We start from the raw sequence: 144,179 nt of genomic DNA, 5'->3' as shown, positions 1-144,179 counted from the left end.
TGTGTGTGACTTTTTCCTTTGCTCTTAATCTCGTCCCAGCATAAATCACACACGCCTAATAGCAAAACGTTTGAAGTCTGGAGTGGGCAGAGGAATCGGGGAACCTGATTCCAGATGAATTATAGTCCCCTAGGACTGGAAGGAACCAATGGGTCATCTACTTTAGCCCCTAAATTTACAGATGGGAGAAAGTGAGAGGAACGTAACTCATGCATGCTCACCTAGCCAACTGTGGCCAAAGGAGCCCGGAACCTTAGCCTGCTGATGTACACCCAAATAACAGTGTGAAAACAACCACAGACTCACAGCACCGAAACAAACACAACACCCCCAAATATATAGGGGAATAAAGAACTGACCTAAAAGAAACCGTACACACTCTGCTATACATTCCCCTTCTCTTTTTTTTTTTTTTTTTTTTTTTTTTTTTCGGTATGTGGGCCTCTCAGTGTTGTGGCCTCTCCCGTTGTGGAGCACAGGCTCTGGACGCGCAGGCTCAGCGGCCATGGCTCACGGGCCCAGCCGCTCTGCGGCATGTGGGATCTTCCCAGACTGGGGCACGAACCCGTGTCCCCTGCATCGGCAGGCGGACTCCCAACCACTGCGCCACCAGGGAAGCCCCATTCCCCTTTTCTTTTGGATACATTCTCACAGGGCTCTGATTGAGAAAGTTAATTAAGCAAATTATTATGGTGCTCTCTCTTGTCTTTTACTGAAGTCATGAAGGGAGGTTGGTAGAAGTGCCTAGAAGGTAGAGTGAGTGGAATTGGGAAATTGCTGTGTAAGATTCAGGTTGGTGACAATGGGATTGTTGATTCCACCAGTTTACTATTCACTAGGCACTAGAATTGAATGTAATAGTAGCTTGCATTTGTACAGTATATTCTAATTTACAAAGGGCTTTTATGACACTATCTCATTTGATCCCACTGATAACCCTTTAAGGTAGACAAGACAGGTATAATTATTCCACTTTATGGATGAGAAAACTGAGACTTGGAGAAATGAAACAACTTGGCCAAGCAAATTCGGTTACTAAACTACAGTCTGGACTAGAAAGTAGGTGTTCTTACTTAGAGAGCTTCAATTTTGCAAAGGTCACACAGCTAAGTAGGACTTGAATCCCAGTGAGGCCGCCTCCAGAGCTTATGATTTTTACCACCATGTTCTACTAGTCATGCAAAAGACATATGTTGAGTGACGCTTTTCTTAGTTCCCTACTCATTGTAAATATAACCCATGTGCTCCTGCTGAGACAGGGACTCATTAGTGAAGGCATTGGAAAAGGCTTCCAAAACCCTCTCCACACTTCAGCAAACACAAGTCTGTGTCCTAATTCCAGAGTCCCCACTAGCCCTAATTTCAGGGAAGATGAGCTAAGAGGAGCCTGGTGGGCAGCCCAGTGATGGCTGCAACCTTCAGGCTCTGGGCTCGTGAGAAGCTGGTGTGCCAACAGTTCCACCCTGGGTCCAGTTGGAAGTAAGGAAGCCAGATGAAGGCTCTTTTGTCCAGGAGTCTTCTCTGTTGCCCTCTCCTTTGCCCTGTTAGCATCTCTTCTGAAAAACTAGTAGCAGCTGCTAGCTAGTCTTGAAACTTGCCCAACCTGAGGGGAACGTGTCACAAAGTATACAGGGCCTCCTTGAGACTGGACCCCTGGGACAGGCGGCTCAGCCAAGCAGCTCCATAAATAGCACCATCATATGTGAAAGGGGAGGTAGGTCAGGAAAACATGCTGGCTCTCCTCGGTGACTGCAAACCAGTGAGTCTAAATGATGAGTCTCAGGCAAAAACCAATTCCTATTACACAGGTTTAATGCTGAGGAGTCCCTTTAAGGACTAATTCCTGTTATGAGTTGTTTAGGACTTTCTATTCCTCATCCCTTCACTCCCTTTTCTTCTGTCAGTCCCTGACTAACATGCCTTTTCCATCTTGTCTGTCAGATGATATTGTATAAGAAACCAGACAGAGTTTTTCTGACTATTTATAGAAGACAGTTGTGCTGCTTTAGCACAGGAACTAAAGTTTGGTTCCAGGTTATGTTACATGTAAAAAACTTACGGAAATGTGTTTGTTCTCAAATGTTCTCTCCCACTCCTGTCCCATCACATCAGAGAGGCCTCTCTGAGAAACATATCCCTTTCCCCTGTCCTTTTTGAATTAAAATTTTTTTTTCTGATTGCAAAAGCAGTTCATGCCAGTTACAGGTTTCAAGGACTGTATAAATGTATAGCTAAAAATGTACAAGTGCCTCTTAGTCTCTAGCCTAGAGATAACCATAGTTAACAGTTGATGTCTCTTAGGATGAAGGCTTTTGCAATGATGCATAGGAAAGGTCAAGAATAATGATAGTAGGTTTCTATAGGAGGGGACCATACAAAAAAGTTTCAAAGCAAAATCAAGGGGAGGTGGGAAAAGAGAAAAGTGAAGGAAATTAGCCCCAGTCTTTCAGCATGGGTGATTAGGAGGTAGGTGTTGCTAAGGGAAAGAACTAGGAAAGATGTTTAGTCTGTTAGGCCTGGGTGGTCATCCTGTGTCAATTATTATCATTGTTCTAGGAGCCACAGTCACAAATGCTTCAAAGCCTGCAGTTGGCCTCCCAGATGTGCTGTTTGGTATTCCAAACTGAGACCACTTCAGCATCTCAACAGGAATTAAAAGCTGAGAAGGATGGAGAAAGTTCAAATGCAGAAAAGACGGACTCACCTGTGTGAGGAACCTAAAGTTTTCAGTCATCACCTCCAGGCAGCTGCTCGGAACATTTTAGAGCTGCCATCCACAATTTCTATAAACTTACCCATAACCTTCTCAAAGTCTAAACATTCTCTAATATTTCTTTCTTAATACATTTATTTATTTATTTTTGGTTGCGTTGGGTCTTGGTTGCTGTCCGCGGGCTTCCTCTAGTTGCAGCAAGATGGGGCTACTCTTCGTTACGGTGCATGGGCTTCTCATTGTAGTGGCTTCTCTTGTTGCTGAGCACGGGCTCTAGGCACGTGGGCTTCAGTAGTTGGGGCTCGAGGGCTCTGGAGCACAGGCTCAGTAGTTGTGGCGCACGGGCTTAGTTGCTCCGCAGCATGTGGGATCTTCCCAGACCAGGGCTTGAACCCGTGTCCCCTGCCTTGGCAGGCAGATTCTTAACCACTGCGCCACCAGGGAAGCCCTAAACACTCTCTAATTAATGCAAAATCACCTTCAACAAAATGTAATTTGAGTCAAACAAACGTCTTAAGGCTAGGGTAAGAGGTAGACTATTTCTAAGTTAGAAACATGAATTCTGTCCACCTACTTTGGGGGTACATCATCTAATAATTAACAGCAGACCAAGAGTCAAGCTTTTGACCCCATCACTCTTGACACTATTAATGTCGCTGGTACTCATTGTTGTGCGTATAACCAGGCAAATTCCCATTTTAGGACCTTGACAAACAGGTCTCACTGGTCCTTCCCTTCTGAATCCAATATCCTCACAGAGAGCATGTGTTATTAAGTAGGCTGTACTAATGCCAGTTCCTATGCACCTTGAATGAGGCTGGTAGGATAAAGTCAGCCCTTGGCCCTGCTGACTTCAGAGTGGGAGGGTAATTGCTGCTGACTTGCAAATCTAGATCCTGGGAGGCTCCTACTCCCTGGATTGCTCTCAATGGGGGTGATGATTGCTGCATCTGTACTTCTCTTTCTTTTTAATTATCGCAAAAGAAAAATAGGAATGTAGAGATAATATCACTGTTGTCACTTGTTATTTAATTTTACTTTGCTATTTTAGGTCTTTACATTCATTGGCTTAACTAAACGAGAGCTTAAATTTTCTCAGCATAGCCCCAAGGGATAGAACAAGGATCAAAGAGAAGAAACGGAAAAGGAGGCAAGCTTTAGCGTTTCTAAAGGCACCAATCAAAGAGTGAAGAAGCAACCTCTCGAAAACGAAGTTCCCTCTCTCTAACAGAAGTCAAGTATAGGCAGTAGGATCTTTTGTTAGGATGTTGTTCTCATCTGAATGGAAAGACCTGGGGTAAGGTCAGATGTGACTTGGGCCACAAAGCTAGTTGACCAACTAGAGAGTTTACCAGATGGTGGCATTAATTAGGGATAGTCGCCAGATTTCCAGGAAGGATTATACTCTTTAAAGGCTCATAAATTGAATTACAAGTACACCAAGATATGATAGAAAGCTAAGAGACATATGTACGAAAATTAGTGTGCCATATACTCATTCCCTATGAGAAATTAACTACACAACGTATTGGATATGTCAACCAATGGACTGCATTATCAATTGTAAGAGTAAAAACACACACATTTAGACTCATCTACAGAATCCTGGGAATATACTGTCAAGTCTGTGATAATTAGGGATTTTATCACACTCTTGGGTTCTCTAGGAATATAGAACCAGCCTCGTAACATGTAAGACTATTAAGCACTTTTAGCACATTCACCTTTTGGAACGTGTTTCTAACTTTCGACCCCAGTTAGCTTTCAAGAATAGGCCTGCCTTTATGTGTTTAGTAGAAACATTTGTTTTGAAAGGGAAGGGTTCACAGACTCTCTATTAGGTCATTTCCTCAGTTACTAAGCTTATGCCTTACATTTTGATTCTTACTAATGCTCTTCCCAGAGAGTTCTGAGTTGAGTCAATTGTGAGAAAAACTGGCAGCTCACTCCTCTACTGATTATAGGGTATTCAGTTATTGAATGGGAAGCTGTACTAGATGACCTTTATGGTCCTTCTCAATTCTATGGTTTTGTGGTTTCATGAACCTATTCATAGGAGAATAGAGGAAGGGATAGGAAAAGTTATATAGTTGAGGCAGGGGAATAAGGAGAAGATTGAATCTGATTTAACTAACTAAAGAAACTATTTTTACTGAGGGCAGAGATATGGAATTGTGTATGTTGAATTTTCTCTACTTTCATTGTTCATAGGCACTTGCCACATTTGGCAGCTAAAATCCAAGGAGGCTCTCCTGTGAGACAAACTAGGCAGCAGCTCAGAATCATGTCTATGCAGCAGCCCCACTACGTAAGGGCCCACATATCTTGCACTGAATTACCGTAAACACTTTCTGATTCCACACAGAAATTGATTTGGCTGCAATTCCATTCAGCTAAGTACCTTGCTCTGTCTAGTCATTCATTTATTCAATCAACTTTTACTGAGCACTAAGCCAGATGAGGGCAGAGAAATAAGTAAGATACTGTCCATTCACAACCTAACAAACAAGTAAGATATAGAAGGAATGGTTTTAAAACAGGAAGTATTGTGTTTTGCTAAAGGAACATGCAAAGTACTGGGATATTCATAGGATGGAAAGAGTACCTCCAAGAACTGCTTTAGTTGCATCTCACAACAAAAAGGTTGTATTTTTATTTATTTCTATGGACTTTTTATTCCTCGTGAGACTTCCTTTTTAACCCAGGGATTGTTTAAATGGATTTGTTTTGTTTATAAGTGCTTGGAGATTTTTCAGTAATCTTTCTTTTATTCTAATTTGATTTCATTGTGGTTAGAGAAAACACTCTGTATGATTTCAATTTTCTAAATTTTGTTGGTTTGTTTTATAGCAAACCTCATAGAATATGGTCTATCTTTGTGTATGACCCATGGGCACTTGAACAGCATGTTTATTCTATTGTTGTGAGGTAGAGTATTCTATAAATGTTGATTAGATCCTGTTGGTTGATGGCGTTGTTCTCTTATGTCCTTGCTAATTTTTTGTCTAGGTGTACTATCAATTGTTGAGAGAAGTATATTAAAGTCTCTAACTATAATTGTGAATTTGTCTATTTCTCCTTTCAGTTTTATAGGTTTTGCTTCACACATTTTGAAGCTCGGTTGTCTGGTGCATACATATTTAGGATTGCTATGTCTTTTTGGTATAGTGTCCCTTTTATCATTATTTTATTGTGCCTGTCTTTGGTAATTTTTTTGGTAATTTTTATTGGAGTTTACTTTTTCTGACATTAATATGGACAATCATGCTTTCTTTTGATTAATATTTACATGACATATCGTTTTCTATCTTCTCCTTTCAACCTACCTATTTCATTATAATTGAAGTGAGTTTCTCATAGACAACATATTTGGATCATATTTTTAAATTTACTTTGCCAGTCTGTCATTTGATTGGTGTATTTAGGCCATTTACATGTAATTATTGATATGTGAGGGCTTAAGTTTGCCATTTTATTTTTATTTTCTATTTATTCTGTTCCATTTCTCTGTTTTCTTTTTTATGCCTTCCTGTGTATTACCTGAATATTTTTGAGAATTTCATTTCAATTTATCTGCAGTGTTTTGGAGTATATTTCTTTGCATAGCTTTTTTGATGATTGCTTAGGTATTATGTATACATAAGTTATCTACTCGTAACATCACTTTACCAATTTGAATAATAAGAATGATTGAATTAAAAGTGAAATTTTTTCCAAAGTCTGCAGCATTTAACTACAAGACATCACCTCAGGCACCTGAGAAGGTCTTGATGTCACTGAAATCCAGATTTCAGAACTTCTTCAAGTCTCCAGAGGTGCCTGCCTGTGAAATCCAGCTGTCACCACCACAGGAAAAAGAGGTGCACTGACATGTTTGGGAAGCTACCAATTGTCCACGTTTAAGAGCAAAGGGATAGATTAGATACTTAAAATCCAGATAGAACTTTCAAAATTCCAAATTTTAGCTGCATATACCAACTTGATAAACTTTAAAGAGGAAAGTTTAAAAACGGCAAAATTACATTATTCAAATTTTACCTGACGATTTTATTTTTTTGCTAGTATTTCATGTAAAGGGAAAAATGGGTCATAAATGACTCACACTGGATCATCAGACTGCAGGTACTTTGAGTGAGGCAACATAAATTTGCAGTTTGGCCATATGGAAGATGTCTAGACTTGGATGTCAGATAGACGTGGGGTTGAATCCCATCTTTGCCATTTATAAGCTATGTGACATTAGATAAACTACTTAACTTTTTGGATACCTTGTTTATAATCTGTAAAGTGAGGTCAATCATTTTTCCTGTAAAAGTGAGGATTTAACAGCACATGACATATGTAAAAGGCTTAGCCTAGAGGAGATGAGCGACAAAAATGAATTTCCTTGCTATGTTTCTGTTGACTTTCACAGAGAGAAACCAAATATCTGTATTTAAAAGCAAATGGGTATTTCCAAACTAGGCCTCTCTCATCAACCAAGGTTTGTATTTGTTGATACCATCTTGACATATAAGCATGAGGTAGTTATCAGAGAGCAGAGAAGTGTGCTAGATATTTAATATTTTGGTAACATTAAAGAAGTCCCTTCTTGGGACTTCCCTGGTGGTGCAGTGGTTAAGAATCTGCCTGCCAATGCAGGGGACACGGGTTCAAGCCCTGGTCCGGGAAGATCCCACATGCCGTGGAGCAACTAAGCCTGTGTGCCACAACTACTGAGCCTGTGCTCTAGAGCCCGTGAGCCAGAACTACTGAGCCCACACGCTGCAACTACTAAAGTCCACGTGCAGCAACAAAGACCCAACACAGCCAAAAAAGAAAGAGAGAGAGAGAGAGAGAGAGAGAGAGAGAAAGGAAGGAAGGAAGGAAGAATAAAGAAGTTCCTTCTTAAAGGGTTTAAAAAACAAAACAAAACAAGATTTACTGATCACTGACTATGTGGTGAGCAGGGGAGGGGCACTTTGACATCTGACATCATGGCTTCCTTTCATTGCACTCACCTAGTCTTCTCCAAGATCCAGAGAGATAAAGCGTCAGGCAAAAAGGGACCTGACCTGAAAATTAAGTCTGGGATCCAGATGAGAGTTGCCTAGGTAATTGTTTGACCTTGAAGAAGTTACTTAGCTTCTTTAAACCTTAGTTTCCTCATCTATTAAGTGAGACTAGACCTCCTTTGGGGAAGCTGTACAGGTGAATTGGGTCATGTCCATAAGACACTTGAGGTCTTTAAAAGAAAAGCTTTTACAAACCTATAAACAGCATAATTAATGTCATCATTGCCATTATTGTTGTTGATGATGGGGAATACTTTAGCACACATGCAAACTGCAGAATAGGGAATATTTGTTACAGAGGATATGAATATGAACACTTTTCTATGGAGTATATCTTACCCCACACTCTTTTTTGCTGGCTTAAAACATCCCACTCCTACAGAAGTACTTTTGTCCTTAGAATTGGCATTTTATTGCTAGCAATAAAATGTATGTGTAAAAAGTCCCAAAAGCCATCACCCCTATCTTTTTCAATGGTTAAGAGTCCCTTAGGAGTGTCTTATGTAGAACTAGAAAACTTTTCACCTTTCCTGTAATGCAATGCCTTCTTTAATAATCTAAACAGCTAATATTGATATGGCACCCAGAGTATTCCAGATACTGTGCTAAGATTTTATCAGCATTATCTCATTTAAATCTTACAACAGCCTAGAATACACTTTACTCTTTCACTTTCTTTAGTCTCTACTCAAAGGGCACCTACTTATGGGGTCTTTTCAGACCACCCTATATGAGAATAAACTGCTCCCTCACCCCCAGTACTTTTCCTTGGCTTTGTTTTTTCCATAGTCACCACCTGAAATAATTAAGTTTCTTGGTATATTCTTGTCTCCCATTAGAATGCAAGGTGTATAAGGATGGGATTTTGTTTTGTTAACTGTCTATCCTCAACATCTAATACAGTGCCTGGCAGGTAGCTGTTCAAAAAAATATTGGTTAGCAAATTAGTGACCCTATGAGTTAAGATTATACCATTTTACTGATGGTGAAATAGAGGCTTTGAGATTTGTCCAGTCACAAAATAAATGGCCGAGCTGGTACTGGAAAGAAGGCCATCTGATTCTAGACTGGTCACTAACCATTGACCTCATGCCCCGCTGCTTTCAAGGAAGATCACAAAGATGATACTTTATTGCTGTTTCGCTGTGGCACGTTTCTGTTAAAGAGTCATGAAGGTAATAAAAATGAGATAAAGGCAAGGGATATGTCTAAAGTGACAGATAAACTGGGGAAAATAATTAGATTCTAGTAAATTGTCCTTTTCTCCCCTTCCAACACTTTTCATATCTAAAAAAGATATATCAGTCAATTTTCTCTTTGGGTCTAGCTAAGATGACCTATAAATATGGGGCCCCATGTTTCTCCTTTCCCTTGTCTACCTTCTATAACTTCTCCATCAGTGTGCTGGGGCCACAAGTTCCTATAAGGAGAAAAAATGAAATAAACATTTTAAACATTTAACGTGCATTGCCACTGCCCTAGACACACTACATTCTTTATCTCTACTGCACACCGATTTACAGGGAGTGGGTATTTTAAATCCACATTTTATAGATGAGAAAACTCAAGGAGGCTAAATACATACTTCAAGGTGTCTCAGGCTGCCTTCAAAGTATGCTCTTTATCTGTTTGGATTAGTGAAGACAGTCAAAGACCGGAGTAGACCCACTGGGATTTTTCTACTAGATATCATTTGATCTCCTAGGAAATTGGTGACAAATGCCAGTTCTTGAGTATAAGGAGTACTCAAAACTGAAGGGGGTGCAACACTAGAGCAAAATGACAAGATTGGTATCTCTGTACTTGGCTAAGATATGTCCTCATTGTCTCTACACTTGGTCCTCAGACGTTCTTCCATGTGGAAAAGACCAGGGTCTAGGACTGGGCATCTCTACCCTTGAGCCTTTACTCTCTTCTGGGAGGATGCCTATGCCTAAGGAAGAAGATCCCAATTAAAATAAGTTATCCTAGGAGTATGGTAGAGTCAGGTGAGAAAATGGATCTGACTCTGTAAGACAGAAGGAAGGAGTGTTGAGGAAAGGCAGCCCCAAGGAAGAAAAGGTGGTTAGGCTCCAGGGACAAGAGTTGGACCTAACACTTTACTCCCCTCTCTACTTTCTTCCCATTTCCTCTCCTAATCCCCTCCTCGCCATCCCCTGGACCACACCTATACACTGTCTGTAAACCCCCTCCACACACCACTCACTCACCCTCCCTACCGTGCATTCTGAAAGGACTCCCTCTGACAGAAACAGGCTCTGGGGGAAGTACAAACGCCTAATAAACATTAGAAAAGCTGCCAACCTCTCTGGAAACCTGGGAAGTGGAAATTTAAAACAAAGCTAACAGTGCTTGGAAGAGTTTTTAAAGCAGAGGAGTTGTGTTGTCAGAATGCATGTACCTTTGTTTGACTTGGGATTTTAATGCACTGTGTAATTCTTTGGATACATCCCCCAAAACAAATGATTCAATTTCAGGTTTTAAAAAATATATACCAACAACTACCCTGGTGTTTTGGTGTTTAAAAATAGCATGGTATCCTTGTATATGGAAAACTAGTTATGCAATAACTAGCTACTTTTCTTTTTTCATATCTGAAGGACTTCTTTTACCTTGGGAACTTATAAAAGAAAAAACAAACAAATGATCAGTGATGAAAAAGCAAAGGGCAAGGCATATTCTAACATGCTCGATTTATAGTTTAAGTATTACTGAAACAGATTTAGATATACATAAATTCCATTTAATATGAAGACATACCTTTGGAGTGGGACTGGGGTTAACTACATAACTTAAATCTTTAGAGAAGTTCTAAAAGCTGAAAGTTGGTGGTGTTTAGTTTGGTTTGGTTTAGTTTTGTAACTCATTCGTGGCAAGACATAATCTGATCTGAACTCATTTAGTGGCAAAAACCTGAACTAAGCTCATATGTTATGTGGCTATTTATAGTCTTTATTTCCCACTTAGTATGAATATTCATAAGTTTTTGTGCAGAAATAATGTTTGATTACAATTACGGGTCTGCTGTATATCCCACTAGAGTGTTATATAATATACTTTATATGCACATATTATCTTTCTTATATCTGAAAAATTCTGAATTCTGAAAACCTCTGGCAAAGGTTTTGGATAAGGAATTGAGGACTACCTTTCTTCACCCAGGTATTAATAGCTGCAAAACATTTTTATGTAAGGGGTTAGATGTTGGACATGATGATCTCTGAGATATCCTCCTGCATTAAGTACAACACTTCCCCCCTTTTAAAGGGTGAAAACTAGTGTTTACAGAGGAAGAGCCTCCAAACACACAAATAATAACTCATAAAGCTCAGGTCAGCATCACCAAGTCTTATCTCTGATTCCGGAGAAATTCAGCCAGGGAGTGGCACCTATGCTGTCCTGGCATGAATCATCTACTTTTACTATCATGATGCTGAACCTGGCTTTTGTCCACCTTCTCTCAGAGGCTGAGAGAAGCCCAGGCCATGTGTGGTTTTTCAGAATCTTGGTATGTTTTTTAAAAATGCTAAAATAGAGTTATAAAAATTGTGGTCATGTTTACATTAAATGGTTTTTAGTAACAGTTTTGTTAATGTATGATAAAAAGCTATGCACAAAATAATTACAGAATTGTCTTATTAGGTTTACTAATTTTATTAAAAATATTACACATTACAGGTGGTATGGTCCAGCAATGAAACACTAGTTTAAAATTGCATATGAACATGACCCACTTTCAATTCTGTAAATATACCTCCAGGACAATCAAACATATAACCTCATTTGGAGATAACATCAAAAGTCTACACTGGAGGGCTTTGAACGTGAGCCCAGGCCCTGTGTCAGGCCTCCTGGACTGTCCCTGGATTGTTTGCTCTTCTATTTTAATGCTGATCTGCCAACTGCAAAGAACTCTCAGTCTCTGAAGCTGCCCAAAGTTGGGTCTTTCAAGCATGGAGTTTCCCTGCATTATGTATTTCTATTGCTAAATTTATATTATTCTTACATTTTGTTTCTGTACACAGTAGCAATAGAAGAAAACCACACATATCAGGAGCCATGACTCCCTCCAGTCAAAAATCCCTCCGAAGAGTAAGTCAGAAAGAGAAAAACAAATATTGTATATTAACACATATATGCGGAACCTAGAGAAATGGTACAGATGAACCGGTTTTCAGGGCAGAAAGAGACACAGGTGTAGAGCACAAACGTATGGATACCAAGGGGGGAAAGTGGCAGGGGGGTGGTGGTGGGATGAACTGGGAGACTGGGATTGACATGTACACACTAATATGCATAAAATAGATAACTAATAAGAACCTGCTGTATTTAAAAAAAAAAAATCTCTCTGAAGGCTTTGGAATGTCAGGGACTCTTCTCAGACCTGTGGTGGAAGGACAGGCTGTTAGGGACCTCTGTGTCTAAAGTCTGTTGAAAAGAAGACTGTCAGGCTTCCCTGGTGGTGCAGTGGTTAAGAATCCGCCTGCCATTGCAGGGGACACGGGTTTGAACCCTGGCCCGGGAAGATCCCACATGCCGCAGAGAAACTAAGCCCATGAGCCCCAACTACTGAGCCTGTGCTCTAGAGCCCGCGAGCCCCAACTACTGAGCCCACGTGCCCCAACTACTGAAGCCTGTGCGACTACAGCCCGAGTTCCGCAACAAGAGAAGCCACCGCAATGAGAAGCCCACGCACCACAATGAAGAGCAGCCCCAGCTCACCACAACTAGAGAAAGCCCGCGCACAGCAACGGAGACCCAATGCAATCAAATAAATAAATAAAATCAATTAATTAATTAAGAAAAATAAAAGAAAGCCATTAAGAAAAGTTTAAAAAAAAAAAAAAGAAAAGAAGACTGCCTTCTGAGCCAAGCACTGCCCAGAAGACTCTCCTCTTACTCAAAAGCCTTTTCCTCCTGGGTTGTTTCCTGCCTCTTGCTGTAACTGTCTCCCTGGCAGAGGAACCACCCGCTCTGGTTCTCCAGGGCCAACTGACCTGGGGTTTTCTGTTTAACTACTCCATGCCTATCCCATGTGGGATATTACTCCCGCTCTGAAGGCAAGGAGACTTGAGGCCGAGAGGAATTATGTAACTTGCGCCAGATCTTACAACTAGCAAAGGGCAGAACAATGACATTAAAATCCAAGCTTTATTCCACTATGCTAGATAGGCCAGGTGGTCTATTCCTTCTGTCTTTTACAAAGCGTTTGTAGCCGATTGTTTAATCAGTTACAAATCACCTAACTCCACTATCCTGTGGCCCACATTTCTCTCTTTCCCTCAAGAAATTCATGAAATGCTTTGCTAAGTGCCTTGAATTCTTTACAAAATGTATGGTAACTCCATCAAAAAAAGAAATAAAATTAGTTCATACACCAAGTAGTTTTTGATGACCTGCTATGTAGTTTTTGATGACCTGCTATGTGCCAAACAAAGCCCTGTGTCTACCATGATTTATTCCTAATGAATCAGTATGGGATCCTAGTGATCAGTTCTTCCTCTTTTAGTAATTCACAAACTATTCCTTAAACATGCTATTCCAGAATCTAGCCCAGGATGATCACTGAAGTATTAATAACTAAGCTGTAGTTTGCAGAATTCAACTTTTTCACTTTTTTAGAAAATCAAACTATTCATGCATCCCCTCCAAACATTTTTCATTCTCCCTGATATCTTAGAGATAACTAAAATGGTTTGGCTCCCTCATTTTTAACTTCTTTCCATTGCTGCAATAAATCTAATCGCAGAGTATACTTTATTCATGTTTTGACTTTTATTTTTAATGGTAATGCTATTAAATTCTTTCAGCTGTTTCTGAGGCAGCTATACTGCCTGCCTGTTTCTCCCAGAGTCTGCCCAAAGGAGAAAACTCTCTCTGACCCCAGGGAAGCCTTACTCCTGGATCTGGGATTTATGTGTTTTATTGTATACAATCAACCTTCTGTGTGATTTTTCAGCAGAGGATCCTTTCACAGACTTGCTATCTTTAGCATTTTTTGGTTAGGGCTAACTGCAGTTGTTTTGTGGGAATGTTCTCATGATCTATTGCTGCATAACAAACCAACCCAAGACTTAGTGAATTGAAATAACAATTTATCATTGTTCTATGGGTTGACTGGGCTCAGCTGGGAAGTTCTCACTTAGCATCTCTCAACTGGTTGCAGTCAGAATCTACTAGCACCAGGGTGGGCTTCATGGCTGTGACCTGTGCAGTCACACAGGACCCCATTCTTAGAAGGGCCTCATGCTTGGTTCAATGTCCTGTTGTTGCCATCTTGATTCTCTAAATACATTTTGAACAGGGAGCCCAGAATTTTCATTTTGCACTGGGCCTTACAAATTATGGAGCTGGTCCTGGCGGAGGCTGCAGTCATCTGAAGACTTGACTAGACTGGATATCCCAGATGCCTTACTCACAAGGCTGCCAGCTGATGCTGGCTGTCGGCTGGGAGCTCCACTGAGGCTGTCACCTGAAATCCCCACACATGACTTCTCTGCGTGGCCTGAATTTCTCAGAGACAGTATCTCAAGAGTGAGGTGTCCAACAGATCCAGGCAGAAGCTGAAATACTTCTTGCGACCCAGCCTTGGAAAAACCAGAACATCACTTGCAACACACTCTGTTGGTCAAGCAAGTCATGAAGACCAGCCCAGACACAAGGGCAAGTGCATTGGACTCCACCTCTTGATGGGGAGTTGGAAGATCACATGGCAGGAGAGCACGTGGCGTGAGACATTGTTTTGTTCATCTTTGGAAAGTACACTCTGCCACAGGGCTATCTGGGGCCCCGCACTGCTTTGCCTTGAGCGCTCTGCCTCTTTCAGGCTTCCCTGAATGCACTCTGCCTTGCTGGCAGGCATTCATGACCAAGTGTGGCTAGACAAGACAGCTTTGGGGTATCCGCCCTGGTTTTTCGTATCTGTCTAATATGATTAAAATGGGACTTACTCAAAATCTCTTCAAACCAAGTATGTGCTTGGGGGATGAGAGGTGTGCTTAAGGGGGGTTCTGATCTTGAGGTGGGGTAGGGGCTGCTAGGAGGAACTACTTTTTGAGGTTTTGCCACAGTTCACGTTGAGTAAAAATAACGAGCTTTTCTAGATTACATTGCTAAATCTTGCAGCTTTCAACTAAAAGGCCTTACAGTAGAGATGAAAGAAAAGAAGGTGTAGTGTTTGATAATCCTTGGACAAATCCCAATTCCACTACCTTTTAGGTAGGGAAAACTGAGAGCTTCAGTTTATTTATAAAGTAGGACTAATGATATTCCCTTAGGGGCTATTGTGATGATGAAGTAGGATAATATATTAGCTGCACACATAGTTACTGTTATTAATAAGTATATCACTTGTTTTTGATTTAGGTTATTACCTTTTAGGTTCCCTTTGCCAAACTCATGGTTGAGTTATTAGACCTACCTAGATCCTCTGGGGTGACTTACTGGTGTAGACATAATGAAAACACCCTAAGAGTAGCATGGTCCTGCAGCCTCTGTATTAGAAGTTGCTGGTTTTGGGCTTCCCTGGTGGCACACTGGTTAAGAATCTGCCTGCCAATGCAAGGGACACAGGCTCGAGCCCTGGCCCGGGAAGATCCCACATGCCGCGGAGCAACTAAGCCCATGTGCCACAACTACTGAGCCTGAGCTCTAGAGCCCATGAGCCACAACTACTGAAGCCTGCGCACCTAGAGCCCGTGCTCCCCAGCAAGAGAAGCCACGACAATAAGAAGCCCGCGCATTGCAACGAAGAGTAGCCCCCGCTCACCGCAGATAGAGAAAGCCCGCGCACAGCAACAGACCCAACACAGACGAAAATAAATCAATAAAATTAATTAATTAATTAATTTAAAAAAAAGAAGTTTCTGGTTTCTACCTTTCAATGTTGAGGGCTGACGTTCTGTCAACTACTACTAGTAGTAGTGGGTAATTAACATTTACTGAGCAGGGTACTTAAATGTGTTAGGGGCTTTTGATTTAATTCTCACTCAATCCTCTGAGATGAGTACTGTTTTATTTCTGATATTATAGATGAAGGAACAGTAGGTTGGTGAGAATAAGCAATTTGTGCAAAATCATCCATGAGATAAATAGTGGCCCAGGATCCAAACAGAGATCTCTCTAGCCCCAGGGCCTGAGTTTCACCATTGTGTTATATGGCCTCCCAGACAGATTAAAGCATTCACATATTTGAATCCTTTGCATGTGACCTGAGATCTCAGGCCCTTTTTAGCAACTGATTTGGGAGCTTAAGACCCTAATATTTTACTATCAAGTCTGGTTGTGAGACCTTGTTGGAGAAGAGTTCCTAAAACCATCCCATTTTTAGACTGTTGGTATAAATTTCCCTGGAGGATTATCTTGTGGTAGGCCAATCCCTTGTGCTGTGGCTGGGTAGCTTTCAGCAAGGCCTCTCATCTGACATTTGGCATTTTTCCTGGCAGGCAGCCAAGGGGACTGAGTATTTCTCTGTTTTCTTTTACTTTCATTCTTAACCATTTCCTCTCAAAATAAACAAAAAAGAACTTGAGGATTTTACTAGTGGAAATGTATCTTAAAAAGCTGTTTCTGAGGGAAATTTTGCAGCTAGAGGGGAAAGGGGGGGAAAGGAGATTGAGGGAATGGAGGAAACAGAGCCCTTAAAATTATTAACAGAATTCAGAATTCCCTTGAGCTAGAAAGGTTCCATCTAATTTAAAAAGTTGTTTGAATTCCTCAAAAGAGAGGCATTCTATAAGTATAAATATATGGTCAGGCACCTCTTAATGAGCTATGGAGAATCTCTAATGTGATTATTTATTTGTGCTGTGTCCCCAACATTTCCCTTTAGCAAATGTTTACAATGACCTTCTCTTTCCTAACATTTAATTCCCAAACTTGATAAAAAGTAGAATTGGCTTAAGTTTGGATGCTTTCTCTTCCCTCTTCTACTCATTTAGAAAGGTGTTAGCAGCTATTCATAAACCACTTAAATGATTATTTGGCTTTAGTGAACCTCCCCCAAGAAAAAACTTTTTCCTCCTCTTTTTTTTTTTTTTTCTGTACACGGGCCTCTCACTGTTGTGGCCTCTCCCATGGCCCCTCTGGCCATGGCTCACGGAGCCAGCGACATGTGGGAATCTTCCCGGACCGGGGAACGAACCCACGTCCCCTGCATCAGCAGGGAGGCTCTCAACCACTGCGCCACCAGGGAAGCCCTTCCTCCTGCTTTTTTTTTAGCGCTTAACTACATGCCTTGCTTTGTTTTAAGTGTTTTACAAGTATTAACTTATTGAATCCTCACAATCCTAAGAGATCTCGAACAATTACACCCCTATTTAACAGATAAGAAACCTGAGGCTTAGAGAGGTTAAGAACCAGGCCCCAGTTCAGTGAGGTGATGGTTTGATGCGAGGGCCTTTTTTCCACACAGTCCCAGGATCAAGACCAGGCTCTGCCACCTCCCAGCCCAGTTGACTGGCCAACTCACAATTGCTTATACTGCCTGTAATATGCTTGAAGCTCTCACAGTATTTCAACCAGTCCCAGTGAAATCTGACATTATTCCCATGAGAAATTAAGTGCATTCCAGTTCCTAATGGACTTTCTATCTTCCCTCCTTAAATAGGCTAACAACTCCTTTTGCTCCTGTAGAGGTTGGAAAGGATTCTATTTATTCATTCCTTCACTTGACAGACACTCACACACAGGCAGTATGGCATAGCGTCAGAGTGCAGACATTGGGACCAGACTACTTTGTCTGAATTGTGGCTTTGCCATTTACTTGCTCAAGGTCACACAGCTTGTTAGTGAATCTTTCTGTGCCTCAGGTCTCTTACGTAAAATGGGTTAATGATTACACTGACCTCATACAATTATTATGAATTTAAAATGAGTTAATCTATATTAAATACTTAGTACTGTGCATGGCACAAGTAAATGCTCAATAAGCACAAAGTATCATTGAACAGCTACTTAGGAAATAGAAGTATGCCAGGCACTGCAAATAAAAGCACTTGAAATCTAGTGAGAAATATAGGGCACATTCCGTCAACAGATCCACTCATGTGCTAAGCACCAGGCATTGGGGGGCATAACAACTAAACACAACACCCCCACCGCAAATATTTACAAACTACTAGAAGAGGTAAATAGACAAATAATGACAGTGCAATGTAACAAGTACTGCAAATAGAGTAGAAATGAGTTACATTAGAGCATAAGAGGGGGTAGGGGTGCATGACATTTGAAGGTCGGAGGAGGCTTCTTACAGGAAGTGAACTGAAGGTAAGACCTGATGGATGAGAAGGAATTTGCCACATATTACTAAAACAGGATGTGAATTGTAAGGGGTATAAAGAGCATGGAGCACGTGCATGGGATAGAGTGAGTAGTTTTACCTGGCTTAAGGAATCGGGTGCATGGGGCCGGAGGCAGGAAGAAGGTGAGGAGGCTGGAAAGAAGATACCACCAGATTATTAAAGGCCTTCAGGGCTTCGCTGAGGACTTTGGACTTTATCCTGTAAGTAACAGGGAGCCATGAAAAGCTGTCAAGTCTCGGAGTAATATGATCAGATAATCCAGACCTGATGAGATTTGAAGTCAGGGCCACAGTGATACTCCTAGAGAGATATGAAGGCCTGCATTGCAGTGCTGGTCATGGGGATGGAGAAGAAGAGATATTTGGGAGATAATATGAAGAATTGTTAGAGTGTGATGACTGATTAGAACAGAATGGAAGGGCAGAATATCCTACATTGCCCTCAAAAGTAATATCCTTTTAGCTATGATGGGTACTTAGTTGGAAAAGTTTGAGGAGTACAGGTGGCATAATGGAAAGAACATGAATTTTTGGAGCTGGATGCAACTGAATTCAAATCTAGTCTCTACCATTTGTTGGTTTCATGTTTAGTGTAGATAACAATCCTACCTCAAAGTCTGTTATATAATAACATAAGCACGTAAAACACCTAGTACAGTGCCGGGCACATAGTATGCATGATCATTGTATTCTGGGATTATAAAAGAAGACACAATCAGAGGTTCATGCCAGACAGCAGTGGTCCTTAGTCTTTTGAATGTCTTAGCTATTTATTAAAAAACAAAAAAACTTTACTGAGATACCATCACATACCATCAATTCACCCATTTAAAGTTTACAATTTAATGTTTTCTAGTATATTCAGAGTCATACAACCATCACCACAAGCTAATTTTAGAACTTTTTTTTTTTTTTGGCCACACCGAGTGTCCTGTGGGATCTCAGCTGTATGACCAGGGATTGAACCTGGGCCATGGCAGTGAAAGAGTTGAATCCTAACCACTAGACCACCCGGGAACTCCCAAATTTTTGAACATTTCAATCACCCCTAAGAGAAACTCCACACCCATTAGCAGTCACTGCCCATTCATCCCCAAGCCCCTCCACGGGTGTAGGCTGCCACTACGAATCTGCTTTCTGTTTCTACATATTTGCTCTTAAATTCTTCAAAAGATCTGATGAAAGCAAGGTCTATTCTGGGAATATGCAAAATTCTGTATGCAATTTCTAGGAAAGCAGAGGCCCTAGCTTAAATTTAAAAGGAATACCCTTAACAAACTCAAACCCAATCTCTACAAAGTTGGCACTAGAGGAAGAAAATCCCTGTGGTGACAGTGGGCAGCAAGGCCTTGTAGCCCTCACTCCTGTGTCTCTGTCTAACCTGAGATCTCTGCACACACACAACTTGCTCCAAAATTTCTACACATAATCTCCACATGTATATGTCAGCCACAAGGATCCATCTCCTATATCCTCATCATTTGTTTCTTCTGGGAGCAGCAGAAACCTAAGAGATTCCAGCCAGCAATCAAGAGTAGTGTCTCTGGGCTTCCCTGGTGGCGCAGTGGTTGAGAGTCCGCCTGCCGATGCAGGGGACACGGGTTCGTGCCCCGGTCCGGGAAGATCCAACATGCCACGGAGCGGCTGGGCCCGTGAGCCATGGCCACTGAGCCTGTGCGTCCAGAGCCTGTACTCCGCAACAGGAGAAGCCACAACAGTGAGAGGCCCGCATACCGCAAAAAGAAAAAAAAAAAAAGAGTAGTGTCTCTGAAGATTGGTTTAAGCTACTGTGATAACGGCTCCTATTCATTCAGTGCTTATTATGTCTGAGCATTGCACTTGTAATTAACTCTTCTGATTTTTCAATTTTAGGGATACCACCTGCACATGTACTATTTCAGTTTTTTGGTAGCTCTTGGTAAATAATATGATATCACCATGAAGAAACCATCTGCCAACAATCTTTGTTTGGTACTGTTACCTCTAACCTACTTCACAGAAGCCAAGAACAGTCAGAGTATGGAGAGGGAACTTTTAGTGAAAAAAAAAGCAATGTTTGAGCTCCTATTGAATCAATAAGAATGTCTTTGCCCTCTCAATGCCTAAAGAATCAGGTTAAAACTTCATGAATGTGTTGACCTGGCTTCTTTCAGAATAACAAATGAGAATTTTGATTACAGAATATTTTTTAAAGATTTATTATTTATTTATTTATTTTTGGCTGCATCAGGTCTTAGTTGCGGCACGCAGGATCTTTGCTGAGGCATGCAAGATCTTTCGTTGCGGCACGGGCTTCTCTCTAGTTGTGGCGTGTGGGTTTTCTCTTCTCTAGTTGTGGCACACTGGCTCCAGGGCATGTGGGCTCTGTAGCTGTGGCACGTGGGCTCTGCAGTTTGTGGCACGCAGCCTCTCTAGTTGAGGCGCACGAGCTCAGTAGTTATGGCACGTGGGCTTAGTTGCCCCATGGCATGTGGATCTTAGTTCCCTGACCAGGGATGGAACCCGTGTCCCCTGCAATGTAGGGTGGATTCTTTACCACTGGACCACCAGGGAAGTCCCAGAATATTTTATATTGTAAGCTTTATTACCATGTTAGTTTCTTCTTCTTTTTTTAAATTTATTTATTTTATTTATTTTTATTTTTGGCTGCATTGGGTCTTTGTTGCTGCATGCATGTTTTCTCTAGTTGCGGCGAGCAGGGGCTATTCTTCGTTGCGGTGCGCAGGTTTCTCACTGTGGCTGCTTCTCTTGTTGCAGAGCACAGGCTCTAGGTGTGCGGGCTCAGTAGTTGTGGCTCGCAGGCTCTAGAGCTCAGGCTCAGTAGTTGTGTGCGTGGGCTTAGCTGCTCCGTGGCATGTGGGATCCTCCCGGACCAGGGCTCAAACCTGTGTCCCCTGCATTGGCAGGCGGATTCTTAACCACTTCACCACCATGGAAGCCCAAGGGATTCTTCTTGGCAGAGAAAATTGGAAGCAATTTGAAAGCACATACAGACTAAATTACCTTTGTATTCGCTGTAAGATCTGTCTTCCAATTCACCACTCCAACCTCATGCTCATCTGGCTACACACTCAGAGACTTTTGGTTTTGCCTTTGCTTTTTGTCTTGGAATCTACAAGCTCCTTCCTACTTCACGTTCTCTTGCTTGCTGTTTCCTCAGTTTTTTCTTAAAGTCTCTGTAAGGCTGGTTTCTTCTCATTGTTCAGGCCTTAGCTCAGAGGGCTTTCTGACCATACAATCCAAAACAGTTGTCCCTTCCTCACATTATGCTCTCATAGTAGGTACCATTCTCTGAAAATGATGTCAGTGATATATTTATTTACTTGTTTATTCTTTGCTTCTTTCCACCAGCATGTAGACTCCACGAAGACCAGGGCCTTGCCTGTTTTGTTCACCACAGAATCCTTAGGACTCAGAGCAGTGCTTGACACACAGGTGGATGTTCAATAAATAGCTGTTGAATTAAATGTTTATTATCAAAATGAATAAATAGTATTAAGTGTGAAATATATATTCTGTTTTCAAAGGGGTTTATACAGATGTATTTGGAACTTCATTGGATGTATTTAAACCTAAAAACTTGCTATTTATTGTAATGTCCAAAATAAAATGTTTTTAAAATAGTAAATGAAAAATAACCACCTTTTTTTTTCCTTCTAAAATTTTCCTTTGGGTCTGACATATTCAAAATTAATTTAAATTAAAAGGAAGGGGAATACATGGAACAAAAAAATTAGTTTTAAATGGATTATAGGCCTAAATGTAAGAGCCAATACTATTTTAAAAATCTATAAAACTTTTAGAAGAAAACATAGGAGTAAATCTTTGTGATTTTGGGTTAGGCAAAGGCTTGTTAGATATGACAACAAAAGCACAAGTGACCAAAGAAAAATAGATAAATTGGACTTCATCACAAAAGACCACATCAAATTAAAAAGGTTTTATGCTGCAAAGGATACCACCAAGAAAGTGAAAAGTCAGCCCACAGAACTGGGACAAAATATGTAAATCATATAACTGATAAGGCCCTTGATCTAGAATATATGAAGAACTCTTATAACTCAATAATTAAAAAATAAATATACTAGTTAGAAAATAGCAAAGATCTAAATAGACATTCTCCAAAGAAGATATACAAATGGCCAATAAGCATGTTAAAGATGCTCAACATCGTTAGCCATTAGGGAAATACAAATCAAAACTACAATGAGGTACCACTTCACACTCACTAGGATGGCTATAATCAAGAGACAAACACACAGGATATGGAGAATTTGGAACCCTCATAATTGTTGGTGGGATTGTAAAATGGTGCACACTCTTTGGAAAACAGTCTGGCTCCTAAAACTGTTAAACAGAGTTACCATATGACCTAGCAATTCCATTCTTAGATATATATCCAAAAGAAATGAAAGCATATGTCCATACAAGTTCTGCAAACAAATATTCAAAACAGCATTATTCATAATAGCCCAAAAGCAGAAGTAATCCAGATGTCTATTAACCGGTGAATGTATAAATAAAATGCAGTCTATCTATACAATGGAATATTATTTATTCACAAAAAGGAATGAAGCACTGATACATGCAACAACATGGATGAAGTTAGAAAATATTATGCTAAGTGAAAAGAAGCGAGTCACAAAAGACCACATGAATCCATTTCTATGAAATGTCCAGAATAATCAAATCTATGAGACAGTAAGTAGATTAGTGGTTGCCCAGGGCTGGGGGTGGAGGGAATGGGGGAGTGACAGTTAATGCATATGGGTTTCTTTTGGGGGTGATAAAAATGTTCTAAAATTAGATAGTGGTAATAGCTGCACAACTCTGTGAATATCCTAAAAACTTTTGAATAGTACTCTTTAGATGGGTGAATTCTATGGTGTGTGAATTATGTTTCAATAAAGCTGTGTGTGTGTTTTTTTTTAAGAGTACAATGTAAGGGAAAAAAGGAAGGGAAGCTTAAAATCAAGAGTATCAACCTTCAAAGGAAGTTTGAGGTGACAAAATAGAGAGTGTAATATTTCTCTTTTTAGCTTTGGTATCCTAACTTTAGCAAGAGCCTAGACTTGAATATTATATTTAGCATTCCATACTCAGACATGGCGGATTTGCCCTCTTCTTCATAAGAACCACCTTTATTGCTTTTGTTTTAAAAATGCATTATATAGAGTATACTAAAAATCAGATTCTCTTATTTACATTTATATGATACCTGTATCCAGTGTCCCCAAAGTGTTATAATAGAATAATAGTTTTCTTTTGCTACAGGTGGTAGCCATGAAAGACTTTGTTCTATCATGCCACCCACAAGTATAACAGGCTGTGGGATCAGACTGTTTGGACTCTTCTAGTCCAAACAGTGAATTTGGGAGAGGCACTTAACCACAGTTTCCCCATGTGTAAAAGGGGAGTAGAGTAATATTATTTACTCCATAATGTTGTTCTGAGAATTAAAGGAAATGACTCATGCAAGGTATTCAGCACAGTGTCAAGTGCATAGCAAATGCTCAAACTGCAGTCCTTGTTAGTAATTACTATTATAATATAGCAACGGTTAGTAACAGAGACTTGAGATTATTTAGAAATGGGTAAAAAACACGTTGTAATGTGGTTGATAACTGAGCATTAGCATCCTAAAAACAAGTGAGGGCCGGAAGGAGGTATAATATTCCATTTCTCAGTTGCATTAACATTAGGCAACTATATTGGATATTTAATCAAGGTAGTTGGATAGTTTTCAGCATTTACTGTTAGAAAACTCTAGAGAGCTTGCTATAGATAAGGCTGTGAAGTTGCACAAGTATTTTTCAGAGAACAATATGTGATTCAAGCATCGCTACAGAGAGCTGATATTTTAGGCTACATTTCTAAGCAGTGATATCTTATACCTTGTCACCTTACAACTCCTGCCATTCATTTGAATAACAGTCTGCAAGAAGTCTCCTTTTCCTTCTCTCTTGAGGTTTATTTGGCCAATATTTTTTCTATTGAGAGTAGCAGGAACTTTTAAATATTTTTAAAGACTATTTTAACTTCTCAGAAGAAAGGAAACATTTGCAAAAATAATTACATATAAAATAAAATTGATTGTGAGATGTAAAAGAATTAGCATTTGGAGCTTTATTTGTATACTTTAAAAATGGGCTTTAAGGGCTCCCCTGGTAGCGCAGTGGTTGAGAGTCCGCCTGCCGATGCAGGGGACACGGCTTCGTGACCCGGTCCGGGAAGATCCCACATGCCGCGGAGCGGCTGGGCCCGTGAGCCATGGCCGCTGAGCCTGCGCGTCCGGAGCCTGTGCTCCGCAACGGGAGAGGCCACAACAGTGAGAGGCCCACGTACCGCAAAAAAAAAAAAAAAAAAAAAAAAAAAATCTTGGCGGAGGGATGGATTGGGAGTTTGGGGTTAGCAGATGCAAACCATTACATATAGGATGGATAAACAATGAGGTCCTATGGTATAGCACAGGGAACTATATTCAATATCCTGTGATACAATGTTCATTGCAGCACTATTTACAATAGCCAGGACATGGAAGCAACCTAAGTGTCCATCGACAGATGAATGGATAAAGAAGATGTGGCACATATATACAATGGAATATTACTCAGCCATAAAAAGGAACGAAATTGAGTTATTTGTAGTGAGGTGGATGGACCTAGAGTCTGTCATACAGAGTGAAGTAAGTCAGAAAGAGAAAAACAAATACCGTATGCTAACACATATATATGGAACCTAAAAAAAAAAAAAAAAAAGGGCTTTAAAACGTTCCTGGATTAACCAAAATTCCAGGAGAGACAAAAGGGAGAGAAGGAAGTTGAAAGTGCTTACAAATTTTTCCTGTTTTCCCCAAACGTTTATTCATATTTTTACGTTATATTAATAGATAAAGTCCCTGAGGAGCATGACTGAAACTCAAAAATTCATAGCCATAGAATTTCCCTATGGGTAGCATATCTTTAAGTATTCTTGTTGTAAGAGTGCTTGGTGGTCATAAAGATCTGTCTGAGGAAATCAGAGACCTGTACATAGGATAAAAAACAAGTAAGGACAGGCCTGCCCCACCCCCCCAGACTGTGGTAGGAGTGGGTAAGTTACTTAGTCCCTTTGTGCTTCATTTTCCTCACTTTAAAAAGGCAGTAATAATACCTTTCTCATAGAGTTAACGTGAGGCTTAAATGAGATCACACATGTAAAGTGCACCAAGTACCTAATAAAATATCAAGTTTTAGCTCCTGACATTGTTGTGGCAGTGGTCAGAAAGGGGTAAGAGGAGGAGGTGTAGCAGATGTCTCAAAGATGCAGATATTAACAGCCCTTGGTAAAGAGAGAGAGGTCGTTAAAGCAGGGAGATCTTCCAAATGGCACTTGCGCTATTTTCAAAGGGGCATGAAGAGTATAGTCAAACACTCCTTGTCCTTTGTCTTGGTAGGAGCTACAAGAGCCAGAGCTCGTGGAAGGAGGTGGAGTCTCTGTGTGAGATGGGAGTGTGTGTGGCAGGGACTGAGGCGACAGAGAAACAGGTGACTTTGAGGAATGGGGGCTGGATTTAGAAGTAAGAAAACCACTAGGCTTGCTGCCACATGCTTGTAACACGACTCTTTTATTTTCCCTGTTAAGGAACTGATTTAAATTCTGCTCAGAAATCGGTAAGATTCCATTTGGCCATGTGACATACCCTGCCTGACATGCAACAATATTTAAATCTTATTAAATACTGTAAATTAACTTATATTGACTGACTTCTATCAGAAACCAGAGTCTGGATTAAAGAGCTGATGTCAAGAGTCTCACAGTGGAGTTAGAAGACTGGGTTAACTCCTGGCACTAGCACTTACAAAGATAACGTGGTAAGTCATTTCACCTCTGAAATGGTTTCATCTGTGAAATGGGAAAACCACTTACCTAACAAGTTGTTGTCGACATTAAGGTTATTCATAGCACCTGGAACATAGAGATGCATTTTTCTATATTTTGTGTTAATGGAAAAAGGTTTTAAAATTATGGTAATACATTTACACTTACAGCGTTACCAAATATGCCTGAATACGCATTGACATTCTATTACATTAATGGACTTTAATATTCTCAACTAATATCAATGCTTTTAGTAATGACAGTTAATTCGCTGATATTATTTTCCTCCCCTCACTGCACCTCTCACCACACCACACATTCAGATGCTCTAAAATGTTATTTCTTGAGCACTTTTTACTGACACCCAATCCTTGGCTTGCCGGACACTAAAGGACAATTGGATTGACTCTAGAAAGTGTTTCTACAAACAGTGCCTTTTCGAGGCTTGCCCAACGTCCGGCTAGTGTTGCAGTGTGAGGAGTTTACTTCAATTAAAGCACTAGTGGCAACACGGCATTCCTCACACAAGAAAAGAGCGCAACACTCACATATGATAGTTCAACTTGTCTTTGGGGTTGATTCTGCTGCTCGAGTTCAGTTCCCGCGAGAGGAAGCGTATTCCGCCTCATATTAAACAGAAGAGCCTCAATTCATTATTGGGGCTGCAGGAGGGCGACTCCAGCAACTGATCAGCTAGGGACTTGACACAGAGCGGGTCCTGCGTTCGTGAGGCAAGTGCGGCACCTCAGCAACCCGCCAGCCCTGGAAGTTTGTGAGTCTCCACTGGTAAGACTGGTAGTCACCTTGACCTCCCGGACAGGTGGGGAAAGTTAGCCCTGGGCCAGAGGCGGGACGTAAAAGCGAAGGCTCAGAACTTTCCCGAGCAAAACACGCCGTCACGTTTTCCTGTTTTCAGCGCAGCTCGAGACCCGGAGAGTTTAAGGGTGGCGAGAGCAGGTGGCAGGACTCCGCCCACCACCGCTCTTCTCCTCCCTCTGCTTGCTGCTCCACTCCCTCGGTGAGGTCCCGCCTCTGAGGCGCGCGCGAAGAGTTGTCGCGCCGTGTGTTCTGGGAATTGTAGTCCTAACGCTGGGAGCCGCCTCGAGAGAGGCGACTGCGGCCTACACACCCCATGGTGCCGCGCGGCGCTGGCCGCTCCCGGATGTGTGCCTGGCGCCGGAAGAGAAGGCGGCCCCTCTTTCTCGGCCCGGCCATCTTGTGGGAAGAGCTGAAGCAGGCGCTCTTGGCTCGGCGCGGCCCGCTGCAATCCGTGGAGGAACGCGCCGCCGAGCCACCATCATGCCTGGGCACTTACAGGAGGGCTTCGGCTGCGTGGTCACTAACCGATTCGACCAGTTATTTGACGACGAATCGGACCCCTTCGAGGTGTTGAAGGCAGCAGAGAACAAGAAAAAAGAAGCCGGCGGGGGCGGCGTTGGGGGCCCTGGGGCCAAGAGCGCAGCTCAGGCCGCAGCCCAGACAAACTCCAACGCGGCGGGCAAACAGCTGCGTAAAGAGTCCCAGAAAGACCGCAAGAACCCGCTGCCCCCCAACGTCGGCGTGGTTGACAAGAAGGAGGAGACGCAGCCGCCTGTGGCGCTTAAGAAAGAAGGTAAAGCTGTGGTGGAAGGTGGGGGAGACCCGGGATGGAGGGAAGGAGCGAGGGGACTGGCGGCTACCACTGGCTTCTGGGACTCCGAGGGTTCGCGGGAGACTTGGCCGCCGATTTCTTCGCGTTTCCCCCGCTTCACAAAAGCCAGGTCCTGCGAAGGTGCTGGGAGCGTGGTAGCCCCAAGTTCAAACCGCCACCTGCAAGGATCCTGGAGCCACCTCTTCCCGCCTCAGGTTCTGAGCGGAGGAGCGTGGTCGGGATCCTGGGAGGCTGTTGTCTTCCCGCCGGATTCCTTGGCGGGTGAGCGCATGGGTCGAGGTTCGGGAAAGGGAGCTCCTTCTCGGAGCGTTTGTTGTTAACGGGATGGCGGGGCCTCCGCGTCTTCTTCCTGCTCAGAGCTTTCTTTCAGCCCGCTGCTCTGAGGTGCGGTTGTGTCTTTTAGGTTCCTGCCCTGCCGTCTTGTCCCAGTGTGGCGTGGGGTACCCCCGAGAAAAGCTGGGGGTCGGAGTTTCCACCTACGCCCCCCCCTACGTTCGAGCCTATCGGATGTTGTGGAGCAAGGTGCTCTTTTAGGTGCCCCCTGTGCTTTATCGTTACCCCCTCGCCCGCACAACTATTGCAAACTTAATAACTTGCTGGAGTGCGTCAGGCTGTTGGGAGGGAGAGAGATTTGGCCACCATGGATTGAGCAGAAGCGGGAATTCTGAATGAAGATTGGTGATGGCAGGAAATCCTGAAGCTCGTCCTCGGGTCACGATCTTTTTCCCCGGCCGGACTCCCCGCACGCAGTGTTTCATGTGGCGTGGCCTGGCCTGGGCCTCGTGGTGCAAAGAGTGCCGAGGCTGTCACAGCGTTAGCCGCTGCAGAGCCCGTTGGAGTGCAGCTTTTTCTCCCCATGTGCGTGAAGCATGGTCAGGATTTCATTGGCGGGCAGTAGTTGCTTCCAGGTCACTGTAAACTTCGCAGGATTGTCTTGAACTTGGTTTTTGCACTCTCACTCGTTACTGGTTTGTCTTTTGTGATGGATGAAAAAGCAAAACAGTGGGGGATTAGAAAAAGTGTACACGATACGTAGTAAGTAGGTGTAGGACTTAAGCTTTGAAGCTTAAAGGTTTCCTTTATGTGTTGAAAATTGAAATTTTGCCACGTGCTTCTGAAAGGAGTTCTCATTAGCTTTAGTCGAATTTGATAACTCAAATAATTTAAATTTAAAAAATCAAAACAATTGTGTTAGGTTTTGGTTTAGAATTTTTAGAAAATACAGAGAGAGCCTTGTGAGGCTTGGGGTGAAGAACCTAGGTGGTAAATAAAACAGTTGTATTAAAATTACAGGTTGGGGAGGGAAGCACAAGTTGGAGTATTAGAAAGCCTGTATATATATACATCGTTTAGGCTAAATACTCATTCAGCTAAGTTTTATAGCAATCTGTAGCACAATGTAATAAATCTAATTTCTATGTTAAGGAATACTGGCTTGTGTATTTATTTAAACTGCACAAGTTTACCTCCTTCATCACACTAATCCAAAGAAGGTACATGAAAAAATGGGGTCTGAAGTGTGTTCACCCCTTTTGAATGTTCGAAACATAAAGCATGGTTTAAACCCGTCATACGTTTGATCATAAAGCCCATTTTTGAAATAAGCTCTTACCGGGAACCTAGTATTTTAAATTACAAAGTTAAAAATTTATTTCATAAATTTATGACCAGGACCGAGTTCAACATTCAGTAGTCTTTCCTTGGGAAAACTTCCATTATTAGCTATCAACATTTTCCTTAGGTCAGCATTTCAGAGCACACTTAACCTTAAATTGCATAAAACACAAGCTTATAAAAATATTGAATGAAAAAAAATCGTTTTGAGGCCTTACTACTTAGCAGTCAATTGTGGGCATTGGGGAAGGATAGACCTGTAAACAAAGTCCCTGCCTCTTGTAGTGGGATGGATTGTTAACCTGATCATGTGTTCCTTGCCTTTGAATAGAGGTCCTGACACAATCCTAGACGTGCCTTAGATGTGTGTTTGATGTTTATATTCTTTGAATTTTGTAGTTTGTCTTTTGCCGGTTTGGGGAACTTGAAAATTGACACCATCTACTCGTTTGTTTTTTTAATGTTAGAAGCCTGGAATCTAGTGAAAATCAAGAGACGCTTGCATTTTTAAATGTCAGTCATTGGGTGGATTTATTTGTAAGTGCTGTAGATTCTGTAAGCCCGATACTGGATATTGGGGTGGGGAAGCAAGCCATTGTTCAGTTGGGTGTGTGGCTTGGATATTATAAGGACTGGTTCCATAGCTCCACCCTAATACACTACCTCTGATGAAATTTATTTAAAATGCCTTGGTGTAAGATCTAAGATTTCTGGTCTATTCTGAGAGTATATGGAATGGACCTTAAAATTTCACTGAAGAGTTTGACAGTTACCATTTGACTTTGGCTACAAGCAGCTGAACAATTGGGGGCATCCTGGAGGTGTTACACTTTCTTAGAAAGAACCAGAGTGAACCAACTTAATTTCTTGTGAAACCGATTCCTCAGGTGCTTTGTGACTTTGTCAGAAATTGTGGTTTGGGAATTAGAACATACCTAAAATATTAGTCATGAATTTAACCATCAATCTACTTATTATCTTTAAGGCTACCAGTAATGCATGTTGGTTGCCTTTTTGGTCTCTGACACTAACAGGAAAAAAGTAATGAATGAAGGGGGAAATCAGTAAATGCTTCAGTCATCACTTAGTGTCACAAGTTTCTATTTCTGTGTCTTGCTTAAAAGGGGTCCTTTTGTGTATGTGATTTTTAAAGACTCTTTGGAAAGGAAGATACTTGAAAGGGCAAACCAAAAAAATCTCCATAATAATAAAGTAAGTGGACTATTTCCTGTTGGTTGCATAACAGTATGTTTTAAAAGTTAGGTGTGGTATGTATGTATATGTATACATATATATGTATGTAGACTGCAACAGGAGAGGAAGATGGTACTTTTTTCCTGTTAAATAGCTATTTTCAACTATAGAGAAAAAAATTTTTTTAATTTTTTATTGAAGTATAGTTGATTCACAATGTTGTATCAATTTCTGCTGTACAGTGAAATGATTCGTCGATTATACATATATACATTCTTTTTTCTAATGTATTCTTTTCCATTATGGTTTCTCACAGGATATTGAATATATCAATAGTTCCCCGTGTTCTACAGTAAGACCTTGTTATCCATCAGAGATATAATCTTAAATGCCATTTGTTTTCCTTTCAGTTTTGTAATTTCATAGAATCATCAGTCTTTTTACTCTGTTCTTTTTTTCCCCCTCCAGATTATGTAAAATAAAATAATGTCTTCACTGGGGGTTTTTTGAGGGTCTTTACCTGGTGATTGTGTTGGTTTGCTTGGTTATTATTTATGAATGGCTAATGGTGTTATCTTTGGTATCTTTAAAACCAAAATGTATCATTTGCTTAAAATTTCTTTAAATTCAGAATTTTAAATTAAGAGACTGGCATCTTGAAAATTGAGAGAAATAATGGCTACCCAAATGACTTCCAGGTCAGTTATAGAGAATGCTTTAGGGGAAAAAATGATTTGGCAAACAGAATGGAAGTTTGAAACAAGTTTATTTAAAAAGGAATTTTTCTGAAGTACTTTGTTACACTTTAGAGATGCCCAGTGTTAGCCTTTTTTCAGTGGAAAGTGCTAGTTAGTGGACTTAAAGAGTAAATTTTTTTTTCTTTTAACAGCCTAGGCCTAATTTTTTGTGTTGCAAAAAATAATTTGCTTTCGTGGGGTTTTTTAAATCATTTTAGGAATAAGACGCGTTGGAAGAAGACCTGATCAACAACTTCAGGGTGAAGGGAAGATAATTGATAGGAGACCAGAAAGGCGACCACCTCGTGAAAGACGATTTGAAAAGCCACTTGAAGAAAAGGGTGAAGGAGGAGAATTTTCAGTTGATAGGCAAGATTGTTTCTTAATCTCTTCATGTTTTGTCAGTTTATAGAGTCACATCTTAACACAGATAAATTGAGCATAATTGCGAGGAAGCAGTGTGGCTAGTTAATTTTATCAGTTTTTCTAGCGAAATGTCTAAGTGTGTGTGTTATTCTTAGGACATTTTGGTAACGGTTTTTAGTATTCAAACTTAGATTTCTTGTAATGAAACACTTCAGTTATGAAGGTTACATGTGTTTATTTTAATTTTTATGTATATTGGTGAATAGCAATTTTACTAGATTATAATGTGAAATGAGTAACAATGAAGAAGTATATGCATTAGTAGTAAAGTTTTAGAGAATGTCAAAGTAATTTTCTTACGTTGGGGAGTTTCCTAGTTTTGATTTCCTTTGGGATATGAGCCAGTAAATATGTTCCTGCATCTTTGAGCCTTTGAATTTCCCTTCTTCCTTTTACCAGAAACCTTAAAGTATATATTTTTTTATTTGTTACAGACCGATTATTGACCGGCCTATCCGAGGCCGTGGTGGTCTTGGAAGAGGTCGAGGAGGTCGTGGACGAGGAATGGGCCGGGGAGATGGCTTTGATTCTCGTGGCAAACGTGAATTTGATAGGCATAGTGGAAGTGATAGATCGTAAGTCTTATATTGGTTTTTATTATACTTTTATATTTGAAGCTACTTCTTTAATAAAACAAAATTTGAATTTCTAGAACTAAAGAGTATTATGTTAACTCAGTTTTGTTAGTTCTTTTTCACATTACAGTGGCCTGAAGCATGAGGACAAGCGTGGAGGTAGCGGATCTCACAACTGGGGAACTGTCAAAGATGAATTAACGTTGGTATTCTGTTTTTTTTTAAATAAATACTTCTAATAAAATTGATCTTATACCTTACTAGAGGTTTGCCCATTAAATTTTTACTTGTCCCTGGGACAAGGATGGATGCTCTTATCTCAGAGCTACTTCCTTACAAGATAATGAATGCTTTTTTGGATATGTTTGGATTATAATGTGTCAAATGACCAGTTTTTCTACGTTTCAAAAATATGTGGTATTTTTCTTTTCATATGGATATATAGCTTTTATTGAAATCCTATTTTGAGGTTATTTGGATATTATGTTATTGTATGTTTCTTATTTAATAGTTCTTATTCTAGCTATTGACCCCTTTGGTGATGACAGAAATTTGAAAAGCCAGTAAGGCTTTATTTTAGAACTAACTGCTGTCATACTACTTTTTGAGTAAAGTACTTGAGCTATAACTTGGATCAGTATACATTTTTAAATTATTTTCTCTTAGTGGTCTGCTGGGGAGTAAATTTAGTAGGAAAAGACATTGGGAACGTGAGAATTTTAAAATATTTATGTGAAGACTTTCAGCTACATGTAAATGGACCTAGATGCCTTTTTTTTCTTTCTTTCCTTAGAGAGTCTCCCAAATACATTCAGAAACCAATATCTTATAATTGCAGTGACTTGGAGCAATCAAATGTGACTGAGGAAACACCTGAAGGTGAAGAACATCCAGTTGCGGACACTGAAAATAAGTAAGTGATTTGTGTGTATGGTAGCTGTAATGCTCGAGCATTGAAATGTTTGGGGTTTAACAAGAAAACAACCTGTAGGCTTAATGCTATTATTTATTTGCTTTTTAAAAGGAGAGACTATTGTACTTCATTCCCTCAAATAGTGTTTAGAGGAGTGGTTTACAAATGTATATGTTGGGCTCTAATGGTTTGACAAATAGAAGCGGTTATTTCTATTTGAAGTTACCATTGTCATCTTAAAAAGATACGGAAGATACGTATTTTAGTACATCCTGTTAACCCTAAGCACAAAAATAGCCGTTTTAACCTGAGAAATACTTGGAACTCATAGTTCAAAGTACTTTGGACTCTATGTAACTATACACATTTTATTCTAATACAGTTTAAAACAAGAAAACATGACCATTTTAAAATTAGTTCCTCCATCTCCTTGAAGTTTTTTTTTTCCATCAACATAGAATTTGGAACATAGCATTATTTATTGGCTTGTTTTAAAATGTGTGAGGAGAGCAAGCACCAGAATATGTTGTCAATTCACTAGAAGACGGTTTTGAAATTGTTCAAGGGTGTGGGAGAGTTTTAAAGACTCAAGTTATGCTAGTAGAAATAATTTCACGCCTTCCTCTGGTTTCCATCAATACAAGCAGAGGTTATATGCCAGGCATTTCTTTCAGTATGTGGTTTAAAGTCTTGCATTACAGATTATCAAGGTCAGTAATTCTTAATCAGGGCATAATCAAATCATTTAGGGAGGCGATGCTTTTCTAAACTTTTCTTTTTCTCCAGAAAGAATTGTTCTTACAGTGAACCACTATTAATGATTGGAAAATCATATTTTGTGGATTTGTTTGAATATTGTGGATTTGTTTGAATAAGGAATAATAATCAATTTACTATTGGAGAGAGTAGATAAAAATACATGGTGTTAAGTGATGTGTAGAACTTGGTAATATAAATTCATTTGTACAAAACTATGGAGTCTTAATTTTGTGTGGTAAACAATGAAATTGTGATAGGTGAGATAGATGAACCTTACGTAACATTAAGTACTTTACAAAGCTCAACATAAATGTTCCTTAATGAAGAGTTCATGTTTAACTCACTTTAAGAGTAATTTGACAAGATTATAACTGTTTACCAGAAGGAAAGGATGTTATTGATAGGGTATTGGAAGCAAATCCTTAGCTCAGTTCCCAGGACTAAAATTGGGGGTATTGGGTCTAAAGACCATGATGACATTAGAGCAGCCTCTAGTCTTACTACAGAATAGGGGAGAATCTGAACATAGTATTATGTCTTGCATGTGCAGGTGTAAATTTAAGAAACAGCTTTGGCTGAATTTGATTAGCTTCCTTATGTATAGTTCTAGAGCTTCTGTTTTGTCTCATTTGATCCTTACAACAATCCTTGACGGTAGGTGTCATGGTTTCATGATATGATAAAGGTATGCCGAGTTCTTTTCTTGGCTGTGGTACAACTTACACAGGACCTTTTTTCAGTCTTTAGTTTCTGATCTGTAAACTGACAGGGTTGGACTTTACAGTCTAGATCCCATCAATTCAGTGTAAGCTTGGTCTGGGAAGTTTTAAGATGGGATTTGTCAAACAGTAAAGAGTAGCACAGACAGGAGATATTTGAGCAAGGCTAACTGAATCACCTGCTATCTTTGGAAAGCAGTGCTCCCAAAATAGCAAACAACTTGTTTGGTGACAATTGGAAATTGAGATTAAATCGTGGATTCCTAGGCCCATGCTTTGTTTCTGTAAAAAGGGAAAGGGATAATATGTAATAGTTATAGCCTGAGAATTATATTTAGAAATAACTAATTTGGTGTTAAGCATTGAAACCAGTATTTTGTAGAAACTTCTATTATTAGTGAAACTGTAGTCTCCTTTTCATACACGGATTGGTTTGAAAGTTGGAGTATATAAAGTTACGATTTGTAGAAATTAAAGATTTGCCTTAAGTGTTAAATAAAGGATAGGGGAACAGTTCTTTTATATTCTAGAATATGAAACTTGTTGCTCATGGATATCCTAGATGATTACCTTCATATATGTTATAAATTATGTATTGTGGAAAATTATGGAAATTAAAAAATGTGTTTTAGGAGAAGTTAGGTCAACAATTTTAATCACATAGTGTAAGTTTTAAAAACAGTAGTATGGTTTTAAAAAATGTGTTCTAGGTTTGATATAGCCAATTCAAGATTGTGTTACTGATAGATGATCATTTAAGAGTTTATGAAGATGAATTGTATGTTCCTTAGTTATCCACGCTTTCACTAATTCAACAAACATTGGATTCCTGGTCTCTGCCAAGTCAGATGTTAGCCACTGGGTTACAAAGAAAACTGTGATTCTCCTGTCCTTGGGTAATCTAGAAGATTACCAACCAGCCAAGGTTAACTTCCTTACGTATAATTGTAAGTTACATGATTTTATAAGCCCCCTTACCACATGTAAGACTTAAAACATTTTCACACAGGGAGAATGAAGTTGAAGAAGTAAAGGAAGAAGGCCCAAAAGAAATGACTTTGGATGAGTGGAAGGCTATTCAAAATAAGGACCGGGCAAAAGTAGAATTTAATATCCGAAAACCAAATGAAGGTGCTGATGGGCAGTGGAAGAAGGGATTTGTTCTTCATAAGTCAAAGAGTGAAGAGGTAAAATGAAGTTTTGTGGTGTTTGAAAATGTTCAGATGTCTTGAATTGCATTTACAATTTTTGTGTTAAAATTTCACGTGGGTAATCTGTTTATAAAAAAGAAAAGTTTTACATAGGATTATTTGAGGCAGATAAATTGCCCCAAGAGGAAAATAAACTGCATTATCATATAGTCTAAGAAATTATTCTTTCAAATTTGTGTAATATTTTAAAAAATCTCACCTAACTGGGAGTCATTAAGACTTGTATTAAGTTAGGCGGTTGGCATTTTTATTTGGGAAACTGTGTATGCCATATATAATATCCAGGAATCTTTAGTAAAATAGTATTATTCTTCTTTACTGAGGAGTGATGTAAAGACCAGAAAATCAATTTATGAGTTTCCTTTCCTTAGGAAACTAATGAAAATATTTGAGAAAAACGTGTGTGACTTCTGATTTGGTAGCTTCTATTTAAGCCTTGGGGCACATTCTTAGAGGAAAATCCCACTGCTGTATCCTTTTAGGGTTTGTATAAGTATGAGATTTTAGTCACAAAGTTAAATGGAAATGTTATGAAGGCAACCTGTAATAAAAAGATTCAATAAAATCCACATTTTAATTTTCTAAACAAGAAAATAGCTCTGAAACAAACTTGGAAATATTTTTAAATAAAATAGAGGTTTGGAGATGATTTTTTAAACATTGACTTCATGAAGGTAGTATAAATGAGGATATTAAGTGTCAATTCCTGTAGGGAAGAAAAAACATCTTCCTTCATTAGAATGCTTTTGGGTTTTTTTTTGTAGTTCTTGCAGACAAAGTTGTTTTGTTTATCTGTGTAAAACAGAGAATTCTTTATTTAAAGAACCATGAAAGTTCACTTTGGGGAGATTGTTCATTTGAACTAATAAATTGTTTAGGTTAATGTCAAAGAGATTTACCTTGGCACCTTGGAGACAATTATTCATGACCTTTTTGGGGTCCCGATGGAACTTTTCTCCAGAATAGGACACATAGATATAAAATGTTCTGATATATTGTATCATTATTATCATTAATAGCCTGAAGCCTCTTCATGCATTTTTTAGACATCAGGTTAGGTGTCCCAGCTTTAAGTATTATTTTACATTGAACTTTTAAGAAATAACTATTACACAAGGTGATGTATATAATTAGAAAGTTTAGAAAATTATAAAATGTGAAATTGGTGATGAATAACCTTGAAATCAGGACATTTTCATTATCAAGCCACTTTTGTATGTTTGGACCCTTATAGTTATGCTGCCTTTGTGATGTATGTACATGAAATCCAGCCTTACTGGCATATATGGCCTCATCATTTGAATACAGATTGACCCCAACTTAGAACTTTTTGGTTTTTTGATTTTAAAATGGTATGAAAACAATACACATACAGTAGAAACCATAGTTCAAATTTTGAATTTTGATCTCCCAGGCTGAATATGCAGTACTCGCTACTCTTTTGTGATGCTGGGCAGCGGCAGCGAGCTGCAGTTCCCAGTCAGCCTCCTGATCATGAGGGTAAACAACTGATACACTTAAAACCATTCTGTTTTTCACTTTCAATACTGCATTTAATAAATTATGTGAGATATTTAACAATTTATTATAAAATAGGCTTTGTGGTTTTGTGTTAGATGATTTTGCTCAACTATAGGCTAATGTAAATGTCCTGAGCACACTTAAGGTAGGCTAGGCCAAGCTGTGATGTTTGGTAAGTTAGGTGTATTAAATGTATTTTGGACTTAAAGATATTCAGGCTTTATCAGGATGCAACACCATTGTAATTTGAGGAAGATCGGTATGATAGGTCTTCAAGTTTGTTGTATACAATGCTTTAAGTACTCTTTCTCTTTTACTTATCTTCATCTTCACAACAAATATGAAGTAGTTAGGGAAAGAAAGAAACTTTGAGAAATGGAGAACTGAATTATTGACAGCTGAGACCAGAGCTCTTATTTCCTCATTGTCATACAGTGCTCTAGGAAAAAAAACTTTGTAAATTTATCCTACTAGTTAACTTGAAGGTTGGGGATGTAACCTGAACATCCAGACTTCCTCTTTATTATTATAGTAAAACCTTCAAGATGTTTTCAGTAGTATATCAACTTAAGTTGTTTTGCTTCTGTGCTCTGGAAATCTATAAATGCTTTTAATTGATAAATTGATATCATTGCAATAGCTAACGTTTAAAATCAGAGACTTAGTATATATCATTGACTTTAATTTGCTAGTGATTTTGTGGGTTTGCATTTGTGTTTTATGCTCCTTTATAATTAATATTTTAAAAAGAATCTTCTATTGCCTTTAAATTAACCTAAAGGAAGACATAAAGGGATGACATTTAATTTGGGTATTCGACGATTAAAGGAATGAAAATCTGTGTACAAATACAAAATTTATTTGTACTTAATAGGTAATTATTAACAGTTGTAATATTACAAGCTATTTAGAAAGAGTGAAATATCCCTTCAGAAAAGAGGATTATATGTGTATTTAGAAAAATTAAAACATACTTTAAATTAGTATGAGAAGTTTCTAACTAGAAGATTAAAACCCATTCACCCCAAGCATACAAAAGAGATCAGACATTAAGCAGTGTAAGATTCTCTGGCCTTTTTTTGCAGAGTCCATTATGTAGCTTAGGATCTGGGTTTCACAAATATGATGACTATTTTTAAGAAGGTTCCTGTGGTAAATTGAAGGCATGGTTTTATTTGTGCACAGCTTTTCAAGGTTCCTTTCTTATGTAACGTTGTGTTTCACTTGAATTTGTAGTTCTCCAATTTATATGGAAGAACACATAGTTAAATATGAACAGAAAAGCATTTTGAGAAGTTTATATATAATTTCTTTCCCAAGTCATAGTTGGAAGAGTATAGAGCAAAAGTTCTCTTTAAAACTTACATATTCAGTAATATCTCTAATAGAGATATATACCATCTATCCAAGTCTTCCTCAGAGGTTCACATTGGAATGCTAATCTGAAGGGCATATTTTAAATGTACTTATTCATACTTCACTGCTAAAGATGATGATTCAATAGGTTTGAGATGGGGCCCAGCCACTTGAATAGTTGTGATTATATCTCTAATCAAGACTTGCTAATATCATCTATAATTTAAAGTTAAGGGAATATGAAATAGAGAAAAGTGAAAGGAATTATTCCTCCTAGATTACTGTAGCTGATCCCAAAGCTTACTTATTATCTGTAGAGGTGTTTCTATATTTTTTCACACAAAGCGCAGGTTAGATTTTTGGTCTTTTTAGGAGAAAACTCATTATTTAGAAGTGTGCAACATGACTTTCCTATTAATCACCCTATTAATTTAAGTGGCCTTCACTTAAATTTTTAGGCTCATGCTGAAGACTCGGTTATGGATCATCATTTCCGGAAGCCAGCAAATGATATAACGTCTCAGCTGGAGATCAATTTTGGAGACCTTGGCCGCCCAGGACGTGGTGGCAGGGGAGGACGAGGTGGCCGTGGGCGTGGTGGACGTCCAAACCGTGGCATCAGGACTGACAAGGTAATTTTAAGGCTTCTTTTACCCTTTTAAGTAATTCGAGGACCTCTTTCCATAAATCACTGCCCTAGGTCCTTTTGGGGACATAAGTCGAAGAAGAAAAAGGTTGACATGCATGCCTTTAAGAAACTGCATTTTAGGTGATATTTTTTGTTTAAAGCACTTACATGACTGAATAGTGCTGCCAGTAGTTAAGTTTACCACCCTTCATCGAGTACTTACCTGGTGCCAATTATGGTACTGTGCTAAAAAAACAAAAACAAACAAAAACCCCACCATTTTACAGAAGATGAAATTCAGGTGAAGGGAACCAAGGTAATTCTTGGCCTTTGGTAACGTCTGCCTGAAATGCCAAATACTTGCTTTGCCTTGACAAACTTCACTGCTTTTTAGGGCTCAGCTTAATAAAACCTTTGTGTCCTTTGTATAATTTTGTGGCATTGACCGATTGTTTTTTGTTCATGAGAGCTGTTCTGTAAGTTGGGATTCATTTGTGTCCTATTTTCTGTAATCTCCATTGCCTTGCACTAAGTGTGACAAAAAACAAATTCTTCTGAAATATTTTGATAGAAGCCCTAGTAATTGGTAGATTTGAAATGACCTGTCGGATGCCAAAGTCCGTGGTTTTAATGACTAGATATTACTAAAGTATTAGAGATAACTTGGGTTAGTTTATCGTCTCTTATGGTCTACCTAGGAAACAACCATAATGTCCTCCTGAATTCTCAACACCTGATATGCAAATTGGGGGACCCATCTGCTTGATTGAGTCTGCCAATGTTTGATTATAGTGGTAACTTAATATCCTAGATTTTATGGTCACCCATAACAATGTAGTGATATTTTGTTTTTCTTTCTTTCTCTGTGACATGGGTTCTTTTTAAAGGCATTGTGTATATGGATCTTTTTAATACTCTTGTTTTGTAAAACTTTGTATTTTGACTGTAAATAGCCATGAATGTGCTGCTTAAATAACTGTAATTGGTTTCTTAGCCTGCTTTCACATTGATGCCATTCTTATTTAGCAAGTGGGGAAAATAAAAGGATACTGAACAATAGAGTAAGAATCCACATACATACCTTGTGTGAATCTACTTGTGTGATTTATTAGAAAAATAACCCATGCTGTTACTAGGGAATTTTCTGAGATCTTGATAGAAATTCAGGACAAGGCTCATTGCAAATATTTGTAGTCCTATTCTTTTTTTTTTTTTTAATTGGAGTATAGTTGGTTTACAGTGTTGTGTTAGTTTCTGGTGTACAGCAAAGTGAATCAGTTATACATATATCCACTCATTTGTAGATTCTTTTCCCATATAGGTCATTACAGAGTATTGAGTAGAGTTTCCTGTGCTATACAGTAGGTCCTTATTAGTTATCTATTTTATATATAGTAGTGTATATATGTCAATCCCAATCTCTCCCCCACTGAAGTCCTATTCTGATCCATAATTTTGCCTTTCAAAAGTAAAAGCTTTGACATATTTTACTCATTGTAATAAAACTAAGTTTTTTTTAGAATTCTGTGTCTAAGTGTAGACACTGGAAATATATTACTAAGATTTGAAAATCTTTAATTTTGCTTCTGTTTCTTTTTCAGTCAAGTGCTTCTGCTCCTGATGTGGATGACCCAGAGGCATTCCCAGCTCTGGCTTAACTGGATGCCATAAGACAACCCTGGTTCCTTGTGGACCCTCCTCTTTGAGGCTTGCATGCTTAAGGATCCCAAACGACTAAGAAATTTAAAAAAAAAAAAAAAAAAAAAGACTGTCATTCATACCATTCACACCTAAAGACTGAATTTTATCTGTTTTGAAAATGAACTTCTCCTGCTACACAGAAGTAACAATATGGTAGTCAGTTTTGTATTTAGGAAATGTATTGGTAGCGGGGATGTTTTCATAATTTTCAGAGATTATGCATTCTTCATGAATACTTTTGTATTGCTGCTTGCAAATATGCATTTCCAAACTTGAAATATAGGTGTGAACAGTGTGTACCAGTTTAAAGCTTTCACTTCATTTGTGTTTTTTAATTAAGGATTTAGATGTTCCCCCTATTACAAACTGGTTTTAAATATTGGACATAATAGCAGTTTTAATACCTGCTTTGCATTTTCACACATGGTCAACTGGGACACGTAAACTTTGTCAAATTTTATGCTGTGTGGAATACTAACTACTTTATGTATTTTAACTTAGTTTTAATATTTTCATTTCTGGGGATAAGGTCTTTTTTCACTTCTCATGATAGCTGTTATATATGCTAAATCTTTATATACAGAAATATCAGTACTTGAACAAATTCAAAGCACATTGGTTTATTAACCCTTGCTCCTGCATGGTTCATTAGGTTCAATTGATTCACAATTTCAATTACATTTACTTTTAAAATATGTCACTTTCCTGTTTTAAAAACCAATCTAGACACCTTACTGGTGAAAGTTGTTTAAGCTACTTATTGTTGATAGACACATACTGTCAAATGAAGTAGTTTTATGGGTGTTGGGTTTTTCCTCCTCCAGTAGGGTGGGTGGAACAAGTTAATTTGGCTAATGCATAATATTTAAACTGCTCTGTAAAGTAAGTGGCCGCTCAGTATGATTTGTATGTGTGAAAGGTCCCAAATCAAAATTGTACATCCATAATCAACCCTTCAACCCTTGTTCTAAAGAAACCAAAGGGCACTGGTTAGTATGGTAAGGGGGGGGGTATGTTAATTTTTGGAATTTGGAAAGCAGACAGCTTTACTTTATAAGGTTGGAACAGCAGCACCATCCATGAAATACAAGCCAAAAATTTTACTGTTTCTGAATTTCCTATATTGCTATTCATTTTGGTCTTAAGTTGATAGATTCCACAGAAAGTGATAAGTATCTTTTACCTCTTCCTCCGTTAGAAAATTAGGTTAATAATGGATTTCTTGATCGAGAGCATCACCACTGACTAAAACGTACATGGAGAGAATAATCAATAAACAGGCTTTCTAGGATCTTTTTTTTTAAGTCTTCTGCAACATTTATTGATAAACAGGAAAGGGGTTTTCTTTACAGTTTTGAAGGTCTTTTTATCACTATTATTAGTAATTTTCTATCTATGTATGGTAATGTCCAGTTTTTAAAATACTTTATGATTTAAGACTTTAAATCATAAAATGTCTGTTTAGCTGATTAGTTCTCCCCTATACTTCTAAATGAGAAATTGTACAGTACAAGAGTTGTTCATTGGGATTAGATTTATTAACCTAGTTACCTACTAGTTTGACATCTTAGGAAGGAGGTAATTGGTTTTTTTTAATGATGGATAAACTTGTGCTGGTGTTTTGGATCTTATGATGCTGAGCATGTTCTGCACTGGTGCTAATGTTTAACATAATTTTATATTTACAAACATACCTGCTACCCAGAGGCAAGTATTAATTTAGTCCTTATGGACTATTACCCCTCTTGAGATTGCAACATACACGCTCCTAAACACACTCATAAGTGTGTTTAGACTTAGAAGTATCTTAACTCATTTCTGGACATGAATGTGTTATAAACCTCCTGATTTCTAGCAACATATAAAAAAACACTGCTATTAAAAACCCATCACAAGTTCTACTCATTGTCAGCCATTGCTGGCATTCTGTCACTAGAGAATACGCAGCAATATCTGGTATGTTGCAAGCTTTCAAGATAGCCTGGATTTTAAAAGTTGGTCCATTAGTTGTATCTGATGGATGTAAATTTGCCTCCTAGTTCACTTTGTGTCAAGAGCTAAAACTGTGAACCTAACTTTCTCTTATTGGTGGGTAATAACTGAAAATAAAGATTTTATTTTCATGCTCACTTCTTAAAAGTCATAAAAACAAATAGGAGCCCATTTATCGTCATGTGTTTTCTGACCTATGTGTGCACCCCCAAGGGTAATGCTCATATTTCTTTTTTTCTCCTTAAACTTAGGTTTTGTTTATGTGGGGTGTTTATTAAACTAGGCTGTCAACATTTGGGAGGGATACCTATTTTAATTATTATAAAAAAAGTTCTTGTAAAATGAATTTCAAGGACTGACAAGACAATTGGCATTTCTTTTTAGCAAACCATGTTTTTGAGTGAATTTGAGTGTGAAGGTTAACCATACTGAATGTCGGGGGGGTCGTTTGTTTTTTGGTGGCTGATAGAATGTTCTAATGAACTTTTATCTTGATGCTTTTAAATGGAAATAATGCCAGAGCTTATATTTTTTATTAACGTGTTTCCAGTTTGCATTGATGATTGGGATAAGGTCTCTTTTTTTTTATAATTAAATGTTTTGAGACCTGTGCGGAGTTGTGAAAGATTTTAAAATGTGTCGCTAGGCACTATACGTCTAAGTTTACTCAGTTTTATTTAAAAAGTGGAGGCAGGACATATCTCGAGTTGTAAATACATTTGGGGCTTGGTGTGGGTGTGGAGGGAGAATATTAAGTATTCATTTTGATTGTGTTATTTTTCGAATTGCTATAGATGGTTGTCCTGAAATAGAAAAATTTTGTTATGCCGTTAGGGAGTTGCATAGAAAGTCTGAATACGGTATATTGGATTTTTAAAATATATTTTTAAGAGCACTAGCATTATATGGAAAGAACCAACAAATAGTAAAGGGCTAAAAAAAACCTTAGAAATATGGAGCTACTAGAACTGGAATGATTTTGACTTTAAGATCATATCAGGTATACTAATGGACGGACATCTGTATCCCAACGTTGAAGTAATTGGTAAAGCAAATTCTCAGGCTCTCAGATGCCTGTAGTTCTCCTTTGTAAAGAAAATAAATAAATGCTTAGAAAATAGATTCTAACGCAGACATTTGTAATTCTGCTGAGATTAACGTGTAAATAAATGTTTAGGGAGTTGGAACACTTACAAGCCACATCTCCAGGTTCACTGGAGAAAGCCCAGAACGTGATGACTAGAATGCTTTACAGTAGTAACAAGGCAGTAAAATCCCTAGTCAAAATTTCAGATCTAGTAATTAGTGAGATAATCTATAAACATTGTGAAACTATCAGGTTTTATCATTGAGCTGTAAAGTAGCAGCTTTCAGAAATTTGGGCTCAATGATTTTTTGCTCGACCTGGGTTTACCTATGACATGTTCTCTCAGCTTCAGAATCTTACTTGATCTAAGTTAGACAAATACGGAGAAGTGATTGAAATAAGTCAAGCTGAGAGAAATTCATTAGATCAGTAATATAGGGAAAGGTTGTAACCTAAAGGATAAGCTTAATTTCAGAAAGTGATTAGGATATAAATTATTAAAATCATTACTAACATTGGAAATGAGTATCATTTAAATAAGTGCTATGTCTAAGCCAGGGGTCAACAGATTTCAGCCTGTGGCCTGTTTTTGTATGGCTCCTGAGCTAAGAATGGCTTCTACATTTTAAAAGGATTAAAATTTATTCTATAAAGATGTGTGTAGCCCACAAAGCTTAAAACATCTGGTCCTTTACAGAAAATGTTTGCTGACCCCTGATCTAAGCCATCACTCTCAGGTCAACATATAAGTTCTTAAAAAAAAAAAAACAAAAGGTTTGCTTCCAGGTACAGATTAAATCACCCTACCTCCTGGGAAGTTGTGAAATTAGAAGTATTAAAAATTTTTTTTTTTACCTCTTACCTCTAATCAGAATAAGGGCAAGATACTTGATAGCTTCTTAGTAAAGAAGATCTTGTTATTTAAAAAATTGTTTAGCTTGCAAATTCTGAAAGCTGTTAGGAAAGTATAAATTTGCTAAAATAGTATATTTAGTACCTGATTATAGTTTTTCACATTTAGTGGCACTTACCACTTAGTGCTAAGATCCTTCTGTTGTGCTAATTTGACTTTTCCATAAGATGAGAATTATGAATATTTTGTATGGGTAAGAAAACCAATGTCTCTAACTCCATAGGTTGACTGGGGCGGGAATTAATGGCTTCTGACGACTGCATTTCTCAGCTTAATCAGGAGGTTATCTGGGCAGAATCCAGCTTTTGTGCCACTACTTCTGTCTTAAGTAACGGAGTCAGTTGTTCGCTTCTGTCTTACAAAATAACTGGAAGTCCGTTGTTTGCATTGAAATGGAAGGAAAGAAAAGGTGAGAAACGGCCTGTTCAAGTTAGAAAATAATTTACCAAATTATATTTTTATTGGAGATGTTAATTACATAGGTAGTGTTAAATCAGTAACATTTGTCCCTTTTGTTGCCCATTGGGGAGGGTATGACAGTTCTGTTGCACTTGAATGTGTATTCTAAGTCTTGTGCTTGGAAAACAAAAGATACTTGCTGATAACTAATCTGACAATTCTGGTTCATTATGGATTTTTAAAAACTTTACAGACAGTACCTAAAGTGATGAGAATTGCTCTGAACTGATCTTGCTGTGGCTTTATTCCTTAAATAGCTGCTTTAGTGTTACTGGTATGGAAATGTGAAAAGCAAAGGGCTAGTGAATATTGAGGATTTTGTTATTTGGAGAACTGAGAAGTTATTTGGGAAGTAGTTTGGACAGTATTTAGACTATATACAATACATAGTATAATATACACTGTATATAGTTTACACTGTCACCTTAATTGCAATTGTAGTTGATTTCTCTTACAGATTTTAGGACCTAGAAAGAGCTTCAATTTGAAGAAATGGCACAGGTTTTCATCTACCTAGAATGGAGATTTTGTGTAAAGTGATGAAGTTGAACTTGGTTCTTGACATTGCCCAGAATTCTGTCAGATTGGATCTCAAGTTTTTTATTAGCTGATGAATAATGTCAGAAATTACGGGAACTTTTACATGTTGAATTCGTTGTTTCACACCTTGGGTGTAATAATCTATAGTGAAATGTTCCTTTGGCAACCATACTGACAAAAGTTAGATGAGCACATGTTTAGACATGTTGTCAAAGTGCTCAGGCTGCCAGGGGTTGACTAAACACATCAACGAAGATGGTAGATTCCTCCCCACCCCCCAACACTATTTCATAGCTGAAAATGTGTAGGCTTACATGACTGGCGAAATGAACTAAACACAGAAAACCTTTCTGTTTAGAGATACAGTGGTTTGTCTTTTCTCTGGAAATTCTGAATTTCCAGTGAAGCTTCCACATTTTTTTCCCCAGTAAAAGAGGAAGACCTTTTTCCTAAAACTACAGATAATTTGGTTTCAGCTTGATCTTGTATACTTGTTTATCAAGGCTTCACGTAGGTGCTACAGTTGTAGTAGCTTCTTAAATATGCCGTGGAAGACGGGATTGGATAGAACTACTTTTCATGCAGGTGTTCATTGGTCACTAATCATACGAAGAAAATCGGCATACCCAGCCACGTATATTGCGTGTGCTTCAGACCACTGTGTTTTGTTCATGACAGTATCCCTTGAAGATTGAGTGGCACTTTGTCACTGTATCGACAAAATCCAGTAGATGAAAGTGTTTAACATTGAACAGTTGGATTGGCCCACCCCCACTCAGCCCCGCATTTTGAGTCAAATGGTAGAGCTGGATGTCACGTTGACAGAAATAGAGAAGTGCTTTGGAGGCTGTATAATACCAGGTGAAAATACTTGCTTGAAGAACTTCAATAACCAGCACCTCAATTACAGCAAAGCATGGATGTTCCCCCCACCTTTTTTTCAGGATCATCAATTTCTTTCTACTTAAGGGTTACTAAACTTTAAAAATAACTGCAGATTTTTAGAGGAAAAAGTTTGAAGAGTATCTGTAGCTGGAGAAATTACTGACTTAATTATCCTTTCTAGTTATTTTATCTATTTTAAGCATGTCAAAAGTGGGGTTTTTTTTTTCTTTTAAAAACCATCTATACAACTGCTCTGAAAGCTATCCTGCCATAGACCAGAGGGAGTCTAAAGGGAGTGTTCATGGGTATGCAAAGGAATCCAGTCATATGCAGTTGTTGAAGTGAAAGGAGAGAAAACTTAGAAAACCAGTATTTTCTACAGTATTGTGAAAAGGCAAATGGTCTTTTAACCCCCTTTGTGATGGGGTAAAGTAAGATTTCTGCTTCTAAGTGAACTCTTGTGACATCCTGTTTTCACCTTGAGAGATTTTTTTGGCTAGGGATGAGGGTCTCCAGGCTCTTTGCTTTGGATAGCACAGGAAAAACCCTCTAAGTTAACACAGGCTACATTCTCAGCTAATGTGCAGGGAGATACATAGTTGACGTTTTAGTAAGTGAATTAGATTTTGTTTCCTAAAGGAACAAGTGTGTTTTGTTACTAATAATTTTTATCCAATTTCAGAAGAATGTTTTTGCAGTTTTCTGAACTTGTGAAAATGTTTTCGGCTTGTGGGTGTTCTGCCTTTCTGGTGAAAACCCAGGGCCTTTGAAAACAACGTAGTCTCTGAGAATCTCATAACAGCTTTTATAGTATTTCATTGGGTCCAATTACCTATGGGTAGCAAAGTATCTGAAATTGGAAAAGGAAAGGTATTATGGGCCTCACCTGACATTCTCTTGCCTAGGCAAGGCCCAGGTCTCTTGTGGAATAATTCCTTACAGTTGTGGAAATTGAAAAGTGGCCAGAATTGATGTAAAGGAACCCCAAGGTAGCACATAATAGGTTTGTATGTTCCTTGGAGATACGATTGAAATCTCGGAGCCAAGTTAAGAATGGTTTTGCCACTTGTAAATAAAAGAAAGGACGATTAACAAAATGTGGAGCTAATTACCATAGAATGAAGGAAAGGCGTTTATGTTTCAACAGTTCATACAAGCAACACAGTTGAGTCAAATGCAGCCCTACTTTTTACTTAAGAAATAGCCATGTTTGGAAAAAATCAGGTAAGTTGGATGGGGTTATAGTTATTTTAATTAAAGAGAGAACACACTGCTCTGGTTAATTTTCTGTTTGAAAGGCATAATGTTTTAATTCATAGTTTTAAATACTTACCAATTTCCTTAAAATAATGGACTTTTCTGGAGTGTTATTTCCCTTCTGTGGCCTACACAGTGTGCCTTGTAGGATTTAGATTAGCTGGGTAGATAAGTTAGCAAATTCAGGAGTGCCAGATTTGTCCTGGTGTCATGCTTTTTGGGTAGATTTCTCAACCAAGAAGGCTCTAGAACTTTAGAAGTACAGAGATGCCAGTTTTTGGTTACCTAGTAACAATAGCTTCAAAGATTTTTATGGAATCACCATCAACTACAGTCGGAACCCCAATTGATATAAATTTGTTGTGCAGTCGCACAGAAAAGAATTAAAGTAGTTGAAAATTATGCTCTAAAACCAGACTGGTATCAGGGACTAATTGTGTGACTTTGGTTAAGTTACTTGTATCACAGTTTCCTCATCTCTAAAGTGGAGATAACACCTACCTTAAACCAGTCATGGTGAGAACCGCCTTACACCCCTTAAAAACTGCATGTATTAAGTACTGTGTTAGAGGTCATTGATCATTATTAACAATTGCTGTTAGAATGGGAATAAGGCAAAATTTGGCTTTTTATATAAACTTTGTATTTCAAAGATCCATTGCTTCAGTTATTACTCTAACATCCCCACCCCCACCCCCCCACCTAGTGTGGAAGCTGCTTTGTCTTTTCTACCCTCTGACAGGAGTATTAAGGGTGGAAGTGCCAGACAGAGGAGGTGGAGGATGAAAGACATGGGCCATAAAGAAAGCGGTTAGTGTCTGACTTTAGGACCCACTGTCTCAGGTCTTTGGAAAGAAATTGGTAATATTTTATATTTCATTGACTCTCCACTTCTAAGAGTAATGAGCCCTTGTGATGAAAGGAATGCAAAAGTGTAATTTAAAAACCTGTGGCTGGATGTAGTCACTGTTAGCATTTTGGTGTATATTTAGATTTTTTTTGTATTGCTTTATAAAAGATGATTGTATTCAGCCGTTTTAACCACTTCCATGTCAAACGTTATGTTTTTTTAAAGGCTGCATAGTATGCTTTGCATCAATTCTAAGATGCATCCCAATTTCAGGCATGTTAAAATTATGTGGAGGGGGCGGGGAAGTGTGCACCATAGCAATCAATGGCATATTACAGTTTAATTTGCATTTTTTCCCCATTCATAGCAAAGTAATGAGGTGTCCCCTAAAATTGGTGGTGTCTTAGACTCCATGAAATTCAGTGTTTCATTGTATGCGTGATTTAACCAGGACCCTACTGAAGGGCATTTATGTTCCTCTCCCCATTATAATCAATGCTGTGATACATCTTTTATAGACTTTATGATATTTGTACTGTTCTTTAGTCTACATTGCTAGTCAAATTTTATTGAATATTGCCCAGGTGCCTCCAGAAAAGAGCCAACTAACATTCCTGTAGCCAACCGCAGTTCTCTAATAGTGGCTAATTTTTTCATTACTGTTGCTAATTTGGTAAGGGAAAAATGGTACTCAATTTTTATTTCTTTGATTACAGCTGGGGTTTTTTCATGCTTATTTCATGCTTAATACATTTTATATGTATTTTATGAGTTGCTCATTCCATTTTTTTTTGAAGTGTTGGCTTTTTTCATATTGATCTGTAAGAGTGCCTTACTAAGTAAATTATCTTGGCATATCTTGCAAATACTTTTATCTAACTTGGTGTGTGTGTTTTGCAAAGTTTTAATTGGAAATTTATTCCCATGTAGGCTGTGATGTAAAAATATGACTTGTTTCTTTCCATCATCAGTTGGCCAATTGATTAAATTGCTTATCTTTTTTTTTTTTCTTTTAGGGTGAAGAAGAGGCCTTTCTGATTTCCTTTATTCTAGAGAGTGATTAATTTGAGGGTTCGCCTATTAGCCTTTCATAAGGGTGGATAATGTGAATGTCTTTGTGTCCTGCAGGCTAGGAAGAGAAAAACAGGGCTCCTTTGGAGGGCCTGAGCAGTGATACTGGGACAGATGACAACTACGTCAGGTGAAAGAAAAAGAGCTTGATGGAGAAAACCAAGAATCAAACAGGGGGGATTGACTAGAATAGAATGTGCCTAGTTTGGCATTTCTTTCACTGGCCTCTGGGAATTGGAGAGTTGCAGCTGTAGGCTATTAATGGAAGCTGAGAAATTGGGACAGGGTGGAGGGGAAAAGGCACTAAAGGGAAAGAACTAGATGACACCAGTTTGGCTTTCCTATTGCCTATAAGGAAAACAGAGGCCCAGGAAATAGAATTTCTGGCTTCTGGAAAAGAGGGCCCTGTTAATTCAGGGTAATGATCTGTACACAGGAATTGGTAGAGATTCCCATGAATTCATTGAGAATGAACTTGGACTCTATTTGTAGTATTTAGGTCCCAGAGAATTAAGGAATTTGATGTGTTTCAATAGAGCAGAGATTTCTGGGTTGGCTTCTGGATATAAGGAGAGTGGATTTAAAGAGTTGCTAATTTTCCAGAGGAATGAAACCTGGCTATATGAATATTAGTGAGCTCTACCTAGTCCTGGTAAACTAGGCAATCTGATTTGGGATTTTGACTGTGTGTGGGCAGGAAGGGAGATCATAAAAACTCTTTGGGGCAAGGGCAGAATGAGGTTATCCTGTCATTCACAGAAAGAGGACATTTTATCTGGCAGAGTGAGCAGCCAAAGGCATGTTCAAATATGTTTTTAATACAAGAAACTGCTACATGTATTACAGTAGTGCTGTCAATAAACGGTAGGATAGAATGGGGGTTGGGAATGAAGAGATTACAAGCAAATGCATTGTCTCAATAAAGAGGAAGCAGGCACAGCTGGACTGGCTTCTGAATAGAAGGAACAAGGTGGAAGTGGTGGCAGAAGACATCTTTTACTTTTTATTGATAGCCTGCTATGGACCAGGCATGGTGCTGGAGATTGCCATGGTTCCTGCTTTCCAGCTATTTACAGTCCACTAGAGGAAGTAAGTGCATCATGCTAGGGCAGCACTGAGGAGGCCTCTGCATCCTTGGAGCCTTTAGGGGTCAAGGAACTCTCCCTTTAAAAAGAATTTTTTTTCACCTTTTAGGAAAGCAAGTGACTGCAGTACCACCTGGAGCTTTAAGGGAGGGGAAAAGGTGTGGAGGGTAAAAGGGAGACTGGGACCTGTGTGTTGAGGCCAAAAGGGTAGGGCAGCGGTCCCCAACCTTTTTGGCACCAGGGACTGGTTTCGTGGAAGACAGTTTTTCCATGGATGGGGGTAGGGTGAGGGGAGGGGGGATGGTTTCGGGATGATTCAAGCGCATTACATTTATTGTGTACTTTATTTCCATGATTATTACATTGTGATATATAATGAAATAATTATACAACTCACCATAATGCAGAATCAGTGGGAGCCCTGAGCTTGTTTTCACTTGCCGCTCACTGATGGGGTTTTGATATGAGTCTGCAAGCAGTTGATTTATTATGGTCTCTGTGCAGTCAAACCTCTCTGCTAATGATGATCTGTATTTGCAGACGCTCCCCAGAGCTAGCATCACTGCCTCAGCTCCACCTCAGATCATCAGGCATTAGATTCTCATAAGGAGCGCGCAACCTAGATCCCTCGCACGCTCAGTTCACAGTAGGATTTGCGCTCCAATGAGAATCGAATGCCGCCACTGATCTAACAGGAGGCGGAGCTCTGGCGGTAATGCCAGCGATGGGGAGCGGCTGTAAATACAGATGAAGCTTTGCTCGCTCGCCAACTGCTCACCTCCTGCTGTGCGACCCGGTTCCTAAGAGGCCATGGGCCGGTAGCGGTCCATGGCCTGGGGGTTGGGGACCCCCGGGGTAGGGGAAGAGTGACTAAGATGGCTATCAGGTAATCAAAAGGAAAGTAAATATAGGAAAAGCAGGTATTGCAAGGAAGAAAAGTTAGCTCTTTTTGTCAAGAGGTGATCGGTTGGCCTGCTTCTGAGGTGGCAGATTTGTCATGGCCCATTGCAGTCAAGGGGCTCCACATACTGGGTGCAGACAAGCCAGTACTGAAGCTGCTGAGATGCAGGGAACCATGGTATGGGGGTGCTACACAGCAGCTAAATAGAGTAGAATGGAGATGTAAGGAAGAAGCTTAAGCTTTTCAAATAAAGCCTGGAAGAACTAAACGTGTTAGTCTGGAATAGCAGGAGGTATGGATGAAGTGTTAAACATGAACAAACAGAGCAAATGCTCATTTCAATTTCTAGAGCTCTGAGGGACATCTGGTAAACCAAAGCCACCTCAGCTCCAGTGTTTGGGTGGGATGGTGGTAGGGTGTAGGACCCAGGCTTGACAGGGATTTAAGAAAAAGGTTCCTGGACCTTTCATCCCATTCGTTTGCAAAGAGTACTATTAGCATTTAGACAAAGATTCTTCTCTATCAGCTTAGCAGAAGTGCCTATAGTTAAGGGATAGAGGCAGTGATGGGTGAAGGGAGGATGATAAGCCAGAGGGCACATCTTTAAAGTTTTCCAAGTTCATGCTGGGGAAAAGAGAATTATCTTCCGTGTTCAACTTGAACTGTCTGAGGACCAGCTCAAGAGTTTTCCTGAGGAAGGAAAGCAGGATGCCTTCAGAAGGGACAACTTATGAGTGCAATCTAGGCAGTTTGGTCTTAGACCCTGAGGTAGCCCTGGTCCTAAAGGCAGTATCAGCTGCAGCAGAAAGAAGAGGAAACACAAGGGGTCAGAGAAGCTTTGGCCCACTCTTTTACAAGACATTGGATTTCAGAGAGGGGAGGCTGCTTGCCCAGGGTTCTACAGTGGGTTTAGCAGTAGCTTTCCACCGTCAAGCTGCTTTCACTGAAAAAGGGTGAAGGCAAAAGAAAATAAGCAAAACTAAGGAAAAGGTACATTTTTAGGCTTCTACAAATAAGGACAACCATGACCATCTTGGGAGCCCTTTTATATTGGTGTTCACTGGGGTCTTTTATGCCTGCATATGTAAAACTAGGTCGATCTGTTTTGAAGGTACCCAGTAATTGTCACTAATATGTCCATTATTCAGAGTTGTGTTCTCCAATACAGTGGCCAAGTGTCATATGTGACTATTTTAATTACAGTAAAAAGTCAATTCCTCAGTCATACTAGAGATACATCCCTAAGTAATCAATGGCCAATGTGGTTAGTATCTGTTGGATCAAACAGGGCAGCTATACATAGAACATTTCTATCTCAGGCCTATTGGACGGTACTGATTTAGACATAAGACCTGGTTTGTACTAGCTGCTTTATAAGTTGACCCTTAAACAATGTGGGGGTTGGGGTGCCAACTCCCCCATGCAGTTGAGAATCTGCATATAACTTTTAGCTGGCCTTCCTCATCTGTGGTTCTGCATCCATGGGCTCACCCAGCAATGGATCATGTAGTACTGTAGAATTTATTATTTTTAAAAAATCTGCATATAGGTGGACCCATGCAGCTCAAACACATATTATTCAGGGTCAACAGTAAATAGTTGTTGAATGAATGGTCCTCTGGACGGTCCGCCATTGCTAGTAAGAGTTTTGGTTTCCATTCTTGCCTTTCTCCTTTCTGGCCAACATAGCCAAGAAAGTTGCAGGAACCCAGATTGGAGTCTCTAGGTCCACACAGCAGAGGATGTGATCTTAAGGCTCTGGAGAAGGCAAGATGAGGTATCTTGAGATGAGATTCACCCTGAGTTGGCTTGCCTGCCCTCTAGCTGCAACCAGACCTGATGGTAGCACCCAGACGTAACGACCACTGGAGCAGGTGGCTGGGGAGATGGGGCACGCTGTGCCACTTGGAGGCACATCGACTTTCCAAACTTCAAGCTTTGCCACTCAGAGCATGAGGGAGCCACACTCCATCTTTAACTGATCCAGAGTCAACTTCTTACCACAGGAGAAGGTGAGTGGGTGAAGGGAACTCGAGGGGAAAATGGAAAGAGAGATGTGCTGAGGCAGTTCTTCCTGAGGGTCAGTTATGGGAGGCTCATGTGAAGGGAGATAATCTATGTTGGAGGGTAAGTAGCCCTCATGGGCAGGAAGGTAGTCCACTGGGAGGACTGTCGAGGGGCTGGCTGGGTTTCCCGGCGTTGAGTCGGGGCCCTTGCTCCCCAGCACCTTGTACAGATCCACCCCTTGTCCTGTCTCTGCTGTGAGAGCTCTCGGAGGTGGGGGGCTCGAGGCACTGTATCCTGTGTCTTCCTCAGAGGTATAGTGACCTTGGACTCCTTGTCCCTTTTCTGGCCAGTTGGGGTGATGGGAACGTCTGAAGGTTGGGGTCACTTGGTGAAGGACTTTGTTGATGACCAGGGGCTCAGGTTCCTCGGGAGTGGACCAGTCTGTCAGGAGCCTATCCAAGGTCAGCTGCGTATTCTCCTGAGAAAGGGGAGGAAGAAGCTCATGTGGCTATGTTGAGTAAGTAGCCGTGACGACCGACTTCTGCAGGGTTCCAAAAGGCCTGGCAGCCTGCACTGCCTAGTCAGCTCGAGGAGAAACACTGTGGGCCTTTACTTTGTGAGGTAAGAGAAGCAGTTAACATTGCTGGGGAGGCAGACAGGCAGGAGCCGTGGACTCCTCTCAACCCCAGCCAGTGAGCGATTCGCTACCCTGCTCAACCTTCAACTAGACTTGTTTCTGGTGAGTCAAACTGCACCAGCTGCTTTTCCTCTAGCAGAGAGGGTACGGGGGGTGCAAAGGAAGGGCTGAGCTTGCATCTCTCTGGGGATGAGGCACAGAAGACTTTAAAAGGGTCACACTAGAGCTGAATCCTGAGAGATGTATAGTATTTTCCAGGTAAGGAGGTGGTGGGCAAGGAGAATTGGTCTATTCTGGAACCTGCTAGTTCTTTCCTAGGACAGGCACACTGAGGCTTCAGAAATAGAAGGAGGTCACATGTTGAAGGGACTTTTATGGGATGCTAAAGAGTTTGGGCTTTGATACAACTACTGAAGGTTTTTTGGCAGGGTAATATCCTTGTCAGTTATGCTCTTAAGAAAGACCCCTCTGGAATAACTTTTTTGGAAATGATGTTCATCCTTTCTTCCCTACAGCTAATTTCAGTTGTTACTTTTCTTGCTTTGTGTTTCTCAACATCTAATTGGTTACCAGCTCTTCAGTGTCATATCTTTCCTTTCCAGACTTATTACTGATTCCTGAGTCAAGTTCAAGCACTTTATTAACATTTCTTTTTACAGGCTTTATTGGGCTCTCTTTACGTCCTTGAAACTATATTTTATGCTGACTGCTTGATCTTTCTGAAGCAGATCTCCAAAGCCTGCTTTCATGAAGCCCCTAGTGACTGTTCCCTCCACTGGATTCCTACAGCAGCAAAGAAGCCACCTGTTAGGTTCTTAGCACAAGAAGCTTTATGCTGTCACTTTTTTTTTTTTTTTTAACATGTCTGTAAGCTATCTGCAAGTAGGGACCATGCCTTAAGGGAGAAGGAGGATAACAAAAAATAGCATTAGGACAGGGCAAACCCTGAGGACTAGTCCCAACTCTGAGACTCTACAGCTTGGGAAAACTCAGTCTACCTGTCTGGCCTTTGGATCCCTCATCTGTCAGATGCCAAGTTGTGCAAGAATGGTTTGGTCTGGACTGGCCTCTGATGTCCCCACCCTTGCCTTGGGCATGGCAATTGTCCCCAAAGTGAATGACGATGCTGTCTTAGGGTAGACTTCTGCAAAGGGCCCTGTGCAGCCGGAAGGGTACGTGTGTACTTTTCTTTCGGGAGCCTGCTCTTTTCCTATCGCTATGCAAAATGGCCCTGGCACATTGGTCTGGCTTGGAACGTGACTGGCAGCTGCCAAAGTGCTGAGACCACTGCTATGGAAGAGATCTCACTGGATGAGGATCACCTTGTTGTTTTCACAGTGCGAGGCTCTGCCTTCTTGAAAGCTCTGGCAGTATCAATAGAGGCTGTTCCTCAGAGCTTTTACAAAGCAGCGCCCCTGGCTGACAAGCCCTGGGGCAAGGCGTCTTGGGCCACTAATAACTCAGGTACATCATGGAAACTATTTTAAGCTTTTACAAGCTCAAAATAGGTAACATCCCAGTGATCCCCTTTATGATTGGGCCTTTTCCTCTAGAGCTTTAAGACCCATGGCTTTTTAGCCACATTTTAAGAAATGGTAGGGGGATGTAAAGTCTGAGAACTTAAAGCACATTTTGTTGGAGGTGAAAGACTATTGTGTTTCTGATGTCTGCCCCAGCCTGTCACCAGGAGAGAAGTTTGGGTCTTTAAAAACAGTCTACCCCTTCAAAGGTCAAATGAGATGGTGTTCTGAGGCTGCCACAAGGCCATCATAGATGACATGTTTAATTTTTTTAAATTTTCTAATTTACTGGTTATTTTTGCAAAAGAAATATATGCACATAGTTTTGTAAAAAAAAATTTTTAAGTTCAAAGGGAATTTGTAATAAAAATTAAGTGGGCTTCATTGCCTACAGCTGCCTCCCCAAAGGCAACCACCATTATCAGTTTCATATTTAGGCTTCCAGAAATATCCTGTGCACATGTTGGAGACTGTGTGTGTGTGTATAAAATCATCTTTTTATACAAATGAGAACCCACTTTAGACAATTAGTACAAACTTTGCTTTCTTTCACTTTTAAATATATTAGAGATGTTAGACACATATAGATCTCATTTTTTTTTAGTAGTTGCATAACATCCTGTTGTACAGGTATACCCAAATGTTTAACCTAGCCCCCTGGTGGCAGGTTACGCGTTATGGCTTCTATTTATAATGCTGCAATGAACATACTCATACTGTACAACTTTAGGCATGTGTATGGCAATTTCTGTTATTTTTTCCATGTGTTACTTTCTCTAACTCTTTGTCTTTCTCAGCATCTCTTCTAGGCTTTTATGAGCTCTTCAGTGGCTCTGCATGCCTCTGTATCCCCTCATGCCCAGGCAGTGGCAAATAGAGGCCATGATGCCACAGCTACCAGCTTGGGAGCCAGGTGTCCACGACTGACCCAGAGCTGCTTCTCACTGTGCTATTTCAGGCTTTTAGGACATGGGACTGTGGAATCTCAGCATTGGAAGAGAGAGATCTTAGAGCTCAGTGGATTCAATTCCTGGTACCTGAATCCCCTCTAATACCAGCGGTGGCATCCTTATTGAGTGCCTTCCCATAGGTCATCACAATATTGCCACCAAGTGAGGGCCCAGTGTGTGAACACCTCTTGAGTTAGTCTGTTCAGCTCAGAGGTTTTGACTGCTGGAAACACCCCCCTCACCCTGTGCTTAAGGTCTTTTAGAACGTATAGTATAATGGAGGACAGCACATCCTGCTTGTATGTGGACCCAGGGTCTACCTACTAGCTGACTAACATTGGGCAAGTTACTGAGTCCTCTGTCCCTCACTTTCCTCACCTGAAAAATGGGGATAATAATATTACAATCTCATATAGCTGTTGTACAGATTAGGTGTTAATGCATGAAAACAATTTTTAAAGTGCCTGGCATATAGAAAGTAAGGTATGTTATGTGTATATATAAACATAAATATATTATTACGTAATACTGTTGTATATCATAATTATATGTCATGTATAATCAAATATATATCAAACGTCTATCATATATATGACATACACACGCACATACATATACTGTTATTATTATACTGTTCTTGCTACTGTAACTTAACAGCGACAAAACTCCTCAATAGAGAGAGGAGACTTCAAGTATAAATCTTCCTGGGAAGAAAATGAATGATCTTTGCCTTGTGTGACCCATGTGCTTTACATGGCATCTTACTTAGTCTTCACAACAATATATATGAGAGATATTGTCAATTCCTATTTTACGGAGGATGAAACTAAGGCTCATGTCATCGGGCAAGCGCTCAAGGGTCATTGACATAGTAAGTGGCAGAGGTGGCCTTATTTCAAAGGCATTAAACTGCGGTGACTTAACTTCCTACGGAGGCAGACATGGCTGGGACCAGCTCTTTCTCTGAGAGGCGGCTGGTACCACTGGCTTCTGGATGAGGCAGGGGTGGCTGAAGAGAAGAATCTTGGAGGAGGAGGGCTATATGACATGAGAGTGCGGGGCTGCCGAGGCGCCGGGTGATGGGAAGAATGTGGGCACCCCTCTCCTCCCCTTTGCTCCCCTTCAGTGCACAGTCTTGCTCCACGTTCAGATGCCTTCAACTTCAAGACCCTCCATCAGAGACAGACCCTGCTGCCTGCTGTGAGCTGCTCTTCCCTCCTAGGACTGTGTGGCAGCCGCTCCCTGCGTGTCCTTTACTCCCAGCACTCTCATCTGCCAGCTGAGCAACCTCTCCTGCCTTAAAACCTTTTCCTTACACAATGGAATGACTTACTGGCTTCCTGCCAAGGCCAAAATAGTCTGGGCTCTATTTGTCTGTTCTGTGCTCACACAGGACGGGGAACATCACAGTAAAGCTTCAGTGCTCTTGAATTTGGATGAGCCAATGCTCAGACTACTGCTTGGCAAATATATTTGCTTTTTAAATTTCTTTTGAAGTGAGCTGAGGTGAGGAGAGGAACAGAAGGCATAGAGAGGAATGAAAAGTTAGTTAGGGGTCTTTTAGTCTTGGTCACAAGCTTCAGAAAATTCCTGTGCATGGGAGTGATGACTCAGATGGTAACCTAGCACTCGTGATAAGCAGCTTATCCATAGGATCTAAACACCGAGGTTTCCCTGTAACTACAATGAAAGATTTAGATGTACTGATCACCAGAACCCCATCAACTGACCACTAAGGCTTTATACCTTACCTCCACAATGGGATATTTCTTGGCCCAAGTGCTATTCGCTGGGTCTGGAATTTCTTTGCTACACCACTGAGGTCTGAGGGCCAAAAGGAGAACAAATACCCTGCAGGTAAAGAAAACAGTGACATTGGTTAAGTGGGCACACAGTGGCATGGAAGCACAGGTTCTTAGTGCAGTGACTTCAGTGTAGGGGTATGCAAATGAGTAAAATGTAAACACTGCAGGAGAAAGATGATGTATCATCCAAGTCTGGACTAGTTTTCTGTGAAGTTTGGATAGATGATAAAGACTCATGGTGCAACCATGTAGGGTTTGCTAAATAAACTATGGAACTTTTGCTCGGTGTAATGTTTAGCTATCACTAAGCAGCCAAGTACTCAACAAATGTTGATTGAATCCTTAATGTATGACCAGCACAGTGCCACATGCTGGGGATAAAACAGCAAACAAGAGGACATGGTCAATACCCTTGGGGAGATTACTATTTATATTTAGTAAATTAGAATGTTTATAAAGAGCTTGTAATGAAAACAGAGTAAAATGGGATACAGGTGGTATAAGCAGCTTGGACATAACCAAGTAAAAAAAAAAAAAGCCAAGGAAAAAATACCAATATGGAAATATCCAAACTATTAAAGTAGTTGTATTTGGTGATCAGAGGGTCTTTTTATTTCTTCTTACCACACCTCTGGGTTTTTGAAAATATTTTAAAATGAGTTTATGTGGAAGAAAAAATCCTAAAAATGTTTCTCATATGCATATGACTTAACTATTTTGACTATTTTTTAAAAAAATTCAAGACCAATATGAAGCATTTTTAAAGACTTGGCTTTAACACACTTTGTTTAATAAGAAAAGTAAGCTTCTGGGACGTGTTCAAACCTTTGAAACAAGAGATGAGGCCATGTGACTAGGTTTTTTCCAAAGAAATGTGAGCAGAGGTACCTGTGACATAGTATAGATCATGCAGATGAGGAAAGTACCCAAGGGATGGTGGGCCAATAAAGTGGAAGACAATTGGATCCCTAAATGACAGTGTGGAGCAGAGCTGCCAACCAGTCTGGATGACATACCTTAGAACTATTACATGGGAGAAAAATGAGCTATTTTGTTAAAGCCACTATATTTGGGGGCTCTTTTTTTTTCTTTAACAGCAGAAGCCTCCACCCTAACTGATACTATTTCCCTGAAGAGAGGATGCATGTGATCCTAGTTGGCTCTTTGAGTTCAACTTTTTCAAAGTCTACCTAAAGAGAGCTCTGCTTTGAAGTATCTATCACATATGGGAGAGCTTCAATAAATGGAAAACCTTTCAGACAGTTTCAATGACTAGTAGAATGACTTTGAGCTAGTTTTATTTTGACCTCTTCTCCTACATTACACAACATCTGAAGAAAACTATTGAATAACTAACTCATTTAAAAAATTCTCTTTACCAAATAATACATGTTTAAAGAAATTTTAGGAAATACAGTTAAATAGAACTAAAAGCGCTATGATTCTATCCCCTGTCATAACCACCATTAATATTTTAGTGTATGTCCTTGGAGCAGAGAGTATTAACTGCCGTCCAATACCCATTTTCCCCTCTTTCTTAGAAAGGGGACACTGATTTACTGGGACAACAATGAGCCCAGCTAAAAGGCCACAGTTTTAAGCCTCCCTTGCCTCACCAAGTTCTGGCCAATGAGAGGTAACCTAAAGTGCCATGTGTGACTTCTTCATGTGTCTTGAAAAGGTGGGTGTGGGCACCTCCCTTCTCCCTGTAGTTGTAGAATGCAGGCATGATGGCCATAGTTCCTGCAGCCATTGGACCATGAGGTGAACTTGATGATGAAAGCCAGTGTCGGGACAGGAAGCAGAAAAAGAAGGAGCCTAGGTCTCTGATGACTGGGGACCTCCTACACCAGCCGTTACCTGAGTTTACTTACTTTACCTGGGTGAGAAACTTAGCTCATTTGTCATATTATTTTTATGTTACACACAACCAAATTTAATGCTAACTAATATATCTTGTGTGTCTGTGGGCACGTGTGTATGCACTATTTTTAAAAAATGAATGTACATGTTTTGCAACCTGCTTTTAAAAATGTAATATAGCAAATATTCATACCATTTAATTTTCTTCTACATCTTTAATGAATGCATAGTATGCTGTATAGCATGAAATATACTGTGATTTATTTAACCAATCCCACATCGTTAGGCATTTAGGTTGCTTCAAATTGTTTTCCTTCTATGAACGATACTTCAGTGAACATAGTTGCCACTAAATATCTGTGTATACCTATGATGTACTTAGATGGGAATTGCTAGGTGAAATGTTTAATATTTTAAAAAACTAAACATATACTGTCACCCCAAAAAGGTGAATATATTTAGTGTGCTACCAGTGATGTAGGAGAGTAACCATTTTTTTGACCCATAGCAGCAACAGCTATTATATGAAAAAAAAAAAATTACCAAAGTCGGCAGGCGTAATGAACTTACTTTTGCCGGAAGCAACGCACTGAGAGAACGCCCACCACGATGACACCCATGCAAATGCTTGGTGCCACAAATGTGCTCCAATTGGCTTTACCTGAAACGAAAAGTTAGCAAACCCTGTGACTGAGTTATCGTCAATGAACATTTCTAAATACTGACTGTTGTGTGAACCCGCTGGGCTTTACCCACAGCTCCTGGATAGCTAGACTCAGGAACAAGGCCAACTCTCTTTCGCCCATCAAGGAAGGAAGACAGGGCCGGGCCAAAGGGGCCAATACTATGGTTCCAAGGAAGGAGCTCCAGCCCTACAAGGGCTTCTTCCTCTAATAGATGCAGAAAGAAAGGGAGTGTGGTATACAAAGCACTGGTTGTGAACTGGGAGCCCTGGATTCTAGTCCTATCTCTGCCACTGACTGATGTGTGGACCTCAGATTCTTGATCTATAAAAGGTGAACGATGACATCTACCTTGCAGGTTGTTGTGAACATTAGAGATGGTGTATTTAAAGGGCACAGCCATGTATCTGAACAGAGGAGGCCTCAAGAAATGGTAGCTATTAATTTTCCCAACCATTGGATAAGCCCTCTGTCTACCTAGGGTCTTTGAAATTGTTCTGATTCCTTCCTATAGACATGTAAATATTTCACTATGTGTTGGAATTTTTCATTAATTCATCCAACATTTATTGAGTGTAAACCATGGAACAGGCCAGGTTAGGTGCTGTGATACACAGATGAATGGGACATGGGCTCTGAAGATAGTCCAGGAGACAGATGTGTAAACATGTAAACAGTAAACCATGATGCCACGGGGTACATGTAAAAACAGTATGTACAAAGCAGTGTCGCAGAGAACAGCATGGGAAATGGCTTCACGAACAGCTCAGGAAGGTTTCCCAAAAGGCAGGATGTCAAAAGTTTGGAGTCGGATGGCTAGGAGTTGGCTAAGTGGACAAGTTAGGGAAGTGCAGACTAGACAGACAGCAAGCATGGACGGAGGAAAGAGCGAGTGCTTCAGCAACCACAAATAGCCTGGTCTTGCTTTCCAGTATGAATGATGAGTGTGCGGCAGACAACAAAGCTAGATGGATGAACAGGACCAGGTCGTGCAGGGCTTGGTAACAAAGCAGTTTAAATTCTAGCTTGACAGCCAGTGGGGAACCACTGATGGGTTGCAACAGGAGGTAGAATGTCAGCAACAGGGATCTTGTAGAAAGATTCTTCTTCTGATAGAGTGAAGAACAGGGTAGGAGGGAGGGTGACCAGGGGCCACTAGCGGCCAGAGACCTGCTAGCCCCTGTGAGAGGGGCTTTTCCTAGAGCTGAACAGGGGAGTTAATGCAGGAAACCTTGTTACCACCCCACACAATCGGCACAATCTGACATTTCGTTAGCATCTGCCTTTCTTTCTGGGCAGATGGGACAAGCCTGGAGTACCAGGAGTAGAAAGATGCTGAGTCCTTAGTCCAATTAATTGCTCACAAGTTAACTTTCATGGGAGTGCTTGAGAAGAGGGCTTGTCACTTTTCCCAGTGGAGGAGTATCTGGCATAGAACAACAAAGTCCTGAATGATTAACTTGATACTCCATGTCACAAAGCAAGAACAGCTTGTTTTATGCTTAGAGCAGATGCAAACGGGCGCTGCCAGAGAGAACAGCATAATTTAGCCAGTGGAGAGAAACCCATGTTAACTGGGTCACTTCTTCACATACTCAAATTTAACTTAAGAAACTCAAATCTGTGTCTGATTTGTAGTTCTGCCACTTGCCACCTCTAAGACCTTGGGTAATTTTTTTGTACCTCATACCTGTAAAAAGGCATCATAATCTCTCATTCTTTTATTCATTTCATATTGAGTGCCTGGTAGTATGGCCAGGTACAGGCGTGTAAAGCAGGCACATTACATGGTTGTGGTCAGGATTAAACGAGTAAACGTATGTGTTACATGTGTTGAATTGTGTCCTCCCACCCCCAAAATTCATATATTGAAGTTCTAACTTGCAGTACCTCAGAAAGTGACCTTATTTGTAAATAGGGTCATTGCAGAGGTAATTAGTTAAGACAGGTCAGGCTGGAGTAGGGTGGCCCCTAGTCTGATATGACTGGTATCCTTGTAAAAAGGGGAATTTTGAACAAAGAGAAACACACAAGGAAAACTCTAAGTGAGATGAAGGTAGAGATCTAGAAACCAAGGAATGCCAAAGATTGCCCCCAGTCGCGAGGTGAGAGGCGTGGAACAGATTCTCTCACAGCCCTTGGAGGAAGCCAACTCTGTTGACACCTTGATCTCAGACTTCCAGCTTCCAGAACTGTGAGGAAATGAATTTCTGTTGTTTAAGCCACTCAGTTTGTGGTACTTTGTTACAAGAGCCCCAGCAAACTAATACAGTATTCAAAGAGCTTAACACAGTGCCTGGCACATAACTATCTGATATGCAGTAGCTGTATTATTTTGGGGATTATTCTCATCATTCATTGAACAGGTATTTATTTAACAAGTACTATGTGCTGGGTGCCATTCTAGACCTTGATGATAGAGATTAAACAGATACTAGTCCCTGCCTATTGGATTCAGAGTTTTGAATAGGGGTCAAGTATAGCGCATTATGAAGGAAATATGGATGTGCATTTGGGAAGGCTTTCTGGAGGGGGCAACATTTTTGCTGAGTTTAGAAAAATGAGTAGACACTGTCTCCAAGCAGACAATGTAATGGTAGGGCACTCTGGTTAGAGGAAATAGCAAGTGCAAAGGTATAGCAGCAAGAAAGTAATTAGTGAATTACAGAAAATCTGATAATCTCCATATCAAGTAGTGGGAGTATACTCCTATATAGGAATTCACAGTGGACTTGCCCTCTCTAAGGGTGGTTCTTACCTTGAAGACAAAATTCTCTTTCATTTCCTTGGGGGCTTTCACCAGCAGCTGTCAGAGCTGTCATCCATAGAATGTATGTCACTCTGGGCCGCAGGCTGTCTATGGGATGAGAATTTGGGGAGACCCTATAGGGAATTTCTGAAAGGAAGATAAATATAAAGGTTAAGGCACAAATTAAAGGAAATATCTGAATGTGGGCTCTTACTCATTTTTACTTGTTAATGCTTCATTTAATTTGAAAGAGAAAAGCACATTTCTGCTTTGAAGTAGTCCTAATTCATTAATACTTAATACTTTAAAAGGCCCTAGGCACTGTCATTTATGAAGGCACCACTTCACAGCATATCAGAAGAATTATATTTTTTTCTGTGGTAAAATCTTTTCAAAGAATTTTTATTATTTTGCTTTTGAAACTATTTAGCTGTAGTAACTTCTTTTATTTCCTATGACTATAATGTTTCCAACATTTATCAGGTATATTTGAGAACTCCTGGGGAGGAAATTAAATGTACAAATTATTATCAATGGAATTTTTAAGCAAGCTAAGTTTAGCAATTAATGAAATAGACATTAATAACATTTATTAATTCTGACTTCCTTTTTTATTTTTTGGTAAGTTCTGGGTACTGGTCTTAGTGGGTTTAATCATTGATCTGCTTCAATTTGACATAAAATCTAAAAAATAAGAGCAATGGTACTTAGATTTATTTTGGTAGTTTAAGGCTAGACTGTCAGTTCTTTATGCTTTAACACCCCTGCAGGTTCTCAGCAAGTAAGATTTTGGTTTTTGAGCAATGTGTTTATGCTGTTTTTTTCCTCCAAGAGTCATGAATATCAGTAGCCTTTAGTAAATAGGCAGTCTCCTCCTCCAGGGATCTGCTGGGTGTGAGTTTTGGAGTGACCTCTCAAAAACTGAGGGGGGCTGTAAAATCGAGGCAAGAACTTTGACAGGTGTAGCCTACTGGTTTGCTCAGCAGACTTGTGTGTGTGCTGGTGATCAAAGTGGAAACTAGAAGAACTCAGCACTTTGTGCCTCAACATTATTTACTGTCTCACAAACCCCAGGGCAAGTCAGATTTTGACCCTGTTTGCTGAATTTATTTCAACAGTCACACATATTTATTGAGTGTCTGCCCTGGACAAGGCACCAAGGCACAGAATCTGCCTCAAAGACTTCACCATCTAGTAGGGAAAACAGACCCCTTACACTCACTCACCCCTACTTACTATGTGTGACCAGTAAGATGGAACCCTGTATTATTGCATCCACTCCACCCAAAGGAGCTGAGGCCTGAGCAGATCATTTAACAGCTGTGACTATCAGAGCAATTTCTATATTTTACATCCTTTTGAGAAAAAGTACCATGTGGAAAATTCCCAAGCCTACTTTAACCTGATGAAATTGCTTGCACAGACTTCAGCTATATGATTACACTAAAATGTCTCTTATTCCCAAGGCAGGGGACTAAAAAAATAATTTGGGAGAGACTTTCTGCTCATATTGCTGCAGCAAAGCATAGGCGAGCATCAGGGAGTCAGTCATCCAACTGTGTTAGGGCATCCTTAACTCCAGGAGTGAATGAGCCGTTGGAACACAAGGGAAGGAGTTTGAATGATTTGCTGGGCCAAAAAAGTTTACACGCAAACACAGATACATGCACATGTGTAGATGTGAAGAATAAAAATAGAAACTATGGGGGAAGCCAAGAGGAGGGTGATGGTGTCAGCAGTTTGGTTGGCAAATAGGTTGAGTTGAGTAAAGGAAGAAAGAAGTCATGCAGGAAATACTGGTTCTGCTGCCTTGTCTGGGCTGTGATCTCTGGCAGAGATAAAGGAGGCCATTCAGTTCTTGGATCTGAAACTTTAGGTTTAAGGTGGTTAAATGACAAAGGCACCAGTTTAGGGAGATGTGATGGTTGCCAATCATCTGAAAGGTCACCAGTAAGAAGGTCAAGTGGTACCAGGCAAAACAGCTGCATGGCTCCTGGAAATCAGCTTTTATCTAAACATCTGCATTGGTTTGACAAAGCCCAGGGCAGTATTCACCCATTTGTTATTCAAAAAATACTATTTTTATTAAGCACCTACTGGGTGCTTGGCTGTATTATAGGTAAGGGGGAGACAATGGTGAGCTAACTGCCACGGCTTCTGCCCTCATGTTGGCAAAAACAGCCAAGTGATAAGTAGAATGTGTGTGCCCGTAGAGCAGTGCACATGGCAGTATCAACAAACTTCCAGAGGAGTGGCTGTGTACCCAAATCACCTGGGGAACGCAGATGCCCCGCCCCAGGGCTACCCCGTTCGCCTGCCCAGGCAGGCAAAGTGTTCCTACTGCACCCTGCTTGTGCTGTTAGGGGCCGTGACAGAAGACGTCTTGGAACTCCATCCTCCTTTTGCTGATGTGGAGCCTCTCTGCTTTCTTTTTCCCTCCTCCTCAACCTACTGCCCTCTACCACTCTCTAGAAATGGCACTTGTGGATTTGCCAATGATTTCTGGTTGCCCAATGCAATAGTAGGTGTCAGTCCTTGATTACAGCACTTACACATCACTTTTGTGTACTTTTCCGTCTCCCTGGGTGCACTGTGAGCTCTCTGAAGATAGGGAACAGGTCTTTGTTCACCTATAAGTGCTAAAAGGGAAACCATCTAAACTGGTACAAAACAGGGCTTTGAATCTGCACCTTCTCCCCTTTAAACGTATTTTAAAATACCCTTACACAGACTTTGGATTCATCAGATTTGGTGCAAAAAATGTAGGTAATTTCTACAACATCTACAAGAGCAGATTTAAGAACCATCTAACCATGTTGATCTTGTTGTAAATAAGCATCTTGGTTTAAATTCTATCAAAATGAAAAAGTTTGGGGGGAGCAAATTTCATATGAAGTATTCCAAATGGCTCATGATGAGATCAATTGATTCATCACCTTTGGGGGTGCATTTCAGAACTGCCTTACCCCGACAGTGGGGAGCAGTTCTGTTCAGTGATCCGCTGTATTTAACAATGGTGGATTATTAAGCTGATTATTTTAAGATCTTACAGTGGAATACTATAAAGCTGTTAAAAAAAGAATGAGACAAGTCCACATAGATTGATATGGAAAGATCTCAGTATGTATTATTGAGAGGAAAAAGTAAGGTGCAGATCAAAATATAGATGGTTATCCCAAATGTATGCTAGTGTATACATTAAGTTTTTTTCTGGACGAACACACAAAGAACTGCTAACAGCCTAAGTATGGAGGAAGGGATAATTTCCACTTTATATCTTTTTGAACTATTTGAATGCTTTTACTATATACAAATATTATTTATATAATAAGAAATTAATTAGCTTTAAAAGTCATAACTTTTAGAAAAGCAGTACTGCAGATCTAAGGTCAAGAGAGAGGACCAATTCCTCAAGTTTCCCAGGTAAAAATCACTCTGCAGGCAGCCCTCGGACACCTACATCTCAGGCTGGCTTTGTTACATTCTTCTTGGACCTAATAGTTCTCATGAAGGAATAAAATGGTTGCTTCTTTATGATAAATGCTCCTGAAAGAAAGCCAGCTGCCTATGAAATACTAAAGGGAAGCTCAAGCCAGGAAAAACAAAACAAAACTGAGTAAATCAAAGAGTAGAACATTAAATCTGGCAAGTGACTTGGAACTGCTCGGTGAACGAGTGAGGAAATCATTTGAGATAATGCTCCAGCCAGAATTTAATTGCTTTAGTCTTAACAGCATAATTACGGGTCATAAGGAGTTACTTAAATTGTATTTTATCCACTTAAGGAGAAAATAATATGCTATGATGGTATTTGCAAGTGTGGTGATTCAAAGATTCTCCAAATGCATTTCCTGCAAGCCTCAAGGGTCTATATAATAGTATCAAAGTACCCTTATTGCTTTTTGAAATGCTATCTCCCCATATGAGTAAGTTCCTTGAGAGCCTCGTCCACTAACTTCATTTCTTCAATTTGCTTGGCACGTAACACATATTCAGTAACTTTGTGTGTGTGAGTGTGTGTGTGTGTTTAGATGTCTATTTTTCTTCATTCAATTAATTTCACATATATTTATGGAGCACCTACTAAGTGCCAGGTATGGTGCTAGCACTTGCACACGCTTGTGTTTTCCCAACATCTAAACAAGAAAGACCCTGCTGCCTTTGTTTCTCACACATACCACAAAGCTGAGGCTGGGAATCGGAGTCCCGTTCCTTCCAATATATCCTGTAATGGAGGATGCAGCCCATTTGCTCCCGGGCTGGAATTTCATTCCATGAAATTAAAATGCTCCCTTTTTCCTCTGAGATGGCATTAATGTGGGGGCCACTCAGTGGTGCTGTGAAGTAGAACACAGGAGGCTTTTGTCACCCTCCAAATCCAAACCATTAAACTACAGCAAAATTGGACAAAAGGTCCCAAGACTCACCTTTGTGCTTAGAGTTACCCCGGATGGAGCTGCATCCTCCCTGGTCCCCTGAAAGTGCATGCACGTGGATTTCATAACAGATGTAGGGTTTTATGTTTTCTGCAAGACATAAAGACAGACGCTACTCTGGGTGAAACAAGGATTTAAAGAAAACCACACAGACAGCTTTTGAAACAAAACTTACCTTCAAGGAAAAACTTTGACTTTTACAAAGACATTATTTGCCGTTTACAGAAAAGTAAGGGTGGTGTTTTGCAGGCATAGCACCTGAACGGCTCTTCTAATTCCCTAGATGCTTATCAGGCTCTGACAGGGCAGCATGGGATGACACATTCAGGCGTGACTAATCAGGGGCGCTCAGTGCAATCTACCCCTTTGTTCCCCCCCCTCCCCCCTTCCCCCTCTCCTCGTACCATGTTCCACTCAGATCTCAGTTGCTTCACAGCTTGGAAGATTAGGAAGATACCTGGGAATGTTAATACTCCTTCCTAGCTTTTTTTTTTTTTCGGTATGCAGGCCTCTCACTGTTGTGGCCTCTCCTGTTGCGGAGCACAGGCTCTGGAAGCGCAGGCTCAGCGGCCATGGCTCATGGGCCCAGCTGCTCCGCGGCACGTGGGATCTTCCCGGACCGGGGCATGAACCCGTATCCCCTGCATCGGCAGGCGGACTCTCAACCACTGCGCCACCAGGGAAGCCCTCCCTCCTAGGTTTTAAAGTGCCACACTTGGCAGTTTTCTGTCAGTCATGAAGTTTATTGGCAAGTCACTCTTCCCTACCCAAACTCCCTATTTCCATGAATCTCAAATTTCTACTTCTTGTAAAGAAAAGGCCCCTCTCATAGATACTGCCCATGACATATCTTTAAACTCCCAATGAAAGTTTAAAGGAAAAAGATTATTTCTGTTAGGTACCTAACTGTAGTCTCATGTGGTCAGGGTAAGGACACTCTCCCAGATTGTTCAATGCCCTGCCATAGGTAGGTCTGGTCCCCTACACTGACAGTTGATTAGGGTTTAACATTTTCTTTTTTGGGAAGAAGAATTTTACATCACAAAATAATTTACTAGTGTGTGTGTTATATAAAAATCCATTGTCCCTTAAATATTCCATCAAGTAGGTAGTATATGAAGCTCAGACGTGCAACCAGTGCCGTCAGAAGGGACCATGAAGAAATCAGAACTCACGCCATGGGTGAGTTCCAACTTGTATTCATGAACCGAGTGAAATGGAGCGAGGCCGCAATCAGCTTAGTCTTGTAATCCAAAGATACTTTGTGGGTAGCCTCCAGACCCAGAAGCTCAGAGGGCAACACGGAATATGGAATCATTTCATTTGGGAGCGGCTGGTGCCTGGCTGCTCTGTCGCTAGTTCTGGAAGGGACCCACCAACCACCGTGCCATGTGGGAGTTCCAGATGAGCTCATTAGGCAGATGGTTTCGTTGCGTTTTGCCATGAAAAGTGTGAGTTCAGGGCAGAGGCCTTGGGGAACTGCTGCATCAGAAGCTGTGGGTTCCTTCTTATGAACAGCCTACCCTTAGTGGAGGAGGGAGGAAAATGTGGCTCCATAACTTAGCTGACATTTTCCTTTCTATGAAGAGCAGAGCCCTAGCAAGCTTGTTCCCCAGTTCTGACCTTAAGAACTCCTGTTTTACTGACTAATTCTTACATGAACACCCCCTAATCACTGTCTGCTCCCTACCTCAAAAATTCCTTAGCCTTTGCTGCTGGTGGATGAAGCCCATACTCTTTTTGTTTGTTTGTTTTTGTTTTTGCGGTACATGGGCCTCTCACTGTTGTGGCCTCTCCCGTTGCGGAGCACAGGCTCCGGACGCGCAGGCTCAGCAGCCATGGCTCACGGGCCCAGCCGCTCCGCGGCATGTGGGATCTTCCCAGACCGGGGCACGAACCCGTGTCCCCTGCATCAGCAGGCGGACTCTCGACCACTGCGCCACCAGGGAGGCCTGAAGCCCATACTGTTAACATTTTCATTTCTTTCTACAGTCTGGCCCCAACTTCCAGGCTTATATCTTGAAACCCCCATGCATACACATATACCTGGCACCCTTGGGCAAAGGCTCTGTCTTCACATTTATAAACCACCTCTTAGGTGGTTTTTCTGCAGAAAGCTAAATTCACCTATTAAGTCTGGGAGAAGGCAAATAGTAAATGATCAGCAATGAGGAGTAATCACAGAGGAAGTATGATGGGACCATACGGAAGAGGGGCCCAAATAGCTAGGCATCAGGGAAGGTTTTCTAGACACTGTGATGTCTACATATTTGTAAAAGGAGTATCTCTATAAGGTCAGAACTGTTTTCAGCAAGACAAGACAGGACTGACAGTTTCTAGCCTAGGTCACACCAATTTATAATCCAGGAGGTGGACTTCATTGTAGTCTGCTCCAAAACACCCAACTTGGCCCCAGCCAGATGCTGGGAAAAGACTGGTAAGGATCAAATGACAATGAGTCATCTTACTTATTAGAGAGGGTTACTTTGAATTCGTGATAAGTATGAGTTAAGTTTTAACTGTTTATTTCCATAACATAACATCAACACAGACTCATAGTTGATCAAGTGTTTTCAAGTGGGAGAACAACTTGAATTAATAGTTATCTTACCCAGTATTATTCATTTTATTCAAATGAATATGTCATACTTAGGAAACATTTTAACTTCCTAAGTATGGAAAACATTCTCTCTTGTCATCTATTTTATGCATTGTGTGTAGAATATAGAATTTCTAAAAGGAAAGAACTGTAGGGACTATATAGTTCAAAGTATCCCAAAGGGCTACATCCTAATACAGTTTATAATAAGCGTTTACAATTATATAGCAGTTTAGAGTTCAGTAAATGCCTTTTCTATCCACTGTTTCATCTGATTTGATGGGCATAACAGCCCTAAAGGAAAAATGGTTCTACTGCAACAACTCTAGGGACAGAGAACACACTGCCTTGAGGGGCAATCAACTGTCTTAATAGAGACCATCAAGTATAAGGAAAGTTCTTTCTCAAAATTGAGCTGACATCTGTCTTCTTATAATTTTTATGCAGAGGGCCTTCGTTATGCTCTCCAAAACAGCAAAGGACACATACTCTTTCTTACATACATGTCGAAGCCAGTAACAGCCATCAACCACCCCCCACTGCCCCAATCCAGAATTCTCTTCTATGGGCTAAGTGGTTTCCACATTAAAAGTTCCAGACCCCTAATGGCTTACTCACTTTCCTCTGATGTTCACTGGATTATCCAGGCAGCACTCTTTTTAAGTACAGTGATTAAAACTGAATACAACCCACTAGAAGTCTGAGTAGCTAGACTCTAAAAGAGGCACACAGTTAAGGACTGGCTCGTGTATTATCATGCAGTGCTCTCTGTTTATTTCATTTGTGGAAGTCTTGTCTCCTTAGGCAGGGTGTGTGTATCCTCTGGTCAGGTGTAATAGCTGTCATGGTGTAATGAAAATATGGGATTTAGACCTTGAAAACCTATTAAAATCATAGCTCCATCACATATAATAATAATGATGATGATAGCTAAATTATTAAGCACTTAAAATTTGCTAGGTACTGTTCAAAACGTTTTCTCTTTCAGTTAGTCTTCACAATAAGCCAGGGAGGTAGGTGATACTACCCCCATTTTACAGATTAGGAAACCAAGGCACAGAGAGGTTCAGCAATTTGCCCTGGATCAAACAGTTTAGTAAGTGACAGAGCCAGGACTCAAACCCAGATAGTCTGGAGGCAAAACTTTTAAACTCTATGCTGAACTTATACTTTAAAAATCACATTGACATTTTTAACACATTAAATTAACACATCCGTTGCCATACAGAAGATACATTTATCAACATTTTAATTTGGGGTGATACTGCTGATTAGCGTTAATTATCTTATGATGATTTTGAATTATTATAGAACAACAATTAGGAGAAAAATAGGAGCACAATACTGTAGTTTCGGCTTCTGAATGTTCTGAATGGTTCAGCACACACACACACATGCACACACGTCACATGCCTTGTTCATTGAAATTCATCCTGGAAGAAGATTTTCAAGCAACTGACCATCTAACTAACCTAACTTTTTTTTTTTTTTTCCTGCGGTACACGGGCCTCTCACTGTTGTGGCCTCTCCCGTTGCGGAGCACAGGCTCCGGACGGGCAGGCTCAGCGGCCATGGCTCACGGGCCCAGCCGCTCCGCGGCATGTGGGATCTTCCCGGACCGGGGCACAAACCCGTGTCCCCTGCATTGGCAGGCGGACTCTCAACCACTGTGCCACCAGGGAAGCCCTAACTAACCTAACTTTGATATGCAAATAATACCGTTTCTCTTTGGGAAAATTAAAATAAGAAGAATTTCACTAATAGGTTTTTGGTAACATATTCATTGGTAAGTAAGGGAGGCCTCTGAGTACTTTAAACACAAAACAATCTTAGAAGCTGCCTGTGGGGCTTCCCTGGTGGCGCAGTGGTTAAGAATTCTCCTGTCAATGCAGGGGACACGGGTTCGAGCCCTGGTCCGGGAAGATCCCACATGCCACAGAGCAACTAAGCCTGTGCGCCACAACTACTGAGCCTGCACTCTAGAGCTCACGAGTCACAACTACTGAGCCCCACTGCTGCAACTACTGAAGCCCACACGCCTAGAGCCCGTGCTCCGCAACAAAAGAAGCCACCACAATGAGGAGCCCACGCACCGCAACGAAGAGTAGCCCCCACTCGCCGTAACTAGAGAAAGACTGCGTGCAGCAACAAAGACCCAACACAGCCAAAAATAAAAATTAAAAAAATTTAAAAAAAAGAAGAAGAAGCTGGCTGTGGCTAACAGACAGAGTAAGACTTCAGAGTTTGTGAATTAAGAACTTTGAAAAAAATAAAGCTGAGACCTTGCCCTTTAATGTTTCTTTGGCAAATGTCAACTGCCTGCAGTGTGACTAGGACTAGATCTCTCCTCTGAGAGAAGAGGTTAAGGATTCTTTTCACTGGTCAGGAATGGCAAGCTCCATTTAGGGATTGCTATGATGAAAGCTAAAGGGCAAGGGTCAGACTCTCATGGGAGGAAGATGTGCACCACAGCAATCACTTATAAAAATGATTAAATGAGCCTTTGGCTACCTTGTTTTCCAATTGTCCAATGTTGTTTATGCTCAGGATTGAATGGTTGACTATTTGTGAGATTTCTTTTTAGTTTAAATTCGTATTGTATGATACAGAAATTTAGGATGTGCTCCAAGGGTAAAATGAGATTGTAAAAAAAAAAAGAAAAGACATTGATTAACTTCTGTCCAGTTATTTGAATATATTTTCAGACACTTTCTATCACTTGATTTTAACCACTGACAGATTCAGAATTTGAGGACTAGAGACACCAATTATCATATAGATAATTCTGGATTTGTTATCACACAACTAGTAAGTAGCAGAATTGGAAATGAAAGATCTTCTGGTTTCCTCATCTGTACAATGGGTATAATAAGTCTTGCTGCACATGACTGTTCTCAAAATTAAATGAACTCCCAAATGCAAGGTGTCCATCACACTGACTGGCTACTACTTAGCTCTCAGCCATGCTTGTTGGGTTCATTATTCAGTCATCTTATACGGCACTGTATCAGGCACATGAGTTTTCCATAAATTCTAGAGTTTTTAGTTAATCAGTGAGTCTTCTATGGCTGCAGTGGTGCATCCTGATGGGCTCTAGGTCATCACTATCCTTCTTCTCATGCAGCTGCCTGTAACTGCAGGCATGACTCTGGGTTCCCACCTGCAATTTCATCAAAAAACGTGAACTTACAAACCCTCTAGAAGGAAGGTGAATAATTAAGTACCTGAAATCAGAGCAGACAGGTTGTAGGGGGGACTCCACAACCAGCCTAGAGGGGGCTGCGCGCTGGCCCCTGGATGGAGTTCCCTCCATTCCACCACATACTCCTGCACAGCAGTGGCAGCTTTCCCCGGAGGTGTCCATGTCACCACGAGGTTGTCCATGCCCTCTGAGTTTGCTGAGACCTGTTGAGGAGCCAGCAACCCTTTATGGGGAAAGAGGGGGAGGGATAAAAATAAAATCACAGTGGATAAAGACATAAAAAACAACTCAACCCAGCAAAGTTGTAGCAAGAAACGATTTCTTTTAAAGAACTTCAGGTTCACAGATTTTGTTCATCCAGCTTCTCAGATCAGTGCCAGGACCCTATGTAGTGTTATTTATGAAATTATTTTCCCTTTCACCTTCCATTTCACTTCCCATTTCTGTGTCCCCAAGGGTACCTGCTCTAGTGAATATAATATGCATCCTTCTAATCCACCACCCATATGTTTATTTACATATATATGTGTCCTTGAGAATTAGTATTGCTTTATGCTGGTGTGTTGGATTTTCATGAAACATGTTTGGAGTAAATCTAATGCATTTCCTAACTTTTTATTTCACTCAACATTATGTTTCCAGGATACATCCATCCTGCTGCTATGTGAAAATCCAGCTCATTCCTTCAGACGGCTGCCTCAACCCTGTCTTTGTCCAGTCTCCAAGTGACAAGCAGTAGCTTCCTTCCAACTTTTTGCCAACACAAACAAGGATGCAATGAACATTCTCTAACATGTCCTCGTGTGTGCCTGTGCAAAAGTGTCTCTCTCACCCTCCTACACTGTTGGTGGGAATGTAAATTGATAAAGCCACTATGGAGAACAGTATGAAGGTTCGTTAAAAAACTAAAAATAGAGCTATCATATGACCCAGCAATTCCACTCCTGGGCCTATATCCAGAGAAAACCATGATCTGAAAGGATGCATGCACACCGAAATTCATTGCAGCACTGTTTACAATAGCTAGGACATGGAAGCAACCTAAATGTCCATCGACAGAGGAATGGATAAAGAAGATGTGGTACATATATATTCATACAATGGAATATTACTCAGCCATAAAGAGGAATGAAATAATGCCATTTGCAGCAACATGGATGGACCTAGAGATTGTCATATAGAGTGAAGTAAGTCAGAAAGAGAAAGACAAACGTCATTTATCATTTATATATGGAATCTAGAAAAATGGTTCAGATGAATTTATCTGCAAGGCAAAAACTGAGTCACAGGTTAGAAAACAAACTTATGGTTATCAAGGAGGGAAGGGGTGGGTGGGATGAACAGGGAGATTGGGATTGACATATATACACTACTATATATAAAACAGATAACTAAGGAGAATCTGCTGTATAACACAGGGACCTCTACTCAGTGCTCTGTGGTGACGTAAACGGGAAGGAAATCTAAAAAAGAGTGCATATATGTATATGTATAACTGATTCACTTCACTGTACAGCAGAAACTAACACAATATTGTAAAGCAACTATACTCCAATTTATTAAAAAATTTTTTAAATACCTTTATTGGAGTATAATTGCTTTACAATGTTGCATTAGTTTCTGTTGTACAACAAAGTGAATCAGCTATAAGTATACATATATCCCCATATCCCCTCCCTTTTAAGCCTCCCTCCCATACTCCCTATCCCACCCCTCTAGGTCATCACAAAGCATTGAGCTGATCTCCCTGTGCTATGCAGCAGCTTCCCACTAGCTATCTATTTTACATTTGGTAGAGTATAGATGTCAGTGCTATTCTCTCACTTCGTCCCACCTTCCCCTTCCCCCCCGTGTCCTCAAGTCCGTTCTCTATGTCTGAGTCTTTATTCCTGCCCTGCCACTAGGTTCACCAGTACCATTTTTTTAGATTCCATATATGTGCGTTAGCATACGGTATTTGTCTTTCTCTTTCTGACTTCACTCTGTATGACAGACTCTAGGTCCATCCACCTCACTACAAATAACTCAATTTCGTTTCCTTTTATGGCTGAGTAATATTCCATTGTACATATGTGCCACATGTTCTTTATCCATTCGTCTGTTGATGGACACTTAGGTTGCTTCCAAGTCCTTGTTATTGTAAATAGTGCTGCAATGAACATTGTGGTACATGACTCTTTTTGAATTATGGTTTTCTCAGGGTATATGCCCAGTAGTGGGATTGCTGGGTCATATAATAGTTCTATTTTTAGTTTTTTAAGGAACATCCATACTGTTCTCCATAGTGGCTGTATCAATTTATATTCTTACCAACAGTGCAGGAGGGTTCCCTTTTCCCTACACCCTCTCCAGCATTTATTGTTTGTAGATTTTTTGATGATGGCCATTCTGACTGGTATGAGGTGATACCTCATTGTGGTTTTGATTTGCATTTCTTTAATGATTAGTGATGTTGAGCATCTTTTCACGTGTTGGTTGGCAATCTGTATGTCTTCTTTGGAGAAACATCTATTTAGGTCTTCTGTCCATTTTTAGATTGGGTTGTTTGTTGCTTTGATATTGAGCTGCATGAGCTGCTTGTATATTTTGGAGATTAATCCTTTGTCAGTTGCTTCGTTTGCAAATATTTTCTCCCATTCTGAGGGTTGTCTTTTCGTCTTGTTTATGGTTTCCTTTGCTGTGCAAAAGCTTTTAAGTTTCATTAGGTCCCACTTGTTTATTTTTCATTTTATTTCCATTACTCTAGGAGGTGGGTCAAAAAAATCTTGCTGTGATTTATGTCAAAGAGTGTTCTGCCTATGTTTTCCTCGAAGAGTTTTATAGTGTCTGGCCTTACATTTAGGTCTTTAATCCATTTTGAGTTTATTTTTGTGTATGGTGTTAGGGAGTGTTCTAATTTCATTCTTTTTTTTTTTTTTTTTTTTTTTAGCTTTGAATTTATTTTTATTTACTAGTCAAAATTTGTCATGCACTTTATTTTTTTTTTATTATTTTTTTAAATTTTTTGCCTTATAACAAATTTAATCAGTTATACATATACATATGTTTCCATATCCCCTCCCTTTTGCGTCTCCCTCCCACCCTCCCTATCCCACCCCTCCAGGCGGTCACAAGGCACCGAGCTGATCTCCCTGTGCTATGCGGCTGCTTCCCACTAGCTATCTACCTTACGTTTGGTAGTGTATATATGTCCATGCCGCTCTTTCACTTTGTCACAGCTTACCCTTCCCCCTCCCCATATCCTCAAGTCCATTCTCTAGTAGGTCTGTATCTTTATTCCTGTCTTACCCCTATGTTCTTCATGACATTTTTTTTTCTTAAATTCCATATATATGTGTTAGCATACAGTATTTGTCTTTCTCTTTCTGACTTACTTCACTCTGTATGACAGACTCTAGGTCTATCCACCTCATTACAAATAGCTCAATTTCATTTCTTTTTATGGCTGAGTAATATTCCATTGTATATATGTGCCACATCTTCTTTATCCATTCATCCGATGATGGACACTTAGGTTGTTTCCATCTCCGGGCTATTGTAAATAGGGCTGCTATGAACATTTTGGTACATGTCTCTTTTTGAATTATGGTTTTCTCAGGGTATATGCCCAGTAGTGGGATTGCTGGGTCATATGGTAGTTCTATTTGTAGTTTTTTAAGGAACCTCCATACTGTTCTCCATAGTGGCTGTACCAATTCACATTCCCACCAGCAGTGCAAGAGTGTTCCCTCTTCTGCACACCCTCTCCAGCATTTATTGTTTCTAGATGTTTTGATGATGGCCATTCTGACCGGTGTGAGATGATATCTCATTGTAGTTTTGATTTGCATTTCTCCAATGAGTAAAGATGTTGAGCATTCTTTCATGTGTTTGTTGGCAGTCTGTATATCTTCTGTGGAGAAATGTCTATTTAGGTCTTCTGCCCATTTTTGGATTGGGTTGTTTGTTTTTTTGTTATTGAGCTGCATGAGCTGCTTATAAATTTTGGAGATTAATCCTTTGTCAGTTGCTTCATTTGCAAATATTTTCTCCCATTCTGAGGGTTGTCTTTTGGTCTTGTTTATGGTTTCCTTTGCTGTGCAAAAGCTTTTAAGTTTCATTAGGTCCCATGTGTTTATTTTTGTCTTTATTTCCATTTCTCTAGGAGGTGGGTCAAAAAGGATCTTGCTGTGATTTATGTCATAGAGTGTTCTGCCTATGTGTTCCTCTAAGAGTTTGATAGTGTCTGGCCTTACATTTAGGTCTTTAATCCATTTTGAGTTTATTTTTGTGTATGGTGTTAGGGAGTGTTCTAATTTCATTCTTTTACATGTAGCTGTCCAGTTTTCCCAGCTCCACTTATTGAAGAGGCTGTCTTTTCTCCATTGTATATTCTTGCCTCCTTTGTCAAAAATAAGGTGACCATAAGTGCGTGGGTTTATCTCTGGGCTCTCTATCCTGTTCCATTGATCTATATTTCTGTTTTTGCGCCAGTACCATACTGTCTTGATTACTGTAGCATTGTAGTAGAGTCTGAAGTCCAGGAGCCTGCTTCCTCCAGCTCCGTTTTTCTTCCTCAAGATTGCTTTGTCTATTCGGGGTCTTTTGTGTTTTCATACAAATTGTGAAACGTTTTTGTTCTAGTTCTGTGAAAAATGCCATTGGTAGTTTGATAGGGATTGCATTGAATCTGTAGATTGCTTTGGGTTGTAGAGTCATTTTCACAATGTTGATTATTCCAATCCAAGAACATGGTATATCTCCCCATCTGTTTCTATCATCTTTAATTTCTTTCATCAGTGTCTTATAGTTTTCTGCAAACAGGTCTTTTGTCTCCTTAGGTAGGTTTATTCCTAGGTATTTTATTCATTTTGTTGCAATAGTCAATGGGAGTGTTTCCTTAACTTCTCTTTCAGATTTTTCATCATTAGTGTATAAGAATGCAAGAGATTTCTGTGCATTAACTTTGTATCCTGCTACTTTACCAAATTCATTGATTAGCTCTAGAAGTTTTCTGGTAGCATCTTTAGGGTTCTCTATGTATAGTATCATGTCATCTGCAAACAGTGACAGTTTTACATCTTCTTTTCTGATTTGGATTCTTTTTATTTCTTTTTCTTTTCTGATTGCTGTGGCTAGGACTTCCAAAACTATCTTGAATAATAGTGGTGAGAGTGGGCAAGCTTGTCTTGTTCCTGATCTTAGTGGAAGTGGTTTCAGTTTTTCACCATTGAGGACGATGTTGGCTGTGGGTTTGTCATATATGGCCTTTATTATGTTGAGGTAAGTTCCCTCTATGCCCACTTTCTGGAGAGTTTTTATCATAAATGGCTGTTGAATTTTGTGAAAAGCTTTTTCTGCATCTATTGAGATTATCATATGGTTTCTATCCTTCAGTGTGTTAATATGGTGTATCACATTGATTGTTGTGATACTGAAGAATTCTTGCATTCCTGGAATAAACCCCACTTGATCATGGTGTATGATCCTTTTAATGTGCTCTTGGATTCTGTTTGCTAGTATTTTGTTGAGGATTTTTGCATCTCTGTTCATCAGAGATATTGGCCTGTAGTTTTCTTTATTTGTGACATCTTTGTCTGGTTTTGGTATCAAGGTGATGGTGACCTCGTAGAATGAGTTTGGGAGTGTTCCTCCCTCTGCTATATTTTGGAAGAGTTTGAGAAGGATAGGTGTTAGCTCTTCTCTAAATGTTTGATAGAATTCACCTGTGAAGCCATCTGGTCCTGGGCTTTTGTTTGTTGGAAGATTTTAAATCACAGTTTCAATTTCAGTGCTTGTGATTGGTCTGTTTATATTTTCTATTTCTTCCTGGTTCAGTCTCAGAAGGTTGTGCTTTTCTAAGAATTTGTCCATTTCTTCTAGGTTGTCCATTTTATTGGCATTTACTTGTTTGTAGTAATCTCTCATGATCCTTTGTACTTCTGCAGTGTCAGTTGTTACTTCTCCTTTTTCATTTCTAATTCTGTCGATTTGAGTCTTCTCCCTTTTTCTCTTGATGAGTCTGGCTAATGGCTTATCAATTTTCTTCATCTTCTCAAAGAACCAGCTTTTAGTTTTATTGACCTTTGCTATTGTTTCCTTCATTTGTTTTTCATTTATTTCTGATCTTATCTTCATGATTTCTTTCCTTCTACTAATTTTGGGGGTATTTTGTTGTTGTTCTTCTTTCTCTAATTGCTTTAGGTATAAGGTTAGGTTGTTTATTTGAGATTTTTCTTGTTTCTTGAGGTAGAATTGTATTGCTATAAAGTTCCCTCTTAGTACTACTTCTGCTGCATTCCATAGGTTTTGTGTCGTCGTGTTTTCGCTGACACTTGTTTCTCAGTATTTTTTGATTTCCTCTTTGATTTCTTCAGTGATCTCTTGGTTGTTTAGTAGCGTATTGTTTAGCCTCCATGTGTGTGCATTTTTAAAGTTTTTATTCCTGTAATTGATATCTAGTCTCATAGCATTGTGGTTGGAAATGATGCTTGATACAAATTCAATTTTCTTAAATTTACCAAGGTTTGATTTGTGACACAAGATGTGATCTATCCTGCAGAATGCTCTGTGTGCACTTGAGAAGAAAGTGTATTCTGTTGTTTTTGAGTGGAATGTCCTGTAAATATCAATTAAGTCCATCTGGTATAATGCATCATTTAAAGCTTGTGTTTCCTTATTTATTTCTACTTGGATCATCTGTCCATTGGTGTAAGTAGGGTGTTAAAGTCCCCTACTATGATTGTGTTACTGTTGATTTCCCCTTTTATGGCTGTTAGCATTTGCCTTATATATTGAGGTGCTCCTATGTTGGATGCATAGGTATTTACAATTATTATATCTTTGTCTTGGATTGATCCGTTGATCATTATATATTGTCCTTCCTTGTCTCTTGTAATAGTCTTTATTTTAAAGTTTATTTTGTCTGGTATGAGAATTGCTACTCCAGCTTTCTTTTGATTTCCATTTGCATGGAATATCTTTTTCTATCCCCTCACTTTCAGTCTGTATGTGTCCCTAGGTCTGAAGTGGGTCTCTTGTAGACAGCACATATACGGGTCTTGTTTTTGTATCCATTCAGACAGTCTGTATCTTTTGTTTGTGGCATTTAATCCATTTACACTTAAGGTAACTATTGATATGTATGTTACTATTACCATTTTCTTGTTCTGGGTTTGTTTTTGCAAGTCTTTTCCTTTTCTTGTGTTTCCTGCCTAGAGAAGTTCCTTTAGCATTTGTTGTAAAGTTGGTTTGGTGGTGCTGAATTCTCTTAACTTTTGCTTGTCTGTAAAGCTTTTGATTTCTCTGTCGAATCTGAATGACATCCTTGCTGGGTAGAGTAATCTTGGTTGTAGGTTTTTCCCTTTCATCACTTTAAACATATTTTGCCACTCTCTTCTGGCCTGTAGAACTTCTGTTGAAAGATCAGCTGTTAACCTTATGGGGATTCCCTTGTATGTTATTTGTTGCTTTTCCCTTGCTGCTTTTAATATTTTTTCTTTGTGTTTAATTTTTGTTAGTTTGATTATGTGTCTTGGCATGTTTCTCCCCGGGTTTATCCTATATGGGACTCTCTGTGCTTCCTGGACTTGATGGACTACTTCCTTTCCCATGTTGGGGAAGTTTTCAACTATAATCTCTTCAAGTATTTCCTCAGACCTTTTCTTTTTTCTTTGTCTTCTGGGATGCCTATAATTTGAATATTGGTGTGCTTAGTATTTTCCCAGAGGTCTCTGTGACTGTCCTCCATTCTTTTCATTCTTTTTTCTTTATTCTGCTCTGTGGCAGTTATTTCCACCATTCTATCTTCCAGCTCACTTATCCGTTCTTCTGTCTCAGTTATTCTGCTATTGATTCCTTCTAGAGTATTTTTAATTTCAGTTATTGTGTTGTTTATTACTGTTTGTTTGTTCTTTAGTTCTTCTTGGTCCTTGTTAAATGTTTCTTGTATTTTCTCTATTATATTTTCAAGACTTTGGATCATCTTTACTATCATTACTCTGAATTCTTTTTCAGGTAGTTTGCCTATTTCCTCTGCATTTGTTTTATACTCCAATTAAAAAAAAAAGAGTGACTCTCTCTCTCTCTCTCTAAATGCACTGAATTTCTTGATTATAGACTAAATTCACCTATTTCACTAAATACAGCCAGGTTGATCTCTAAAATAGTCAGTCAGTTATTTCACTAAATACAGCCAGGTTGATCTCTAAAATAGTCAGTCAGTTGACACTCCAACAAGAAAAGCATAAGAAGTTCTCATTTCCCCACCAGCACTTGGTATTTTCTGACTTTCTCATTTTGCCAATCTGGTACATGTAAGGTGGTATTTAATTGTAGTTTTATTTTCATTTTCTGATTTCTTATGAGGCTGAGCTTCTCTTCCCATATTACTAGCTGTGTGATTTTCCCCTTCTCATACTTCACTCATTTTTTCTGTTGTGTTTCCCATCTTCTTCCTGACTTGCAGAAATAGCTTTTATATTTTAGATATTAATCACTTGTTAGTTTTCAACACCAAATATATCTCATTCCAGTCTTTCAATCTCTGAAAACTTTATGATGTGTTTGTTGCACAAACATACTTTGATGTGGGTAAATTTATCCACAGTTTGTGTATTTTGAGTCTTGTTTATGAAATCCTTCCATTCTGGGGTCACAAAGATACTAAACTACATTTCCACCCATTGGCTTTTGGTTTTACCTTTCACATTTAGGTTTTTGATCCAAATCTAGCTAAAGCGTATTTTTTTTAAGGGAATAAACTTTATTATTTTTTCCACACAGTGAGTCAATTTTTCCAAATGTGGTTTCATCCCTGGCCCACACCAAGTTCCACACATTCATGGGTTTGTGTCTAGGTCAGCTTCGTCACCAGAACACACTGGTTACATTACGAGGCTCTGTGACACCTGACTATTTGGTGGTTAAAGTCCCTCCTCATTTTGCTCTTCTTTTTTCAAAGTGGTCTTGGGTATTCGAGAAACTTTATTCTTCCATATAGCTTTTAGAATCAGTTTATCAGAGTCCTCAAAAATTTCAGCTAGTACTTTTATTGGAATTATATTAAATTTATAGCTCAATTTAGACAATGTTAAATTGTCCCATTTATAAATATGCTATTTGAAATTATTTAGGTCTCCTTTTATATCTTTTAATGGAGTTTCAAAAATTCCTCCTTAAAGTTTTAATGCATTCTCTTTTAGGTTAATTCCTAGATACTTTATACTATTAGTTTGCAATTTAAATGGCATCTTATTTTCTACTGCTTTTTCCAGTATTAATTTGTGTGTGTTATTCTTATTCTGGCAGACCTGCTAAACTCTCTAATTAGTTCTAATAATTTGTCTATTGCCCTTGTTAAAATTTCCATGTAATAATCTTACTAGCTGTACACTTAGAATATCTTCTCTTTTCAATCTTTGAATTAACTCTTATGCCTTTTTTTTTTTGCTTTTATCTTGTAATTTTAAAGAGAATGGTCCTACATATCTTTATTACGATGATGCTTGCTGCATGTTTTTGGTAGAAAGTCTTAGCAAAGCTAAAAAGTTTTCTTTTTTTTTTTTTTTTTTTTTTTTTTTTTTGCTGTACGCGGGCCTCTCACTGCTGTGGCCTCTCCCGTTGCGGAGCACAGGCTCCGGACACACAGGCTCCGCGGCCATGGCTCGCGGGCCCAGCCGCTCCGCGGCATGTGGGATCTTCCGGGATCGGGGCACGAACCCGTGTCCCCTGCATCGGCAGGCGGACTCTCAACCACTGCGCCACCAGGGAAGCCCTAAAAAGTTTTCTTTTATTCATAGCTTTCAAGTACATTTTATTTTTATAAAATACTATTTATTTTGGCTTCCCTGGTGGTGCAGTGGTTGAGAGTCCGCCTGCGTATGCAGGGGACACGGGTTCATGCCCCGGTCCGGGAAGATCCCACATGCCGTGGAGCGGCTAGGCCCGTGAGCCATGGCCGCTGAGCCTGCACGTCCGGAGCCTGTGCTCTGCAATGGGAGAGGCCACAACAGTGAGAGGCCCGCGTACCACAAAAAGCAAAACAAAACAAAACAAAAAAAACCTATTTATTTACTAAAAACTTTGTTTTACTGAATACTTTTCTACATCTGTTAAGAAAATATCATTTTTTTTCTCTTTCAGTGTTAAAGTAATGAATTACAATGATGCATTTTTCTGATACTGATCCATCTTTGTATTTTTGGGAGCAACACCTGCTTGATCATTCTGCACTCATATTCTTTTCTTTTCTTCTTTCTTTCTTTTTTAATAGACTTTATTTTTTAAAGCTGTTTTAAGTTCATGGCAAAATTGAGTGGGAGGCACAGAGATTTTCCACACACCCCTGCCCCCATACACACATAGCCTCCCCCACTATTGACATCTTGCATCAGAGTAGTACATTCTATAAGATTCCTGATAAATATTTTAGAATACTTTTTCCCTTTCATTTACTTTTTTTCTCTTATTGGGACTCCTTTTAGGTGGTTGTCATTACTTCTCTTTTTATTCTTTCAGTGTTTTAAGTCTTCTCATTTTTCAAATTCTTTTCCCCTTTTGATGACTTTTCAAAGAGTTTCTCATCCAATCTTCCACGTACTCTTTCAATCTTCAGATGAGTCCTTTCTGTAATCCAACCCATTGGGTGAGTTCATTATTTCAACAACTGAACTTTCCATATTGAATCTCTTTATTTGGGCCTTTTCCACAACCACCTATTTCTGATTTATGTTCCTAACATCCTCTCTTATCTTTCTAAGGATACTTATTATGCTTATTCTAAACTCTTGCTCTTTCTGTTGTGCTGGTTATACTTCCTACCATACAGGTAGTCCCATTTGCTGCCTTTCTTTCTCAGAATTTGTGCCCCTCAGATTTCTACTAATTTTCTCCTTTGGGATCATGTTTTATTTTCTTGGATTGATCAGCAACCTCGGCCTTTATTTTTCTGTGGGGGGAGGAGTGAAAGTTTAGCCAGAGCTCATGCTCCTCCAGGTAAGTTTAGGTGGGGTGGAGGAGCTTTTCAGAGAGGAAAGCCAGGGAGCCTGTAGTGATTCACTCTAAGCTCTGCCTGTCTCTTGTTCCCTGTAGGTGTACCTGGCAGCTCCAGAACCTACCCATGTCTCTGTGGATGGCACTGCTCTTCATGGGGGAGTGGGGCTGTTATTCTCTTTTTATAATTGCCAGGCCATGGGGTGGGTGGCAGAAGAAAATCTCAGGCACTCTTTGTCAGGTTCCAGGGCTTCCTTGAAGTTACTCTGCCCTGCCCTCCAGACTTTCCTGCCCATAGTAAAAATGCCCAGGCGATGGACATCTCAGGGCAACAAGGGGAAGAAAAAGGAGTGCAACCAGCAAGTGCTACCTGAGCCCTCCCCCTTCATCACTATTACCCATCCACAGGCACTCAGCCATCCTGTTCTGTCTCTCCTGTGGTAACTTCAGGGCAGGTTTGGTGGTGAGAGCCTGGAACCTGTGTGTTGGCTACCTTGCCAGGAACTGGAATTCCCCAGCCCTGGTTCTTTATCTTCATTTGCCTTGGTATCTTATTTTCTGGCTATGTCACAAGTTTGCTTTTGTTTTGGAGAATAAAATGTATTCATTCAGTAATATGTATTGAGTACCTAGCGTTTGCCAGATGATGGGCTAAAATAGCCAAAGAGCCTTTCTAACCACTGCTCTCTTTGCAGTTAGCTAAGTAAATCAACCTGGCATTGCCCAGCCTCTGAGTCACCACACTTGCCAGGAACCAGCCTGAATTTCCTCCCCATCATGTTTGCCAGGGCATGCTCTCTCCTTTAGAACTCTGCTAACAACTCACCTCTCTGACACCCTTCAAAATTATTCCTTTAGCCTCTATCATTCGACTTCCCATCTCCATTTTCACTGAGAACTTCTAAATAGAGTTATGAAGTCATAAGGTATTTGGAAAAAAGTGCCCATCTAAGAGACAGGTGGCTTGGTTTTTCAGTCCAGCTCTGCCACTAATTGTGTATATGATCTTGGCCAAGTTATGTCACCTCCTGGGGCCTCAGCCTCTGACATCTGTGTGGGCCTCTATTTATGGCTGTACTGCTTTCTGTTTCTTGCTATAGTTTCAAGAATTCTTGAGCACAGGACTGGTATGAAATATTAAATATGTTTTACTTGTTGACTGGTGGGTTTAGCACACATTCAATTTTCATCATAAACCAACAAAATCATTCTGGTGCTTCTTGATATGCAATGCTGTGGCATATACCTTTTACAACAAAGTTGTCCCTACTTTCTCAAAATCAACATAATTCTGCCTCTTGGGGCATTATTTTTCTCTTCCTAGAAGGAAAGCCATTTATGTGAGTAGTGTGAACATATATTTAAAGAGAGAGAGACAAAAATCATGGTATGCTATTCTTACAGATCATGCAGAATTTGCATAAGACAAGAGGGCTCCAGGATGGGACCATGTGGTTTGCAAATCTGTCCTCCAGGTCTCGCTGGGTGCACAACTACTCTTATTGGAAGGTTTAGGTGTGGCATTAGGAGAGACAATAGGCTCTTGAGATTTCTGGGAGTAGGACCCTCTTAGCCACAGCTCGGTTCTAGAGAACTGTTTCAATATCCTACCTTACCACCCCTCCACGTTCCTCCTTATTGAGCCTCACCCTTATTTAACACCTTCCATTATGAGAGGAAGAAGTGTGTCTCTTACATATTTTTTGCTGTTGGATCCCATCATCTTTCAGCTCCCCAGGAACTTCATTCCATTAATGATCCCCTTTCCCCTTTCCCTTCAACTCTTTCCCACCCCACTTCTCCTTTTCAACTTATATGCCGGCTCAGATCTCACTTTAAAGCAAACCCTCATGCTCGCACACCTGCACTACTTTGCCTGGCTAACACCATCTTGTCTCTCCATTTCTGTTCACATGTAGCCTCCTCTCCAAGCCCATGCTTCAGCTTTTCTCTGCTCCTAGAGTGCCCTGTGCACACCTCTAATATTACACTTATCCTGTACTGCAGTTTATTTGTTTAAATGTCTACCCCTCCCACTGGACAAAATATAACTGTAGGACCTTGACTGTAGTTTTTACCTCTTGCTGAATTCCAGTTACCTTATATAGTAATCTCAATAAATTTTTGTTGAATCAATAATGTAGAGGCCAACTCTAAAATAATGAATGTGTCATTTTGAGAAGCTGTTTCCAAATCTAAATAAAGAAGCTGGAATGGGCCCAGAAAATTCAAGAGGCTTATATCCTCAAGACCCATCTGCAGTGAGGTTTAAAGAAGTAACGTATTTTGACATACTACATTTTAACAAGAGCAGGATACTAAACAATGGTAAGATCTCAATTTCCCCCCAACAGAATTCCCTTTAAAACTTATATACATAGTACTTATTCACTGAAGGAAAAAATTTTAAATATAAAAATTACCTGTAGTACCATATTGTAGATATGATTTCTGTTAATATTTCCATGTACATTCTTCTAGTTTTTTTTACTATGCTAAAATGTGTATTTGTGTAAATATATATTTTTAAATGACATCATACTATGTATACTTTTGAAAGCTTACTTTTTCACTTATTATGTGCATCTTTCCATGCTAATAAAAACATAGCTACAATATCACTTTAATGCTGGAGTGGGATTAAGGTGGGTGAGGATCATGATATATTTAACCAATCCATCCTCTACTATTAAATATTTAGGCTTTGAGGTGTTTCATTATTGAGGTATTTAATTATTTCAAAAACATTTCAACAAACATTTTTGTGCTTACATTTTTTTAAGCTCATGCCTTATTATTTGCTAGGATACATTTCTTTTTTATTGTTGTTGTTGCATTGGGTTTTTGTTGCTGTGCACGGGCTTTCTCTAGTTGCATTGAGCGGGGGCTACTCTTCATTGATGTACGCGGTCTTCTCATTGCGGTGGCTTCTCTTGTTGCAGAGCACAGGATCTAGGCACGTGGGCTTCAGTAGTTGTGGCATGCAGGCTCAGTAGTTGTGGCTCAAGGGCTCTAGAACGCAGGCTCAGTAGTTGTGGTGCACAGGCTTGGTTGCTCCACAGCATGTGGGATCTTGCTGGACCAGGGCTCAAACCTGTGTCCCCTGCATTGGCAGGTGGATTCTTAACCACTGTGCCACCAGGGAAGTCCCGAGGACACATTTCTAATGGCAAAATTTCTTGATCAAAAGATATGTTCATATTTAAAGTTTATTAGTGTTACCAATTGCCAACTTTCTCTTAAGAAAGTTGTACCAATTTACACACCTGCCAGCAGTATACAAGGGTATCTTTTCCCCACACTCTCACCAATATAGGTGATGCTAATTCTACTTACTCTTTCTCCGTCTGGTTTGATTTCTCATGTTTTTTCAAAATTTGCATCTCATTGATTGCTAACTAGGCTAAACATTTTCATCTTTATTATTACTTTTATTTTATATTTATGTTTTGAGTAGCCTGTTCATATTCCATGATCTCTTATTATTTGAAAACTTATATATATATAGATAATCAATACTCTTTTTTTTTTTTTTTTTTTTTTGCGGTACGTGGGCCTCTCACTGTTGTGGCCTCTCCCATTGCGGAGCACAGGCTCCGGACGCACAGGCTCAGCGGCCATGGCTCACGGGCCTAACCATTCCATGGCATGTGGGATCTTCCCGGACCGGGGCACAAACCCGTGTCCCCTACATCGGCAGGTGGACTCTCAACCACTGCACCACTAGGGAAGTCCCAATCCTCTTTTTGCCAAAAATGGAGCATACATTTTTCTTAAATTGCTCTTTGCATCTTAAAGCCTTATTTATGGTGTTTTTAAATTTTTTACTTTACTATGCCTAAAGTTTATGTTTTTTTTCCCCCCATAGTTAATCCATCTTTTCCTTCAGGTTTCATGCCTTCCCCGGATGAGGCAGAGATTACCAGTTACCTACCAAATACCCTCTCCTATCTTCTTTAGCAAGGGAACAGTGTATTTCTGAGCCTCCTTTGCAGTTGGGTGTGATCAGGTGACCAGTTAGGGTCAATGACTGCAAGGGTTGTTGTGTGACCTGGGGCAAAACTCCGCAAGAGTGAGAGTTGAGGCTTCTCCCTTCTTCTTTTCTGTTGCCTAGAAGGAAACAGCTAGAGCTCCAGCAGCCATCCTGGACCACTTCCATCTTGTGGATGGAAGTCAACTTGGCAGTGGGTACAGAAGGAAGGAGCCTGGAGTCCTCACAATGTTATGAAGCTGTCACACTAGCCCTGGGCTGTCCACCTCCAAATTTCTTTTATACAAGAGAATAAATAAGTCACTGTAGTCAGGCCTTTGGTAAGAGCAACTCTTACTCCTAAGAGTGATTCCTAACTCATATGCCAACCCAAGGTTATATCAATATTTATTTGTATTTTTATCTACTATATTACCTCTACATTTACAGATGTATGGCTGAAATGACATATAACCAAGGTTCGACAGTGTCTATAAGATAATCATTTTTGGTGGAAGCTTCTTCAAAATTATAATTGCTAGACCCCCATGTGGATAAACTGTTACACTGAACTTTAAGGAAGGATCTAATTATAGAGTTTTATTCTATCAGGCATTTTTTGAAAAAGTTAGGCCAACGATCTTGACTTGAAATACTTTTATTATACAGATCTTGAGAAATAGATTTAATATCTTTTTTTTTGATGAATTACGGGCTTACATCCTAAGTTAGTTTTCAGGGGATGCAACTATAAAATGTGTATAGCTAGTTGGGAGGTTTTCAGTGTAGATAATTGGATACATATCTAAATTTGTGTAATAAAGAGCTGTATTATAGCAAAATTGTACCATAGTTCCATAACAGCCAGAATTTCATTTTAATACAATTGGTTTTAAAACATATTTTGACTATAGGTATACTTTTTCTAGAACTTGACAACACATATTATTCTTGCTTCTGGAAAAATTAGCCAGATATTAGCGTTCAATTTAATGTAATGAATATTTCCTTAACTAGTATTTATTAAGCACCTGCTATGTATTAGTCTCTGTATTTAATCTCACAATGACCTGTAATTCAGGTAATAAAACCCCTAGTTTAGAGAGGGGGAAATTGAAGCTCAGAGGTGTTAATTCACTTGTCAAAGGACACTCACTGGCTAAATGGAAATTTCAGATGGCCTCTGAAGGCTGTTGACTCCAAATTCTAAACTCCTGTGTTACTTATACCAGGCCCTGAGCTGGACCTGCGGGAGATAAGAGATTAGTAAAACAATTTCCTACAAGTAATATTAAAGAAAATTTGGTACTTACCTTCCCCACACAGGTCCGTTATGTTAATATGAGTGGGCAAGGAACTGCCTTTCGAGTTAGCTGCAGACACGGACACAGCCCAGTTCCCAGTTCTGGGAATGACCCAGGTCCAGGAGGTGTGTTCTGTGATGTTCTGTAGTGTGGCTTTCCCTCCAGCTACCTCCTGCAAGGTCACTCGATAGTGGAGGATTTTTCCTTTTGCCTCTGATAGACTCAGATTCTGCAACAAAACACATCTACTTACTATGTACTGTCAGACAAGGTCACTGGATGCTCTATGCTAGGACCTCATGACTGCCAGCAGCAGGTGGCTACATTGGAGTGACCTTTTTATTTACATCTTCTCATCTCCTCCACTGCACACTTTCATGTCTCCACCCAGCCCCGCCACTTAAGAAAAAAAAATCAGTTAACATTTCTTAAAGCTAATTCTTAAAAACATATTGATTTTCCTTTCTTGCTTCAAAGTGGCACTTCCTAATAGGAGAAAACTCAATTACATTCAATGGAACAAGTGAGGGATCTGAACTCAGAAGATCTGGGTTTGAGTTCCAGCTCTACCAATCACCAGCTGTGTGACCCTGGGCAAGGCATTCAGACCCTCTGAGTCTCCATTTCCAAATTTGTGAAACACACACATGTATATATTTTTATATAGAAAGTGCAATGCTGCTCCTGAAATCAAAAACAAGCTTTTTAAGAGCTAAACTAGTAAAATCCATACTTAGTGAATTGGATTAGCCATCTGTGATAGGAAACTAAGACACTGTTTATAAATGTGTGACTAACAAGTTTTGGAACTGCAAGAATTCCAATTGAGATGGCTTGGGAACAATCCCAGAAAGTAAGCAGAAAACTAATTATTTGTACTGTAACCCTGTTTGGACAAGGACCATGGGAAACAGAAGCATTGGAAATGGGGAGTTGCCAAGGTCTGTGTTGGCAGTGCCTGTCCATGCCTAGTGCAGGGAGAGAAAGGCATTGCTCACCACACTTAAGCATCACAGTTTTCTTGACAAGGCTCTTCCTTCCATGGGGTGTGTGGTGGCCTCAAGCCACTGAAAGACACACCTTAGGATTGACAAATGCCCCTTTCTCTGGTTCCCAGATCCCTAAGCAATCTTTTAATAATTTGGTTTCCTATGTCATTTATCGTCATTTATCTGTCAGGAGAGGCTGGGCTAACGTGAACATCTGGTTCACTTAAAATTTGTGTCTTTCACCTAAAGTGAAAAAATTGGCCTTCTGATTATAATTTGGCTTCTGAAATAATTAGCATGCTGGGAGAAGATGTTCCTATCTGCTGACTCAAGCCTTCTGGTTGGCCCAACAGCTGCAATTCTCACTATAAATTAATGCATGAACATCCATCTTTTTATATTTCAGGCTCTAGGAGCTTGAATAATGCAAATCATGTCCTAGGTACCCTTCTGGATCCACAAGACCCAAGCCTGGATCATAAACCATGGTCAACACACTGGGTGAATGCCATGTTGTTGGGGGCATTTTTGGGTGCACGTTCAGCCATTCCCTAGAAGACATCCTGTGTCCTGACAAGAACCAAGAAAGTTAGCACTGCAAATGTCCATCACAGCTGATCTCATAGGCCCATTGTGTGGATTAAAACAAGTGAGTGCTTTTGACATTGTGATGTTCTGAACTGTTATTAATAAACATGCTCTTTGTCATAGGAGAAAAAACAAGATAAATTAAAGCAAAAGCTAGCTAGGGAAGACCATTCCCTCAGCTCTCCCTCACTCCATTCTTCCCTCCCTGTCCCTTGTGCAGCTCCAGAGGGAGGACTGGTGCCCATCCCAGGCACCCCACCCAAAGGCACTCCCCAAGAGTTAACTGGGCTCACAAAGCTCCCCATTCTTGCCAGGAACCCAAGGGGCAATAGGGAAACGGCCTGTATTACCACACGCTCATTGTCCTTCACAGACACCTCAGCAATCTCATGCAATCCAATGGTAAAGTGCTGACAGAAGGGAGGAAACGTCAAGTCCTCTTGGATCCAATGAACCTACCTAGAGACCACTGTGGAAATCCAGCTGATCCCAGTGATCTAGTAAACAGAGGTGTGGGTTGGAAAGATGAGTAAATGTTCCCAGAGGGCAGGGAAGGGCTTGGACCCACCTTGCATTATTGTTGAGTTGCAAATATCAGTGAGAAGGTGAGGATGGGGCCGAGTTAGACAAATAAATATGGTACCTCTTGAGTTATGCTTGTATAAAATGTCAAGCTCCAGTTTGGCGATAAAGGTTAACATCTCTCAGATAACTGGTCTCCTTAACCAAACTGGAAAATGAGTCTAACTTGTCCAGCAGGGTCCATAGAATAAAAGATTCAATGAGTTCAATGAGCCAGTGGGAAAACAGGTATTTAGCTGGAGGGGCACTCAGTCTCCTGAAGCAACTAAAAAGAGTGTGATTAGGTTGGTTAAAAAAACCAGTAACATCAAGTTTGCAAATCATGTATATAATGCATTACCCCTCGATGACACCTGGCCCTGACGGAATGAAATATCATCCCAGAACAACAGAACAGAAGGGATTCTACAGATTAACAATTAATTCAGTGTTTCATTTTATCAATGGGGAAACTAAGCCCTGGGGACAAGAGATGACTTGCTTAAGGCCACTCAAGGGACAGATAGAGGGGCTGAGAGTGGAATCCAGGGCTCCTGACTTCTGGATTCATGACACCTCCACTCTGACTCACTGCTCCCTCTATCGGCAAGCCTGAGACAATGAACTGGTGAGTACAAGTGCCATGTTGCATAGTTGGATCCCCATTCACCCTTCTGGCCCAGAGTTGCAAGGCAACTGGAACATCAACAGTGGGCATGAGGTCAGCAATTTGGGGAGGGTGGAGATCCAGAATTCTTTTTTTCCAGAGCCAACGAGCCCTGAGTCAGAAGGAGAGAAGCTCTGAACTGAGAAAAAACTTGGCCTGAGGAGCCAGCTGGGTCTTCTTGGATAAATTTATTTTTACTCTAGTGTTTGTTTATTCGGGTGGGTGAGAAGGGGGAATCTATCATTTATTGGGCCATACCATGAGTCAGAAGCTCTACATCTATTGTCATATTTATTCCTTATAACTCCCCATTCTGATGAGGGTGCTAAAGCTTAGGGAGGTTAAGAAACTGACTCAAGAAGTCCCTACAAATTAAAAAAAAAAAAAAAGGTTCTGAAGAACCTAGGGGCAGGACAGGAATAAAGACGCAGACTTAGGGCTTCCCTGGTGGCGCAGTGGTTGAGAATCTGCCTGCTAATGCAGGGGACATGGGTTCGAGCCCTGGTCTGGGAGGTCCACATGCCGTGGAGCCACTAGGCCCGTTAGCCACAACTACTGAGCCTGCACTCCGCAACAAGAGAGGCCGTGATAGTGAGAGGCCTATGCACCGCGATGAAGAGTGGCCCCCGCTTGCCACAACTAGAGAAAGCTCTCGCACAGAAACGAAGACCCAACACAGCAAAAAAATTAAAAAAAAAAAAAAAAGACGCTGACTTAGAGAATGGACTTGAGGACACGGAGAGGGGAACAGTAAGCTGGGACTAAGTGAGAGAGTGGCATGGACATATATACACTACCAAACATAAAATAGATAGCTAGTGGGAAGCAGGCGCATAGCACAGGGAGATCAGCTCCGTGCTTTGTGACCACCTAGAGGGGTAGGATAGGGAGGGTGGGAGGGAGGGAGATGCAAGAGGGAAGAGATATGGGAACATATGTATAGCTGATTCACTTTGTTATAAAGCAGACACTAACACACTATTGTAAAGCAATTATACTCCAATAAAGATGTTAAAAAATATAAATTAAAAAAAAAAGTCCCTACAGAAAAGTAATGTGAGATTTTAGTGCTCCCCTTGGTGGATATGAGAGAGGAGGGTGATATCCAGATGGAGTCTGGGGTCCCTGGGAGCATCTCAAAGACAGGGTACTTCTTGTCCCTTCTTGGGCAGTGCTGAGAGTGGGTTTCAAGCCAGTGGTCCTACTGTTGTTGTCACCCTCTCCTACTGGTAAGAATACACTAAAAAGGAAAAGCTGTCCACTGCCTCTCTCCCTTCGGTCTTCTTTCCGCTCTGTCCTGTGGAAAATGATCTAAACTTAATGAACGTGGCCTTTCTGACTTCGCTTTGTCTGAGAAGCAAAGAGTGAACAGCTCCCTCGTAAACCATTATAAGAATTCTGCTGCCTGAAAAGGCTTTCAGCCTCAAAAATAACTTGGTGAATGTAATCCAAGAAAGGACAAAGTCTGATGCATTTGTGAATGCGTGCCCCGTTTGTGTTTTGAAGTATATTATAGGAAAGGTGTTTCTGTGAATTGATAAATCATTTCCTCTTAAGACTTCAAAAAAACTACTGTACTTATAATAAAGTAATATTTTACTTCTGAACTTCCCCTGATGCAAATAATAACTTTTAAAAAACTGTTAGAGCTTAGCCTGTATCAGAGAAGAGAGTCTGTAATCACTACCCCTTGGAAAGCTGGGCAGTTTGAACACTTATTAGTCACAGCTTTATCTGTGAAGATTTTTTTTTTTTTTTTTTTTTTTGGTTTTGGAACACTGCTGACTTGGTTCTTGTTATTCGGGAAGATCTTTTGCTTTTCTGCTCCACCACCTAGCAGCCACATGACCTTGGGCAAGTTATTTCACCTCTCAGAGCCTCAATCTCCTCATCTGTAAAATGAGGATAATTCTATAGGCAGCATAGGCTTATTGGAGGATTCAATGAGCTAAGGGAAGTAAACTGTTTCAAAAGAGTGTTTGGTGCATGACAGATATGAAGACACTTGGTGGGTACTCTTCTCTCACTTAACTCTATATAAAAATCATCAGAATTGGCACTTTTCCCATCATACTTATATGGCTCTTCTATTAATCTTGACCTGGCTTATACCACAGTTTTCTATGGAAGTTTCACCAATGTCATACAGTTGATTACAAAGTATATGCAATTTGTGGGTTTAAGTCTGGGTACCTTGACTTCAGAACTTATGACTGCCTTCAGCAAGCCCGGTCCAAAGTGAAGACAATCCTCACCTGGAAGTTTTAAAAATCACTGTACTGGAAATTTCCATCTGTGGATCTATCTCCCCACTAGCCTGTCAGTTCATCTTTGCATCCTCAGTGTCATGACCAGTGTTTGCCTCCTAAGAATGACCTGGCAAACACTTTTCACAATTCTCATTTTCATACCAACATCATGTTATATACACTTTTATTATCTGCACTGTACTCATGAGGCAAGTAAGGCACAGAGAGTTTAAGCACCTTGCTCAAGAACACAAAGTAAGTGGTAAAGCTGGAACTTGAACCCAGCTAGCACAGCTGCTCTATCTGGAGGATGAAGTCTTAACTGCTGTCATGCTGGCACTTAGTAGGCATTCCCCAGGTGTTCTGCTACTCTGGACTGATTTAATTGATAGTCATACCTCCTGGTCGTTACCCGGGCATAATGATGTCTATCTTGTTTTACAGCTAGAAAACAGCAAAATAATGGAAACTTTTTAAGAGCAAAGCTTTAACTCCCCTTCCATCTCTGTTTTCTATCTTCTGTTAATTCTCTGCTACTTACTCTTATCTTCGTCACTGACCACATTCTGCTATCCAATCCAAATTCCCTGCATTGCATCTGGTACAGTACGTGTGACTAGTAAGCAAGGGAAAGCAACCTGTTCTGTCTGAAAATATCCCCAGAAATGCTGTGCCAGCCTGTGATGAGACAGGGTTGGGAAAGGGAAGGAGAGAGAGTTGAATACTGCAGCAAAACTAATCTTCCCATCTGCTGCTTTTGTATTTAAACATTGATTCTGAGGTTGGATACCTCCTATAATTATATAAGGGCCTCAGGCTCCTGGCAGCCAATCTTCCCTGAGGATTTACAATAGACCTTTGTCCTCCATCAATATAAACCAGGTTACAAATAATACTTTCTACTTTTACCGAATCCCTTTCATATGAGAAGGCCAAAGAATTCATCCCTTCAGTGCAATGTGATACAGGTTGGAATATTCTTCTTTCACCAAAGACAAAGACAGGGAGAAAGAGACCAAGTGAATGTACTGAATAAGCCGCTCCTGGTCTCAACAGTCTAAGGCTGTGCTGTAAACTGGTGTATGGGGCTGGCTCTTTTCTCTTTCTTCTTGACTTCTATGGTTTGAGGGTAGCTGTTTATCCAAATGAATTACTTCATTTAACAAGTGAATATAAAACACCCAGTCTTTTCCCCACCTTTGGAACCAAAAGATTCCCTAGCTCTCTTCTGTCTTGCTTGTTAAGGCTCAGGAGACTGGTTGTCGTCCACTGCAGGAGGGAGCTCTGCAGCCTTCAAAATGGGGCTCTCCTGACCCGAGATGGGCTGCTATCTGGAGGGTGAGCCCCTGGACACTGTGCCATACTGGCACTTAGTAGACACACCAGTTGTCAAAGACATAGTAGGAAAAAAAGAATGTAAAATAGCTCATTAATATTTTTTTAAATCAATTATATGTTGAAATGATAACATTCCAAATATATCTGTAAGTAAAATGTATTATTAAAATTGTCCACCTATAAACAAGACCAAAAGACAACCCTCAGAATGGAAGAAAATATTTGCAAATGAAGCAACTGACAAAGGATTAATCTCCAAAATATACAATCAGCTTATGCAGCTCAATAACCAAAAAAACGAACAACCCAATCCAAAAATGGGCAGAAGACCTAAATAGACATTTCTCCAAAGAAGATAAACAGATTGCCAACAAACACATGAAAGAATCCTCAACATCATTAATCATTAGAGAAATTCAAATCAAAACTACAATGAGATATCATCTCACACCAGTCAGAATGGCCATCATCAAAAAATCTACAAACAATAAATGCTGGAGAGGGTGTGGAGAAAAGGGAACACTCTTGCACTGCTGGTGGGAATGTGAATTGGTACAGCCACTATGGAGAACAGTATGGAGGTTCCTTAAAAATCTACAAATAGAACTACCATATGACCCAGCAATCCCACTACTGTGCATATACCCTGAGAAAACCATAATTCAAAAAGAGTCATGTACCAAAATGTTCATTGCAGCTCTATTTACAATAGCCAGGAGATGGAAACAACCTAAGTGTCCATCATTGGATGAATGGATAAAGAAGATGTGGCACATATATACAATGGAATGTTACTCAGCCATAAAAAGAAACGAAATTGAGCTATTTGTAATGAGGTGGATGGACGTAGAGCCTGTCATACAGAGTGAAGTAAGTCAGAAAGAGAAAGACAAATACCATATGCTAACACATATATATGGAATTTAAGAAAAAAAATGTCATGAAGAACCTAGGGGTAAGACAGGAATAAAGACACAGACCTACTAGAGCATGGACTTGAGGATATGGGGAGGGGGAATGGTAAGCTGTGACAAAGTGAGAGAGAGACATGGACGTATATACACTACCAAACATAAAATAGATAGCTAGTAGGAAGCAGGCGCATAGCACAGGGAGATCAGCTCCGTGCTTTGTGACCACCTAGATGGGTGGGATAGGGAGGGTGGGAGGGAGGGAGACGCAAAAGGGAAGAGATATGGGAACATATGTATAACTGATTCACTTTGTTATACAGCAGAAACTAACACACCATTGTAAAGCAATTATACTCCAATAAAGGTGTAAAAAAAAATAGTCCCCCTGTTTCTTTTTATTTTCTAAAATGTGGCTACAAGAAAGTTTTAAGTTACGCATGTGGCTTGCATCCATGGCCTGCTTTATATTTCTATGGGATAGCACTTCACTAATGTGATCCTTCAAGCCAAAGTTGTGTCCCCAGGGGGTCTCCTGTCAAATGTTCTCTCACCCTTGTCCTGACTAACTTGTTCTTCTGGGGAGCTCCAGTATTAACTTCTTTTTTTTTTTTTTTTTTTTTTAGGGTCAGAAAACTTTAATAACACCTGGACAGAATCAATACTAACAATTTAAGGGGAAGTTTATACATGATATTTTCTAAAGATTTAAAATATTCCAAAACATTTTATCCTTAAAATTCAGTTTAAACAAACAAGCAAACAAACAAAAACTTCACCCTATATAACCCTCAGCAACTCGACTGTGGATTCACTTTACCCACACCTCGAAATCCTTCCAACCAATAAAGAAACTAAAAAGCAGAAACTCACATGGGATTCTGACTGCCAGGCCTATCTTTCGATGTGTAGACTCTCCTATGCCCTTTGTCCTTCTGATGCTCCATCTCTTTTTTTTTTTTTGCGGTACGCGGGCCTCTCACTTTTGTGGCCTCTCCTGTTGCGGAGCGCAGGCTCAGCGGCCATGGCTCACGGGCCCAGCCGCTCCGCGGCACGTGGGATCCTCCCGGATCAGGGCACGAGCCTGTGTCCCCTGCATCGGCAGGCGGACTCTCAACCACTGCGCCACCAGGGAAGTCCTGATGCTCCATGTCTTAACTGCAGTGACTCGCACATTGCCTGAGCTCCACTTTGTTCTATGGTTCACAAAGTTAGTCAGCTGCATAGAGAATGGAAGATGCTGAAATCTGCAGTATTACATTCTGAAAGGTCCTCTCTGACTCCTCACCCCTTCCCCTGCCTGGCCATCATCCCCCCAGCCGAACCTTGAACCCCTCCTTAACACCTGAGGGCCCTCACCATCTCCTTGCTATTTCTGTCCTCCTGCTGGACTTTGAGCTCAAGAACATGGAGCCTGGACCTGGCTTGTTCACTTCCATATCCCCACATGCAGCATGGGCTCTAGGCCTAAAGAGGGGTTTTCATGTATTTGTTTGCTTGAATGAATAAATGAATGAGTGAGTGAATGAAGGAGTGAATTCAGCTCCATCTGCACACAGGTATTTCTCTTCCAGACCCATGGCCCAAACCACCATTTCAGAAAGTTTGTGACTTGCTATGATCGAGACAGTGAGAGGACACTGAAGAAATTTACAGAGGAAATTGGAAAGGTTAATATGGCTTTAACCCATCATCATATCTTTACATACATCATCCCCATATATATTCGAGATGACTTTCTTCTTAAAGGATAGAAGCTGTTTTAACTGAAGGAGAAGTGTGCTGGAATCATGGATTGAAATGCTTTGTCAAAGCAAAGGAAACGGTATGAAAGTTTGTGCAGAAGGAGATGATAGAGGGAATCTGAGGGAAAGAATCGGTGACACTCCCCCCCCCCCTTAAAGGGCTCTAACCCAACACTGGGGCTGTTGGTAACACAGCAACAGTTTCTACCTGTTATTGCATTTACTGTTTTAACAGCACCCAGGTGTTTTTGCTTGATTCATAGATTAGGTTCTACTTTTTGGCTTCAACATAGAAAGTATTTTTTTCTCTTAAAAGCAACTATGGGGACCTCCCTGGCGGTCCAGTGGTTAGGACTCTGGCTTGCACTGCCACGGGCATGGGTTTGATCCCTGGTTGGGGAACTAAGATCCTGCAAGCTACGTGGTATGGCCAAAAATTTTAAAATAAAAAAATGTTAAAAAGAAACTATGGCAAAAAATAGTACAGGATATTTTTGAGGAAATGGAGTTTTTTGGAGAAACCAAGGTGTGGGAAAACGAGTAACTACTTGGGAACCAGAACATCAAAGATCTCCTTTACCCTCAACATATTCGCACACCCACCTTCATAAATACACACGCATATAGATACATTCATACACATTCACACTCACACACTCATACATATACACCCACACTCATACCCACATGTATCCCACACACTCACACCTTCACACTCACTCACTACAGAGGGTGATTCACATGTTGGAAGTTAACACCTAATGTGATGGTGTCAGGAGGTGGGGCCTCTGCAAGTTGATTAGGTCCTGAGGGTGGAGCCCCCATGGGTGGGATTAGCACTCTCTAAGAGACCCCAGAATGCCATCTAGCCCCTTCCACCACATGAGGATACAACAGAAGTCTGCGGCACAGAAGAGGGCCCTCACCCAACCATGCTGGCAGCTGGATCTCAGACTTCCAGCCTCCAGAACTGTGAGAAATTGATCTCTGCTATTTATAAGCCCCTAGTCTATGGTATTTTATTATACTAAGACACATACACGCACAACATACATGCCCACGCACTCACACACGTACTCACATATACACACCCACACACTCACATCCCTCCCACACATACAAAACTCACACGCATTCACACACATGTGCACTCACTCACATATACAACACACATGCACACACACCACTCCAGACACGCACATTCACACATCCTCAACTTCCCCCCCACACACCGGGGCTGTACCCATTCAGCACCAAGCTGTTCTCCCCTAGTGTAAACATCCTACAAAAACGAAAGGTCATCTCACTTTTCCCTATCTGCAAGAGAAACGTGTTCTCTGTGTTCACAGGCTGATGGGGTTTTACCTGGGGCTTCCTTTGGTGCCAAAGCCCCAAATTCCCCTTTGCAGTGGCGGGGTGTCCCCCTTATCTCATTTCCCAGTATTGATCAAAGTGAAAAAAGAAAAATCAGCCACTACATACGTCTGCTTCCTTTCCCCAGTGTGGTCTGACTGAGGCCCCACCACAAAGCACTTGATACGGCTACAGTGTTTCTTTCTAGCCTGAGGTTTAGATGAGTTCCTTGTGTCACAGCACAGCCCTGTGCGTGAGACTCCCAAACCTGCCTAAGGGGGGCAAGAGGAATCCCCAGGCGGATGAGTGGGAGAGGGGTGGTTCCAGAGGGCAGTATTTCCGCCCAGGAAAGGCTTCCAGCACAAGCACCACATCATGGAATCCTCTCATGGGAAATCACTTCCCCTCCCTAGACCTCAGTTTCCGTGTTTGTAAAACCAGTGTTGGAACTGCATGCTGCTTAAATGCCCTTTGGCTCTAGAGGTCTGGGATTCATGGTTCTGGGGTCCAGAGCAGGACTGCTCATCTCAGCAACTCCAGTCGGGGTTTAATTGCCTCTCCCAGGTGGGTGGAGAGGCAACTGGAGATGCCCAGGATTCGACAGAGAAGGACTAAATCCTGTAATGACCCTATAAAACTGAAGACTGAGTCCAACTTTCCTTTCTCAGGCTGGGCAATCACTGAAGGTTTTGAAGGTCCCGTCACAACTACCATCTGGCACAAGGTTATAGAAGCTTCTAGTATTTACATTTTTGGTTTCTTATTCAAAATCGATTCCAGTCCAAAGCATCCTTCTTGGGCTCACATTTCTGGATCCACTAAAGGAAAGATTTTCTAACTTATCAATAAGAGATGCCATCAAGGCATGGGCTTCCTCCAAAGCGATTCTCCCTGTCCCAGAAGGTCCCAGATATCTGTCTGTCCTGGCTGGGCTGGGAGCAATGTTTATGAGAGAAAGGGTGGGCTAGAAGAGCTTTAAAGCCTCTTTGAATTTCAAGACTTCATTTTAGAATCTAAACTTCGTGAGGAATAGGGACAGGATCAAGATGCGCAGCAGAGAGGAATTTGCATATGCAAGCTTGCTAAGCATTACCTGTTGGCTAACAAACAGTTATTTTGACTTTGCTCTGACGTTGGTTTCAGGGCACTCTGCTCATGCCTGTTCTAAATTCTCTTTGTGACAGTACACACAGATACAGCACCAGGCATGTTGCTTACCCTGTTAGGATAAAAATCATGATGCAGTATCATTTAATTTTTCCTTGGTGGCCCCCGTGATTTTTCTGTGTTTGTGTCTTCTCATTTACTGGGCCCTCCGATGGCCTTGTCAGCTCTGCAGGTACCAGGATCATTACCCTCATTCTACCGAGAGAAACCCTAGAGTAGAGAGGAGTGAAATGGGACCAGAATAGAGTATCTTTTCAGGTAACTGTAAAGTACATTTTGGGACGAGGGATCTTTATGGGAGGAAGAATATTCATTTTAACCAGTTGCTTACTTCTGAAAACGAAAACCAATAGCCAGGAATTGAGCTGGGTTCTTCTATACTATTTACAAATTATGGCTGCTCTAAATGCCTTGCTTTAGGAATAATCTTGCTTTATTTGAACAATGCTTTATTTTAAGAAAAATTTTAAGCTGAAGTTTTAGTTTCAAAGTGAAGAACTTGATTATGACTCACCAAGCTATTTATAGTAGACTCCTCTTATGCCAGACATTTTGTGTGTGTGTGAGAGAGAGAAAGAAAGGGAAAGAGGGAGAAAGAGCTCATTTCTTAAAACTGAAGAGGATTGCAATTATCAAAATCTATCAAGCTAGCCCCATCAGAAGTCTTTATTACTCTGACTTCTGATTTCCTGCTCATCAGCTTCATAATTCCAAAACTGTTTATTTACCCTTAACTAGAAGAACTGTCGTAAAAGGGATGTAAGTTTTGGGAAATAAAACCTCTTCTTATGAACATGCCAATCAGTAGCTCAATTCAAATAGTATTTTTTTGGACAAAGATGAGTCATGCTGTAGCAGAAAGGGCTGTGGATGGGTTTCAGTCCCAGCTCTGCACTTAGTAGGTGGGTGACTTTGAGAAGAACCTCCTTTCTTTGACTCTCAGTTTTTTCATGTGTTAGTGGGGATACTAGTATGTACCTCTTAGAGTTTTTGTAAGGATTAAGTGAAATGATAATGCCAGCTTTCAGTACTCTGTAAAACTTTTACATTTTGTAATAACATTAGGCCTCATTGTTTTCTGGAAGGTTGTTCAGTTTACTACTGTTTTACTACTATTCGTAAGGGCTGCTTTCTTTGACTATTCCTATTATTTTCTACTATTATTAGTATTCCTGAAGTAGAGCAGCTTTTTTTCCATCCTTTCCCTTTTCAATGACCATAGAAAACATATTGTTTTCCATTTGATTTTTTTTTTAACATCATTATTGGAGTATAATTCTTTACAATGGTGTGTTAGTTTCTGCTTCATAACAAAGTGAATCAGCTATACATATACATATATCCCCATATCTCCTCCCTCTTGCATCTCCCCCCCACCCTCCCTATCCCACCTCTCTAGGTGGTCACAAAGCACCGAGCTGATCTCCCTGTGCTATGCGGCTGCTTCCCACTAGCTATCTGTTTTACATTTGGTAGTGTATATATGTCCATGCCACTTTCTCACTTCATCCCAGCTTACCCTTCCCTCTCCTCGTGTCCTCAAGTCCATTCTCTACATCTGCGTCTTTATTCCTGTCCTGCCACTAGGTTCTTCAGAACTTTTTTTTTAGATTCCATATATATGTGTTAGCATATGGTATTTGTTTTTCTCTTTCTGACTTACTTCACTCTGTATGACAGACTCTAGGTCCATCCACCTCACTACAAATAACTCAATTTCATTTCTTTTTATGGCTGAGTAATATTCCATTATATATGTGTACCACATCTTCTTTATCCATTCATCTGTCAATGGACACTTAGGTTGCTTCCATGTCCTGGCTATTGTAAATAGAGCTGCAATGAACATTATGGTACATGACTCTTTTTGAATTATGGTTTTCTCAGGGTATATGCACAGTAGTGGGATTGCTGGGTCATACGGTAGTTCTATTTTTAGTTTTTTAAGGAACATCCATACTGTTCTCCATAGTGGCTGTATTAATTTACATTCCCACCAACAGTGCAAGATTGTTCCCTTTTTTCCACACCCTCTCCAGCATTTATTGTTTGTAGATTTTTTGATGATGGCCATTCTGACTGGTGTGAGGTGATACCTCATTGTAGTTTTGATTTGCAAGAAACCATATTCTTAAACATCCACAGCTTTAATTTCCCCCCAAATGAATAAGTGAGGTTGCATGGTCACTGTTGGGCATATTGTATGAATCAGAAGAGAAGGTGTAGTGAGTGGGGTCAAAGGGTGGACATGCTCGGGGATGGGAGGGAACATTGATCCGACTGGAAGTGGGTGAGGGAAAGATGTAATTGTGTGGAGGCAGGAAGTCAGAGTTTTCACCCTTGTTTGGGAAAAATAAATGACACAGAATCAAGTATCATGAGGATGTGGCTGAGAAAATGAGCTCCAATACAGACTCTGAAGGCTCATACCAAAGCCACTATGGAAACAGAAAGTCTTTTTCTGGCCTTGAAACTTATCATTCAAATATGTAATTCTCTTCATATGTCAATTATATCTCAATAAAAACAAAACAAAAACCCCAAATCTATAATTCTCCTGAATTTTAAGTGGACACTGCAAACTTACCTTCCAGAAAAGAGAAATCTGTTGTCTATTGCAGTCAATGTGCTGTCTCATGTACCAGACATCTAATGTTCCAGTAGGCTCTGTTTGGAAGGGGAAAAAAACAGTTTCATATATACATATATATCTATACAATATGAATACTTTGGAAGTCAATTGGTTATTCATTAAATAATTCAGGGGGAGTAGGATTATAGGATAATTTCAATTTTCTTTGTGTCCCAGTATCTTCCTTTTTCTGTTGTTACACAATGAACATGTATATATCTTTGACTACAGAAGTCAGAAAAAACAAGGTTAACTTGAAGACAAATTTTAAAAAATGACGAGGAAATTAGCTTCTTAACTTACTCTTAAAATGTGTATTAGTAAAACAACTCAAAGAAAGTACGTGTGGTTAATTCTTTTTTATTGGAATGCAGAAAGAATTCTCAACAGAAAAATAAACATAAATCATAAGGGAAACATTTTTTTGATCCTGTAAAAATACAAGATACAAATGATGAACTTTGTGTTCATCTCCATTCCTGAACTTATGCTGGAGTATAATTATTTGGTTTTATGATCACTAGACAATAATCTATTTGTAAGGAAGCCTATCTCATTCATATTAATACTCCTCATACTTAGCACAGTGCTTAGAATGTAACAGACTCCCAGTTACTCTTTGTTAAATGATGAATAAGCAAATAAACAAACAAGGCAATATTATCTACTTGATGCTGAAACACAGGCTGAACTCATAGAAGAAATAACCACCAATCCATAAGACGATGGTCAAATGTTACCTTATTTAATTTGAGAAAGTCAATCGAACATACTTGAAAAAAAACTGAATAATCAACTCCTGTGTCTAAGAGTGTGTGTGTGTGTGTGTGTGTGTGTGTGCATGTATGAATGGGTGAAGTAGTTTTATTTCTCCCACTGTCAGATTTGTTTTGATTTACAGCCAGGGGTGGAATCAGCAGAAGCAATCCCTGAAAACAGGCTTCAATTGCACCAACCTTACTTGTGTAACAGTGACATTCAGAGTATATTAGGGTGAGGCTATCTTGGGGTTCCTTTTGGAGCAGCAAGTTCCATTTAACCAGATGGAAATTTCCAGAAACTAAGTCCCATCTGGAAAGCAGAAGACAAACAGCCAGAGAGGGGAGAAGAGAAAGAAGGACAGGGAGGGAGCACATGTCCCAGCACATACTATGGGCAGGCCCTTTGTGGGCCCATTCAATTACATCTCCCATCCTCCTCAGCCCTGTGATGCACTAGCTTCAGTGCAGTGGTTAAAGTGTGAGCTCCAGAGCCAGACCATCTATGGGCAAATCCCAGCTCTGTGATCTTGAGCAAATGTTTACCATGTCCTCAAGCCAAGTTCCTCATCTGTCAAATGAGGACATTAATTCTACACATCAGATGGGGCTGTTGTGAGAATGTAAATGAACGGAAGAGTGCTGACACATGGTAAATACTCAGTAAATTTTGCTGCTGTGTTTTCTTCCTTTGAGAACTGAAGTACTGAGAAGTTAAGGAACTTGATCAAGGTTCCAGAAGTAGTCATCGGAGAAGCCAGGCTTTGAACACAGCTCTGTTTTGTCACGTAGCCTGTGCTCTTTGCTCTGCATCATGTGGTTGCCTGGCTCTGTGAAGGGTTATGATTTCTCTATAAAACTTACATCCTCCATCAGGTACACCTTTCTATTCTCTTCCTTTGTCACTTCCTCTTCCTGCCTCTCTCTCCTTTGTCTCTCTTTTTTTATTTCTAAACATTCACTTCTTTTCTTCCCATTCTCTTCCCACCAGTGCTAGTATTTACCCTCGCAGCCAGGAATTAGAAGTAAGAAATGTGTACAGAAGACATTCTGAAAGTGCTCTCAATCGTTCAGGATTACAGGGACCCAGGAGTCAAGCTCAGAACATTTTTTCTGCTAGTCCAGATGCATAAAAGGAAAAAAGCACAGGCAACAGAAGGAAAGGGGGCCTGACATTTATTAACCACCTACCGTGTGCCAGGTAATCTTTGGACACTTTATATACATGATCTCACTTAATCCTCACACAAGGCAGAGGGTACATGTGATTATACCTGTTTTGCAGCTGAGGACAAGGAGGTTGACAAATGCTAAGTGATTTACAAAAACCGTGGAGCTGGTAATGGCAAAGCTAAGAGCCGAGCCCAGGTCTCACTGTCTCCAAAGACCCCGCTCGTCCATTACAGTCCACCGTGTTGAGAAAAGATCTGAACAATCCACAAACTAGATAATCCAGACATTGACTACATAATCAGGATTTGGAAACTTGGGTGTGCTCCGTGTCAAAGCCAGTGGACGTGTTCCATGGTGTTAAATGTCTTCAGTAAATTACATATTGGTAAGAAATTTAAAGGGAACACTCATTGCCTCATTGCCTCTCATTGTCACTCTACAACCTACCAGATTATTACAGAGCTAAGAATCAAATTCTAGAGTCATATTTTGTTCAAAGGATAAATTGCAAGTGAAGTTGAAATTTTAATGGTGCCCACTTGCAGCGTAAGCCTCTATGGGAGAGAAATCACTAGCCAACTCTGTATGAGTGTCAAGTGTAAAATTTCATGACCAGGAATGTCAAACCATTGCTGCTTAGAGCAACTTAAGGGCTAATATTAGAGACAATCTTTGACATTCAACTGTCATAAAATCACTTAAAGTCCTAACCTCAGTGTTATCTAACAAAAGACAGATAAAACTATTATGGGTAGACGAGAAAAGGAAAGTCAAAGGCCCATATGTCCAAATGACAAAAAAAGATGGGTACAAATGATTAAAAATATGAATATTGAGAAATGGAAGTCAGTTCTCCTGAGATGAATGTACCTTCAAGGTAAAGGAAAAAACCATTGGGTTAAAGAGGAGGGAATCACCAATATGAAAAAAGAGGACATCCTAAATTAAGCAGAAGATCAGCTTAACTGACCTAACTGACCTCGAGGGTTCTTTCAACTCTAAATCCCAAGATTCTAGGATTCTATGAAACAGTACATGTGGTAAATAAATCAGGGCCAAGACATGTGCTGCTTCTGAGGTTAGCATCCGTTTCTGAAGCCAAGGCAAGTGCAAGGGTGTGAACAAGAGCAATTGAATTGCAAGTGGAAAGCAATCCCTCCACAGAGATTTTAGCAGGCAGTGGAGTGGAGTAGAAAGATCTCTAAGAGCAGTGAAAATGGAGAATTTAACACAAAGTAAATATGAAAAAGGAATATCTTGGGAGATTTCAAGTAGTGGGCTAAATTGAACCCATGAGAATATTTTGGTCCAAACCATGCTCCAAGCAGGACAAGATAGAGATAAGTCATTTGCCATCTTGGTTCCTCCATGTCCACTCTTTGGGCTGTGATACGTTTCTCTAAAATCTAGTTTCAAATAACTCAAACAGATTTACAAACACCCATTTGCTTAAACAATTTTTTAGTGGTATACTCTTGCCTTTATACGTTACCACCTGCTATGTCTCCATGGGAAGTCCTACACAGATGCCCCCACCCTTCCTCCTCTTTGATAACTTTCAACACTTGGTTCACTCTCTCTTTCCACTCCTTTCTGTCACTAGTTTTGCTGGTTCATCATCCACCTTGGTGTTCCTTCCCAATGGCTGGTACTGTCCCTCCCTCTACCTGCTCACTTCCAATGATTTGATTCTCTCAACTTCTTCACTGAGCAAAAGGAAGCAATCAGACAGGGATTCCCTAATCTTTCCACCCTGGAAACTTTCGAACTTCCCCATCAATTCCCTAACACAGCACCCCTACTGATTTTACTGTGGATGAAGCATCCCCACTTCCATCAAAGACCAACATCTTGAGTTCTGGATCCCATCCTCTTGCTTCATCAAGGAGCTCTCTCCCACCATTATCCTACTTCCTGTATCATTAATTTCTCCCTCTCTGCTGGGCCCTTATCATCACCTTGCAAATGTATTGTATTATCTCTGATCCTAAAAGCAAAAACAAATAGGGAATTTCTTAATACCACATCCTGCTCCAGCTACTGCCCAACTTCTCTGCTCTCCTTCACAGAACTTCTTGAAGAGTTGTGAATGGTCACTGTCTTTATTCCCTCACCTAACATTCACTCTCAAGAAATGCCAATTTATTCTGTCCCCATCACACTACTGATGCTGCTCCTGGTCGGCAATGAATGCTATTTTGCCAAATCTAATGATCACCTCTCTATTTTCATTTCATTGGATTTATTGGCAGCATTTGACATAGCTGAATACTCCACCATCTTTTTTTTTTTTTAAAGAAACATAACCTTTCAACATCCAGATCACAAGTGAAGAGCTTGTTTCTTAATAGAAGCAGAAATGTTTCATCCATACTAAAGTCAATGGAGGCCTCATGTTAGAGTGCCAAGGGAAAATAAGTGAGTTGCAAAAGATTACATACACATATAATTTTGATTAAGCTCAAAAATAAGCAAAATGAATCACTGTTTAGAAATACATACAGTTCTGAAAGCTATGAGAAAAAGTATGAGGATGATATAAACACACAGTCCAAAATAGTGGTTACATATAGTGAAGCATGACACGGTAAGAATATATTGGTAATTTTATAGCATTTAAGCTGAATGGTGGGTTTCTAAGTGTTCATTTTATTGTTATGCTTTGTAATGAGAAAGTAGCTTAAACTAGGATAGTCAGAGTAGCAATGGAAAGAATGAATGCATTTTGAATATGTTTTAGAAGAGTCGAATGCTGGTATGAGGGGATAGGAGAAAAGGGGAAGTTAAGGATGATTTCTGCATTTTTGACTCGAGTAGCTAGGAAGATGGTAGTGTCAATTACCATGACAGGAAAGATTGAAACAGAGGCATTTTGGAAACATTTTGCTTTGGAGAAAAAAATAAAAGTGTCTGTTTAGGCTATGTGAGGTTTAGAATGTCTGTTGACATCTAAGTGAAGATATGGAATAGGTGATTGGAACACACACCTGAAGTTCCGGAAAGAGTCCAGGACAGAAACTATATTCTGTCTTTCTCTCTCTCTCTTTACCTACCTATCTCGTTTTAGAGCCATGAGACTGAATGAGGTCAGCTGGGAAAAGAAGGGCGTCCAATATAAAGCCCTACAGATTGAGAGTAAAAAGAGAAAGAAGGCCAGCAAAAGAGACAAAGAAGAACTAACCAACATGGTAGAGTAAAAACCAGGAACAAGGGATTTCACAGAATTCAAGAGAATCAAGTACTTCCAGGAGGAAATAGCTCTTTTCTTCTACTGCAATAACCTTGGAGACCACATGTTCCAGATGGAGGAAGGTCACAAGATTCCCTTTGGACTTTGCAGGTTTTTCTTGGTGTCATCTCTTCCAGGAATCTTTCCCTGATGTTCCAAGATAGACTATAAGCTCTTGAGTGTGAGGATCTGACTGGTTATCATTATGTCTGAGCACCTGGCATAGTTCCTGATATACACACATTCCTCACAGATCATCCAGAGAAGTATTTTTTGCCCCCAGTGGCTTCTTTTGGTGGGCTTCATGGAAAACATTTCTTCCCATTTGGGTGATCACTACCTTGTCAAATAGTTAAGCTCAGGCATTTACTTCTTCCAGGATACGTGTTGGGCTTAGAAGAGACCACAAGAAGAAGAAAAAAGGGTAGGGACACTCACTGGATCTAAAACATAACATTTTCCCTCTAATGAAAATGTTTGTAGGTAAATCCCTTTAGGAAGGTAAAGAACTATTCATTCTCATTTCCTGAAGCCTTAGGCAAAAAGATGCAAGTGTAATAGTTTCAAGTTTAGCTAGTTTAGGAGTCAGCAAACTATGGCCCATGGACTAAATCTGGCTGATTCCTTATTCCCTGTTTTGGTATAGCCAGTGAACTAATAATAATGGTTTTCACATTTTTAAATGGTTGAAAATAAGTCAAAAGAAGAATCATTTTTAGTGACATGAAAATTTTATAAAATTCAATTTTCAGTGTGCAGAAATAAAATTTTGGACACAGCTTTGTCTATGTATTTGTATACTGTCAATGGCTGCTTGCCTGTGATAACAGTAGATTTTAGTAGTTGTGACAAAAGTCATATGGTCTGCAAAGCTGAAAATATTTACTATATGGACCTTTATAGCAAATGTTTGCTGACTCCTAAGCTAGACTTATCATCTTGCTTGCTAATTAAGATGGTAAAATAACCTCTAGTATTTAATTGTTCACACCGAATCTATCCTAGCAATAGTTCAAAATCACAAATGAATGAATTGTCTAGCTTCTTAACGTGAACATGGGTGGCTGCAGCTGGTAGCCTTGCATTTTCTCCCTCTTTGGGATCTCTCACCAATCACCTATGCCATCACCACAGTGGGGGAGGACTCCTCCTTTGCTGCTCTGGCACTAGTATGCGCATTTAACACTTCCTTTATTAATTGTCCACAGTCACATTTAGCAAGACCAAACATATAAATAAGACTGAAAAATGGTGAATGAACAGACAGAAACACCTAATTGATAGATAATGCAGCTCTAAGGAATGGCTCATTCATCTTTATTTTGGAGTCTCCTCCTGGGCATTCAAAATGATGAGGGAGTGCCTTTCCCCCAACATCTGGGCATATTCTCAGGCAAGTTTGGACACAATGCAGCCCAAATTCAGACTGTTTTCCCACTAGAAGTAAAATATGATTGCTTGTTTCCCAGTAGCAGGCCCACTGATGGTTACTGATTGCTGGACTGTCCTGCTAAACATAAGAAAATTATCTCTTTCCTACCACCCCTTACTTAGTGGTCATTTAAAAAATGTTTTTCATGGAGGACCATGAAAAGAGTTGAATTTAATGACATGGGAAAGGGCCATATGGAGTGAATAATACCCTCATTCTCTGCTGGAGTGCTATAAATAACTGTGCCCAATCCACCAGGAGATAACATATTGCTCTGTTTTGAGTAGCCAAGGCTGCAAAGAAAAAGCTCTATCATAAGATCATTCAGTTTTAGACAGTAACTAAAAAAAAAAAAAGAAAAAAACTTACTAGTATTTTTTTTTAAATGCCAAGTTATATATGCGTACACATCTCAGGGGTTAAAAGGAAGAAGTGTTAAAAAAAATTCACACCTTTTAGGTTTACATCAGTTGGTGTTTCATACAGAAACTGATGACAGGAACAGCGGTAAGAGGTGAAACCGTGAAGCTTAGAGTAAGAGAAAAGAGATCCTACAACAACCGCAGAAAGATCAAACACAAAAAAGGGAGATTCAGACACTGAAAGGAAACCAGCAGAGCTTGGTAGCGTGGTGTATCTCAGAGAACGGGTTTCTCTCTTTATGAATGTTTGCAATTACTCTGAATAAGCCAGCTTCCTTGGTTCAATTCATAACCATCTACAAGTTCATAACCATAACAAGTTGCTGCACTCATTGTTATGATGGTGGTTTATTTTATAGGATATGAGAAAGCTACCATCCTGCCTTGATGGGTTTTTAATGCAACAGATAAACACTTGAAAAAAAAAAAGAAAGAAAGAAAAACCTTTTCACACATCTCTAAATGGGTCATTATCAAGTGTGAGTAAAAATGACAAGAATTTACAAGCCCAGAGTTTCCCTAGTTTATACTTTAGCTTAATGTGATATAACTTAAAAATTTTCAGCCTATTTACTACCTTGGACTTGGACATAAAATATGGCCCATTTCCAAGAATTTTATCTGTACTATGTATAAATAAAGTCTAAAAATCCATGAGGTATTTTTTAAATGCATTACTTTGACATTGTAATAAAAGGATAATAAGAGTAAGCTCCGGATTATAAAAATGACACACATTTAAATGAGAAAAAGTGGTTCAACATTAATTTAAGAGATTTTTATCATAAAATGAGAGGAATAAATTATAATTTGCTGAATGATTCATTTAAAAATATTTTTTAAATAGTGAAATGCAATTATTGTCAGAAGAAAGGAGGAGTATACAATTATTCTACAATTTATATATTATTTATTTTATTAATAGTTTACATCCTTGAAAGTCACTGGAGTATCACTGATAAGTGTCATCAGCTACCAAAAATAACTAGTAGCTCACAGAAAATGAATGTAACTTAATCATTAGGTTAGTTTACATGCACACTTATCTTTAAGTTTCACAAATAAGGATTTAGCTTTTCTGACATTAATGCTTCAAAATCTCCAGATAATAAAGCAACGGATTATATGTCAATTATTTTTCCTCTGAAACAAATTTTCATAAATTATGAAGCTGTATACTGTATCACTAACTGAGTGCTTTTGAAAACTAATATTCAGATGGCTATTTCTTATGTCTCCAAAGATTTAGTATTGTCATAAAGTTCATATAAGCATTTTTGCTTTTTCGATTATACTTCAATAAAATTGTCTTCCCCATAATTACCAAAAAGAAAAGTCCATCAGACTTAAAAATATATTTGATCTCCTCTTTATAGCTATGGGCAGTCTAGTGGTACTCATGCGAGCCGTGAGTATCAAAGGTTTGAAGAAGTGCAGTGTTGTAACATTTGGAGGAGAGAAGATTGCCAGATGTTAAACTTTATTTTAAAATGTTGTCTCCAGAGTCTACTTTTTTTCAAGCTTTTAGTATGGCTTATAAAGCCATATTAATTTTCACAGAATCCAAAGGGTAAAATGTATCAAGGTTTAATGATAAAGGAATGAAATTAATTACTGGTTGCAGCTTTGTGGAATAAGAGAAAGTAACTGAGAAAGTAAGTGAAATAGAAATAAGAGATATAATCAAACATTACTGAGGCATAAACTTGTAACCAGCATGATAACGTGTGGCAAACAGGAGTAGGACTTACCTAATGTTAAAAAATTTTTAGCAATATAAACATATCTCCCTGGACAGCTTCAATACTTAAGTCAATGTCAAAATGAGCTTGTTAATTAATGCACTCATACTTTTTGATTCAGTATCAGTACTTTAGAGATTCTATTCCAAGGAAATCATTACATCTTCCTCTCTCTCTCCTGTCTTTCCTCTGCTCTATCCACCTCCCTCCCCTCCATTTTTTTTTTAGATACATACCTTCTTCTGGTGTTTGTGCTCTCAATGATTCACTCCAGTCACTCCAACTACCTTTATAAAGATGTAACTTAGAGGAAATCTGAAATTCATATTCTGTAAAGGGTTTCAGATCCAGCAAATCATGTCTTCCTTTGGCATTTGTGGCATTAACCTTGAATCCAACAAGATTTTAAAAAGTGCCTGTTAATATTAAATTAATTTAAATAAAGGTAGGAAAATCAGACCAGATAACGCTTTTTACTTTTCAAAGCTGTCATTCAATAAGAAGAAATATCAATGACTGGGTTACTGAATACACGTGATGTTAATCTGAAACAATACCTTCTCATTAATAAAACAAAAAACTCCTGGGTCTAAGAATCATCTATATGGATTCCAAGGGGGATCCTGAAACCAGCTGAAAAACAAGATTGAAAACTACCAGTTTTCAAAAGGGCCTTGAAGAAGCTTGTTTCTACACTAGAGATTATTCTTTATTTGGTTACAACTAGGATGTGATGAATGTTTTAACATAGACATAAAACTGGTTCCAAACAGAAAAATTTAATTATATAAGAAAATTATATAGGAAAAATTATAGGTGAAAAATTTAATTATTATACCTCTCTGCATGTGGAACTGATCCTTTGTTATTATTATAAGCCATTATATTTTACAAAAATACTGGAAGGAATTATAATCTTACATTTTTTATTGTAAAAAATTTAATGTTTAGGGAAATTCCTGGTGGTTCAGTGGTTAGGGCTCTGTGCTTTCACTGCTGAGGGCCTGGGCTCAATCCCTGGTGGGGGAACTAAGATCCCACAAGTCATGTGGCATGGCAAAAAAAATAATAATAATAATGTTTACTATTACACCAAAGTGTGAAGCTTTTTCTTTGGAATATTCAATTCAGATAAGCCCCTCTTTGAACATTCCCTAATATTTCTCTTTCCAATATGTTAAAAAAAATTACTAAAAAGTAATAATGGAAGTAATAATGGGGTAGGGGGTAAAATAACAAGGAAAATGACTCACTAGAAATAAATTGTAGAAAATTAATGTGGATTTATAGAAGCCTGTGGCTTAAAAAATTTTGGAATCAGTGATCAAATTTTAAGATATTTCTAAATAAACAGAAGTGTAAGTGACTGGCATGTCTCAAATGAGTATGTGTACTTTTGGGCTAAATATTCTTAAACTCCATATTTTGCTGGTATGAAAAGAGAGATCTGGGCATTGCTACTAAGAACCCCTCCCTGGTTTCCCCTTCACTCTAGAGACCATTACCATATTCCAGGACCTGCTGTTAATGGGCCGATATCTGAGTCGATTAAGCAGCACCAGCCCCTCATCTCTCCACTGAAGGGTACACCTGCTCACGGAAGCGTTTACAAATTTGATTCTGATGTCCCACGGAGGAAGAGGCCTCACTGGTAACCAGGACAAAAAAAAAGTGTGATTCAGGCTCCATAATTGGAAATTGTCTTATGTATTGACATGGGCTTATAAAGAGTTGAACAAATCTCATTTCTAAGATGCATGGCCACTAAACTTGGTGAAATAGACAAGAGAGTAGCCCCTGGCTTTTAGAAAGAAGAAAAAGTTGGATTCATTTCTAAATCATTAAAGTAATTCCCTTTAATCTACCCTCATTTTTACTAGATAAACTATGATGAACATCAGTAATAATTTTGACTCCATTTAATTCAATGATTTAAAGAAAACCAATGTGCCAAAACCCAGGAGTTCCAGTGGCTGAGAAGGTAGAGGTGTGGTTAGTGGTGATCACCTCAGAAGGAGAAGAAATATTGGTAGGAAAAGCCATAGGAAAGAGAGCAACAGAGGAATAGAAGAGAAGAATAAGAGGGAAAGAAGGTGGCTAGAGATGATCAATGTAAAGAGATGGAAGGTAGAACGGGCAGAACTTTGATAGGAAAATGTAGAGTAGATACCGAAGTTCAGACTCACAGTTAGCAGTATGTGTGCAAAGAGGTGCTTTGGGAAGAGAGAAGAGAGAGACATAGGCCTTCAGGCCTGAAGCCCAGTCCTACATGGGATGTTCAGACCTTGGGAATGCCTGGGATTGGCCTCTGATTCAACTGGGCCAGCCAATTACATTTGCTCAGAAATGTGCTGGGACTGGCTCACTCCAGCTCCCAAGCTGATGAAAGGGGTGGAGGTAGGTATTCTCTGAGGAAGATGGATTGGTACAATGATACACTTTCTTTATAGGTGGCACCTGGCTGCTCTAGCCCTGCAGGCCCACATGCAGCCTATCTCAGAACAATGGAGTAGCCATGGGGGTGAAAAGACACCTGAATAACCTCACATGACCCTTGCCTCAGTCAGATGATATCACTGGCAGCCAGTGCCTTCATAGGATTTGAGGCCAGGGGGCTCTTATTTCTCCAACAGAGAGAATAATGTTCAATATCCCATTTTGAACGTCTCTCTATAGCTCTAGAGACATACATCCTTTTGCTTGCATCAAAGAAACATTTATCCTTTGCCTATGCCTACTGGCCACTTTCGATGAACCACTGTCCCTTTTGAAACAATCACACATAGAACATTCAAGTGATTTTAAAAATAATATTCATGTGCTAAAGATCGACACCTACAAAAAGTGAAATAATATATACCTATGTCCAACAATGTGAATGAGGATGGAAATGAAGAAGCACTCCCAAGACTATTGATAGCAGTAACCTTGGCTGTGTAACTAGATTCAGGTGATTCAGGGGGTAAGTTAATTCCAAGGTCCAAATGATCACAATAGGGATCATTACATTGTTTCTGCCAAGTTAAATTTTTTGGTCCATTTAACCTGTAAATGAAAGACAATTGTGTTTAGCAAGATACTTTATGTGCTGTTGCCTTCTTAGCACAAAGGAACAAAATGTTCATATATTTAAAATTCCTCAGATTTTTAAGGTCAGTTTTACTACTAGGGGATACACAATGGGAATATTTGTATTCTGTGGTCATAAATAGGAACATACTTCACCCGTCTCTTTTTTTGGTAGGACTGAGACTTTTTGACATTCGTATGGATGAGTAATCATCTCCACACTCTCTGAATTCCCAAAACCCTGGCTGACATCTTAGCTCCTTAGGACAGATCCAATCATCCAAAGGATCCATGGCCACATTGGCATTTACTGCACAGAAATGCCAGATGCTAGTACAGACCAGAACCCTGAGCCCCACTGCCTTTTCCTTATCTACTACTCACTTAGGCATAGTGCTATGAGCAGGATCTTTGGAGAGGATTACAGAATCAACTCCAAGGAAAAGAATCTCCCAGACTCTTTCTTTTTGTGAACTCTCAGGTCAGGTAAAGGTGCTTTAAAAAGAAACTCCTCCAAGGCTAATGGAAAGCTACCACAAAAAAAGAGTCTATTTATAGACTCTAAGAGTCTATACCATGACCCTAAGAGTCCACAACTGCAGAAAAGGGAAGGGATATAATGCAGCCAGTTTAATCCTATAGAGCAGGGAAGAACGTCTACAACGTGGGCCTTGGATGCCCTGAAGAGAATTCTGAGTTAGTCACACTTTAGATGAATAAACCAGTTTTACTTGATGAACACTAGAATTTTTTTTAAAGTATCTAATTATCTAGAGGTGTTTATTGCTTCTTCTCTCTGGTGAAACTAGAACTGTTCGATACTTCCAAATGTCATCTAAGCGAAGACCTACCAAAAAAGCTGCAAAAATAAAGTCTCACTCACTGTAAAGTATAGGCAGTATACAGGTGGGTGTCTTGTCCTCTATCCCAGGTGCAGCCGACGGTCCCACGTTCTCCCTTCTGTATACAAGATAAGTTTTGAGGCTGTTCTGGAACAACTTTAAAAATAAATAACAAAACCACCTATTTTAAATAGCACACAGGTGATACTTCAGTTACATTGTTATTATTTGCCAACAAGATAACAATACTTCCCCTATGTCTCCTATACCCAGAGGAGCTGGGAGCTATTTCAGATCCCATGAAGTTCAAATTTGCCTCCTAGGCATGAATTTCTTCTAATAACAGTGGCAATAATAGTGAATATGGATCAAACAATTATTATATGCCAAGTCCTATGCTCAGTGTTTTATGTGTGGTTTTTCTCAATTGGAAATCATAGCAGCTACATCAAGTACCTACTATTATTATCCTCATTTTATCAAAGAAGAAACTAAGACTTAGAGATGAAGTATCTTGCCCAAGATTACAAAACGATGAAGTGGCAGAATCAGGTCTCCAGCCCAGGAGTGGCTGACTTGAATCCAAGCCTTTCACCACCATATTTTACTGTTCACCCTGACAGGTGAACATCCAGTGCTAGCTCCATTACCCCAGGTGATGATGAGTTTACTTTTTTAGAATGAAGCCCATTCAAATATTAGAAACATTTAAAACTGAGGGGCTTTCTTTCTCCATTGACCTGAGATTTGTTGCCAAGGCACTTTTACCCACTGGCCCTTAGTCATGTCTTCCTGGGCTGTACCACATAAATCTAATTTCTGCAGCATCATTTGGAGCACTTAATGAACATGTATAAATTAATTCTTTATGTACACAGACATTGAGAACCTTCCATGGGCTAGGCAGTGTTAGCTGTGGAAATGCAAAGGTGAACAAGGCAGGCATGGTCCCTTCTATCATAAGGTGTGTATTTTTAAATGAAGCCATTTTATAGTCAAAGACAGAACTCAAAGCTAGGAGTTTCTCAGATTTAATGGAGATAAGATAAAATACTCTGTTACTGGGTCATCTCATTCTACCCTAATACTGAGACCCAGATGTAGACAGAGGCTTCCTTTGGGTGAGATAAAACAAGGGTACCACCAAAGCCCTAGACACTGTCTGCTCAGAAAAAAAAAAAAAGCTGTAATTGATGGAATAAAAGCTTTTTTTGTCCTTAGCACACACCATAGATCTGGGGACAGTAACTACCCACTGTGTGATCTTGCCCAGATGAGCTTCTCAGAGCTTCAGTTTCTTCATCTATAAAGTGAGTATAACAATATGTAGCTCATAGAGTTTTGTTTAATGGAATAATAAACTCTTTCTTTTCCTCGGATAATGGACTCATATGTGTATATATATATATATATATATATACATATATACATGTATACATTTATATGTATACTTTATACATCTGTATATACAACCACTTATGACTAATGCTATGTTAACTTTTCTTTTTTTTTTTTGTGGTACGCGGGCCTCTCACTGTTGTGGCCTCTCCCGTTGCGGAGCACAGGCTCCGGACGCGCAGGCTCAGCGGCCATGGCTCACGGGCCCAGCCGCTCCACGGCATGTGGGATCTTCCCGGACCGGGTCACGAACCCGTGTCCCCTGCATCGGCAGGTGGACTCTCAACCACTGCGCCACCAGGGAAGCCCCTATGTTAACTTTTCATTTTATGTACAACTTCTTGTTTATCTTGGAGGTAGTCATTTTCTTGTTTTTCCATTTGTTTAATTTCCTTATTATTAATATAATTCCAAACTTTCAAGTCAATTATCTGAATCACTGTTCAACATACTCAGAAGCACTGAGAATTCTACTAGTTTCATCTGCTTGGAGACCAGTTTCCTGGAGCCTTGTGAACTTTCCAGTAAGATGGGTTTGCCTCTATGCCTGTACACAGCTATCTTTGTGGAACTGCCAGCTCTCAGTGTCCTGGAAATTCCTTCTCTTTTTTTCCCTGTGTTGGATCTCCTGTTTCTTAGATCCAATGCTTTCTTCTTTCTTGATTTAATTACTTGTGTTGGTGGAGTATATCCTCCAGTAGTTCCCTGGGAAAGGTTGCAGGAGAGGAAATACTTTGAACATGGCTAAAAATGTCATTATTCTACCCTCACACTTGACTGATACTTTGGCTGAGTATAGTCTGTGCTTAATGGGGTCTCTTTTCTTTCATTCTTATGGATTCTCAAAGAGTTCATAACTTCTGGGAACTTGTAGTTTTTATTTTGGGAAACATTTTAGAATTATTTCTCTGATAATTCTTATCTGTTTTTTCTTTCTAAAAATCCCTAGTTTCATAGGTTGGACTTTCTTCTCTAATTTTGTATTTTATCTCCTATATTTTAAAACTCTTGATCCTTTTGCTCTAATATGAGGAAAAAAACCTCCTCAGTTTACATTTCTTCCCTCCTATTGAGTTTTTCATTTGCACTTATTTTTTGGGGGGGGATGTTTTTTATTCTCTGAATATTTCCTTTTTATAGCATCCTATTTTTGTTCTACATGCAATATTTGCTGTTAATTCCTAAGTGTATCAAGGTTAGATTTTGTTTCTTAACATTTCTTCTCCCTGAATACATCTGTTTCTTCCACTTTGCTTCGATGCTTTGTTCCACGTTTGTTTTGGTTTCTGTTCTCCATGTTAGGCATTTTCCTCAGATTCTTGTTTTTGTTTTGTTTTGTTTTGTTTTACTTTTTTTTTTTTTTTTTTTGGCCACCCTGTGTGGCTTGTGGGATCTTAGTTCCCCAACCAGGGACTGAACCCAGGCCCTTGGCAGTGAAAGCACTGAGTCCTAACCACTGGGTCACCAGGGAATTCCCGGATCCTTGTATTTTTACTCATATATAGGAGGGGGAATGCTACATTATAGATTGGAGCTCTGCGGGTATGTCAGTTGAGGGACATTTGTTGACTCTGGGTGTCACTCCAGGGTGATCTGACTAGGGTTTCTTAGGAACCTCTATTGCAAATAATTTTAGACATTTCCTCTTAGCCTGGTCTGATTTCCAGAAAAGGATTTTCTAATCTGCCAGGAGGAGGGTACAGGTCTGAAGGGAGCTATATGCCAACGTCCTTTTCATCCTTCTGTTTTTCAGCACGTACTACCAATCTCAACTGAATGGGCTGAAACTAGCTCAGTGGCCCTCTGATACCAGGTCTCCAGGGCTATGCCAGTGTAGAAAAGCAGCAAGTAACTGGGTACATGAAATTGGGAAGGGAATCTGAGAATCTGTTTTTTAAATAGATTTTTTCAATTAAAGTCTCCCATTTTTATCCCCACTGTTACCCTCACTCCCAGCAGTATATGGTATCACCAATTTCTGTCTGTCTGGGGTGGGAGCTTCTGCATTAAATCAGGTTGCATCTTGAAGTTTCTCACTGCCAGCTGTAGGTTAAGCCAGTTATCGCTGGCCCACCTGTTTTCCAGCTTCCAAAACTTTGTTGCTGTGTCTCCCCTCCCATTTCTTTTGTCCTTTAGGGTTTGTGCCTCTAGAAAACTTTTTTTTTTTACTGCATCTTGGCTTTATTTCACAAGGAATGAAAGTAAATGCATGTGTTCAAACCAGCATCATTACCCTAACGCTTCATACAGTCTTTTGATGACCAAATGAGATAAAGTACCTGGCACTTTTGCTTAATGAAAAAGTTACTCACCCTCACCTTTACTCCTAAAAGTTTGCAGAGCATCTCACTTTAAAGACCACAGCTCTTACCCACAAATCAAGTCAACTTTCTCAGTGTGAGTTCCCTGGACCATGAAATCAAGGTGTCTACTTCAGCCCAGGACTTGGTTTGGGCAGAGACTGTCTGTCCCAGGAGAAACCAGATGTGATTCTCTTCAATACAAATATATAATAGCCGATGCTAAGGAAAGGTCAGAAATCAAAGTCTCTGAAAATTAAAATGGTTTACCATGTAATGAATTGTTATGCATATTATGCTTATTATTTTTAAAAGCCCTACTTACTATGTGAAATAAAAGGTCTTAGAAAAACAGCTTTCAGAAATATCAACAGCTAAACATATATTGAAAACAACTAAGCAAGGATCTATTGTCTTTCCTTTATTTCCTTGATTGTCCAAATAGTTTGTGGCCCAATCCTCTGAGGTTAGGTAGAGCACTGGTTGTTTAGTTACCGCACAATTTGGATGAGCTCCGGGCAGCAGAGCAGCACAAGCCCAGGAAGGGGCCAGAAAGAGAAGGCTTAAAGGCCATTTACCCATTCCCAGTTCTGAAGAACCAGTCAACTTTATGACAGGCCCACTCAGAGTATGCAATGGCACTATGGGCTACTGCTTATCACAAAAAAGAAAATGGGCTGCTCACTCCCTCACTAGATAGGTTTAAGCTTACTACACTGGGTGTAACCAACATTCATTGTATCTTTTCTTGGAATGACTAGCTATACTCAGAAAAATGTGTTGCTTCCAGTCAGTTCTTCACCTCAAAGGTGATAAACTTGTTCAAAGAACAGCCATTTGATAGTGTGGTTACCACCTGAGCACGTTGCACAAGCAACATTCCAGCAGCGTTGCCCAACTGAGCTGCACTGGGGCAGATACTCCTCACCATCTCCCTAGATCTCCTGATGCTGCAAACTGTCACAGATGCATCCACAACCTCTGGATGGAAAAGTAAACAGATGAAAAGGGGTTGCATCACTCTCATGCACCTGAGCAAAGATAGGAAATGGAATGGAATGGCTTAAGGACATCTGCAAAGATACTGACTTTCAAGGCCATTGTTAGCCCCCTAAAAAAGAAGAAAACACCTGCAGCACTGTGGACACCTGGAGCTGACATCACAGGGCTGAGAATGTCTGATACCAATATGGTATGTTGGTCTGTAAGATGGTGAATTACCTGGATGAAACATTCAGGTGTTCTGAGGACAAGGGAGGTGAGGACTAATGGTGTTTTTAAGAAAAAAATTTCATTTTGTCTATAACCAATGCTTATACTTCCTTTCAAGCGAAACATGCTCAGCGCTCAGCATGCTGCACACACGAAGAAAAGAGTAAAACCGATGGAACTGCAACCCTAGCGCTTATCACTTAAGTGCCTCCTATGTGACCGGTACTAGATTAAGCACTTTGCATACAAGGTGTCATCTAATCACTACAACCATCTTATGAGGTAGGTGTTAGTATCTTCATCACACAGATGGAGAAACTGAGGATCAGAGAATTGAAAATGTCTAAGAGTCCACTGCTAGTGGCAGTGTTGAGATTCAAAGCCAGGGCACCTTTTCCTACACCACAAGCTATCAGAGCTGAGAGTACATGACCCATAAGTGGTGTGAACAGGAGCCCCTGATCTGGAAGAGGAGCACAGGACCTAGTTTATGCCTCCGTACCCACAGCTGATTTGCTTCGACGTTTGCTTGGTGTCCTGCTCAATGCTTGTGGTTGACCTCCAGGAAGACCTCCTGGTACCGACCACCTCCTTATAGGTCACAGAGAAGAGGATGGAAGCCTCTTCCCTAGAAGAGGGAAAGAGACTCTTTCTATCCTGAAGAGTCTCATTGAGCTCTATATCACTCTCTTCATGAGAGGGACCCTGTCCTTGCATCTTGGTCAGTCAGCCTACTGCAGCAATTCCTCCCACTCTTCTTATGCCTCCCACCCACCCCTTCGGAGCTTCCCTGGATCCACAGAGGCACAGAGTGCCGTGGGATCGCTCAGGGCCTATGTATGCACACTGGCTTGTTGGGCTGGGCCTCTAAGGCTGCAGGAAGGTGTGCCGTTGGCTCACCCTGTGCACTGTGGCTCAGGCTGCAGACGCCAACTCTGACATCTTAGTTCTTACTCCCCACGGCTGCGTGGAGGGACCCACAGTGCAAGCCAGCAGTGGAGGGGGGGGGGAGTTGGTGCTCTGTGGGTGAACTTGGACCGATGGCAGACTGCTAATTCTTTCACGTGCCACTCTATTTCTATAGGTTCTTTCTGGGGATGTCGCTAGTGACCAGGAAATCAGCTGTATCTTCTGTTGATGCCGAGGCCAGCTCAGTAACTTAACCCCCTCGTGTTTGCTCTGCTCCTTTCCTAGTTCACTCCCTCGCTCCTGCTTCTCTAGAACTGTACAACTCCTCTCCCCCCATGAAGTCTTAGCACGTCAGTTTTGTCTCAGGCAGTTTTCTAGAAAACCCAGGAAAAGATACTAAGTATGATGATAGTTCTCTCTTAACCTCTGCTAAGTCTGATAACCAGCGGTCAGGAGTGAGGTGGATGGAAGAACGATTTTTTGTGCATTAAGTCAGAGAGAGGAAAAGTGCTCAGCCTTGGGTATCCGCCTGGGCTGCATAAGTCAAAAGAGACATCTCTCTTCTTTTTAGGGGGCAGTGGCTTTGAACAATTCTCATAAGTAAGGAGGCATGAAGACTCAGCTGTGGAGAGCCATTTTCCTGCCATTGGAGCCCAAGGGCAATAGGTAAATGGTCTTAATGGCCAAAAAGAGGAGAGAAAGAGAGAGGGGAGGAGAGGGGTGGAAAAGAGAGAAGAGGAGAAGGAAGAGGAGACTTACTAAATGTGGTTCCAGTTCTATTGATTTCTGGACTTCTTACATTGAGGTGCTCATGTTACTATCAAGATTAAACATATCTGGGACTTCCCTGGTGGCACAGTGGTTAAGAATCTGCCTGCCAATGCAGGGGACACAGTTTCGAGCCCTGGTCCGGGAAGATCCCACATGCCGCGGAGCAACTAAGCCCGTGTGCCACAACTACTGAGCCCATGTGCCACAATTACTGGAGCCCACGTGCCTAGAGCCTGTGCTCCACAACAAGAGTAGCCACCGCAATGAGAAGCCCGCACATCGCAACAAAGAGTAGCCCCCGCTCGCCACAACTAGACAAAACCTGCACGCAGCAACAAAGACCCAATGCAGCCATAAATAAATAAATTTATATTAAAAAAAGATTAAATATATCCTTGTGGTGGGAGAAGAAAGAACACTGTCTTCTACTAGGATTTCTGCTTAATCATGACAAATACCAGAAGATCACCAATTTTTAGGAACTCAGGATGGAATGCTCACCACCAACGGAGATCTCTGCCCCACATACTCGAATCTCGTCATTACTGCTACAGGCCAGTTTGCAGACAAACAAGGTTGTACCCAGGGGAAGACCTGTGACTTGCGAGCTGAGGGAGTGACCATGCTGAAAATAGATTCTTCTGTCAAACTTGTAGAGGATTAACTTGTTAAAACTGGAGAATTGCAAGCAGCCTTGTTTGGTCTTCAAAGAGCACGAAATGTTGACAGCTGACCCAAGTGAAATTACATGGGAAGGCTGCACAGTCACATCCCCTCTCTTGCACACATCTGCAATAAGACACACATCACACAAAAGACATAAGATGGCATATAAGAAACCCACTGCAAGATGGAGGGTTTGTGTAATTCCCCAAAGCTGGATAAAACTAACCCTGTCAAATGATGGAAATATACCTAAGTTTCATTGCTCTGGCTGTATTGGTGAAGCACAATGAGGAGAGAAGGCAACCGTATTAAAGTCTAACTGTATTTGAATTAAAATATACATCCTTGGGCTTCCCTGGTGGCGCATGTGGTTGAGTCCGCCTGCCGATGCAGGGGACACAGGTTCATGCCCCGGTCCGGGAGGATCCCACTTGCTGCAGAGCGGCTGGGCCCGTGAGCCATGGCCGCTGAGCCTGCGCGTCCGGAGCCTGTGCTCCGCAACGGGAGAGGCCACAACAGTGAGAGGCCCGCGTACCGCAAAAACAAAAAACAAAAAACAAAAAAAAATCCTTCTCAAAACAGTAATACTATAACCAGAACTATAAATATGAAAGTGGTGAGAAAATAGTGTTGGAAGAACATTTAGGACCACAGTTCTAGGAAAAACCAATCTCTCTTATATGCAAATTATTCACCAGACTACTAAAAATTACTTCCCAGAATAAATCACATTTGTTTCCATCCCCATTTATGATTTATAACACTTACTTCAATACTCATACCAAAATGATTAACAAGCTATTAGAAATGTTTAAAAGGCTATTACAAATGTTAAAGGGAAGATTTGGGAATAATTCCCTCTCTTGCTATATTAGAGGTATAAAGTATGTATAATCTATTATTTTATAACAAAGAGAAAATATTTAGGGGCTCTGTATGTGTAGTTTGCATCAAGGATGGAAATTAGGTCTTACCATGATATTCCTTCAAGATGTAAGACCCTAGGTAGCATGAACCATTGTCCAATACAGCTAATACAAAATCACATGAATGTGTTCTTCTTTTAAAAAGAGTTCTCCATATTATTTTCTATATGCCAGGTCCCACAATAAACTCTTAAAGAGAGGTCACTCTTACTCTCCAAGAGGTTTTGTATATGTAAATACGACAACTAATCAGAAATTAGCAGTTTTGGGTAGTACTCAGTACTGCTGATGAAAAAAAGAAAAAAAACCTCAGAATTATAGACTCACCTTGAATTTTTAGATGTGATATAAAGCCTCCACTGAAAGCCTTTTTTGGTAATTATCAGATTGCTTGGATCAACTATCATAAACAAATTGGTAAAAAAGTTATTCAAATCAAATAAAGGAAATACTGAATTCTGAAAAGTTTCTATTTTTATTTTCAGAACTGTCTCTTTCTCTCTCTTATCTTACTTATATTTTTGTTTTCTGTTTCTTTGATCCTAATGGGCCAGAAAGTAAAAAATAAGATGCCAATAAGAACAGCGAAGAAAATGCCAGCCATTATTTTTTTAGCAGAGCTGAATCCATCCATGAATACCCTCTGTTAAAATGCACTATAATGTAAAACATTCATTCATGATGCCTAGCTTGATACCTAGTCATTTTGTTAAGAGGAAAAGATATCATTGGACTCTTAATCATTAGTATTAATGAAATAAAATACATATTAGTAACAGACATAGAACCAGACTTATCCACTTAAACTTGACAGAAGATTGACTACAAAAGACCAACTACCAGAACATTTACCACAAAGGCATATTTCATCTATAACTGAGAATTTAAACCAAACATCCCTCCACAGATTAGATTGCAGAAATATCTTACCTATTTTTGCTTTAACTAACAGCCACATGATGATAAAAATAAGTGCCAATGAGCACCCGTTAACTGTATGTGCCATGAACAGTCAACTCTGGAATACACCTCTGTATTTTTCCTTGTAAAAGAAGACAAATTCATTCATGTTAAATACATTCAGAAAATACCAGAACCAATACTATTCAGAGGGCTTAAAATGCCCTTTTAATTTTCTTCACATTGTTAAGATTTTTTTTTTTTAATGAAGTTTACCTTTAAAACTAGTAAACTGAAAATCTTAGCCACCTCTAACCCCCGTGTCATTTAAGCTTCTTGGGGTCAGCAAAGGGTGGGGGAAGAGATCTAGCCTCTGGAGTCCTTTAGAACTGGTTTAAATACTTTGAGACTATTGGGCAAGTTACTTAACCTTCTGAGCTTCAGTCTCACACAAAACTTTTTTCTTCCAAACAGGGCTGCATCATCATAGTCAAACGCAGTAGTATTAAATTCCAAGAGTAGTGAGAATTTCTTTCTTTCTTTTTAATTTTTAAAATTTAAAGTCTTTTACTGAATTTGTTACAATATTGCTTCTGTTTTATGTTTTGGTTTCTTGGCCGCAAGGCATGTGAGATCTTAGCTCCCTGACCAGAGATGGAACCCACACCCCCTGCTTTGGAAGGCGAAGTCTTAGCCACTGGGCCGCCAGGGAGGCGCCAGTAGTGAGAATTTCTGATCTAGTTATGTGCCTCTGGAAGTAACAGGAGATTAAAAAGTGGCTCATAACCACACACACCCCGCCCCCCCCCCACCAAGAATTTAGTAAAAGATTGATCTCTTTGGCAGTAAGAAAAGAATTCCAAGGGTTCTTAGGGGGCTGTTTGGGTTTTCTATAGAAGTTCAATTTGGTTTGTTTGCTTGTTTATTCATTATTTATTTATTTTACTGAGTATTTTTATCTTGAATGATTTGAAAAATACAAGCTGGTGATTTCTGTTTGTTTCCAAGTTTAAACTTAAGGAATGGCTTTAGCAAATCCCTAAATTCTATTAAAGGTGGGCCAGAAATTCATGAAGCAGGCTGAAAAGCTGTGTGATGTTGGGCCACTGGCAACCAGCCAATGCAAATGTTCACCTCGTATTCCCATACCTAGAAATGGGCCAGAACATGCTGGAGAGCCTCAGAAAAAATCACTTATTCAGTCAACAGTGATGGCTACCTTTCATCTGCCAGGCACCATGTTAAGTGCTAGAGATACAACAGTCCTGCCCTAGTGGGCTTCTAGAAAGTGTCCACTTGCTCTTTTTTTTTTTTTTTTTGCGGTACGCGGGCCTCTCACTGTTGTGGCCTCTCCCGTTGCGGAGCCCAGGCTCCGGACGCGCAGGCTCAGTGGCCATGGCTCCCGGGCCCAGCCGCTCCGCGGCATGTAGGATCTTCCCGGACCGGGGCAGGAACCCGTGTCCCCTGCATCGGCAGGCGGACGCTCAACCACTGAGTCACCAGGGAAGCCCCACTTGCTCTTTTGACTCCTCTGCTCTAACCCAATCATCACTCAGGGAAGCCCCCAGATAATATCAGCATCTTTTCAATAGTCTTTGCTGGTGGCTCTTCCTCCTCCTCCTGACTGTTAAGTCTTGGAGGACCTCAGCGTACTCAAGACATTTTTGTCTCTATTTCTACTCTCTCCCGAGGAATCTTCTCTGGTCATCTGGCTCTAGATGCCATCTGTATGCTAAAGACTCTCTGATGCTTATCTTCAACTCAGACATTGCTCTGAGCTCTAGTCTCCTACGTATGTCTCCTTGGCATCACTTCTTGGACATCTAAGAGGATGCTCAATAGTAACATGTTCAAGTTGAATTTTTGGTCTCCCTTCTCCAAACTGGTTCTTCCTCCAGCCTTTTCTACCTCCGTGAATAACATTTTTATCCCCTGAATTGCTCAAAAACCTAGACGTCATCCTCGATTCCACCCTCTCTCTCATGCCCCACAGCCAAACCATCACTAAGTCCTGTCAGTTTTATCTCCTGAATACATGACAGATCAGTCCCCTTCTCTCCATTTCTACCATCCTCACCCCAGTCCAAACCACTGTCCTCTCTCCCCTAGATGACTGCAGTAGCTCCTTAATGCGCCTCTCCATCCATCTTTGCCCCTTTCTAAGTCATTTTCACATAGCTGACTACCTTTTAAAAACATAAACCAGGGCTTCCCTGGTGGCGCAGTGGTTGAGAGTCCGCCTGCTGATGCAGGGCACACGGGTTCGTGCCCTGGTCTGGGAAGATCCCACATGCCGTGGAGCGGCTGGGCCCGTGAGCCATGGCCACTGAGCCTGCGCGTCTGGAGCCTGTGCTCCGCAACGGGAGAGGCCACAACAGTGAGAGGCCCGCGTACCGCAAAAAAATCCAAAAACAAAACATAAATCGGATTATGTTACCTGCTTCATATCACCTCTGTTTAAAACCCATCAACAGGTCCCCATTGCTGTTAGAAAAAAAATCCCAAGTCCTTACCATACATGAATCTCTCAGCCACTGCATGGCTTCATGTCTCCTATCTTGCCACCATCATTTGCTCTACGTTTTTGCCTTGCCAGCTCTGCTTCATTCACACTGGCCTTCAGACTGTTCCTTGAACAAGACATGCCCCTTGCTGCTCTGGGGACTCTGCGCTTTTCATTTCCTCTGCTAGAATCCTCTTCCCCTGGCTCTTAGTGGCTGACTAGCTTACATCTTTCAGACCTCAGATCATGTGTCACTTCCTCAGAGAGCCCCTCCCTGACCACTCAGCCAAAGTGGTCTTGGCCATCTCCTTTCTACTCATCACCTTATTTACTTCACGATACAATCTGTAACTATCTTGTTTACTTATTTGATTGTCTTATTTGTCATCTATCTTTGTGCTAGAATTTAAGCCACCATGAGAGTAGGAACATTGACTGTCTTGCTCACTGCCGTATGCGAGCACTTGGCATTGGGAAAGAGTACTCAATAAGTCTTTACTGAATGAGAGAAGGGAAGGAGGGATGGAGGGGCTATAGAAAATTCCCTATAAACGTCCCTGTGGTAGGCAGCATGATGGCCCACCAAAGATGTCCATGCCCTAATCCCCAGAACCTGTGAATATATTATGTTGCACGACAAAGGGACTTTGGAGATGTGACTAAAGTTAGGGACCTTGAGGGGAGGCGATTATCCTGGACACCCACATGGGCCCGATCTAATTATGCGAGTCCCTAAAAGTGGGTGAGGGAGGCAGAAGGGCCGGTCAGACAGCTGTAGAGCGAGGACTGTGCTGCTGCCTTTGAAGATGGAGGGAGGGGGTTATGGGCCAAGAGAAGTGGTGCCTCTGAAATCTGGAGATGATCCTCAGCTCACAGATACTGTAAAATGTATTCTCTGGGTCTTGGTTTAAAATGTTTGAGAAACACTGATCCAAATAGAAATCCGACAGTTTCGCTCTCTCTAAATCATGAAGGCCCAGGTCATGGCACACAATGGCTTCTGTGAGCTAATTCCTGTCTTCATTACCAGCCACATCCACCACTGTTGACACTATTGTCTAGTAACACTGAGCTGCACATCCCATGTCAGTACATGCTTCTGTGTCTTTGTTCATGCTATTCCCTTACCTTTCCACTGTTCTTAGACAGGCTAAGTCTTTTTTTTTTTTTAAGTGAATTTTTTTAAAAAATTTATTTAATTTATTTTTGGCTGTGTTGGGTCTTTGTTGCTGCACCCGGGCTTTTCTCTAGTTGAGGCGAGCAGGGACTACTCTTTGCTCTGGTGCGCGGGCTTCTCACTGCGGTGGCTTCTCCTGTTGCAGAGCACGGGCTCTAGGTACGCGGGCTCTAGAGCGCAGGCTCAGTAGTTGTGGCGCACAGGCTTAGTTGCTCCGTGGCATGTGGGATCTTCCCAGACCAGGGCTTGAACCCATGTCCCCTGAACTGGCAGGCGGATTCTTAACTACTGTGCCACCAGGGAAGCCCCAGATTGGCTAAGTCTTACTCATCCATCCCAACTCAGCTCAGGCACCTTCTATTCAGTCATTTATTCAACAAATATGTATTTAGCCATTGCTATGTGCCAAGGACTTGGGAGAGAGTGGAGAAAAAGACAGACAAGGTTTTAGGTCTCATGGAACCAACATTCTGGAGAAGGTAGACAAAAGACAAATAAATAACAAACAGATACCTTCAGATAATGACGAAAGAATAAGAGAGGCTAAGGGGAGAGAGAACCCGGGGAGGAGAGAAGCCAGTCAATAAAGGTGTTTCTAGGAGGTGAAACTTGAGCTGAGATTGGCACAGGCCAGACGAAGACTCAAAAAGACCTTTCCTGACAGAATAAATGTTGAGTGCAAAGCCTGGAGGCAAAGGAAAAAGCTTGCTGTGGTTGAGGCATAGAAATAAGGTCAGGGTAGCTGGGGAAAGTGACTCTGGGGAGAATGGTATGAAATGAAATTTGAGAAGAAGGTAGGAGCCAGACCTACCATGGGCTTGTTTGCCGTGGAAGGGAGCCTGGATTTTACTCTCCAATCTATGGGAAACCATTGGTATATCATTAGAGGTTTTATTTATTTATTTAATTGGGTTTTAACTAGGGTATCACAAGATATGAATTACATTAAACACACACACAAATACAAAAGCAAACAAACAGAAAAACTAGTCTTGGTTCTGTGTACGGAGGCTGGAGTAGAAGCAGGCAGACCAGTTAGGAAGCAACTGGGGAGGCCCAGGTAGGAAATGATGGTGATGTGGACCACAGTGATAGCAGTAGAGGTGGAAAGAAGTAGCCAGATCTTAGCCTATTTGATGTCTTCAGGTAGATTGAAGCCTCCTACTAGTATCTTCATAGCATCCTGGCATCCTCCTAGCTTAGCACCTGCTGTATTAAATAGGACTAATTTCTTTCAGTATCTGCTTGTCTCCTCCATTAGCCTGCAAGTACCTCATAGGCAGAGGCCACAATCTGTGGCACATAAAAGGCATGTGCTGAACTGCATGAAACTTAAATGGTTTTTCTGTTTTTTACTTCTGGTTTAGTTTAATATAACTACACTACATTAAAAGTACATTAAATCTCATTCTGCTACATGGTGTTCGACATCATTAATAAGTCTTTTTTTAATTGTAGCTATCTTAGTTTAGTTTAAAATTCGTTAGTTTTCATTAAGCCTTGGAATATTCTGGCATAAAGGAAATTATGGATTGAATTAGAAGATAACTGAATGAACAGATATATAGGGATTAAATAGGTTTCTGCTTCTTAACTGCAAAGGGTATCTACAGGGTACCTTTCAATGTGCCTTGCAACTTATGAAGCGATAACATTCTCCAAATAGTAAAATATTCAATAGTAAAACATTACTTGGTTATTATAAGAATTAAAAAATGTATATATGTGAAATATGTATATATGATAGATATATATACACACACCTATATATGAAATAGACAAAATAGAGGATAAATTTGAGTTTATATAGTACATTGATTCAAACACAAACATGCTCAGTTTCTCTGAATGACCAGGTAAAATAGCTGCTTCATTTATAAGAAACTCAGAACCCCAAAGACCTTCAAGTAAATGAGGTATCTTCCAATAAAATGAAACCTCCTATCAACTGTAAACATCCTTCATACAGCCTGCCTGGAGGGTCAATATTAAAACTACAACTCTGTCTTGAATCAGAAAATCAAAGAGTGTGCTATGTCACTGACTCATCACTCAAGTGGTGACAATTTCCAGACAGTGAAAACAACATCTCAATGAGGGGGGCGGGGACCAGCCAGAAATAAAGCAACTGGCAGGAGGGCAGAGACAATTCCCCCTCAGTGAGCCTCTCTTTCCCCACTGCTCCAAGAAGCACAAAATAAGCAGCTAAAATCATATTTGACTAGGCTAGGAAAAACCCTTACCACAGGTGGTAATTTCATGTAGGCTAGAACTCTTCCTACTTCCACATCACTTTTCTTCTGTAGCACCATAGTAAGCTCAAGGGGCAGCATGGTATTGTGGAAAAGAAAAAGGCTAGTGAATCTCAGTTCTACTGTGTGCTGTTAACTGTCAGGGTGCCGTTTCCTCATTCATGCAATGAGTACAGGAATACCTACCTAGACAAAGTTACTGGGAGGATGAATATGCCAGTGTCATGGACCCATGAGAATACCTAGCACAGGGTAGGCACTCCACTGAGGCTAGCTCCCATTTTCCCTTCTGGGTCCAGCTTTTGTATCTCTTTTCTAAATCGTTTACGACTTTCAACATATTGGAATTGTATGTTTTGTTAGACTAGGTAAAATGTCATATGTTAGGCAGTCTTAACCCTGGCTATCAAAGAATTTAATAACTCAGAGGAGGAAGGAACCTCAAAGGTTAGCCAATAATTACCATGCCCTATTGCTCCTTTCCCCTCCCAAAAGCTGACATTTGAGTCTGGGCCACCAGAGAACAACCAAGTGATTGTTCTGAATGTGCATTAAGGCTGTCTGCCTTATAAATACATGCTGTTAATTACCCAGTTGACTCAATGAGGCAGGGTACAAAATCATTCTCTTCTGCCAGCAAAGCTACTGACAGACATATCTTGCTGGTGGCAGATCAGTATAGACACAACACTTTGGAGATCATGTATTCTACATTCCTCATTTTATAGACAAACTGAGCCCTAGAGAAAACAAGGGACTTGCCAAAGGTCCAAAGGTCACATTAATAGCAGAATCCAGATCAGAATGGAGGTGTCCCAATTTCTAATCCAAGATTACTTCTAGCAGGTAGGATTGCTTCTGATCAGTTGCAACAGTAGCAGCATAAAACTAGAAATAACACTAATATTAACACCGCCCTTAATACTAATGCTACAGTTTGTTGATCTTTTAGCATGTTTGATGTACATTACATGCAATCTTTATGATACCCATCTAGTAAAGCACTTACAATGACTAATGCTTTAGTTTTCAGAAGGTTGAATCACCCACCTCCCTCAAAAGAAGGTCAAACAATAAAACCCAGTGTACATACAATATGTAACCATCTCTAATGATCTATTCCACTCTGAAGATGGAAGAGGAAAATCAAGTCCACCAAGTAGCTAACTTGCAACTCAGCCACTGGAGCCAACCTTCTCTTCCCTATACCTTTCCATTGGCTATGTCATGAAAAAGAAGAGTTTCCTGACCAAAGCATCATCTCCTTTTTACTTCTGAGTCTACCATTTGTTGAAAAATCTAACAAGCCATAACACGGACAAACCCTGGCCTGCCAGCCTCAGATCATTAAATCACCCCCTTCATAATGTCATGTCAGATGGCTTAAAGGGGAAGGAAAGTAATCATATCAACCCCTTCTGCTTTTTCTTCTTTCTAGCCAACAGTTCCAACCCCCATTACATAAGCTGAATTGGACGCACCTGTTTTCCTTTCTTATGCAGCTGCTGAGGCTCTCTTGAACCTTGTCTCATCTCACTGGTTAGCATTTGTAGTCCTAATTTTACCCATTTACAGGAACTTTCTTCTCTTGCTTGAATTCAGGAGACTTCTGAAGTTTGGGTCCCTCTCTCTCTTTTTTTTAATTTTAGGGTGTTTTCTCCTTTCCCGCTTTATGACTTCTTTATCATTTTTCTTAACAAAGATCCCTTTATGCTTTTTCCCCTTCTTTCCTGTTTTTCTGGAATGTTCTGTCAGACCTATTCGTCTCTATTTCCAATTCAGATATATCACCCTGGACATAATATATGGGCTCCTGAAATGTTGTGTGTAAACAAATTACATTTAAAATGCATTAGGGAATCTTATCAGGCCCCAACCCCAGAATCATGTGTACTGTGAACTGTCTTATAAATTGAACAAGCATTCCTACAATAGAGCAATAAACAGGAAATAAAGAAAGAAGAAATAAGATGTGGATGGAGTCTTGAAGAAACAAGGTACTTTCAGATCAGTTGGTGTTATTTGCTATGTTTTTTCTTTCTTCGATTACCTTCGCAAGGCTACAATTTTCATGGCACTTGTTCAATTAAGTTTCAACAATCCAATCTTCTCTATTTTCACTCTCTGTATCCTTCAATAGCTATAAATAAAATAAGCCATCTTTTACTGAAAAGGATGATATACTGGAAAGAGCCTGGTATTTAGGGCCAGAGGATCATCCTGGGGCCAGGTGTCATCCTGGTTTCTCCACTTCTACCTGTGTCATCATCACAAGTAACTCTGAAAAATGGCAATCCAGGGCTTCCCTGGTGGCACAGTGGTTGAGAGTCCGCCTGCTGATGCAGGGGACACGGGTTCGTGCCCCAGTCTGGGAAGATCCCACATGCCGCGGAGCGGCTGGGCCCGTGAGCCATGGCCGCTGAGCCTGTGCATCCGGAGCCTGTGCTCCGCAACAGGAGAGGCCACAACAATGAGAGGCCCACGTACTGCAAAAAAAAAAAAAAAAGGCAATCCACATTTATTGAGAAAATTAGATCTCTTTCACTAACTTTTCTTCCTTAGTTTATTGGAAAGGTCTCTCCTTTGACACATTTAACCTTGAAGTCTCTATTCGTGGACAATGGCATGGGAGTGACAGGTTTATCCTTGAGTCTTGAGTATTGTAAAATCCTGGCAAGTTTTGTAGCTTCAACCCCTGAGTCTTTTCTTAGTGCTATAAGGCATTAAAAATATTAAAGCACATTACAATTACTTTGTTTTAAGAGTTTTCTCAGAATTTCACAGCTATCTTAATATAATTGGAGGCACCCTGGGTCTAGGGGGGGCGGACAAAGACTAGTGATCACCATGTTACAATATTCCTCAAGGTTTCTTCTATAAACTAAAAATTCAACTGAAATCTCGACACTAATAATCCCATGTCTCAGCACCTCTGCCTGATGTTTTACTTAATATTTTCCTTTTCTTCTGCATATTACTGCAAAAGGGATGTAAATTAAGATTCTAATCTTAATAATCTTTTATAGGCATTTACTTAGCAATTTATCACAATGCAGAGCATGTTGACTGAGTTGTTAACATTTGGTCTTCTACTAAATAAAGTAACTATTGGTATCTCTATTCTGCAGGTGGAGAGATCTGCAAGTTGATCACGATAATACAGAAAAACCAGAAGCAAATTCAGAATTAGATAAATTAGAACTACCTTCCATGCTTGAGTTTCCTCAACTGTAAAATAAAAATAAAAATAGCACCAAACTCACGGGATTATTGTGGGAGTTAAATGAGAAGCTCTTAGCAAAGTGCCTGGTATATAGAAAGAGCTCAATAAATACTATCATCCATTATTATTATTAAAAGAAAAAAGATAATATCATTTACTTATCAAGGACATTGTTAGAATTAAGCTAGACAGCCTTGCTTTTTGACCTCTCTCTTGGCCCATTCATCTGGCTCATCATTGAAGAATTAATTTGATTAAAACTAGATCCCATACCTCCTTCATAAAAGGTGACTTCATGCCGCTTATAATTTATGACATACTAAGTGTTCTCATAATTATTGTCTTCTAAACAGTTTTAACTTTTTTGAGGACAGGAACTGAGACTTACGTTTCTTTATATTGCAATGACCAGCACAATGTCTTGAACATAACAGATGTTCAATACATATTTATACTTTAAAAACACATTGTTACCATTAGCAAAGAGCACCACAATGTTCCAAGAACAAAGGAAATTGGACAAAGCTTCTTTGGGATTTGGCTTTCTTTCCAGATTAGCCTGCACAAATGTACATGCAGAAGTTGAGAGCAGTGCTGTGAGTATAATTGCAAAGATGACAAATAATTGGCCAAAGAACAAAGCAGGTACAATTTAAAAAAAAAGTCCACAATTAAGAAATGATGTACAGGGGCTTCCCTGGTGGCGCAGTGGTTAAGAATCTGCCTGCCAATGCAGGGGACACGGGTTCGAGCCCTGGTCTGGGAAGATCCCACATGCCGCGGAGCAACTAAGCCCGTGAGCCATAACTACTGAGCCTGCGCATCTGGAGCCTGTGCTCCGCAACATGAGAGGCCGTGACAGTGAGAGGCCCGTGCACCGCGATGAAGAGTGGGCCCCGCTCGCCGCAACTGGAGAAAGCCCTCGCACAGAAATGAAGACCCAACACAGCCAATAAATAAATAAATAAATAAATAAAAATTTTAAAAAAAAAGAAATGATGTACAACATCTACTGTATTTATAGGATTCTTCTCCCATAAAAATCTCACATCTGCTTTAGAATTTTTTCCACACTAGAACTCATTCTAATGTAAGAAAGATTCAAAGCTTGCCAAAATTAGGGAATTTATGTAAACATCATGACAGTCAAGAAACATGAAACATGATAAAAGAATGCTGCAAACTCTTTTAGAGCCTTTTGTGCCCAAGAAAGTGACAGTAATGAATTGAGAATTTCACATTAAAATGGAGGGAAAGAGTATCAGCTCTCAGCCACTAAGGTCCTTTCAGTTATATGCTGGACAGAGAAACAGGGCACTGCACCATTCCTTGTTAATGGGAACCAGAATCTAATGTTTGTTTGCCCAAGTGGAGGTGGATATAATGTTTTGAGTCAGAGGTGCAAAGGCAAGGAGCACAGAGTCTGGAGCCAAAAACCTGTAACTCACTATCTCTGTGAAAGTGTGAAAGTTTCCACATCTGTAAAACGGGAATACTTATAACCAGTTCACTGGGTTTTTAAAGAATTATAGAGGATAACAGTGATACCCAAGGGCCAAGTCCATAGTAGGTGCTCAACGAAGGCTTTTATCCACACAGGATATACTCGTAGGGGATTGTAACAGACATTCGGAGTTTTGCCTTGTTCTTTAGAGATACCAGGAAAAAACTTTTTGTATGCATTTGGATTGCTATTCGTAAAACCTGGATCTAATCGCAGGGATACTTAATCTCCTCCAATGTTTGTATTTACTGCCCCTCAACCAGGTGAAAAGAGCCTCTCTAAAGAGACATTTCACAGATGAGAAAAGAGACTGGCCAGGCGGCTCGCCCCAGAACATTCTGCCAGTGACTAGATAGGTGGGGACTCTGCATTTACAGAGGCCCCAGGAAAGTGCTGCGGAGAAAGGGACAATTCACCCCCATGCAAGACTAAGTAAGACTCCTCCATATCTTATTCACAAAAGATCCACTTCCGAGCCGCGAGTCACGCCCGTGGGCCTGGACCCAGACTGGCCCCTGATGGGTGCCCGCTGCCGTTTCCAGACGCCAGCCCTCCCCTCCTCACGTTCCCACCGTTCTGCGAGCGCCTTGGAAGCTCAATCTGAGCGCCCCTCCGCTCCATCTGGCCAACCGCGACCCGGCAGCCTCAAGCGAACGTCCCGCCCACGGTGAGGGCCCAGATGAGCAGAGGCCGCCCCCAAACCCCCCTCCCCGGGAGAAGCGAGGCACGAAAGCCGGGGGTCCCAAGCGTCCGCGCCCCACCTATCCCCTGGCCACTCACCGCGCGTCTCCAGCCCGCGGGCCCGCTGCGGGGCGGCGCGGAGCTAATGGCCCGGGCGCTGCGGGACGCACGTGCCGCGCAGCCAGTGTGCGCTCCGGGCGTCCCGGTGCTCGTGCCCGCCCCGCCGGTGGCCCCAGGGTGGGCGCTCCGGCGGCGCCGGGGCGCGCGCGGACGTGCGTCGGGCGGCGCCCGGGCCGAGGAGGTAGTCGTGGCCGTGGCCGTCGGCGGAGGGAAAGAGGCTGCACTGTCAGCTGTCGAAGCGGGCCGGCCAGGGTCCGGTTCCGCCGCTGGCGGGCTGTGCCCATGCCGCCCGGAGCAAGGTAATTACCGCGGCACCCGTCGGGTTCCCCTTCTATACAAGGCGGGTAGGAAAGCCTCGCTCCTCAGCCAGGGTGGTGAGGTGAATTAAGCACCAGGGTATGAAAAGCACGGCCGAATCATGTTCTCGCCTTTCACAGCCACGGGGAAGCGGCACTTCGTTGACACTCTGTAGAGAAATTTCCTCAGAGATGTTCTTCCTCTGTGCTTGCCCAGCACTTACCACACCCTAGTGCTGCGGTCACCAAAGCGGGCTGTGTGTAAGACTGGGTGTGAGAAGAAAATACTAGAACTTTCATTTGTGTTTGTAACTAAAAAGTAAGAAAGAATTCACATTTAATAGGTGGCATGACCCTGACTCTAAATGGTCCCATGTTCCATGTGTTATAAGTGGGATTCTGAGGGAAGAGGGAAAACTGTCCAAAATGCAGAGGGGATGACAGCGGTGCTTTTACTTATGACAATATTTCATTGACGCTAGGAATTCAACTCTAAGACGTACTATTTTTTTTTTTTTTTTTTTTTTGCGGTACGCGGGCCTCTCACTGTTGTGGCGTCTCCCGTTGCAGAGCACAGGCTCCGGACGCGCAGGCCCAGTGGCCATGGCTCACGGGCCCAGCCACTCCGCAGCATGTGGGATCTTCCCGGACCGGGGCACGAACCCGCGTCCCCTGCATCAGCAGGCGGACTCTCAACCACTGCACCACCAGGGAAGCCCCGTACTATTTTTTACACACTAGTGAGAAATAAAAAGAACTGTCTTATAAACTTATGACATAATGCTTTCTTGTCACTTAGAATATTTTTAATTGAAATTTTTATTTATTTTTCTAAAATTTATTTATTTATTTTATTTATTTATTTTGGCTGCGTTGGGTATTTGTAGCTGCATGAAGGCTTTTCTCTGGTTGCCGTGAGCGGGGGCTACTCTTCGTTGCGGTGCGTGGGCTTAACATTGCGGTGGCTTCTCTTGTTGAGGAGCACCGGCTCTAGGCACGCGGGCTTCAGTGGTTGTGGCACGTGAGCTTCAGTAGTTGTGGCCCACAGGCTCTAGAGCGCAGGCTCAGTAGTTGTGGCGCATGGGCCCAGCTACTCCACGGCATGTGGAATCTTCCCGGACCAGGGCTCGAACCCGTGTTCCCTGCGCTGGCAGGCAGATTCTTAACCACTGCACCACCAGGGAAGCCCCTAAAATTTTTATGTTTTAAAAAATATCCCTTTTAGATTTATTAGACATATGTGTTTACTATCAGTCTTGTTTATTCGAAAAGAAAAAGGAAAATAGAAGCAAAATAAATTTGGTTAAAATATTCTTTAGATACATTCGCGTTCAGTCTGCAACATTCCTGATCACTTTTTTGTTTCACTCAATATCATCTTCAGTGATATGAGTATTAATAAAGCCACATTTCTTAAAAGAATGTCCCACTGTTACCTCTGGGATGTTCTTCCCTCCCACTGAAACCAGTCCAGGCTTGCTGAGTATGTGCAGAGCCAACTCCATCACCATACTGTTTGGGCAGTAAGCATAAGACACCTCCCAATTTTTTTTTAATAGATCGTTATTGGAGTATAATTGCTTCACAATACTGTGTTAGTTTCTATTGTACACCAAAGTGAATCAGCCATATCTATATGTATGTCCCCATATCCCCTCCCTCTTGAGCCTCCCTCCCATCCTCCCTATCCCACCCCTCTAGGTCATCTCAAAGCATGGAGCTGATCTCCCTGTGCTATGCTGCCGCTTCCCACTAGCTAACTATTTTACATTTGGTAGTGTATATATGTCCATGCTACTCTCATTTCGCCAAGGCTTCCCATTCCCACCCCATGTCCTCAAGTCCATTCTCTGTGTCTACATCTTTATTCCTCCCCTGCAACTAGGTTCATTAGTACATTTTTTTTTTTTAGATTCCATATATATGCGTTAGCAAATGGTATTTGTTTTTCTCTTTCTGACTTACTTCACTCTGCATGACAGACTCCAGGTCCACCCACCTCACTACAAATAACTCAATTTTGTTTCTTTTTATGGCTGAGTAATATTCCATTGTATGTATGTGCCACATCTTTATCCATTCATCTGTCGATGGACACTTAGGTTGCTTCCATATCCTGGCTATTGTAAATAGTGCTGCAGTGAACATTGTGGTACATGACTCTTTTTGGATTGTGGTTTTCTCAGGGTATATACCCAGTAGTGGGATTACTGGGTCATATGGTAGTTCTACTTTTTGTTTTTTAAGGAACCTCCATACTGTTTTCCATAGTGGTTGTATCAATTTACATTCGCACCAACAGTGCAGGAGGGTTCCCTTTTCACAACACCCTTTCCAACATTTATTGATTCTAGATTTTTTTATAATGGCCATTCTGACTGGCGTGAAGTGATGCCTCATTGTAGTTTTGATTTGCATTTCCCTAATAATTAGTCATGTTGAGCATCTTTTCATGTGCCTCTTGGCCATCTGTATGTCTTCCTTGGTAAAGTGTCTATTTAGGTTTTCTGCCCATTTTTTAATTGGATTGTTTGTTTTTTGATATTGAGCTCCATGAGCTGTTTGTATATTTTGGAGATTAATCCTTTGTCCGTTGTTTCATTTGCAAATAGTTTCTCCCATTGTGAGCGTTCTCTTTTCATCTTGTTTATGGTTTTTGCCATGCAACAGCTTTTAAGTCCCATTTGTTTATTTTTGTTTTTATTTCTGTTACTCTAGGAGGTGGGTCAAAACAGATCTTGCTGTGGTTTATGTCAAAGATGTTTTTCCTGTGTTTTCCTCTAAGAATTTTACAGTGTCTAGTCTTACATTTAGGTCTTTAATCCATTTTGAGTTTATTTTTGTGTATGGTGTTAGGTAGTGTTCTAATTTCATTCTTTTACATGTAGCTGTCCAGTTTTTCCAGCACCACTTATTGAAGAAGTGTCTTTTCTCTGTTGTATATTCTTGCCTCCTTTGTCATAAATTAGGTGACCATATGTGCATGGGTTTATCTCTGGGCATTCTATCCTGTACCATTGATCTATATTTCTGTTTTTGTGCCAGTACCATACTGTCTTGATTACTGTAGCTTTGTGGTATAGTTTGAAGTCAGGGAGCCTGATTCTTCCAGCTCCATTTTTCTTTCTCAAGATTGCTTTGGCTTTCGGGTCTTTTGTGTTTCCAAACGAATTGCACAATTTTTTGTTCTAATTCAGTGAAGAATGCCATTGGTAGTTTGAGAGGGATTGCATTGAATCTGTAGATTGCTTTGGGTAGTAGAGTCATTTTCACAATATTGATTCTTCCAATCCAGGAACATGGTGTATTTCTCCATCTGTTTATGACATCTTTGATTTCTTTCATGAGTGTTTTATAGTTTTCTGAGTACAAGCCTTTCTCCTCCTTAGGCAGGTTTATTCCTAGGTATTTCATTCTTTTTCTTGCGATGGTAAATGGGATTGTTTCCTTAATTTCTCTTTCTGATTTTTTGTTGTTGGTGTATAGGAATGCCAGAGATTTCTATGCATTAATTTTGTATCCTGCAACCTTACCAAATTCATTGATTAGTTCTAGTAGTTTTCTGGTGGCATCTTTAGGATTCTCTATGTATAGTATCATGTCATCTGCAAACAGTGACAGGTTTACTTCTTGTTTTCCAATTTGTATTCCTTCTATTTCTTTTTCTTCTCTGATTGCCATGGCTAGGACTTCCAAAACTATGTTGAATAAGAGTGGCGAGAGTGGATATCCTTGTCTTGTTCCTGATCTTAGTGGAAATGCTTTCAGTTTTTCACCATTGAGTATGATGCTTGCTGTTGGTTTGTCATATATGGCCTTTATTATGTTGAGGTAGGTCCCCTCTATGCCACTCCATTTTCTGGAGGGGTTTTATCATAAATGGGTGTTGAATTTTGTCAAAAGCTTTTTCTGCATCTATTGAGATGATCATATGGTTTTTATTCCTTAATTTGTTAATGTGATGTATCACATTGATTGATTTGCATATATTGAAGAATCCTGGCATCCCTGGGATATATCCCACTTGATCATGGTGTATGATCCTTTTAATATGCTGTTGGATTCTGTTCACTAGTATTTTGTTCAGGATTTTTGCATCTATGTTTATCAGTGATATTCTATAATTTTCTTTTTTTGTGATATCTTTTTCTGATTTTGGTATCAGGGTGATGGTGGCTTCATAGAATGAATTTGGAAGTGTTTCTCCCTCTACAATTTTTTGGAAGAGTTTGAGATGGATCCATGTTAGCTCTTCTCTAAATGTTTGATAGAATTCGCCTGTGAAACCATCTGGTCCTGGACTGTTGTTTGTTGGCAGATTTTTAATTACAGTTTCAATTTCATTACTTTAATAGGTCTGTTTATATTTTCTAATTCTTCCTGGCCCAGTCTTAGAAAATTGTACCTTCCCAAGAATTTGCCCATTTCTTTGTGGTTGTCTATTTTATTGGCATATAGTTGTTTGTAGTAGTCTCTTATAATCCTGTGTATTTCTGAGGTGTCAGTTGTGATTTCTCCTTTTTCATTTTTAATTTTATTGATTTGCGTCCTCTCCCTTTTTTTTTTCTTGATGAGTCTGGCTAAGGGTTTATCAATTTTGCTTATCTTCTCAAAGAACCAGCTTTTAGTTTTATTGATCTTTGCTATTGTTTTCTTCATTTCTATTTCATTTATTGCAGCTCTGATCCTTATGATTTCTTTCCTTCTACTGACTTTGGGTTTTCTTTCTTTTTCTTTCTCTAGTTGTTTTAAGTGTAGGGTTAGATTGTTTATTTGAGATTTTTCTTGTTTCTTGAGGTGAGATTGAATTGCTATACTTCCCTCTTTAGAACTGCTTTTGCTGCGTCCCATAGGTTTTGGGTCATTGTGTTTTTGTTGTCATTTGTTTCTGTGTATATATTTTTTTCTTTTTTGATTTCTTCAGTGATCTCTTGGTTATTTAGTAGCACACTATTTAGCCTCCATGTATTTGTGTCTTTTACAGTTTTTTTTCCTGTAATTGATTTCCAATCTCATAGCGTTATGGTCAGAAAAGATGCTTGATATGATTTCAGTTTTCTTCAATTTTCTGAGGCTTGATTTGTGATGCAAGATGTGATCTATCCTGGAGAATGTTCTGTGTACACTTGAGAAGAAAGGGTATTCTTCCACTTTTGGGTGGAATGTTCTATAAATATCAATTAAATCTATCTGGTCTATTGTGTCATTTAAAGCTTTTGTTTACTTATCTATTTTCTGTTTGGATGGTCTGTCCATTGGTGTAAGTGGGGGTGTTAAAGTCCCTTACTATTATTGTGTTACTGTCGGTGTCTCCTTTCATGGTTGTTAGCATTTGCCTTATGTATTGAGGTGCTCCTATGCTGGGTGCATAAACACTTATAATTTTTATATCTTCTTCTTGGATTGATCCCTTGATCATTATGTAGAGACATCTCCCAGTTTTGAAGATGTTAAATATGAAAAATGTACGTCTTAGACATGACAAAGTACAGTGGATTGCTTTTATGAGACTGTGACATGTTGTAGTTTACATACTTCAGCAATTTATCTACGTGAATAATTTGATAAAAACAAATCCTTAAAGTATAGAATCTTAACATCATGCCTAGTGAGCTGGTGAGTGACTGAAAATTATTTGCAACAAAGTTAAAAGAATCTAGTTAAAAGCGAGCTATTTTTTTTTTTTTTACCAAAGAAGGCAAATATTTTAAACTCACTGATCTTTTTCTGTAATGATGTGTCTCTTAGTAGTATGTTACCTAATAGATTTTTTTGGAAAAAAATAAAAAACAAGGCTTGTTTGTCC

At 40.2% G+C, this 144,179-nt stretch overlaps 2 protein-coding genes across 7 annotated transcripts; one reads left to right on the top strand and one right to left on the bottom strand.

Annotated features, from left to right (window-relative positions):
* The first annotated feature begins 27,116 nt into the window (after positions 1-27,116).
* On the top strand, positions 27,117-43,535 carry SERBP1 (SERPINE1 mRNA binding protein 1). 4 transcript variants are annotated; one of them, XM_082615923.1, is made up of 8 exons: positions 27,117-27,539; positions 31,342-31,492; positions 31,984-32,124; positions 32,237-32,326; positions 32,918-33,037; positions 35,525-35,702; positions 39,062-39,235; positions 40,833-43,535. In XM_082615923.1, exons 1-8 carry the CDS (start codon positions 27,227-27,229, stop codon positions 40,887-40,889), a joined length of 1,224 nt encoding a protein of 407 aa, XP_082472049.1. In that variant the 5' UTR covers positions 27,117-27,226; the 3' UTR covers positions 40,890-43,535. The 4 variants fall into 4 exon arrangements, with proteins under 4 accessions (XP_082472049.1, XP_082472048.1, XP_082472046.1 ...); XM_082615922.1 differs by having other exon boundaries at positions 27,132-27,539; positions 32,255-32,326; positions 32,963-33,037; XM_082615920.1 differs by having other exon boundaries at positions 27,132-27,539; positions 32,255-32,326.
* A 10,025-nt stretch (positions 43,536-53,560) lies between these two features.
* Positions 53,561-126,723, bottom strand: IL12RB2 (interleukin 12 receptor subunit beta 2; the record flags this gene model as incomplete). 3 transcript variants are annotated; one of them, XM_082614909.1, is made up of 15 exons in its annotated part: positions 53,561-54,457; positions 58,838-58,937; positions 61,325-61,415; positions 64,196-64,333; positions 68,365-68,523; positions 68,614-68,712; positions 74,446-74,646; positions 90,678-90,897; positions 104,824-104,903; positions 113,861-114,011; positions 115,130-115,272; positions 116,485-116,669; positions 117,577-117,691; positions 124,627-124,914; positions 126,648-126,723. In XM_082614909.1, the coding sequence occupies 15 exons, from the start codon at positions 126,721-126,723 to the stop codon at positions 53,918-53,920; spliced, it is 2,586 nt and encodes an 861-aa protein (XP_082471035.1). In that variant the 3' UTR covers positions 53,561-53,917. The 3 variants fall into 3 exon arrangements, with proteins under 3 accessions (XP_082471035.1, XP_082471036.1, XP_082471037.1); XM_082614910.1 differs by having other exon boundaries at positions 53,561-54,454; XM_082614911.1 differs by lacking the exons at positions 68,365-68,523; positions 68,614-68,712.
* Positions 126,724-144,179: the final 17,456 nt, after the last annotated feature.

The sequence above is a fragment of the Mesoplodon mirus genome, assembly GCF_964341445.2.
Source record: "Mesoplodon mirus genome assembly, chromosome: 3".
NCBI classification, from domain to species: Eukaryota; Metazoa; Chordata; class Mammalia; order Artiodactyla; family Ziphiidae; genus Mesoplodon; species Mesoplodon mirus.
The sequence above is the reverse complement of the archived record's forward strand: the minus strand, read 5'-3'. Positions and strand labels throughout refer to the sequence as shown.

What these genes read in the sequence shown, in the direction of transcription:
- SERBP1 (XM_082615923.1), top strand. Translation starts at nt 27,227, where the DNA reads ATGCCTGGGCACTTACAGGAGGGCTTCGGCTGCGTGGTCACTAACCGA. An exon ending in CATAGTGGAAGTGATAGATC is followed by an intron (nt 32,125 to 32,236) that starts GTAAGTCTTATA and finishes CAGTTTTGTTAG; the next exon opens with TTCTTTTTCACATTACAGTG. An exon ending in ACTGTCAAAGATGAATTAAC is followed by an intron (nt 32,327 to 32,917) that starts GTTGGTATTCTG and finishes TTCTTTCCTTAG; the next exon opens with AGAGTCTCCCAAATACATTC.